At 42.3% G+C, this 144,179-nt stretch overlaps 1 protein-coding gene across 1 annotated transcript; it reads left to right on the top strand.

Annotated features, from left to right (window-relative positions):
* The first annotated feature begins 39,198 nt into the window (after positions 1-39,198).
* Positions 39,199-101,296, top strand: MEOX1 (mesenchyme homeobox 1). The gene is made up of 3 exons (XM_073681145.1): positions 39,199-39,925; positions 98,199-98,371; positions 100,613-101,296. The coding sequence occupies exons 1-3, from the start codon at positions 39,478-39,480 to the stop codon at positions 100,733-100,735; spliced, it is 744 nt and encodes a 247-aa protein (XP_073537246.1). The 5' UTR covers positions 39,199-39,477; the 3' UTR covers positions 100,736-101,296.
* The last annotated feature ends 42,883 nt before the right edge of the window (positions 101,297-144,179 follow it).

Genomic DNA, 144,179 nt, shown 5'->3' with positions numbered 1-144,179 from the left:
CATTTCAAAACTGTGCAGAAGGGTGCATAGGTCACTGATCTGAGACCACTCCTGCAGCGTGATTTGTCCCACCTCTGGATCTCGTTGGCCCAGGCTATACGTCAGAACGTATTGCACCAGGGCTTGTCGGTGCTGCCACAGTCGCTGCACCATGTGCAGAGTTGAATTCCACCGTGTCGGCACATCGCATTTCAGCCGGTGAACTGGCAGGCCCAACGACTTCTGTAGAGATGTAAGTCATTGAGCTGCGGGATGCGAACGGCAGAAGTGAGCACACAGCGACCGTGCCCTCTGCAGAAAGCCATCTAGTCTGGGATAATGGGCTAAAAATTGCTGGACAACCAGGTTCAACACGTGAGCCATACAAGGCACGTGTGTGACATTGCCCCGGCGAAGGGCCGCACCCAGGTTTGCAGCATTGTCGCACACGGCCTTCCCTGGTTGCAGGTCCAGTGGAGACAACCATTCATGAAACTGGGTCTCCAGAGCTGACCTCAACTCCTCAGCTGTGTGACTCACATTTCCCAGACATTTCAAAGTAAACACCGCCTGATGCCGTTGAGCCCTGCTGTCAGCATAGTAAGGAGGTGTGCAGGATTCCTTCTGCGCAGTTAGAAAGCAGGTGGCATTACCAGACAGGTTTTGGGTGCAGGTGGAGGACCGAGAGGAGGTTGAGGAGGCAGAAGCAGTGGAGGAACTTCTAGATAAAGAGGATTTACGCACAACTCATGGGGACGGCAAGATTTGGACTGCAGCCCCTTGTCCTGCTGTCACCATAGTTACCCAGTGCCCAGTCAGCGACATGTAACGCCCCTGTCCATGCCTACTCGTTCAAGTGTCTGTGGTGAAATGCACCCTGTCACACACAGAGTTTCTCAAAAAGCGGTGATGTTGTGTGCGACATGCTGGTGGAGCGCAGGCACACCTTTCTTTGAGAAGTAGTGCTGACTGGGCATCTGGTACTGGGGCACTGCGACGGACATAAGGTCTCGAAAATCCTCTGTGTCCACCAGGAGGAAAGGCAGTATTTCTGTAGCCAACAGCTTGCAGATGGTGAAATTCAACCTCTTAGCTTTGTCATGGCTAGGAGGAAATGGTCGTTTACTTGTCCACATCTGAGGGACCGAGGGCTGGCTGTTGTGCTTAGATGGGGTTGAGTAGGGTGTCCCCGGCAAACTGCCGGTCTGTGAGGAAGATGCAGGCGGAAAAGTTAGGTTGCCTTGATCCAAAGGTGGTGCTCTCGATGTCGGAGAGCTGGTGTTTCCACTTCCAAATGAAATGATGACCTGCCAATCACACTGGCTGTTGCGGGTAAAGAGGTGGCAGGTCTGCATCCAAAAACATGTGTGACTGCTGTCCCCCGAGTCACAGAGGATTAAGAAGCCGCGGATGCACAAGATGGGGCAGACGGTGGTTGGCCCGGCCCGCTAGGCCGCATTGTAGCATAGTGAGCTTCCCACTGCAACATATGCTTCATATCCATGTGATGGTTCATGCATGAAGTACTCAAACTATGGATTTTTTGGCCTCTACTTAGCTTTTGGTGACAAATATTACAGATAACACGAGTTGGGTCATCCTTATCGATCTGAAAAAATGCCCAGGCTATGCAAGGCTTAGAGCCCATGCGACCTGAAGAGCCACCACGACTTGTGGTCAGAGGCAGAGTTGTGGTTGAGGATGCAGTTGTTGACGTGCTTCCAGTACTCCGTCTCTGTCCAGCAAGGCGCAACCTAACCTCGTCGTCAATAGCATCCTCCTCCACCTCCTCCGCTGACCTCATTGACTGGCTGACTGTGGGTTGACAGTAAGTGGGATCTCCAACCTCGTCATCATCACCCTGTGTGTTATCACACCCGTCGTCCTCAAAGCCAACCTCTTCCTGCCCTGACCGAAAAGTCAAGTTGTCGCTCCAATCAGGTATTTGAGTCTCATCATCGTCTTCATCATTGTCTCCACCAACAGGAGTTACAGTTTGGGAACGAGGATCTACATTATGCTCAGAACCTTCTTCATCTGGTCCTGGATCTCACTCATAAAGATTCTGGGCATCAGTGCAGATCATTTCCTCGTCTGGATTAACAGAAGCTCTGGAGCAGACCTCCGTTTCCCAGGCTATAGTATGAGTAAACAGCTGTGCAGACTCAACCATCTGTGTTACCCCATACTCAGACGGGCAGCTGGAGACTTGGGAGCTGTGAGGAAGCAAGTGCGATTGGGGTGACACCTCTGAGGACTGGAGTATTTGTGATGTTGAAGTTGAGGTGGAGGAGAGCCCACTTGAAGGAGCACTTGATATCCGTTGAAGCACCTACTATTTTTGTGCCTCATCTGAAATTTGTAGCGATGGGCATGTCCGTAAGAAAAAGATAGTATCACATTGTCCACGAAAAGAAGTAGACATCTTAGTTTGGCTGGAAGATGGTCTTTCTTCTGCAGATGTTACCCCCCCCCACCGCGGGGGGGCTCGACCTACCAGCGGACAGGCACCAGTATTGGGAGAGGGGGGCTGGCCGTCAGGGTCCACCGCGGCTCTGGCACAAACCCGGCAACACGGAGTTCGCACGGGCAGGAATGGACTGGCTGTGTCAGATTCGCACTCCTGCGTAGTCCCTCTGCCTGCTCGCGCCCGTAACCTCAAAGTGATACGCAAGCGGTTTTCTTCCCAGGGCTGTTCCCCGCCCAGCAGGAACGTGGGGGAGCTCAGGTCGGCCTTCCACTGTACTCCCTTACCTCCCTCGCCCTCTTTCCTTCCTCCGTTCTCCATCTAACCCTTCGGCTCTGTGGTGTCCGCTCTCCCTCCAGCTCTCTCCTTCTCACAGGTGGACTACCGTGTGTATTCACACTGTGGCGAATCTTTTGGGCCCAGGCAGAAGAAGTTGTCGAGGTAATGGATAATATGTGCCCCCTTAGAAATGTCCATTACAACCCATTTGAGGAAGCAACTAAACGCCTCAAATAGTGAGCAGGATCTGGACCACCCCATGGGCAAACAGTGATCTATATAATATGCTCCTTCCCAGAAGCAGCCCAATAGGTGGACACTATTCCATGTGTTAGTTGTGTCTTCTGAGCAGTTTGTCAGCTTTTGGACACATTTGAAGGTGTTTTCTATGTGTTTCTATGTGTTTTTGTTTTCCTGCCATTGGTTTTAACGGTGTTCGAAGGTGTTCGACGAACAGTTCGACGAACAGTTCGGCGAACATAAGGGTGTTCCACGAACCGAACCGAACTCGAACACTACGGGGGTGGCTCAACACTACTCCTGTCCCTCTCCTTGGAACGGGGTGACATTGCCCCCACCTGCATAGGTTCCCCAGTGTCGGCAGGAATATTGTGAGAAACAGAATCCAGCAATACAGGAAACTTCTTCTCATTCTGTCTGGCCCTCAACCTTCTATCCACACGGATAGCTAACTGCATGGTAACTTGCAGAGTATCAGGTGCAGGGAATGCAATGAGCAAATCTTTAACCCTTTCACTCAAGCCTGCCAGAAACTGAAACTTGAGTGCAGGGTCGTTCCACCTGACCTCTGCAGACCATCGTCTGAACAGGGTGCAATAACTGTAAGCATCAAGAGAACCCTGTTTGAGACGTCTGAACTCTGCCTCAGCTTATGTAACCCAATCAGGATCATCATACAGCAAACCCATGGCATCAAAAAATGCCTCCACAGACCTCAAACAATGATCATTAGGAGACAAGGAAAGCGCCCAGATTTGAGGTTCTTTATGCAATAGAGACATAATAATCCCTACACGCTGTAGTTCACTCCCAGAAGATCTAGGTCTGAGCCGAAAATACAACAAACAAGCATTTTAAAATGAAAAAAAAATCCTCTCGTTTCCCCGAGAAACACTCAGGTAATCCTACCTTAGGTTCTTCATAGCATTCTGCAGGGTATTTACTCACGTACTTCTGAAGACCAGCAACCTCCAGAGTCAACTCTTGCAAGCGTTGAGCAAGCTCCTGGATGGTACTCATACTGAAGAAAATCCACGGAGAGGAGAAGAAAATTTTATTTATTTTTTTTTAAACGAGGCTGGACATACTATTATGTTCTGCAACTTAGAACTAAGGAATAGGAGGGAAAAGCTGTCCCTGCACTGAGACTCAGGTTAACCCTATGCTGGGGTGGGTGCCCTATTCCTTGTGAATAGCCCCACCGAAACTCCTGCACTGAACTCAAACGAAGACCTTAAGGAAGGGGAAAGGGGAAAATATATAAAATACATAAGGACTGGGAGCAAAAACAGGAGACCTCCTAACAGAAAAGTTAGTTGCAGAAACGAAGATTAAAGGGAACAAAACTGGTGGAACAAGAAGTCCCAGGATAACAATTGTCCAAAGCACAAAGAACTTAACAAGGCAATTTAGCCAGAGCACAAGCGTAACAACACTGATGTCCAGCGGGGAATGGGAGACAGGTGCTGAGAAATAAAGAGTGAAGAGATCACGTGACCAAGACACCCATCACCAGAGGAAAAGACTAGAAGCCAGCAAACCACAACAAGATGGCCGATAGCAAAAACAACATAGATTCTAACACATGCCTTCTGTTTGCCTCAAACCACACCTGAGTGAGTACCATCCCTACACCATGTACATATGTACTTACTTACTCAATCTTCTATGTGATTAGCTCACTCACCAACTTTCTTTGTCTCCTATGTCTGTGTTGTGTCTGTTTTTGCTTTTACTGTGTTGCTGCTTATATATATTTTTTGACTGACTCAATAAAATTTATGTTTTTATTAGAAACATTGTTGTACATTTTTCTTGAAAATAAATAAATATTGATACCTGACATACAGTATATCTGTAACCGCCATATATGAGAAGGTAAGTGCAAATCTGGATGTTGGTCATGTGATGTATCTGGACTGATTATACTGAACCACACAACATCCTTGTAGGGACGCTCCAGAAGCTGGGAGGTAACTGAATCCTTTTTATTGTATAATACACCACTACCCACACACTCATTTATTGATTTATTTATTTATGTACCTAAATGAGCCTAAACTAATACTTATCTTACTCAGTACCTTCCAGGCCATGCTCTTCATATGAGATGTTCATCGTGTTTATTCCATATACAGCTACCGCCAACTAGGAAAGGTACATGCTACTCATCTAATGCAATTTCTCCCCAGGAGCTAGTGCTATATAATATTAAAAGTAAAAACATTTTGTTTTTTCTGAGCTATAGCCCTGTCAATCATCTATTATCCCAGCATTTATCCTTTACAGCCGTCCACAGTCTGGGATTTACTACTACATACCACGACTATCAAAATTGTCTCACCTTACGGATTCAACCCCGATTCACACCTAAACCAGGTAAATTGTATTCCCTTCCGGCCATGTGGTATGTAAGTTCGCTCACTAACTCCTTTTCCCCTCTACCTTAACTTAGGAAACCACCTGGACTATCCCCACAACATTCAACTCCAATCAGCTCAAAAACCCACAGGTCTACTGCAAAAAGAAATCCCGCATAGAGCTTCACTTTACCCTTCAGGAAATACATTTTAACCTTTTATTTCCTTTTTCTATTCTTTATTTTAATGTGATATTAACCTTAAGAAGGATTGTGTATAAACATACCCACTTTTTTAATATTTGCATTATTCTAACCATCTTACTTTTATACTAAGGCCTAATCTTACTAGCCAAGACACCTTTTATATCTACTTTTAATATTGGATTCATCCGAATCTGTCAATCTGTGGTTGGTTGTCTGTTTTCCTGCAGCAGGTATAGCCAGGTCTACCTACCAGCGCCTTCATTCTTTTTATCTATATTAAACATTGTCGCAATAATGCAATAGATTTGCAATACTCAAAAAGTTGGGCTTTTTTTCATATCTTGATATTTTCATATCCTGACAGTCATTGGTATAATAAATTATATAGGAAGTTATAATTTCTATGTCATATTCCAATATCATTGGTATGGATATAGCAAGGAATATATCATTTTTATTTTGGCCAAGGAAATATGATATACATTTATCAGATAAAGTGTTATTGCTGCCAGAGGCACATTTATAAAACTTTAGAACAAATATCAAATGCACTATGCATTAAATATATAAACTAGTTATTGAGCCCGTTTTATGCCCTGGTGGCGAACATTTTTATTGGTATATGGTCCCCTATTCTGGCATATGCTCCCCCATCCTGGTATATGCTCACCCATCCTGGTCCCCCATCCTGGTATATACTCCCCCATCCTGGTCCCCCATCCTGCTATATGCTCCCCCATCCTGGTATAGGCTCTCCCATCCTAATCCCCCATTCTGGTATTTGTGCCCCCATCCTGGCCCCCCATCCTGGTATATGTTCCCCCATCCATCTTGGTATATGCTCCCTCATCCTGGTATATAGTCCCCCATCCTATTATGTGCTCCCTCATCCTGGTCCCCCATCCTGGTATTTGCTCCCCCATCCTGGTATATGCTCCCCCATCCTGTTATCCTGGTATATGTTCCTCCATCCATCCTGGTATATGCTCCCCCATCCTGTTATCCTGGTATATGTTCCTCCATCCATCCTGGTATATGCTCCCCCATCCTGGTATATAGTCCCCCATCCTATTATGTGCTCCCCCCATCCTGTTATGTGCTCCCCCATCCTGTTATGTGCACCACCATCCTGTTATGTGCTCCCCCATCCATACATCAATTAAATTAAAAAAACACTCATACTCACCTTTCCATTGCTCCCCTGCAGTGTATCGCCTGTGTTATTTTAGTAAAATGGTGCTGGAATCAGCGCCTGTATAGTGCTATATTTCCGACACCATTTTAGTGAAGACACATTTGCAGAGTGTATTCAGCAAAATGGCGCCGGAGTACGCATGTGCACATACCGCGTTGTCCGGCGCCATTTTGTTGAAGACACACTGCAAATGTGTCTTCACTAAAATGCCACCGATTATAGTTCTGTGCGGAGGCGCCAATTCTGATGCCACACTCCTCCCCCGGCCTCCGGCCCAAAGAGAGGCGCTGCACTCCTCACCGGCAGGTATGTGCTTATGGCGCCGAAGATCGCAGTATGCATTCAGTGCCTACACATACCGCAATCTCCGGCGCCACACTCCTCATTAGTGTTGAGCCACCCCCGTAGTGTTCGAGTTCGGTTCATCGAACACCTGTATGTTCGCCGAACTGTTCGTCGAACTGTTCGTCGAACACCTTCGAACACCGTTAAAACCAATGGCAGGCAAACAAAAACACATAGAAACACATAGAAAACGCATAGAAAACACTTCAAAGGTGTCCAAAAGCTAGCAAACTGCTCAGAAGACACAACTAACACATGGAAAAGTGCCAAGTACATATAGTCATGCAAAAAGAAAAGAGGTAGAGGAGTAAAAGGAGGGGGAGACACAGATATAGGCATGTCATGCCCTTCTAAAACCAAAAAAGTGCGAAGCCGACACGGCCAGTCCGTTCCTGCCCGTGCAACCTCCGTGTCGCCGGGTTTGTGCCAGAGCTGCGGTGGACCCTGACGACCAGCCCCCCTCTCCCAATACTGGTGCCTGTCCACTGGTGGGTCGAGCGAGCCCCCCGGCGGTGGAGGCAGGTCTAATCTTTTTAATTTAAATTGTCTCTCTAATTTGAATGAGTATACTTTAAATCCTTTTACAAGGATCTATTGGAGGTCAAGTCTCATGCCAGCAGCCGCGGTAATTCCAGCTCCAGTAGCATCCACTAAAGCTGATGCAGTTAAAAAGCTTTTATAAGGATCGAGCTTGGCAGTCCACCGCAAGGCGTCCTACCGCCAGTCCCAGCCCCTGTGCCTTGGGGTGCCTCCCCGATGCTCTTCACTGAGTGTCCCGGGGGCCCGAACCATTTCCTTTGAAAAAATTAAGTGTCCAAACTACAGGTGGTGTAGCTTGCTTAACAGCTGGGTTATTCCCCTGACTAGCAGACACTGCTACTAGGCCCAAAGTATTGCTTGGGCTAGATGCAGTTAAAAATTTATAATTAGATACTCTCGTTGGATGCTGAGAAAGCTTTCCATAGAGTCTCCTGGCACGCCATATATTATTCTCTTAAAAAGCTTGGGGTAGGGTACCCTTTTATAGCCCAAATCATGGCCCTGTATCGCAATCCGTCAGCTAGGCTGAAGATAAATGGAACATTATCATCGCCTTTCATAATCACCAATGGGATAAGGCAGGGATGTCCTCTGTCTCCTCTCTTATACATCCTAGTGATGGAGCACCTGCTCTCATCAATTCACGATAACCCCAATATTAGGGGGTTTGAGGTGGGAGGCACCGAGTACAAGTGCTCTGCATTTGCTGATGATGTCCTAGTATATATCACTCAACCACATATATCAATCACTGCTGTTATGGCTGAAATAGATCACTTTGGTACATGGTCAAATTTTAAAATCAATGCTGCGAAGTCTGAGGCCCTCGATGTCTCCCTCCCCAAATCCATACAGGATTCCATCCAGTCCAACTTTCCCTTTGCCTGGCCCTCACAGGGTATCACATACTTATGAATTCGTATTCATAGAGACCTCTCCCGTCTATTTTATCTTAATTTTGGGCCCTTTATTGAACAACTCCATAGAGATCTTACTTCTTGGATGGTGAAGGATTTTTCCTGGTTCGGCAGAATAAATATACTAAAAATCAACGTCCTACCTAAACTCTTATACCTCTTCCAAACCATTCCCGTGGTAATTCCCTCAAATTTTTGGAAAAGACTACGCAGTAGCTTTTGCAGATTTATCTGGGCCAGTGGACGTCCACGCATTCGGGGGGACGTTCTGATCAGACACAAACAAATGGGGGGCCTTAGCCTTCCGGATTGTAGAAGGTATTACATGGCAGCAGTACACGCTAGAATCCTGGACTTCTTCCATCATTCGGAGGGGAAATTGTGGGTCAAAATAGCTCAATCCATTTGTCCTAAAGCTCTTACCACTCTCCCATGGTGCACCCATTTAATTGTCCCCTCTCTTGGCCTCATGTCATATAGTACTTATGCCACTGCTTTGGCTTTGAGATCCCCAAAAAAAAGCATATCCTCAATCAACCCCCAGGGCCCCTTGCTCCCGATTTCAGATAATCCAGATTTCCCACCAGGACTATCTGCAAATAGATTTCTCGGTTCAAATAAATCCCATCCGATATTATTTTCTCATGTCATCTCCAATACTTCGCTGCTCCCCCTCAATGACTTGTTACAGGGAAGAGCCACTTCCCCGAAGGCTAATTATGAATATAGCCAGTTACAACACTTCTATTCAACTGTGAAGAAGCGCACACATCTTCATAGAGGTCACACAAACTTTAAAAAATTGAGCCTATCATTGTCACCCCCTACACACTCCATCTCCCTACTGTATAATCTCCTCATTGCCCAGGTAACTGACAATAGGCCAGGATTCTGCGGTGCATGGGAAAGGGAACTGGGGAAGTCCTTCTCTGACTCACAATGGGATAAATGTTTCTTCCTAACACATAAAACTTCAATAGGGTCCAAAGCTCAGGAAACCTCCTTCAAAATTATCTCTAGATGGTACCGGGTACCAGCAGTCCTTCATAGATGGTATCCAGTGGTCTCAGATAGATGTTGGAGATGTGGGGAGGGGGAAGGGACAATGTCACACATATGGTGGGCATGCCCTATAATAAATGCATTTTGGGAAAAGGTGGTTCCCATGATTGAGAAAATAACTGGTTTGACTATCCCTAATACGCCAGAAGCCCTCCTTTTATCAATGTTACCAATAAGTAAATATAGTTATAAAAGGTCATCAATAGGCTACCTAATACAGGCGGCTAAGAATGTCATTCCACGACACTGGAAAAGCAGAGACCCACGCACTGTGGAGGAATGGTTTGTGAAGATCTCCCTCCTTAATAGGATGGAGCATCTGATTGCCATCTCACCAGCTGATGTTGATAGATATTGTGTGATTTGGAGGGATTGGATTGATTTGCAAAACTCTGACGCCTACCATCTAGCCCCCAACTAAAGTTATCCGTGATGTCGGCACAACAATGATAATAATCGCACTCTATTGATTGGTGGTCTGCCGTGGTCCGCTCCCTCTCTCTCTATCTTTCATATGGAAAAAATACATGCTTGATCTGGATATTGATGGAAAACCCTCCCTGGACCCCCCAATGTACTGTCGTTATGCATAGATTTATAGTTATACTACCCCTTTTACTATGTATATTGTATTTTCTTGTACTTTTTCAACACAAAAATAAAAAAAACCTTGAAATTGAAAAAAGAAATTGTAATTAGATCTACAGGCGGTGGCTACTCCGCTGACTAGGCTACCTATTACTAGGTCTACTCGTGTTTGCGAGCCGGGTGATGCCAGTCGGAAGGGTTTTTTCTCTTCATTTATCGCCCGCAACAAAAGGTGCATCTAAACCGAGTCATACAATCAGAATCAGCAGGCAGCTATGGGGGGACTTAGAGGTGTGGAAAACCTTCTTACAATCATTCAACGGTCACACGTTATTTATGTCAGCAGAACAGTCCAACATTCAACTAAGATTATTCACCGGGGCGGCAGAATCAGGCGGATATGCAGCGATACTAAATAACCAATGGTGCACAAGCTTATGGCCTCCGTATTGGGCAGAACAAGTGCTGACAAAAAAACAGACAGTCCTGGAACTGTTTCCAATAGTGGTAGCAATAGAAATATGGGGCGCGCGCCTGGCTAACAAAAATATACTCTTCATAACAATGGGATCTAGTGGAGAATAGTTGATGGCATTAATCAGAGCGTCAGTTGCCCCGTCGATGTGGCAAGCATACGGAAAGGCATGGGAACAGTGGACACGACTAGAAGCAGGCAGACGGGTTGACCAATGTGAACAAGCCAGATTACAAGTCACTATAGAATTTCTCCACCAGCTAATGATGAGGGGCATATCAGGGGTGTCAGTGTAGCACCCTGAGGATTCGGCTGCTACAGGGGTATTACACCTCAAGCCAGAGGTGTGGTATTCCACTCCCGGGTAAGGATGGAGTGTGGAACTGAGCTTAGTAGGCTGCATGCACTACATACATCCCATTTCCGGGGGACAGAACAACGGTACTCCCCCCAGTATATGTGCAGGTACGACAGCGTCTGTCCCTGGCTGGAGTGGGAGGGGGGGTGGAACATCCCAGTAGTGTAGGGGCAGATAGGGGGAGTAGTCTGGGTAAAGCTAGGAGCCCATTGGGTGCTGGTCACCTGGGTTCACACATAGAGGGAGTATATATGGTGGGCACCATCTTAGGACAGGGTCAGAGAGCCTGAGGAGAAGCAGAGCAGAGGAGTAGAGATGAGCGTTGTTCTACTCGAACTGTTCGCCAATCTCAAATTCGAGCTGTTTTGGGCGGTGTTCGAGCCGGTCGGCGAACACGAACAATTTGAGAAAAATTCGGCTGTTCGAGGTTATGTTCGATAACTGTTCGTGCACCAAAATCATAACTGGATTTTTTCTCAGTAATGATGAAAATTAATGTTAATACGCAGTTTGAGTGTACAGCGGGGCGGGGGGAGGGGCAGGGGATGGATCTCTGCAGGAACAATGAAGATCTCCATTTTTTTTTCTCTTTCCCGCATTTGCAGTGGGGAGGTGCAATCTGTCAGCCTATCAGCAGGGCACACACGGAGCGAAGTGCTTTTTTTCACACAAGCAAGGGCATGTGTGATTGGCAGTGTATGTCACATGTCCTTGCCCTATAAGACCAAGCCATTTTCCCCGTCGCCACCATTTTCTCACTGCTGCAGCTGCGTGTTAGACGGCACCGCTGTTGCTGTGTGCGCTATACCTTGTTAATTTCAAGCCAATTTTCGCACAAATATACAGATAGCTTGGGAGTAGGGAATAGTTGTGATTGCAGTCCTTTTAAGGACTAGGTTACAGCATTTCCTACGACTTTTATCAAGCAGGTCTGTGCTCTTAAATAGATAGATTGTGGGAGTAAAGACTAATTGTAATTGGAGTCCTTTTCAGGACTAGGTTACATCAGTTCCTATCAGTTTTTGCCAGGCAGGTCTGTGCCAGTGCTGTGCAAGTTTTTTTCACAGCATTTGGCTGAATCTAGCAAAGCTAATCCTTTTTGGCCTATTGCAGAGTGTGTTAGTCAGTGGAGTAGCCTATCTGTGTTGCAAGATATACCACCTGTGTATAGAATACCAATTTTTTTACTGCACCTAGTGAAGTAAAATCTTTTGGGCATAGCATCATTCTATTAGTCCATCTATACTGACCTCCATCAGGTTGCAAACTGAATATAATTTTTTTGTGCATCTAGCTCTGAAAAAATATTTGGGCTTCTAGCAGTGTGTGGGACTTGGTCTATTAGTCCATCTATACTGACCTCCATCAGGTTGCAAATTAAAAATAATTTTTTTCTTCATTTAGCTCTGAAAAAATATTTGGGCTTCTAGCAGTGTGTGGGACTTGTTCTATTAGTCCTTCTATACTGACCTCCAGCAGGTTGCAAATTGAATATAATTTTTTTCTGCATCTAGCTCTGAAAAAATATTTGGGCTTCTAGCAGTGTGTGGGACTTGGTCTATTAGTCCATCTATACTGACCTCCATCAGGTTGCAAATTAAAAATAATTTTTTTCTGCATCTAGCTCTGAAAAAATATTTGGGCTTCTAGCAGTGTGTGGGACTTGGTCTATTAGTCCATCTATACTGACCTCCATCAGGTTGCAAATTGAATAAAAAAAATTTCTGCATCTAGCTCTGAAAAAATATTTGGGCTTCTAGCGGTGTGTGGGACTTGGTCTATTAGTCCATCTATACTGACCTCCATCAGGTTGCAAATTAAAAATAATTTTTTTCTGCATCTAGCTCTGAAAAAATATTTGGGCTTCTAGCAGTGTGTGGGACTTGGTCTATTAGTCCATCTATACTGACCTCCATCAGGTTGCAAATTAAAAATAATTTTTTTCTTCATTTAGCTCTGAAAAAATATTTGGGCTTCTAGCAGTGTGTGGGACTTGTTCTATTAGTCCTTCTATACTGACCTCCAGCAAGTTGCAAATTGAATATAATTTTTTTCTGCATCTAGCTCTGAAAAAATATTTGGGCTTCTAGCAGTGTGTGGGACTTGGTCTATTAGTCCATCTATACTGACCTCCATCAGGTTGCAAATTGAATAAAAAAAATTTCTGCATCTAGCTCTGAAAAAATATTTGGGCTTCTAGCGGTGTGTGGGACTTGGTCTATTAGTCCATCTATACTGACCTCCATCAGGTTGCAAATTAAAAATAATTTTTTTCTGCATCTAACCCAGCCAATAGTTTTGGCCTAATACCACAGTTTGGCCACTCAGCTCTGCTCGGTTACCATCCATTGTTTTTTTGTGCAAACAACTCCAGAGTTGTGAATTAGTTAACCACCAAAATGAGTGGAAAAAGGCCTGCTGCTGGTGGAAAGGGGAATAGGCGTGTTGGGAAGGGGAAAAAAGGTTGTGTCCGTGGGGTAGGTGCAGAAGAAAGACCATCTTCCAGCCAAACTAAAATGTCTACTTCTTTTAGCGGACAATGTGATAAGATCCCTTTCTTACGGCCACGCCAATCGCTACAAATTCCAGATGAGGCACAAAAACAGCAGGTGCTTCAACGGATATCAAGTGCTCCTTTAAGTGGGCTCTCCTCCACATCAACTTCAACATCACAAATACTCCAGTCCTCAAAGGTGTCACCCAAATCGCACTTGCTTCCTCACAGCTCCCAAATCTCCAGCTGCCCGTCTGAGTATGAGGTAGAACAGATGGTTGAGTCTGCAGAGCTGTTTACTCATACTATAGCCTGGGAATCAGAGGTCGACTCCAGCGCTTCTGTGAATCCAGACGAGGAAATGATCTGCACTGATGCCCAGAATCTTTATGAGTCGGATCCAGGACCAGACGCAGAAGGTTCTGACCATAATGTAGACCCTCATTCCCAAACTGTAACTCCTGTTGGTGGAGACAATGAGGAAGACGATGATAAGACTCAAATACCTGATTGGAGCGACAACTTTAGTTTTTTGTCAGGGCAGGAACAGGTTGGCTCTGAGGACGACGGGTGTGATAACGCACAGGGTGATGATGATGAGGTCGGAGATCCCACTTACTGTCAACCCACAGTCAGCCAAGAGATGAGGTCAGCAGAGGAGGTGGAGGAAGATGCTAGTGACGACGAGGTCAGGTTGCGCCTTCCTGGAGAGAGACGTAGTACTGGAAGCACGTCAACAACTGCATCCTCAAACACAACTCTGCCTCTCACCACAAGTCGTGGTGGCTCTTCAGGTCGCATGGGTGCTAAGCCTTGCATAGCCTGGGCATTTATTCAGATCGATAAAGATGACCCAACTCGTGTTATCTGTAACATTTGTCAGCAAAAGCTAAGTAGAGGCCAAAAAATACATAGTTTGAGTACTTCATGCATGAACCGGCACATGGACATGAAGCATAAGTTGCAGTGGGAAGCTCAGTGTGCTACAATGCGGCCTAGCCGGCCGGGCCAACCACCGTCTGCCATATCTTGTGCATCCGCGGCCTCTTCATCCTCTGTGACTGGGGGGACAGCAGTCACACCTGTTTTGGGGCGCAGACCTGCCACCTCTTTACCCGCAACAGCCAGCGTGATTGGCAGGTCATCATTTTCTTTGGAGGTGGTAACACCAGCTGGTCTTGAGCGCTGTCCGACATCGATAGCACCACCTTTGGATCAAGGCAACCTAACATGTCCGCCTGCATCTTCCTCACAGACCGGCAGTTTGCCGGGGACACCCTTATCAACCCCGTCTAAGCACAATAGCCAGCCCTCGGTCCCTCAGATGTGGACAAGTAAAAGACCATTTCCTCCTAGCCATGAGAAAGCTAAGAGGTTGAATTTCACCATCTGCAAGCTCTTGGCTACAGAAATGCTGCCTTTCCGCCTGGTGGACACAGAGTATTTTCGAGACCTTATGTCCGTCACAGTGCCCCAGTACCAGATGCCCAGTCGGCACTACTTCTCAAAGAAAGGTGTGCCTGCGCTCCACCAGCATGTCGCACACAACATCACCGCTTCTTTGAGAAACTCTGTGTGTGACAGGGTGCATTTCACCACAGACACTTGGACGAGTAGGCATGGACAGGGGCGTTACATGTCGCTGACTGGGCACTGGGTAACTATGGTGACAGCAGGACAAGGGGCTGCTGTCCAAGTCTTGCCGTCCCCACGAGTTGTGCGTCAATCCTCTTTATGTCAAAGTTCCTCCACTGCTTCTGCCTCCTCAACCTCCTCTCGGTCTTCCACCTGCACCCAAAGCCTGTCTGGTCATGCCACAAGCTTTCTAACTGCGCAGAAGGGATCCTGCACACCTCCTTACTATGCTGGCAGTAGGGCTCAACGTCATCAGGCGGTTTTTACATTGAAATGTCTGGGAAATGTGAGTCACACAGCTGAGGAGTTGTGGTCAGCTCTGGAGAACCAATTTCATGAATGGTTGTCTCCACTGGACCTGAAACCAGGGAAGGCCGTGTGCGACAATGCTGCAAACCTGGGTGCGGCCCTTCGCCGGGGCAATGTCACACATGTGCCTTGTATGGCTCACGTGTTGAACCTGGTTGTCCAGCAATTTTTAGCCCACTATCCCAGACTAGATGGCCTTCTGCAGAGGGCACGGTCGCTGTGTGCTCACTTCCGCCGTTCGCATCCCGCAGCTCAGCGACTTACATCTCTACAGAAGTCGTTGGGCCTGCCACTTCACCGGCTAAAATGCGATGTGCCTACCCGGTGGAATTCAACTCTGCACATGTTGCAGCAACTGTGGCAGCACCGACAAGCCCTGGTGCAATACGTTCTGACGTATAGCCTGGGCCAACGAGATTCAGAGGTGGGGCAAATCACGCTGGAGGAGTGGTCTCAGATCAGGGACCTATGCACCCTTCTGCACAGTTTTGAAATGGCGACGAAGATGTTTAGTGCTGACGATGCCATTATCAGCATGACTATTCCGGTGATTTACATGCTGGAGCACATGTTAAACAGAATTCGGAGTCAGGTGGTGGCACAAGAGGAGGTGGAGGAAGTAGAGGAGGAGGAGTTGTATGCGGAAGGGCTAACATCTGCAAGGTCCAGACGGTCGGCAGCACCAAGGCGGCAGGCATGTGAGGGTGGGGGAGATGATTTTACCAGGGCGCATGGTAGCAGCCAAACTAGTGAGGAAGGTGCAGGAGCCCAGGAAGAAGTGGAGGACGAACTGATGGAAGACTCATCAGATGAGGGAGACCTTGATCACATTTCTGTTGTGCGAGGTTGGGGGGAGAGGACAGAGGAAGGAAGCATGATTGTTACCTCGCCACCAACACAACAGGGACTTGGTGCTCCTGGATGCGCAACACACATGAGTGCCTTCTTGCTGCACTACCTGCAACATGACCCTCGAATTGTGAGAATTAGAAATAATCCTGACTACTGGGTTGCCACACTGTTAGATCCCCGGTACAAAAGTAAATTTGCAGAAATTATTCCTGCCATAGAAAGGGATGCACGCATGCAGGAGTATCAGCAGAGACTGTTGCAGAATCTTACATGTGCTTTTCCACAAAATACCAGTGGTGCACGTAGTGAATCTCACAGTTCCAACTTGCCAACCGTGGGACCGTCAAGTGTTCAGCACTCAAACCGTAACAGAACCACAGTATCTGCTGGTAACCTCAATTTTGCGGAATCATTTCACCACTTTTTTAGCCCATCCTTTGCAAGGCCACAGGAGACAAGAAGTCTGACACATAGTCAACGCCTAGAGACGATGGTACAGGAGTATCTCCAAGTAAACATTGAAGCCACGACTGTGTCACTGGACCCTTGCTCTTTTTGGGCTTCCAATCTGGATAAATGGCCGGAGCTAGCCACTTACGCCTTGGAGATCTTGTCATGCCCCGCAGCCAGCGTTCTGTCTGAACGTGTGTTCAGCGCTGCTGGTGGTGTGCTGACAGATAAGCGCACGCGGCTCTCCACTGATAATGTAGACAGACTCACGTTCATAAAGATGAACAAATCATGGATCCGAAACGACTTTTCTACCCCTGTGTCATCCTGGGGAGAGTAAAAGCTTGATGATTGGTTAAAATCACCCTACCAACCGTTTTAAGCTTTCAAATTACTAATCATGTTTATCTGTATCTTGACTGGAAAATAATTTGGGCTTTGTAGCAGTGTGCAGCACTGATCCTATTAGGCCATCTATAATAAGCTTCACCAGATTTAAAATTAAAAATAATTTTTAGCTGCATCTAGCCCGGAAAATAATTTTGGGGCTCCGAGATGCGCAAGACACATAAATGCCTTCTTGCTGCACTACCTGCAGCATGACCCTCATATTGTCAGAATTCGAAGTAATCATGACTACTGGGTTGCCACACTCTTAGATACCCCAACCTTTTCGATCAACCTTTTCATTTTAATAAAGACCAAAAAAATGGTCATTTTTGAAATTATAAGCATTAGCAGGTTGTTAGAAACTGAAATCAAACAGTTTTCAACTCAAAACTTTATTCTAGGAGATGTTACATTTTCACATAGGACCCCTTGTTCGAAAGGAGCTTCTGAACTCTCTCGTCCATTGAATTTGTCAGGTTTTGGATGGTTTCTGCTTCAATTGTTATGCATGAGGACAGAATACCCTCCCAGAGCTGTTGCTTAGATGTGAAGTGCCTCCCGCCATCATAGACACTCCTTTTAATGATGCTCCAAAGGTTCTGAATGGGGTAGAGGTCAGGGGAGCATGGGGGTCACACCATAAGTTTGTCCCCTTTTATGCCCATATCAGCCAGAGATGCAGATGTTTTATGTGCAGCATGAGATGGTGCATTATCATGCAGAAAAATGATCTTGCTGTGAAATACACGGTTCTTCTTCTTGAACCATGGCAGGAAGTGCTGTTTGAGAAAATCCACATACATTATGGAGTTCATCTTTAGCGCCTTCAGGGATCCTAAAGGAGCCGACAATCTCTCTCCCTATGATTCCAGCCCAAAACATTACTCCACCTCCTCCTTGTTGGCGCTGTAGCCGTGTTTGCGTGGGGTGTCCATCAACCAGCCATCCTCCACTCCATTCATCTGGACCATCGAGCGCTGCACGGCACTCATCCGTGAACAAAACAGTTTTGAAATCAGTCTTCATGTAATGTTTGGCCCACTGGAGCCGTTTCTGCTTGTGTGAAGTGGATAGAGGAGGTCGACAGGATGGCGTATGCACAGCTGCAAACCTCTGAAGGACCCTGCATCTTGTTGTTCGGGGGACGTTGGAGGCACAAGCAGCTTCAAAAACTTGTCTGCTGCTATGACAAGGCTTTTTTGCCGCTGCTCTTTCAACCTGACGTAATTGCCTGTAGGAAACAGTCCTCAATTTGCCCTTATCAGCACGCACACGTGTGTACTGTGAATCAGCTACATACTTCTTGATTGCCAAGACACTTCATCCTGATCATCGCACAATGTTGATTGTAGTCATGCCTTGACCTAAACACTCCACAATTTGTTGCTTCTCAGCAGCCGACACATCCTTTTTCTTTCCCATTTTGGCAGAAAATGTAGGCTGCTTAATAATGTGAGAGAGCCTTCTTAAGTAGTCTTGCCTTTCATTGGACACACCTGCCAAACTAATTAGCACAAGTGTCTGCAATTGCTTACAGTGATATAAAGAGCTCTGACACACATCACCATCAATGAGTTTAACTGACAAACAAACAAATTCTTCCCTTATCACTCCTAAACACTTTTTGCATAATAATTTGGAACGCGGTGTACATGTGCTTTTCCACAAAACACCAGTGGTTCACGTAGTGAATCTTACAGTTCTAACTTGCCAACCGTGGTCTGTATGGAATTGTTCAATAAAGGGCCCAAAATTAAGATAACATAGATGGGAGAGGTCTCTATGAATAGGAATTCCTAAGTATTTGATACCCTGTGAGGGCCAGGCAAAGGGAAAGTTGGACTGGATGGAATCCTATATGGATTTAGGGAGGGAGACATCGAGGGCCTCAGACTTCGCTGCATTGATTTTAAAATTTTACCATGTAACAAAGTGATCTATTTCAGCCATAACAGCAGGGATGGATATATGTGATTGAGTGATATATACTAGGACATCATCAGCAAATAGAGAGCACTTGTACTCGGTGCCTCCCACCTCAATCCACCTAATATTGGGGTTATGGCGAATTGATGAGAGCAGGTGCTCCGTCACTAGGATGTATAAGAGAGGGGACAGAGGACATCCCTGCCTTGTCCCATTGGTGAGTGTGAAAGGTGATGAAAATGTTCTGACGCACCCCTTGGGCCTTGGGACACCCGGAGCCGGACCCTTTTTGGTGGATGCTGGTGGTTGTAGTCTTCGTGGCGGCGATCCGGTTCCGTGGCTCAGGGCGGTCAAACCAGTGGCGGAACTATTTATGTGGTTTTGATGTTTAAATGTCCGACTACGCCACCCGTGGATTGCGGTCAGAGTGAACCGCCGCTACAGGGCAGACCGCTAAGGCTGGTGTTGTGGGTGCAGCAGAGCGTAGCATAACTCCCCACGGGAGGAGTATAGCCTCAGGGCAGTGTATGCGGAGGATGGGGGTGATGGTGCAGGGCAGCAGCAGTAACGACACGGAGTCAGTGATGCAGTTCAGGGCCTTTACTCACAGTTCTTATTATCCAGACCACGTCTGCAGGTAACGGCTGCCCACGTCGTACTGTGCTCACCAGGTGAGGGGCTCAGACAACTCCCAGATAACTTTGGAGCGCTTCACAGGACCCCCTTTGTGTGTCCTTTGTCTGGCCTTTCTTACCAACACTTCTGTCCGGCTGCCTCGGGCCTCCTCTTGGTAAACTTGGCGCCAGTTTCCCTGACCCTATGTGGTGCCTTCCTAGCGGGTGGAGCAAGGGGCTGCGCCACATAAAATGTCAGAGCCTCCGGTTTCTAGCTGAGGGTCGTTTCCTGCCTCCACTAGTTCGGGGACCGGTCTCCTCCTTTGGCCTGACCCCTCCACGCAGGTGGATTCGGGCGTGCGGTGGCGACTCGCCCATCCGCACCCCTGGGATCCCTTCATTCCTCGTTCCTGGAGCCTTCTCCGCTCCTCTTCCTTCCTTCTCCCTCTTGCAGGCCTGGGCCTCTGTTACTAGGCCCGCCTCCGGAGCAGAGCTCATGCAGAGCCCCTGCTCCCTGCCACTTCTGCTCAGACTTCTCTGCACTGAACTAAGATGGTGCCCACCTTTTATACTCCCTTCTCAATGCACCCAGGAACTGCTTCCTCCCTGCTCCTGCACTACAGGGTTCCCCTTCCTCAGTGTTCCCTCCCCCCACTCCAGCCAGGGACAGGGACTGTCGTGCCCATCTCAGGGGCATATTGGTCGCCCTGCCCCACGGCAATGTGGTGTAATGCATGCAGGTGTCGGGTCCTGATCCACACTCCATCCTTATCTGAGAGTGAGATATCACACCTCTGGGTGAGGTGCAATACGTCTGTAGCAACCGAGCCCTCGGTGCTACAGTTCCATTTATCTTCAGCCTAGGTGACGTATTGTGATACAGGGCCGTGATTTTGGCTATAAAAGGGTCCCCTAGACCCCTACCCCAAGCTTTTTAAGAGAATCATATATGGCGTGCCAGGAGACTCTATGGAATGCTTTCTCAGCATCCAACGAGAGTATCTACTTACAAATTTTTAACTGCATCTAGCCCAGGAAATACTTTGTGCCTAGTAGCAGTGTCTGCTAGACAGCCGATTATCCCGGCTGTTAAGCAAGCTACACCACCTGTAGTTTGGACACTTAATTTTTTCAAAGGAAATGCTTCGGGACCATGGGATACTCAGTGAAGAGCATCAGGAGGCACCCCAAGGCATAGGGGCTGGGACTGGCACTAGGATGCCTTGCGGTGGACAGCCGAGCTCGATCCTTATAAAAGCTTTTTAACTGCAGCAGCTTTAGTGGACGTTACTGGAGCTGGAATTACGCGGCTGCTGGCATGAGACTTGCCCTCCAATAGATCCTTGTAAATGGATTTAAAGTGTATTCATTCAAATTAGAGGGACAATTTAAATTAAAAAGCTTAGAGCTGCCTCCACCACAGGGGGGCTCTCTCGACCCACCAGCGGACAGGCACCAGTATTGGGAGAGGGGGGCTGGCCGTCAGGGTTCACCGCGGCTCTGGCACAAACCCGGCGACACGGAGGTGGCACGGGCAGGAGCGGACTGGCCGTCTCGGCTTCTCACTTTTTGGATTTTAGAAGGGCATGACATGCCTATATCTGTGTCTCCCCCTCCTTTTACTCCTCCACCTCTTTTCTTTTCGCATGACTATATGTACTTGTCACTTTTCCATGTGTTAGTTGTGTCTTCTGAGCAGTTTGTCAGCTTTTGGACACCTTTGAAGGTGTTTTCTATGTGTTTCTATGTGTTTTTGTTTGCCTGCCATTGGTTTTAACGGTGTTCGAAGGTGTTCGACGAACAGTTCGACGAACAGTTCGGCGAACACACGGGTGTTCGACGAACCGAACCGAACTCGAACACTACGGGGGTGGCTCAACACTAGTATATATGTAGCTTACCACGGGCCTAGGTGGTCTGGAGTTGGGACCCGGTCCTATTTGTCTACCCTTTTATATGCATTACTTCAACTTTGATATACAGTAAGGTTTTTAATATAGGCAGTATAGGTACCGTCCCAATTTAGGGTCACCTTACCACTGGTGGGACGGCTTGTATACTTTTTTTGATCAAAAATAGTTCACTAAGTACCCTATATTTATTATGCAACTTTGCTTTACATTTATATATAATGATGGTAGGGTATGAGATATATTTTTGTCTTTTGTAGGTTTTGCTTCTTTTTGCTAGTGTGAACATGCTCCTATTTCTTGCATGTCTACCATCTTAGACCTCAGTTCACATTGCTTGGTTTTTTGTCTTGTTTGCATTCTGTGCAATTTAAGGGTGTGGCATCCCCTTTGTTGAGCTGATTGGTATATATGTAGCTTACCACAGGCCTAGGTGGTCTGGAGTTGGGACCCGGTCCTATTTGTCTACCCTTTTATATGCATTACTTCAACTTTGATATACAGTAAGGTTTTTAATATAGGCAGTATAGGTACCGTCCCAATTTAGGGTCACCTTGCCGCTGGTGGGACGGCTTGTATACTTTTTTTGATCAAAAATAGTTCACTAAGTACCCTATATTTATTATGCAACTTTGCTTTACATTTATATATAATGATGGTAGGGTATGAGATATATTTTTGTCTTTTGTAGGTTTTGCTTCTTTTTGCTAGTGTGAACATGCTCCTATTTCTTGCATGTCTACCATCTTAGACCTCAGTTCACATTGCTTGGTTTTTTGTCTTGTTTGCATTCTGTGCAATTTAAGGGTGTGGCATCCCCTTTGTTGAGCTGATTGGTATATATGTAGCTTACCACGGGCCTAGGTGGTCTGGAGTTGGGACCCGGTCCTATTTGTCTACCCTTTTATATGCATTACTTCAACTTTGATATACAGTAAGGTTTTTAATATAGGCAGTATAGGTACCGTCCCAATTTAGGGTCACCTTGCCGCTGGTGGGACGGCTTGTATACTTTTTTTGATCAAAAATAGTTCACTAAGTACCCTATATTTATTATGCAACTTTGCTTTACATTTATATATAATGATGGTAGGGTATGAGATATATTTTTGTCTTTTGTAGGTTTTGCTTCTTTTTGCTAGTGTGAACATGCTCCTATTTCTTGCATGTCTACCATCTTAGACCTCAGTTCACATTGCTTGGCTTTATGGCAGAGTGGCCTGACGGAAGCCTCTCCTCAGTGCAAGACATATGAAAGCCCATATAGAGTTTTCTCAAAAACACATGACAGACTCCCAGACTATGAGAAATAAGATTCTCTGGTCTGATGAGACGAAGATAGAACTTTTTGGTGATAATTCTAAGCGGTATGTGTGGAGAAAACCAGGCACTGCTCATCACCTGCCCAATACAATCCCAACAGTGAAACATGGTGGTGGCAGATGTAGCATCGGCGTCTCTGTCTCCTGCTTCCCGGGCACTGTGCTTAGGGCGTGTGTGCGCTCCCTCCCTCTTAAAGGGGCTGCGCGCCGTCCTAAAGAGTCCCCGGCCAATGGCCGGAGGACTTCCTCTTTATAAAGCACCTCCTCCAAAATGGAGGTGCCTGTGCAAGGTTGTTGTTTATGGGCTAACACTTTCCTCAGCCCTAAGGTCCCGCTGCCTGTCAGTCCAGCCCGCCTGTCTGTCTGTCAGTCCAGCCCGCCAGTCTGTCTAACAGCCGTGCCCGCCAGCCTGCCTACCCGGAGCACCTGCCAAGTAACCTGCTGTGTCCGCCAGCCTGCCTACCTGGAGCACCTGCCAGTTACCTGCCGTGCCCGCCAGCCTGCCTGCCTGGAGCGCCTGCCAAGTAACCTGCCATGTCCGCCTGTCTGTCTACTTGGAGCACCTGTCAGTTACCTGTCGTGCCTGCCAGCCTGCCTACCTGGAGCACCTGCCAAGTAATCTGCCATGCCCGCCTGCTTGCCTACCTGGAGCACCTGTCTGGCTATCAGCCGTACCTGCCTGCTTATCTACCCGGACCACCCACCAGCCTTCCTGCCGTGCTCATCTGCTGCTCCAGTCATCTGACCTGTGGGAGTCACCTGCTCTCACACAAGTTTGGTCCCAGAGTGGCACCTGGTTCACCTGCCCAGTCCCTCCCTGGTTCACAGAGTCGACTAAGCCGCCGTGTGATCTGGGTCGGTCCGAGTAGGCACTTAGTCACGCCCCTCTGGTCCCTTCTTGCACTGAAGCACAGAGGTTCCACCACCCGGACCCGTAACAGCAGCATCATGCTATGGGGGTGTTTTTCAGCTGCAGGGACAGGACGACTGGTTGCAATTGAAGGAAACATGAATGCAGCCAAGTACAGAGATATCCTGGATGAAAACCTCTTCCAACAAGACAATTGTGACACCCCAGGGGTCTGGTTGCCACAGTGATAGAGATATTACGTCTGAGAGCAGGTGGGAGGTCTCTTGGTCAGGGATCCTATGCATGCCACACCTCCTGCCCAGTCCTGGGAGGGGAAGAACTTCCCCTATATAAAACTAGGGCTGAGGCAGGGTTAGTGAGTAGAGAAGAAGTAGAGACAGAGAAGAGAAGCAGATATAGGAAAAGAACATCAGGAGCTCTGTGGGAGCAGTGCTATGGGGAGTCAGGGGCTGGCAGCTGCAGAGCTCGCCCTGACTGAGAAGCTATCGCCGGACCCGGAGTCCGAGGCTGTGGGGACTGGTCCTTGCCCAGCAGCAGAGGCCGCCCGGCAGGGGATTTCGGGTCCTCTGGCCAGGAGACCCGAAGGCACGGTCACACGCGTGGGACCAGCACCGCCGTCGTGGAGCGGATGCCACTAGAAGGCCCCGAGTCACCGGCCATACGGGTGAGCACCACACGGTACACTCAGGGACGTGGGCTACTTATACCCGCCTCTAGCAAGGTAGCCAGAAGAGTACAGTCAGTTTGGGAGGCCTACAACTCCGCCTGGCCAGGGGAGATCCCATCTGCTCAAGGACTGACCAGGCCCCGATCGCTAGCCAGTACTCCGGGAGGGTCTATCTTTATCACCAGTAAAGACCCTGAACTACACCGCATCGTCTCTGAGTGATTCCTGCTACCCCCATCATCCACGTCGGCTGCCCTGAGGCCATACCCCTCCCGTTGGGGGTGATACTACCACGCTGCACAATCCTACCACCGGCCCCAGCGGTCTGCCCTGCAGCGGCAGCTCCTTCGCTGCATTCAACGGGTGGCGTAGTCGTCCAACATCTACCGCTAATACAACGCCACTTAGTCTGACTCCCTGGGCACGGACCGGGTCACCGCCACGAGACTACAACCCTCAACAGATCCGACTCCGGGTAAGCTCCTGCATGCGCAACGCTGTGCGACACAGGCCCAGGGGTGCGTCAACTTTTGGCGTAGTCGGCAGGATCTCGTGCCCGCAACCACCGGGTACTGCGTGCCTGAAAAAGACTGTTCAAACTTACCAGTGGTGAAGATTCCCGCCATCCGTGGAGGTTTCCCGCCATCCGGCGCCATCTTCTACCTTCTTCCCGCCATCTGCGAAGTTTTCCCGCCATCCGGCGCCATCTTCTGCCTTCTTCCCGCCATCCGTGGAGTTTTCCCGCTGTTGGACGCCATCTTGAAGACGCCGCGCGGGAAGAAGAGGGGCGTGGACTCCGAAAGCGCGCGAGAACTGAAGCCCCGCCTCACGTCCGGACGTTGCGTAAGGTCCTGGAAGGAGCCCAGCAGACGCCGACGTCACAGGAGCGCGACGGAAGGTCCTCAACCCTGACGATCCACTGCGGAGCCGCGGCCTACGGAAGAGAATCATCGCAAGGTAGGCCACGGTCCACTAGGGGGGAGGAAGATGTCGGTTACGGAGGAGAGCTTCACTGCCTCAACCCCCGCCAGCGCCACCGCTGCTGCAGTCATGCCTTTCACCATGCCCTATATCCCGGGAGCGGCCTGGCTACCCCAGTACTCAGGGGAGTCACATACCCTGCATGACTTTAGAGAAAAGCTGGATAGCCTCTTCCAGGTGTATCCCCTCACAGAAGAGCAAAAAGTGAGCATCCTGGTGGCCCAATTAACTGGGGCAGCCCAAAGGGAGGTAAAGTCCTGGCCACCTGGGGGGAGGACTGTTGCAGGGATACTAACCCGGCTGAGGGACACCTTTGATACCCGCACCTCAGCCGAGATCAAGCTTAGATTCTACGGGTGCAAGCAGCGAGCATACGAGAGTATAAGGGACTATGCCCTGAACCTACAAGAGGCCCTGAGAGCCATTAAGCAGACCGACCCTGACGGCGTGGGAGACGAGGACAGGCTGTTGACTGAACAATTTATAGAGGGTTTATATTGCAATGCCCACCGAACCCAGTTGCGGGCAATGGCCTTACAGGACCCTCATCTGGGATTTGCACAGTTCAAGGACAGAGCCATCCGGGTGCTCCGAGAACCGGCACCAGGTGGCGTTGTGACCCACAGACGCCCCACTACCACTTACCACCAGGAGGCGGCGCCCTTGTCGGCAGGGCCTGTGGGAGCTGATGCACAGGCTTTGAACAATGACTCGGCTCCAGACCTGCACCATCAGGTCCAAGAGCTAGCTAAAAGCGTTGCCGCGCTAACCCGAACTGTGCAGTCTTTACAGGTTTCCACTCCAGGGAAGATCCAGCTGGCATCCGGACCGGAGGACATCCCGTGGCGTCGACCAAGGAGGACTCCACCGGCCAGAGGAAGACCCAGCGACCGATACAACGAGGACGGACAACCCATCTGCTGCCGCTGCAATCAACCCGGACATATGGCAAGGTACTGTCCTTTAAACTGGCACAACCTGGGGTAGAGGGCCAAACCCCAGGAAAAAGATCATCAGGCCCATCGAACTGGCGCGACAAATATGTGGGAGGACGTCCAGTCTTGCCTGTGGTACTGGATGGCATCCCTATGAGTGCCCTACTGGACACCGGGTCACAGGTTACCACTATCCCGTACGTGCTCTTCAAGCAGTACTGGAGTGACTCGGATATCACCCGCTACCCTGACGACGATTTGAGTATCATCGCCAGCAATGGTCAGCCCGTGCCACAGATTGGATTTAAAGAGGTGACCATTAAAATCGGTAGAGTTGAACTGGCGGCACAGGGACTGATCATTGTAGACATTGACAAGCACGAGAGTCACCCAAAGATAACTCTAGGAACTAATGTAATTGAAAATTGTCTTGCAGAGGTGATTTTCCTTTTACAGCAGGTTGCCAAGAACGCCAGCTCCGGCCAGCAGCGAGTGCTCCAGAAAGAGATCCGGGCACTGATGCGACGGCAACAGATAGAACTCTCCGGTGGTGAGATTGGTAGCGTAAGAATGTGTGACCCTTTCCCTATTGCCATGCCCCCAAAAAGTGAAATGATGATTTGGTGCCGGGCAGCTATTGGTCTGAGAGGTAGAGATTACCAGGCAATGGTAGAACCAGTTTACTCAGACAGTAGGCCCACCATTTTGACAGCACGGGGGGTGGTCAATGTACGCCATGGGAGGGTGCCCGTTCGCATAATAAATATCGGGAAGAGGGAAGTGTACCTGCCCCGGTATGCCACGCTAGCCAAATTGTATACCATCAATCAAAACTCCATACAGTCCGTAGAACCCTTGCCTCCATCTTCCCCGGAGGAAAGTAACGGCTCTAAGGAAACAATGGAGGACTGGTGTCAGCAACTACATTTGGGTACTGACTCCACTCCCTCACACCAGAGACAGGGAGTCTATCGGGTGGTTCAAGAGTACGAGAGAGTGTTTAGTAAACACCCGTTAGACTTCGGGTGAGTCAAGGGGGTAGAACACCGCATCCCCACGGGAGACCATCTTCCCATAAAAGAGAGGTATCGACCCGTACCCCCTGCACACTACCAACACGCCAAGGGGATGCTTAAGGACATGAAGGAGGCTGGGGTGATCAGGGATAGCTGTAGCCCCTGGGCAGCTCCACTAGTCTTAGTCAAAAAGAAAGACAACACCATGAGGATGTGTGTAGATTACCGGAAAATCAACCGTATCACACACAAGGATGCGTACCCCTTACCAAGGATAGAGGAGTCTTTGGCTGCTTTAAGATCTGCTAACTTCTTCTCTACCTTGGATCTCACTAGTGGGTACTGGCAGGTTCCTGTAGCAGAGGCGGACCGGGAGAAGACCGCATTCACCACCCCGATGGGACTTAGCGAGTTTACCTGCATGCCGTTCGGACTCTGTAACGCACCAGGAACCTTTCAACGATTAATGGAGTGCTGTCTGGGCCACAAAAACTTCGAGACGGTCCTGTTGTACCTGGACGATGTCATCGTATATTCCAAGACTTATGAGGACCACCTGAAACACTTGGCGGAAGTGTTCGAAGCTCTGGCAAACTACGGCCTAAAGGTAAAACCCTCCAAGTGTCACCTCCTAAAACCAAAGGTGCAGTACCTGGGACACGTGGTGAGCGCTGACGGAGTGGCTCCCGACCCTGATAAGATCACCGCAATTAAGGAATGGCCAAGTCCCTCCAGTGTAAAGGAAGTGCGGCAGTTCCTCGGGTTGGTAGGATATTACCGCAGATTCATCCCCGGTTTCACCAAAAAGGCAGCTCCTATGCAGGACCTCCTGATAGGCCAGTCCCGGAAGGCCAAGAACCAGAAGCCGCCCTTCAAATGGGAGAAGTTAGAAGAAGAGTCCTTCCGCCAGCTGAAGATGGCCCTCACGGGGGATGAAATCCTGGCGTACCCTGATTACAGCCAGCCCTTTATCCTCTACACCGACGCAAGTAACATCGGGCTAGGAGCCGTACTGTCCCAGATCCAGCAGGGGAAAGAACGAGTAATCGCTTACGCCAGTCGAAAACTGCGACCCACCGAAAGAAACCCTGAGAATTACAGCTCATTTAAGCTAGAGTTCCTGGCAGTGGTGTGGGCAGTCACCGAACGCTTTAAGCACTACCTCGCTTCTTCCCGGTTCACCGTGTACACGGATAACAACCCGTTGACACACCTGGACACGGCAAGACTCGGTGCCCTAGAGCAGAGGTGGATGGCCCGTCTGTCCAACTATGAGTTCACAATCAAATACCGGGCAGGACGCTCCAATACCAACGCGGACGCCCTGTCCAGGATGCCAAACCTACCGGACGTAGGAGAAGATCCAGAGGGACTGGAAGAAGTCGAACTCCCCGCGTTCCACCGTCATGGGACTATCCAGTATTCCCATCGGGTAAGGAGTAAGCAAGCCGCTACGTTTAACCCCTTGCCTCACTACAACTGGGAGGAAACGCAAGACAGTGACCCTGCCGTCCGACTGGTGAAGGAGATGCTGACTCGGCCAGAGGCTCGCCTTGACCCAGACGCTCCGGAGGAAGCCAAACAACTGTGGGCTGAGAAGAGTCGACTGTTCCTTTACAAGGGGAAGTTGTGCCGCAGAATGGTTAACTCCCGGACGCATGAACTAATCTGGCAAGTAGTGGTGCCACGAAGAGACGCAGCCATGGTGATGGAGGCATACCACGACGGGGCTGGACACTTCGGATGGAAGAAGCTGGAGTTCCTGCTGCGCGGGAGGTTCCACTGGGTAGGCATGAGGGGGACCATCGAGAGGTGGTGCAGAGACTGTGGCCCGTGCAACCTAAGAAGGAAGGATCGTGCCAGCCAGAAGACCCCCCTTCAGTCCATCGTCACCAAGCAGCCGTTGGAACTGGTAGCCTTGGATCATGTAAAACTGACCCCAAGCAGAAGTGGCTACGTCTACGCGTTAACCATTGTGGATCATTACTCCCGGTTCTTGGTTGTCGTCCCCGTTAAGGACTTAACAGCTCAAACAGCAGCTAGAGCCTTCCAGCAGCACTTCTGCCGTCCACACGGGTACCCGGACCAAGTGCTGACGGACCAGGGACCTGCCTTTGAAGCGGAGGTCTTCCAGGAATTCTGCAATCTGTATGGCTGCCGGAAGATAAGGACGACACCCTATCATCCGCAAACTAATGGACTTTGTGAGAAAATGAACCAGGTGGTAATGGATCTTCTGAAAACGTTGCCCCTGGAAGAACGCAGTCTGTGGCCTGAGAAGCTGCCCGACCTGGTGGACCTATACAACTACATCCCTGTAGGTTCCACCAACTGTACCCCGGCTTACCTAATGAGGGCAAGGCCTGGTAAGCTACCTGTTGACCTGGAGATGGGAGTCCTGACACCCGAGGACACTTCACCGGAAGCAGACTGGGACACAGAGAGGCAGCAGCAGTACCGGAAAGTACAGGAGAGCGTGGAGCGAAGTCTCTGTATCGCTAGGGAAAGACAAGAGAAAACTTACAACCAGTATGCTCCCGCTGTTCCCCTGGTACCCGGAGAGCAGGTCTTGGAGAGGAAGAGACGGCTCCACAAGTTGGACGACCAGTGGGAGAAGGACCCGTACACAGTACTGCCCTCAAGCCACGACAACCCAAAGGTTTGTACCATCAGTAAAGACGGAGGGGAAACCACAGCCATTGTATCCCGGGATCACCTGAAGAAGTGTCCCGAACAGCTACGGAACCCAGAAGGAGAGCAAGAAAACCCTCGACCCGTAGAGGAAAGGGAAGATATGGTTAGTACTGTGCTCGGAGACTTTCCTCGGTCCTGGACTCAAGTCAATGGTGCAGTTGTGGTACCCGTCCTCACGTTCCTCCAACCAGCATCCCAAGTGCCTACGGAGCAACAGGTAGAGCTGGAAGAGCAGCCGGTCCAGGAGGCAGCAGACTCCACACAAGCAGAACAGGAGGATCAACCCTCTGCTCATAGTGAGCCTGCCGTACCCCTAGTGAGCCAAAGAGCCCGTAAACAGCTGCCCAGTTTACCCTTGACAGCTCCTACACCCTGTAGTTCAGGGCCAGACAGTCAGCTCCGTAGGTCCACTAGGGCCACTAGAGGCCAGTTACCCGCACGTTGGAGGATTTGAAGTGTTTAAATTGTTTTATTGAGGTCACCTGTCTGTTACTTGTAAATAATTATGTGTTTCTAGTTATTTTTAGGAGTCCTTGGTGGATTTACTGGGAATCCTTGTACAATTAGTTGGAGCGTAACCCAGGATGGACTAAAAGACTGTTAAGGACTCGGGGCAGGACAGACCCCTACCTGGTTACGTCTCCCTGTTTTTGGTGAAATGGACACCTTGTTTTTCTTCAAAACTGCACCCGGTTGCGGACACGCCGTAACCATCTTTATGTGTTTTTCTTATTGTATTATTATTGTTTATACCTTGTTATGTTTTTCTAAAAATATGTTTAGTCCCGGAGTACTAAATTTCACTAGGGGGGAATGTGACACCCCAGGGGTCTGGTTGCCACAGTGATAGAGATATTACGTCTGATAGCAGGTGGGAGGTCTCTTGGTCAGGGATCCTATGCATGCCACACCTCCTGCCCAGTCCTGGGAGGGGAAGAACTTCCCCTATATAAAACTAGGGCTGAGGCAGGGTTAGTGAGTAGAGAAGAAGTAGAGACAGAGAAGAGAAGCAGATATAGGAAAAGAACATCAGGAGCTCTGTGGGAGCAGTGCTATGGGGAGTCAGGGGCTGGCAGCTGCAGAGCTCGCCCTGACTGAGAAGCTATCGCCGGACCCGGAGTCCGAGGCTGTGGGGACTGGTCCTTGCCCAGCAGCAGAGGCCGCCCGGCAGGGGATTTCGGGTCCTCTGGCCAGGAGACCCGAAGGCACGGTCACACGCGTGGGACCAGCACCGCCGTCGTGGAGCGGACGCCACTAGAAGGCCCCGAGTCACCGGCCATACAGGTGAGCACCACACGGTACACTCAGGGACGTGGGCTACTTATACCCGCCTCTAGCAAGGTAGCCAGAAGAGTACAGTCAGTTTGGGAGGCCTACAACTCCGCCTGGCCAGGGGAGATCCCATCTGCTCAAGGACTGACCAGGCCCCGATCGCTAGCCAGTACTCCGGGAGGGTCTATCTTTATCACCAGTAAAGACCCTGAACTACACCGCATCGTCTCTGAGTGATTCCTGCTACCCCCATCATCCACGTCGGCTGCCCTGAGGCCATACCCCTCCCGTTGGGGGTGATACTACCACTCTGCACAATCCTACCACCGGCCTCAGCGGTCTGCCCTGCAGCGGCAGCTCCTTCGCTGCATTCAACGGGTGGCGTAGTCGTCCAACATCTACCGCTAATACAACGCCACTTAGTCTGACTCCCTGGGCACGGACCGGGTCACCGCCACGAGACTACAACCCTCAACAGATCCGGCTCCGGGTAAGCTCCTGCATGCGCAACGCTGTGCGAAACAGGCCCAGGGGTGCGTCACAATGACCCTAAGCACACAGCTAAAATAACAAAGGAGTGGCTTCAGAACAACTCTGTGACCATTCTTGACTGGCCCAGCCAGAATCCTGACCTAAACCCAATTGAGCATCTCTGGAGAGACCTGAAAATGGCTGTCCACCAACGTTCACCATCGAAGCTGACGGAAATGGAGAGGATCTGCAAGGAAGAATGGCAGAGGATCCCCAAATCCTGGTGTAAAAAACTTGTTGCATCATTTCCAAGAAGACTCATGACTGTACTAGCTCAAAAGGGTGCTTCTACTAAATACTGAGCAAAGGGTCTGAATACTTATGACCATGTGATATTTCGGTTTTTCTTTTTTAATAAATTGGCAAAAAGTTATACATTTTTGTTTTTTTTCAGTCGAGATGGGGTGCAGAGTGTACTTTAATGAAAGAAAAAGTGAACGTTTTAGAATTTACCAAATGGCTGCAATGAAACAAAGAGTGAAAAATTTAAAGGGGTCGGAATACTTTCCGTACCCACTGTATATAATGCAATGATGGCTGATAGAGCATGGGAAAGCTTCTTTTCTGATGGAAGAGCTGATGGACTGATCTTCTGGTCACCGGCTGCTCCATCAGCAATCATTTTATAGCTATAGGAGTAGAGGAAGCTATATAATAAGAGATGGCACCATATATAACTAGAGAAGATGGCACGTAATAAGGGACGGTGTTATACATAATAAAAGCGGAAACTATGTAACTAAGGATGGCGCTATACATAATAAGTGAGTACACTATATACTAAGGGATAGTGCTATACATAATAAGGCTACATTCCTGTATCTGTTTGCAGTGTCGGTGTGCTGCCCTGTTTTACAGACGCATTGAGCATGTCCTATTCTAATCCTCAAAATCGGATCAGAACAGAATATTCTCTGATCCTCACAGATCTCATTCTCAGATCCGTGATTTTCACAAAAGTGTGAATGGACCTATAAAACTCTACGAGTCCATGTGCCATCCAATAAAAAAAATCTGGCAGCTCACAGACATTTCACACAAATGTGAGAATGCGGCCTAAGGCTATGTGCCCACATAGCAGATTTGATGCTGAGTGTTTTTGCCTCTTTCTGGCAGAAAAAAACGCATGCAGATTTACATGCGTTTTTTTCTGCCAGAGAGAAGCATTTTTTCAGCGTTTTTACATGCGTTTTCGCATGCGTTTTTTCAAGCACTTTTCCAAGCGATTTTGAGCACCATTTGGCAAAGTGCTTGACAAGTTGGTCACACAATATAAATCCATGCAACCGGCATGGATTTATATTGTGTGACCAACGTAGATGCTTTAAATAGTGCATCTATAGTAAAAAAAAAGAAAGAATTAAAATGTAAAAAAAAAAAAACCCTGTATACTCATCTCTTTGGTCTCCTCCCGGCGGCTATCCTCTCTCCTCGGCGTCCCGCGGTGTACTGGAAGGACCTGCGGTAATGTCATTTAGTCAGCTGATGATCACGCGACCATCACCTGACTGCTGACGTCAGCGGTCGCATGACCATCAGCTGACTAAATGACGTCACCTCAGGTCCTGCAAGTACACCGCGGGACGCCGAGGAGAGAGGACGTGGCGGGGAGAAGACCGGAGAGATGAGTATACAGGTTGTTTTTATTTCTTTTTTTCACCGCGTGGTAGCCGGGATGAAGAGGAGTTGTAGTCTCCTCTTCATCCCGGGTACCACATGTACCGCAATTACGCTGCAAATTCGCGGCCATTGAATTTAATTGAAACACAGCAGATCCACATATACCTGTGGGTTTGCTGCGTTTCAATGTTCCTCAATGGCCGTGAATTTGAGGCGTAATTGCGGTAGAAATGGTCATGCTGCGTTTTGCAACGCAATGCGAATTAGACGCGCTAATTAGCTTTGCATTGGCAGACGGTTTTACAAGCGTTTTTGCGGCCGTAAAAACGCCGCAAAAACGCTACAAAAACGCTAAGTGGGCACATAGCCTAAGGGATTTTACAGATAACGTTATCACTACAAGTCACACAGTGGAGATACAGAATAATATTTACATCTACAATCATGGCCAAAAGTTTTGAGAATGACACCAAAATTATATTTTCACATGATCTGCTGGCCTCTGGTTTTTATTAGTGTTTGTCTGATGTTTATATCACATACAAAAATATGATTGCAATTATATTTTTGTGAGTACCAATAGGTTATATTGACAGTTAGAATGAGTTAATGCAGCAAGTCAATATTTGCAGTGTTGCCTCTTCTTCTTCAAGACCTCTGTAATTCTCCCTGGCATGCTCTCAATCAACTTTTGGACCAAATCCTGACTGATAGCAGTCCATTCTTGCATAATCAATGCTTGCATTTTGCCAGAATTTGTTGATTTTTGTTTGTCCACCCGTCTCTTGATGATTGACCACAAGTTTTCAATGGTATTAAGATCTGGGGAGTTTCCAGGCCATGGACCCAAAATCTCTATGTTTTGTTCCATGAGCCATTTAGTTATCACCTTTGCTTTATGGCAAGGTGCTCCATCATGCTGGAAAAGCTCTTGGAGGACATTCTGGTACCATTCTTTATTCATGGCTGTGTTTTTAGGCAAGACTGCGAGTGAGCCGATTCCCTTGGCTGAGAAGCAACCCCACACATGAATGGTTTCAGGATGCTTTACAGTTGGCATGAGACAAGACTGGTGGTAGCGCTCACCTCTTCTTCTCCGAATAAGCTGTTTTCCAGATGTCCCAAACAATCGAAAAGGGGATTCATCAGAGAAAATGACTTTGCCCCAGTCCTCAGCAGTCCACTCCCTGTACCTTTTGGAGAATATCAGTCGGTTCCTGATGTTTTTTCTGGAGAGTAGTGGCTTCTTTGCTGCCCTCCTTGAAAGCAGCCCTTGCTCAAAGAGTCTCCGCCTCACAGTGCGTGCAGAAGCACTCACACCAGCCTGCTGCCATTCCTGAGCAAGCTCGGCACTGCTGGTAGTCCGATCCCGCAGCTGAAACAGTTTTAAGATACGGTCCTGGCGCTTGCTGGTCTTTCTTGGGCGCCCTGGAGCCTTTTTGACAACAATGGAAGCTCTCTCCTTGAAGTTCTTGATGATGCGATAGATTGTTGACTGAGGTCAAATCTTTGTAGCTGCGATACTCTTCCCTGTTAGGCCATTTTTGTGCAGTGCAATGATGACTGCACGTGTTTCTTTAGAGATAACCATGGTTAACTGAAGAGAAACAATAATACCAAGAACCAGCCTCCTTTTAAAGTGTCCAGTGATGTCATTCTTACTTAATCATGACTGATTGATCGCCAGCCCTGTCCTCATCAACACCCACACCTGTGTTAATGGATCAATCACTAAAACGATGTTAGCTGCTCCTTTTAAGGCAGGACTGCAATGATGTTGAAATGTGTTTTTGGGGGTTAAAGTTAATTTTCTGGGCAAATATTGACTTTGCAAGTACAGCAATTGATGTTAAGCTGATCACTCTTTGACATTCAGGAGTATATGCAAATTGCCATTACAAAAAATGAAGCAGTAAACTTTGGAAAAATTACTATTTGTCTCATTCTCAATACTTTTGCCCATGACTATAGGCACTTACCACTGACGTCTCATCTGATTAGAGTCAGTTTCTCCTGCTTTTTCTCCATCTGGTAAGACCTTCATGTCCACATCTCCCAGCCACGTCTCGTCTTGTCACGATGATCTCCAGCCTAGAAAATAACAAGGTCACATATATTTTATATATACATGTGTTTCAACCGCACTGCGCCTCTGAATACAGATATGTACCCCACCATTAATATACTATTAGTCATGTACCAATCAAAATATAAAGTGATAAGCAGCACTGTGCCCCCCATTAACTATAATCTCCGCCGCCCAATAATATAAATTATTCGGTCTCTGTGACGCTCCCCAATTAACTGTAACCCTATGTGCACATGGGACAAGCCAAGTGAATGAGATCCCTGAAGTCCCATGCACACGTTGTTTATTTTTTCCTTGCAGATTTGCAGCAGATTAAAATCTGCATAATATCAATTCTTGCATCGTTTTTCGCCCGTACAAATGAGTGGAGGGAAATATGCAACAAAAGCATGTAAAAAAGGTGGCAAAAATATATTTTACGTTCTTCCTGCCAACATATTAGGACATGAAGCAGAATTTTCTCCTGCAAATCTTGAATGTGTGAACATAGCCTTAGTCCCTTTCCTGTGTCCCCCCCCCATTCATTATAAGTACTTGATAGCATCATAATGAATTTGGGGGGTGGGAGAAGACATCATCAGATACTGAGCATCCTCCGTCACCTTCTAATTCATTATAAGTCCCTGACAGCATCTTCTCCCACCTTGCAATTCATTATAAAGTGTCCTATCCACCTTACCCCCATCATTTCTCTCCCTCACCACCCCCATCATTGTTCTCCCACACTACACCTCAGTGTCCTTTCCCCCACCACCTCCATCATTTCTCTCCCCTGCCATCTCCATCATTTCTCTCCTCCACCACCCCGATCATTGCTCTCCCCCACTACCCCATCGTTGCTCATCCTCACCACCCCATCATTGCTGATCCTCACCACCCTCATCATTGCTCTCTCCCACCACCCTCATCATTGCTCATCCTCACCACCCCCATCATTGCTCATCCTCACCACCCCATCATTGCTCATCCTCACCACCCCCATAATTGTTCATTCTAACCACTCCCAACATTGCTCTCCCCAGTGTATTGGATATAAAAAAAACACTCTTATCTCTCTGCAAGTTCCCCTGCAGCATTGTTGTCTCCGGCAACATCCTCCCTGATACAAGCCTGCGCTGCATGATGACGTCATCAAGCTGTGCGTGGCTGTATGAGGGAGGAAACACCAGGCAGGAAGCAGAGGACGAATCCCTCAGCTCTGCTGCTATTGTCTTCCTGTCAGCAGCGGAGCTGAGGGATCACTCCCTGCAAGCCGCATACAGTGGGTACAAAAAGTATTCAGACCTCTTTAAATTTTTCACTCTTTGTTTCATTGCAGCCATTTGGTAAACTCTAAAAAGTAATTTTTTTTTCTCATTAAAGTATATTCTGCACTGAAAAAAAAACAGAAATGTAGAAATTTTTGCAAATTTATTAAAAAAGAAAAACTGAAATATCACATGGTGATATTGAAAACACAAAGGTCATTATCTCAGTAAATTAAACTAATTATCAAAAAACACCTGCAAAGACTTCCTAAGCATTTAAAAAGGTCCCTTAGTCTGTTTCTGTAGGCTCCACAATCATGGGGAAGACTGCTGACTTGACAGATGTCCAGAAGGCAGTCATTGATACATTCCACAAAAACCCAGAGTTCCAATTTTCATTTGGAAATCTTGGTCCCAGAGTCTGGAGGAAGAGTGGAGAGGCACGCAATCCAAGCTGCTTGAGGTCTAGTGTGAAGTTTCCACAATCAGTGATGGTTTGGGGAGCCATGTCATCTGCTGGTGTAGGTCCACTGTGTTTTATCAAGGCCAAAGTCAGCGCAGCTGTCTACCAGGAAATTTTAGAGCACTTCATGCTTCCCTCTGCCGACAAGCTTTTTGGAGATGGAAATTTCATTCTCCAGCAGGACTTGGCACCTGTCCACACTGTCAAAAGTACCAATACCTGATTTAAAAACAACAGTATCACTGTGCTTGATTGGCCAGCAAACTCGCATGACCTTAACACCATAGAGAATCTATGGGGTATTGTCAAGAGGAAGATGAGAGACACCAGATCAACAATGCAGACGAGCTGAAGGCTGCTATCAAAGCAACCTGGGCTTCCATAACACCTCAGCAGTGCCACAGACTGATCGCCTCCATGCCACGCCGCATTGATGCAGTAATTGATGCAAAGGAGCCCCGACCAAGTATTGAGTGCATGTACTGAACATACATTTCAGTAGGCCAACATTTCGGATTTTAAAAACATTTTTCAAGCTGTTGTTATAAAGTATTCTAATTTACTGGGATAATGACTTTTGTGTTTTCATTGGCTGTAAGCCATAATCATCAACATTAACAGAAATAAACACTTGAAATAGATCACTCTTTGTAATGACTGTCAGACGGTATATGGAACACTTGTAAAATCAGCAGTGTATCGAATACCTATTACCCCCACTGTGTGTGTATATATATATATATAGTTATAGTCATGGCTAAAAGTGTTGGCACCCTTGAAATTGTTCCATAAAATGAAGTATTTCTCCCAGAAAATTATTGCAATTACACATGTTTTATTATACACATGTTTATTTCCTTTGTGTGTATTGGAACAATGCAAAAAACAAGAATTGCAAATTTTATATAATTTCACACAAAACCTCCAGAATGGGCCAAACAAAATTGTTGGCACCTTTCCAAAATTGTGGTTTAAACAAACTCAGTTTGTCTATTCCTTGTGGAGTATCTCAATGACTGCCTTCTGGACATCTGTCAAGTCAGCAGTCTTCCCCATGATTGTGGAGCCTACTGAAACAGACTAAGGGACCTTTTTAAACACATAGGAAGCCTTTGCAGGTGTTTTTTGTTAATTATTCTAATTTACTGAGATAATGACTGTTGTGTTTTCATTGGCTGTAAGCCATAATCATCAACATTAACAGAAATAAACACTTGAAATAGATCACTCTGTTTGTAATGACTCTATATAATGTAGGAGTTTCACTTTTTGTAGTGAAGAACTGAAATAAATAAACTTTTTGATGAGATTCTAATTTAGTGAGAAGCACGTGTGTGTGTGTGTATATATTTGTTAGTAGTATGTTGTGTTAGTACCATATTACCACAGGCAAAATAAAATGCCACCTAGGGCACTTGACCAGTCATAGTCAGCACTTCTGCTACACCTATGCACTCTCTCTCTAACTCCATATATTTTTTCTAGCCTGTTGGCTACTATACAGCTACTATACAGTGAATAACATACTGCTGGATATATCGGGGCTATTTGCCAAGTGTCTATTTGTCAGAATTTGATCCCTACCATCTAGGGAATGAAACTGCACAACTTTTTTTTTTTTCTCCTAAATTCAAAGAATTTTGCTAACAGTGCAATAAGCATTACTATGCAGAATTACGGGGGAGATAAAAGAGACCCCTTTATGTGTGTGCAGTTTTGACCATTTCATAGCACAGACAATGTATCTTTAAAAAAAAAAAAGTCTGCATCTGCAAATCCCATTAGATGCGGATATAAGGTTACTGATGATTAATAGTAGCCCTGGTTTGCTTTGGTTGGAGGGATGCAATGTGTGTCGTTAACCCCTCCCTCGCCTCTCTCATATTTCACTTCACAAACTTGTCACTCTCTCTCCCTGCATAGTATTTAAACAGTGGATCTGCCCCCCTTTGGATATACAGTACAACACAGTTTTTAGGCACAATACTATACAGCCTGTCAGTCTGGCCAGCACACGTGTACAGAGAAGATGCTTGTGTCTTGTGAATGAAGGACTGCTCTCTGTAGATTTCAGCTTCGGAAGCCAAGAAATTTAAAGTTCCTGAAAAAGAAACTTCTCGGAGGAGCTGGACATTTATTGGTGGCCTTGTGCAAGTGACCGACCCAACGCTTTTACCAATGGATCCATCAGCAAGTAGCTGTATGAGAAGCAGTCACTCCGGCGCTCCCCTCTGGGGCTGTATGCGAAATCCGCAGGGAGATCTAAATTCAGCATCTCCCTTGCACCCCTACCAACAAGTATCATTCTTTCATCAGAAGCCGGACTATGCGGCATACTCAGATTTCTCAGCGTCATGCCTAGCGACGGCACCACACAGCTTTCCCCGAGAAGAGAGGTTGTATGCAGAACAGCACCACACATTTCATCACTCAGATTGGCACTTTCCAGCTACAGAAGCCCGGAGGCGACTGAACCCTGAACTGGGCTTAAGCTCTGGAGAAATAGAAAGCAGCAGTCCGAATCTGGTCGATGGCTCGGGATGCATCAATGAAGATTATGGGGTGTCAGGTGGAGAGTCTCAAGAGGCAGAGAAAAAGACTCAAAAGAGGAAAAAAGACATTGCAGGTAAGAGCACAGACTTATACTAAGGGGGTCAAGCTGGGGCGGACATACCATTGGTGCAACCTGGTGGCCCAAGAAGTAAGCTGTCCTCTTATCACCTCCAAAGCAGGTGGAATTGTGCATTATGATGAGTTATTGGACTGCAAAGGGCCCATACATTGTTCTTGTACAAGGGGCCTCTTCTGTCTATGTCAGCTCCTGGGGTCAAGTGCCACATAATTTGGGGAGAGAAGGCCCAAAAAGTAGATACTCATATTCCTGATGACATAATTTACATATATCTGGTTCCTACTTGGATATCAGACTTTATCTTGTATATTATTTTATGCATTTTGGACCTTTATACTCTCGTTTTTTAAATAATTTGAAAATATCATATTCCGACAACTAAAGTCCATGTTCTAGTGACATAAGTGACAGCATTACTGATATACTTTACCATAAGTCTGGGTTATACGGCTGCAGATAGAAAGTGACATTTCCTCTCGTGAGACAACTCAACTTTAGGGAACTGCATTTTGAGCAATTCAGTCATTTCAGCTAATAATAGATGTATTTCAGAAAACTGTTCGTAGTGCAATTCCCTCAGTTCTGGAGATCTCACCTACAAAAGTACAATTATATAATAGAATGGGTTAAGAGATGCTGAGCTGGATAAATGGTGACAGGACTCAAGCTGAAAACTTAGGTTGTAGAGTCTGGAGGAACAAGTGAAAGATGGAACAGGATTAAAATATGTCAAAAGTTTTAAAAAGTCTCAGCAGAGAAACGAAGACACAATCTGAAAGCAGTTGGAAGAATTTTCAGGAAATATTATTTTACTGAAAAAGACGTAGATGCTTGGAACAAATTTCCCGCAAATATAGTTGATAGATCAATAATAAGTGAATGTTACTCTGCCTGTGATAATAAATATCTATCTACCCTAAGACAAACGTAAAAGTGCAGAAAAGATGGACAAGCTGGTGCTTTTCTGTACAAATCTTCTAAGTGTAGGGTCACCAAAGGTAACCTGCTTGTAGTGGGTAGATTACACTAGTAAAATATACAAATTCACAGAATAATATAGAGGCTTCATCATACTGAATATCCAGGCAGCATTATCCAAGTACCTGTAGTCTCAACGCCAAGAGGAACAGCAGAGTCCATACCTGTGGAGGCATTATCTTCTTGCAGCTGATCTAATAACTTATGTCAATATTGGTATTTTCCTTTAATTTTTATGTCTTAGGAACCCTATGGAAATATTCTAATCAGATTTTATGGATCTATTATATATAATGTTTTACTCTAAATGGTATATAACTCCCCCATAATGCAATAATTTGCCTACATACACCATACAAGTTAATACTAGTACAATAGTATTATATACCTATATAGAGGTGATAAATACTTTTATAATAGTTATATATATACTCATAGTAGTGAAATATACTAATATAGTAGTATTATATACTTGTACAGTAGTAGTATATGCTCATAGTAGTGATATATATACTTGTACAGTAGTATTGTATACTAATGTAGTGATATATACTAGTACAGTAATATTATACCCATTTAGTAGTGATATACGCTCATATAGTAGTGATATATACTAGTACATTAATATTATACCCATTTAGTAGTGATATGCATTCATATCGTAGTGATATATACTAGTACAGTAATATTATATACCCATTTAGTGGCGATATATACTCATATAGTAGCAATATATAGTAGTACAGTAATATTATATACCCATTTAGTAGCGATATATACTCATATAGTAGCAATATATAGTAGTACGGTAATATTATATACCCATTTAGTAGTGATATATATTCATATAATAGTATTATTCAGTTATACGGACTAGTTATATAATGATGCGATAGAGTATACACTCATACAGTTGGATATAGTTTTGTGGCAATATCATGTGGTATTATGGTGTCATACATAAGGCATCACATCATAAAATGCTGACTTCCCATACAATGAGTAATTAATACAATTCTTATATGATCGAGAATAGATCACATTATTGTGGCCTTAATTTTTTGAATCTCACTCTACATTTAGTGGCCTTGATAACACTACAGTTTTTTCCCACGAGAACTTAGATTGTGATACAGTTATCATAATTAGCTGTTATTGGCGCATATGAGGTTTAACAATCATCAATTATGTGGAATAATGGAGAAATGATATTGGGATTTATAGAACAAGTTTACAAAACATGAAATATAAATATTATGAGTATATGAGATTTCTGTACGAGTATATATCACTACTATATGAGTATATAAGACTTCTATAAAAGTATGTATCCCTTCTATATTATTATATATGACTGTATAAGTATATATTACTATTGTTTTAGTATATAATTGTACTGTACGAGTATATACTGCTACTGTATGAGTATATAAGACTTCTATATAAGTATATACCACTTCTAGATGAATATATACTACTGTATAAGTATATATTACTACTGTATTAGCATATAATGATACTGTATATATCACTAATATATGATAAAATAATACTACAGCATTAGTATATGTCACTTCTATGTGAGTATATAAGACTTCTGTATAAGCATATATTACTACTGTATTAATATATGGTACTGTATGAGTGCAGTATATATCACTACTATTATGATAATGTATAATACTACTGTATTACTATATGTCACTACCATATGACACTACCCTGAGTATATATCACTACTCTGAGTATAAAATGCTATTTGCGTATACATGACTACTAAAAGAGACACTATTGCATGAGTATATATCACTATTATATGGGAGTGTAATGCTTCTGTATAAGTGTATATCATTACTATATGAACATATAATACTTCTGTTTTGAGTATATGTTACTACTGCAGTATTATATAACAAATCTGTAGCGGTATATAATATTATTTCACGGGTACATATCGCCCTGAATCATAATTTATTACTGCTGCATTATTATTTAAGTGCATCAATATATAATACTATTAAATAAGTATGCATCACTTATGTATCAGGATTCAGTACAATCAATTGTGAAAGACATCAAACTATTGAGATACCAGTGAAAATATAGGAATTGTATTACACATCTTTGGATGTATGTAGTCCAAGTATCCGTATAATAAAAACGTATAATCGTATTCTGAACATAGATATATTATTGATAATATACTGTATTCACTGTACATATGATGTGTCTGTGATAACCTCCACAGCAAATCTTGTAGCATCAACCATAGGATATCTTGCAGGTGTCACTTCAATCTCTTGGGCCCCAATGCAAAAGCTGTTGACACCACCCCCCCATATACGACACATCATTGTTAATACTGGTCTCATTAAATGGGGGCAGAGGGGCACTTTGGGACCTACAGCCTCTTGGATCCATTCTACACCCCAATAATTGAACCCCTTGCTTTACAATAACAAGAAGACCTATTCAAAAGCTTTCTATTTCAAAACTACAAAAAATGGTAAAATTATCCCTATCTACTTGAAGTTACCTTTTGCCTATTGTTGCAGTACATACAAATCTATGTCTGTCGACATCTATATTCCATATTGGTTAATATTTTTCCTGATTAAGTATTACACCAATGTCACATCTACAATTACTTCTTCTTAAAAGGACTCTAAAGTGTTAAATACTTCGGAAAAAATCTATGGAAGCGCGTGTGATACTATAAATTAGTAATCTCATATATGATATGTCGTGTAGACCTCAGTGTACATGGACATGGCACATATTGGGTAGCAAGGCCCTCATGTCCATGTGCTAGCAGCTGTTGTCTCCAACATCAATGTATGTGGACATAAAATCCATGAATTAATCTGAATTCTACATCCCGGGAATTATAATGTATGTACCATTGTATACATTAGTGTAAATGGTGTCATCTGTGCAGAGGTTAATAGGAAATAAGCCGGCCCTTAAAAAAACATTTTCTCTTCACAGTCAATTACACTCAAGTTGGCAAAAGCTGTTAGGCAAATCTGTGAAGCCATTAAATCACTAGTCTGGACACATCAAAGCTGACCCTATATCTACTGATACAGATGCTTCAGGAAGGCAACTGTTTCCAAACTGGTGCATTCTAGGAAATGTCTTACTTCCATTGTATGAGATGTCTACTGGTAAGACATACTATGTGGTCACCTCTGGGGAAAAATTACAATATCCTGTCCAAGAATGACTCAAGAGTCCTTTAATTTTGGGAACTGAAATTGAAAAATACCTTAAATTGGCGATCTCCATCTGTTACAGAGCTACAACTACCAAAATGCTGGAGTTGCAGCTCTGAAGATGGCTGGAGACCACTACTATAAAGGGTTGTATTTAATCATGAGGTACCTCTAGTCCCTAATATAATTTTGTCTGAAGATTTAATTTTACAAGTTACAAGAGAAATAGACGTAGTTTAGCAGCCACCCCCTCCATATAGAGCAGATACAAATGTAGATTGCTATAAATGTATCTAATCTATAGTAACATCAAAATCATGTATCATATTCATATCTCACTCCATTATGGGCATTGGATCATCTGAAGATTAGAATGTGGATTTCAATCTTCTTTGACACCTAGTATAACTACTATTGTTCCTCTATTTACTGCAATGCTGCAAAATATTTTACTTGCTCCTGCTCTAACATATTTACATAGCTACATAGTTTATGAGATTGAAAAAAGACATGTCCAAAAAATTCAACTTGGGGATGGTAAGGATAAAAGGAAGGGTTATATGTACAACCACAATGGATGGTCTGTTCCGCCCCAGAAGAACTAATCTTCCCCACTGATCCCAATTGTCGATCCACTATACTAAACATTAAGAAAAAAAATTGACACATTTACATATGCTTTTATGCTATTTTTCTCTATAAAAGCATCTAAACCTTTTTTGAAACCATCAATGGTTCCCATTATGACCATTTCCTGAGGTAAACTATTCCACAGATGAATAGTTCTTATGGTAAAGAAAACTTGTCTCCTCTGGAGATTGAACCTGACTTTCACCAAACAGAGGGAATGCCCCTTGTCTTTTGAGGGGGGGTTTACATGAAACAACTTTTTACCATACTCTATCTTTGGAAATGCAAGAAGGAATAAGATACAATAGCAAGTTAGCAATTTGCTAAAACATTATCATATACACCACATGAGACCGGTAACTACTAATCTAATGAGCTACTAAGGATACAGCGGTCTGTATTTATGTGGCAGACTCCATATTGCTGTTTGTCAGAGACTATAGTCTGTAGATTATAAATTGAACAAAAGATCTAAGCTAATAAAAAGAACTGCTATTACAGTCATGACTGAAAGTGTTGACACCCTTAATATTTTTACAGGAAGTATTTTGTCTAGAAAATTATTGCAATTACACATGTTTTGTTATACATGTGTTTATTTCCTCTGTGTGTTTTGGAACAATACAAAAAACAGAGAGCAAAAGGCAAATTGGACATAGCCCCCAAAATGGGCCATTCAAAACTGTTGGCACCTTTCCAAAATTGTGGCTAAACAACTTTGTTTCAAGCATGTGATGCTCATTCAAATGCAAGTAACAGTTGTGGGAAGTATTGCAATCATACCTGAAACCAAGTAAAAAGGGGAGAAGTTGATTCAATCTTTGCATTGTGTGTCTGTGTGTGCCACACTAAACATGGAGAACAGAAAGAATTGTTTAAAAACATCAGCAATCTCAAGGTAACAAATCCATCTCCAAAGATTTTGATGTTCCTTTGTCCATGGTGTGCAACATAATAAAGAATTTACAACCCATGGCACTGTATCTAATCTGTCTGGATGTGGATGGCAGAAAAAAATTGATGAAAAGTTGCAACGCAGGATAGCCCGGATGGTGGATAAGCAGCCCCAATCAAGTTTCAAAGAAATTCAAGGTGTCCTGCAGGCTCAGGGTGCATTAGTGTCAGCGCAAACTATCCGTTGACATTTTAATAAAATGAAATGCTATAGCAGGAGACACAGGAGGACCCCACTGCTGACACAGAGACATAAAAAAGCTAGATTGTAATTTGCAAAAATGTACATGAGTAAGCTAAAATCCTTCTGGGAAAGTGTCTTGTGGATAGATGAGACCAAGATAGAGCTTTTTGGTAAAGCATATCATTCTACTGTTTATCAAAATTGAAATGAGGCCTACAGAGAAAAGAACACAGTACCTACAGTCAAATATGATGGAGGTTCAAAGATGTTTTGGGGCTGTTCAGCTGCCTTTGGCACTGGGTGCCTTGACTGTGTGCAAGGCATCATGAAATCTGAAGATTACCGAAGGACTTTGGGTCACAATGTTATGCCCAGTGTCAGAAAGCTGGGTTTGCGTCCTAGGTCATGGATCTTCCAGTAGGACAATGACCCCAAACATACTTCAAGAAGCACTCAGAAATGGATAAAAACAAAGTGCTAGAAAGTTGTGAAGTAGCCAGCAATGAGTCTGGATCTAAATACCATTGAATACCTGTGGAGAGATCTTAAAATTGCTGTTGGGAAAAGGCATGCTTCAAATATGAGAGACCTGGAGCAGTTTACAAAAGAGGAGTGGTCCAAAATTCCAGTCGAGAGGTGTAAGAAGCTTGTTGATGGTTATAGGAAGCGATTGATTGCAGTTATTTTTTCCAAAGCGTGTGCAACCAAATATTAAGTTGAGGGTGGCAACAATTTTGACCAGCACATTTTTGTTGTTTTTGTGAAATTATGTCCAATTTGCCTTTCTCTGTTTTTTTTGTGTTGTTCCAATACACGCAAAGGAAATAAACAGGTGTATAACAGAACATGTGGAATTGCAATAATTTTCTGGGAGAAACTTTCGGCCATGACTGTATACAGTATGTTGATAACAAATGTCTAAAATTATTTCTGTAGTTTCTCACAAATGGAGATATGTGATATAAAGAGTAAGACGTGATAATAGAGGCAGATATCTCTCAACACTTTTTTAATCATAATTCTATAATACAACCCTACAGTCAGCTTTGTCAAAGAATAACTGTTATGTTCTGCTACCAAAGCTAAGGAAAGAGAGGAGATCTGTCCCTACTATAAGACTCAGCTGAATCCCTACGATGTAACAGGGAACCTGATCCTGCGATCAGACCTGCTAAAGTCCTAATCTAGTCTGTACGGAGACCTATAGATTTGGGGAGGGAATCCCTACAAGTACTAAGGACTGGGAGGAAAATGGGACACCTCCTAACAGAAATAGTAGCAGACAGACGAACAAACAAAATAGATAGAACCTAGAGGTCCGTAGACCAAGCAAACTAACAGAGTTAGATACAGACCACAGGCTAGCTAGAAAGTAGATATACAATGAAGTCCAGCAAAGCCAGAAGGGCGGAGCAGGATTAAATAGGCCAACAAGGTCATGTGACCAGCAAAGGAAAAAAAACCTAACAGCAAGGTTCTAACAGTACCCCCCCTTCTAAGAGGATCCTCCGGATCCCCTAGGACCAGGCTTATCAGGAAATCTCCTGTGAAACGCTCTGATAAGTCTGGACGCGGAAACATCATCTGACCTCACCCAAGAGTTATCCTCGGGTCCGAAACCTTTCCAGGCCACAAGATACTGCAAAATACCTCTATACCGTCTAGAGTCAAGGATGCGAGAAATTTCATATTCCCCGTCCTCCACCACCGGAGGAACAGAGGCAGAGGCGTCACCATCTGACACAACAGCTTTTTTTAACAGAGAGACATGAAAGACCGGATTAATTCTCCAGGAGGTAGGAACCTCCAACCTAACAGCAGATTGGTTGACAACCTGAAGCACCTTAAAGGGCCCTACAAACTTGGGACCCAATTTCTTAGAAGGAATCCTCAACCGCAGATTCCTAGAGGACAACCAAACCATGTCACCAACAGCGAACAAAACCTCCTGTCGTTTCCTATCAAAGTAGTCTTTAGATTTTCTGTTGGCCTCCTGAAGATTACCACGCACATCCGTCCAAACTCTTTCCAAATCACCGGAAAAATTCTCCTCCTCAGGCACGGCAGATCCCAACTTGGAGAACGACCCAAACGACGGATGTCTCCCAGAACAACAAAAAAAAGGCGAACAACCAGCAGAAGAAGATGTATGATTGTTCAGAGCAAATTCGGCAAGTGGCAGAAACTCAGACCACCCCTCTTGATTGTCTGCCACAAAACAACGCAAGAACTGCTCAACATCCTGGTTTTTCCTTTCTGTCTGGCCATTAGATTCAGGATGATATCCGGACGAAAACGACAAATGAATTCCCAACCTGTCACAAAAGGCACGCCAAAAACGAGCCACGAACTGAGGACCCCTATCAGAAACAATGTCAGTAGGAACGCCATGAAGTCTGACAATTTCCTTGACAAAGGCCTTAGCGAGAGTTTTAGCGCAGGGCAGTTTGACGAAGGGAACCAAGTGACACATCTTGCTAAAACGGTCCACGACCACCCAGATGACAGTAAAACCCTCAGAGGGGGGAAGGTCAGTTATAAAGTCCATAGCCAAATGTGTCCAAGGAGCACTGGGGACCTCCAAAGGACAAAGCAACCCCGCAGCAGGAGTATGTGAGGACTTAGATCTAGCACATATAGTACATTGGCGCACCCACTTAATGACTTCCTTCTGCCATCCAGGCCACCAAAAACTGCGACCCACCAGTCTCTTGGTCTCAGAGATTCCGGGATGACCTGCCAACCGAGATTCGTGACACTCAACAAACAAATCTCTCCTAAAGGTCCCAGGCACAAACAACCTCCCATGAGGAGTGTTAGATGGGGCATTCTCCTGAGCTTTAAGAATCTCATCTTCCAAAACGGAGTCTAAAGCAGCTATCACAACACCTTCTTGTAAAATGTTTTCCTCTTTCTCAGCACCGACTATGGGAGAAAAACTGCGAGACAAGGCATCCGCCTTAACATTCTTAGTACCAGGGATGTAAGTAACGGAGAAATTAAACCGCGAGAAAAACAGTGCCCACCTAGCCTGACGGGCATTCAGGCGCTTGGCAGCGTCAAGATATATCAGATTTTTATGATCCGTAAGAACCTGAACGGGAAATTCCGCACCTTCCAAGAAGTGGCGCCAGTGTTCAAATGCGAGTTTAATAGCCAATAATTCCCGATTACCAATATCGTAATTCAATTCAGTCTCCGAAAATTTTTTTGAAAAAAATGCACAGGGATGTAATCCATCCCCGTTATCCTGAGACAATACTGCGCCAACCCCCACAGAGGAAGCATCAACCTCAACCAAAAACGGCCTAGTAACATCAGGCTGCATAAGGATGGGAGCAGAGGTGAACCTCTCCTTGAGATACACAAAAGCTTCAATGGCCTCAGAAGACCACTGAACCGCATCAGCACCTTTCCTGGTGAGATCAGTCAGAGGTTTGACAATACTAGAAAAATTTTTTATGAATTTTCTATAGTAATTGGCGAAACCCAAAAACCTCTGTATTGATTTCAAACCAATAGGCCTAGGCCATTCCTGCACAGCCTGAACCTTAACCGGATCCATCTCAAAACCTTTGCTGGAGATAATGTAGCCCAAAAAACTAATTCTCTGTACAGCGAACTCACATTTCTCCAGCTTAGCAAAAAGCGAATTGTCCATTAATAACTGTAATACCTCACGCACGCTCCGCCAATGAGACTCCAGATCTGGCGAATAAATCAAAATGTCATCCAAATACACAACCACATTTTTACCGATCAAAGGTCTAAGGATGTCATTAATCAGATTCTGAAAAAATGCAGGAGCATTAGTAAGACCAAAAGGCATAACCAGATTCTCAAAATGACCCACAGGAGTGTTAAAAGCAGTCTTCCATTCATCACCCTCCTTCATGCGCAACAGATTGTATGCCCCCTTAAGGTCAATTTTAGAGAACCACTTGGCCCCCAATAACTGGTTAAACAGATCAGGAATCAATGGCAGTGGGTAAGGATTGCGTACCGTAATTTTGTTAATCTCACGAAAATCCAGACAAGGACGTAAACCGCCGTCCTTTTTTTTTACAAAAAAAAATCCAACCGCCACAGGAGACTTAGAGGGCCTAATGTGACCGGCAGCCAAACTTGTCTGTATGTATTCCTCCAAAGCCTTCCTCTCAGGAATAGTAAGGTTAAATAAACGACTTTTAGGAAGAGTCGCTCCAGGGACAAATTCAATAGAACAATCATAGTCTCTATGGGGAGGCAAAACCTGCGATTCTTTCTCAGAAAAAACTCTCCAAAAATCCTGAATAGGAACAGGCAATTCTCCCCTATCCAAAGCTGCAATACGCCCGTTACAACACTTGTCATAACATTTATGGCTCCAGGATTTAATTTCACTGGTAGACCAATCCAGTACAGGATTGTGAAATTTTAACCAGGGCAAACCCAATATTACTGGAGAAGGCAAGTTATTCAACACTACCAAATCCAATTTCTCATGGTGAACACCATTAATAGTGAGAGGAAATTCACTGACCTTGAGAGTAATATTCTTCAAAGGGGAGCCATCCACAGAAACCACAGCAATGGGGGATGATAAAGGTTCAGGTTTTAAATTGAGTTTTTCCACGAATCCCCCATCAATAACATTCAGTGTAGACCCGCAATCAACAAACACCCGAAATTCCATTAATTTTTCCTGAGCAATCGTGGAAGCAGCTAAAAATATACCCTTGGAATTTAAACAGGCAATACGGGCGTGACTGACCATTTTTTTTTCTTTCTTCATACGAAGCTCACAGCTTTTAATCAAATGACCAGATTTCCCGCAATAGAAACACAAGCCTTCTGAAAAACGACGGTGTTTTTCTTGAGAGCGAGGTGCCACCGATCCAATCTCCATCGGTTCACCACTGTTAGTACACACATTATCATAACCAGAAACTGACATAGCAGAGGATTTGCTCTCATTAACCCTAGCACGCAGTCTTCTGTCCACCCGTATAGCTAATTGCATAGCCTGTTGCAAATCCTCAGGTGTAGGATAAGCAATTAGCAGGTCTTTAACCTTTTCACTGAGCCCAGCAAGAAATAGACTTTTCAGAGCAGAATCGTTCCACCCTGTTTGAGTGGACCAACGACGAAAATGTGTACAATATTTTTCCATATTACCTGATCCTTGTTTTAAACGTCTCAACTCAGTCTCAGCTGATGCCACACGGTCAGGATCATCATATAATAGTCCTAAAGCAGAAAAAAAACTATCCACTGATCTGAAGCATGTATCACTAGGTTGCAAAGAAAAGGCCCACTCCTGAGGCTCTTTGCGCAAAAGTGACATTATGAACCCTACGCGCTGGGATTCATCCCCAGAGGACTTGGGTCTCAAACGAAAATACAATAAGCAAGCATTTTTAAATGAAAAAAATTCTCGATGTTCACCAAAAAATAAATCCGGCAAACATACCTTAGGCTCCAAGAAATATGCTCCAGGACAGTTACTCACGTGCTGACGGAGCTCGGCCACTTCCAGAGAGAGTCCCTGCAGGTGTTTAGCCAAATCCTGAACCGACACCATGATGGAACAAAAAAAAATCTTTCCTTAGAGAATTTACAGGCTGGACTTACTGTTATGTTCTGCTACCAAAGCTAAGGAAAGAGAGGAGATCTGTCCCTACTATAAGACTCAGCTGAATCCCTACGATGTAACAGGGAACCTGATCCTGCGATCAGACCTGCTAAAGTCCTAATCTAGTCTGTACGGAGACCTATAGATTTGGGGAGGGAATCCCTACAAGTACTAAGGACTGGGAGGAAAATGGGACACCTCCTAACAGAAATAGTAGCAGACAGACGAGCAAACAAAATAGATAGAACCTAGAGGTCCGTAGACCAAGCAAACTAACAGAGTTAGATACAGAGCACAGGCTAGCTAGAAAGTAGATATACAATGAAGTCCAGCAAAGCCAGAAGGGCGGAGCAGGATTAAATAGGCCAACAAGGTCATGTGACCAGCAAAGGAAAAAAAACCTAACAGCAAGGTTCTAACAATAACCTGGCTGATAACAGGGAATAATCAGAAACAATTGGATAGGCTAGGCTACCAATGTGTGACTGAAAGTTTCCATGGAACCTAAAAACAAACATAAATAGCAAGTCAGCAAAGGAACATCCTGGGCATCATCTTCTTCATGGCAACCATTTATACTTCCTAAAAAGAACAGACTGATGACCTACTATAAAAAAGGATTTATCTTGAAAAAGAATGTACTTAATTCAGATATAACATAATTATTATTCATAATAATATTAATAGTAATGTTAATACTTGTATAATAGATTCTACAGCAATAATAATATTTTTATATGGTTTTCTCCAACACAACTAGCCAACTTACACCATTTTACTATTTTACTACCACTCCATTATGGTCCATTTTTGGTATTTTTTTTCTATTTACTACTCATGATCTTTTCACAGTATAATATTGCCCGCCTCTACCCACCCACATATCTGATATTATTTGTACTGATATTTTTTCTGCCATTTTAAAAGTACAAAAATCCATAAAGTTTACAATATCCTGTATTTTGTGCGTGTCCCCATATTATCGGCTAGCTATTACTTCAATACTCCCTTCCCAACCCCCTCTGCACTTGGTCCAATAAACTTCTCACAGCAGAGAAAGTGACATGACATTAGTATAACTGAGAACAGACATAACTTTCTCTGGATTTGCTTTATTACACTTGGTAAATCACAGATTACCATTAACAGGCTGTGGGAGCTTTGAGTCACATATGTGTCTTAATGGGACTTAGTGACTAAAGCTCCATTAGTGGGGTAACGTGTATTTCCACTTCCCAGACACTGTCAGTGCACAGTATGTGACATGGAGATATAATGTATGTGGAGCTCTCAAGCTTGAAACTTTACAGCTTATCTACAAAGGAAAAATATGCCCGTCCCCTCCCAATATCTCAGCATTAGGATGCATTTTTTTATTATAATGGAATTGAGCACAAAATATATTCTGGTTTTCTGGTTTCTATAATATATCTATTATTATCTATCTATTATTATGTATGTATTATCTATCTATAAGCTATCTATTTTATCTATTCTATCATTATCCCTATCTATCTATCTATCTATCTATCTGTCTATCTATCTATCTATGCATCTATAAGTTATCTATTATCCATCTATAAATCATCTATCTATCTATCTATCTATCTATCTATCTATCATTATCCATATCTATCCATCCATATATAAGTTATCTATTATCTATCTATCTATCTATCTATCTATCTATGTATCATTATCCATATATATCCATCCATCTATAAGTTATCTATTATCTATCTATCTATCTATCTATCATTATCCATATCTATCTAGCCAACCATCTATAAGTTATCTATTATCTATCTACAGTTAGGTCTTACTGAGATGTCTATTTTTCGCATACACATTCTAAGGGCTCGTGCACACGACTGTAATAATCGGACGAGTGCTATCCGTTGTTTTGACGGATAGCAGTTGTCCCCATGTTATTCTATGGGACTGTGCACGTGTCCGATTTTTTTCTTAAAAATGAGTTTATCCAAGGGAAAAAATTGTAGCATGCCTAATAAGTGGAATGCACTCTGCCATTTTAAGCTACAATGTTCCTCTGGGAAATATGAAAATTGTCTCTTCATAGAGGAAGAGGACTAGAACTCTAGTGCCACCTATTGGAAGTAGCAATACTAAAAGTCAATATTGACTCTCTAACGAGCCTTGTCACATGATTTAGGATTAAAGCCAAAATCAAAAGCTCAGAGATTGAGATTTTGGTTTTGGCTTTAATCCTAAATCATATGACAAGGCTCGTTAGAGAGTCGATATTGCCTTTTAGGATTGCTTCTACCTATAGGTGGCACTAGAGTTCCAGTCCTGTTCCTCTCTGAAGAGACAATTTGCATGTTTTGATCCAAGTCACAAATCAAAATTACCAATTCAAGTCTATGGATTCATGAAAATCACAGACAGCACGCAAATGACATCTGTTTACAGTCAGTGTGCTGTCTGAGATTAAGGTTGTAACAGATAGGAGTAGCTTTGTAGTTTTGTTTTCGTTTGATTTTAACAATGAAAAATTGCTGATGAAACTGATGGGAAAAATTGACACACGAACCAAACACTGATGAACGATGGTCCGAGTTTTTACGTATGAAAAATGTCACAAATGTCTGGATGAGGCCTTAAGGTATGTGCACACGTTAAGTATTTGTTGCAGACATTTCTGCATCAAAAACGTGTCTTTTAGCAGGAAAAACGCTGCATAAAAAATGTGCATTTTTTGACGCACTTTTTATGTTAGTTTTTGAGTCATTTTCAATGTGTTTTTTTCACATTAATTAGAAAGAGTGAAAAAGGCTGAAAGAATTGACCTACTGTAGATCTGAAACAGCTTCAAACCTGCAAGGAAAAAGTAAGCGAAATGTGCACGAGATGTCAGAAATCACTTTGTTTGAACAGTGAATGCTGCGTTTTTCATGCCAAAAATTCAGGAAAAATGTGGCAAAAACGCAAAATGTGAATATACCCTTGCACAGCTGATTATTGTATTAAGCAAATGTAATAATAATATTAATAATAGAGATATGTACTTCTAAAATTATTGTAATGGCAAAATATGTTAATGATGATTATAATGATTGTATTTGTGATTGTTCATCACATTAAAATGCAGCTTGCAGCGTAAATGTTTAGGAGGATTACAATATACACTTTTCCAGGTGCCGTACTCTAGATTTATATAGTATATTAAACATTTACTGAATCTTTCAGTTTCATAGGAGAAAAAAAAAGTTTCTTAAGTGAATATAGAAATTGATATAATTATGTGATTTCATCTCATCCTAACCATAATCATACCATCGTAAGGCAGCAATACATGAGCCTCTTCCCCTGGCAGTCATGGTACCCCAGCACATAAAGTTGCCTCTCTCTAAACATGAAATTCTTGGCTTAAATATAAAATACTAATTCTATATACTGCATCCTCTATTTTTTATATGTTATTATCTTTGTTACAAGTTTTTTAAGAAGTGAAAATCTTTAAAATAATAAGACTTGCGTATTAGTTCAGCCATATTTGGAGTTGTAACGGAATTTTCCTGTAGTATGGGGCGATTAGTATCTGCCACATGGGGTTTTCGGCTTTTTATAGATCCACATGTTAGGATTATAGGTTGAAATCGATGGACTTTTATTTTCTTTCAAGCTTAAAACTATGAAACTGTAAATGGGATAAAATAATGTACAATGATTATTATTTTATTTATTTCTAATTACTATTGCATTACTATACGCCCATGTTTAAAGCACTATACAATGTGAATTGTTTTTTAGATTATGTTTTATATTTTTTAACTATTGCATTAAATTGATATGCTTAACACTTTAATCACTAATATAAATGAAAGATTCATGACATTCCTCCTACCAATACATGAAGCTATGTGATGTTAGGTTTTTGCATAATTAGACTGCAAGTTCTTGGGTTGGGTTGCATTTGGGTTGCAAAGACAGCATTATGACTGGACCCCAATGAGAGTTTGCAATACAGAAGATGTAGAATCACAGCTTGTTTTCCAAAACAGCCAAAAGGGCGAGTGCTTGTTTGGATAGTGAGTGAAAAACTCTAGGGGAACTGAGAATTGATAGGTGGCAAGATGGGAGGAGGTGATAAACTGTTGTTTTCACAGCTTACAAGGTGCTGGAAAAACAGGAGGTTAGATAAAAGAGGGGGACAGAATTCTCTGCTCAGGGAAAGGTGTTTGCTGCCACTTCTGAGATACATGATTTGCAACTAATTTCACGCCATATGGTTGTGTTATCTTTGGGCCTTTGTGAATATAATTGTGAAAAATACAGTAAAATCTGCATATACAACATATGGAAAAATATTTGTCATAGTCTTAAATGTAGCAGAGATGAACTTGTCATTTAACTACTTGTGCACCATGAGAACGACTTGAGTTCAGCAGTTGGCTTTTGTGGAGTATTACTTAAATATCACAGAAAGCACAAAAGTGTCATATATACATAATATAATAATAATAATAATATTTTTTTATTTTTATAGCGCTAACATATTCAGCAGTATATATATTTATCTTATTATTTTTTTATTCCATGTGTCTCTCTAATCATTCTACTATATATTTATATTTTATATAATGGCATTATACAAAGCTAGGAGCTAAGTCCCCTATATCACTGTATAGATCTTTAATATTGACTTTGGGGGTAACAGACTTCATTTCGTGGTCCATTCTAAATGAGTAATCAGTAAAGGTTTTGTGTGATCTTCACCAGTCCCATTATTATCAAAAGGATTAGTGTAAATTGCAAGAAGAGGTACCAGCATTCTTCAAGCCTCAGTGTTTTTGTAAAACTATACTTCATCCAAGGGGTTAACATGTAACCATTGCAATCATAAAGTGGGACCCACTCCACCGTGATCATCTTTAACAGCAAAATATGGATATATAAACCTTATGATTATTGTGGTTTCCATAATGCACTTGGGATAATGCACACAGTGATGCCACAACAATAGGATATTGCCCAGGGTTATCCCAAGAGTGAAAGACAGTAAAGTTACAGCACAGGGATGATATTCTAATGCCCCTTTCCAAAGTTCATAATGATTATTAACTGCACCTTATGTATGAGTCGAGATGGGCTCCCCTCCCTAACTTGTTGGGCCAAATAGTAGGTGCTATTTTGGTAGTTACACCCATGCTCTCATTCTCTAATTGGTGTAGAACATATTTAAAGTGGTGCTTAAAGGGAACATGTTATTAGTTTCAAGCTGCCGAATTACGAGCAGCATAAGGCCACGGCCCCACTATCAGTATTTGGTCAGTATTCGGTCAGTATTTTTTCTCAGGAGTGGGATCCAAAACCAGGTGAGGAACAATCAGAGAAAAGGTATAATGGAGACAAGTCACCAATTCTGTATTTATCACCCACTCCTGGTTTTGGCTCCCGCTCCTGAGAAAAAATACTGACCAAATACTGATAGTGGGGCCGTGGCCTAACTCAGACACTCGCTGTGCAAATGGAGCCAATATACTTTACTCTGAAATGCTGCATATTGTGTGAAGCCAGCCAAGGACTATTTGTCCGAGCTGACTAGCCAGATACGGTCCCCAGCTTCTCCTCACTCGACTCCAGTTGACTGGCAAGTTTCTTCCTCTCTGTGAGTATAAGGAGAAACCTGTTGGTCAAAGGGATTGAGGCGGGAAAAAGCAGCTGGGGATCTGCCGGGGCATAGTTATCTGAAACACATAGTGTCAGGCCGGCTTTGCAAAGTATGTTTTTTCTAAAATGCCGCGGGATTTCAGAGTAAAACATACCTGTCTGCTATTGCAATTGGCTCTTATTCACGGTGCTTGTAGTTTAGGCAGCATGAATCTATCATCATGAATCTGATGACAGGCTCCCTTTAAAATCCCTTGGTAGCGTTGCAAAAGTATATCGGGCCTCATGCAAAATGTGTCCAGAGAGTGATTCATAATTCCTCTGCAAACCTGCTCTGAAAAATAAAGTAGAGATATGATGGTCTCTATGACACATTGACTTTTTATGCATGAGGCCCTCATTGAATTAACAAAGCAAACATCTCAAAGATTCATGAGAGTGCCTTCTCTGAATATTTGGTCTCCAAGTTTCTTCAAGAGGTTCATAAATGAGTTGACAGATAATGGAATAGTCAACATAGAATACTGAATAGCTGGAGAGTCCTATTAAAGCAGTTTCTGCCACTGCTGTTAAGAACAACCGAAAAGTCTAGAGAAAATGGGTGAGGGGTGCTTAATGTAACCTGGAGGACGCCAAGCTTCTGCCTGCATGAAGGTTCACTATGGAGTAATGTCGAGCACTTAAAGCCTCCTGCCATCTCATGGGGCAGCAGTGTTGGGGAATGGATTCCATTCAATATTTATTAGCAATAATCAGAGTAGATTATGGTTTGATAACCTCTTTAAGAGTGAATTCTGACATGTTTACAGTTCGTAAAGAATATATCATTTTAATAGTGGTGTTAATTAGTGATGAGCAAGCACTAAAATGCTCGGGTCGAGCAAATTGGAATACTTGGGTGCTCGACCCGAGCAACGAGCCCAATGTATGTCTATGGGAAATTCGAGCATTTTTCAGGCGGCTCCCCTGGCGGTCTGCGGAGGGCCTAAAAATTGCCCAAATTGATGGGAACAGTGCTCAAATGACATGGGTACAGCATGGGGAAGACCCCTGGAAGCATTTCTGACTCCCAGATCAATTCTGTCAACAACGTTGTCAGAGGTATTATGCCACTTTTACGGACTCACAATAAAACATACCAAAACGAAACCAAAATGGATTTTCCTGGGAAATATGCTAAGGAACATCCTTTCCATGACATGTACAATGTATATAAAGCAAAATAAATAACCAAAAACAAAAACACTCCTCCACACCTTGGGTTATGTAAACACGTAGCGTTTTTGATGCGTTTTTGCACTTTTGCATTGCTTTCAACCAAGACAAATGCATTCACCAGGAAATTTCATTTTAACATTTTACAAATTTATCTGGCCATGTGGTGTGTGACACATAATCAGACACATGCAAACAGTGCTGAAAAGTCATGGGAAAAGGATGGGGAAGACCTCTGGAAGCATCTCTGACTCCCAGGTCAATGCCTAAAAGTGTGCCCATCATAAGTGATCCTTGGCGCATGCGAAGATGCCTCCCGCTATGAACCTGTCATTGCAGACTTGCAACAATCACAGTCCACGCCCTTGTCCCACTGCAGCGTTCAGTTGTCCTTACCCCATTCCTTGGAATGCAAGCTCAAGTATGCAGGCAGCCAGCTACCCACCCACCCACAGGCTGCATTACTATACTGCCAAATTTTTGACAGCTGCTTGCACTTGAAATGTAGCCCTTTAGGCTTGTGGAGGCGGAAGCTTTTCATAACCTCATGCCGGTGGCAGCCGGGTGTCCATACTCGGTCCCCAGCTGCCACTATATTTCCCGGTATCGCCTCCGCCTTCCACAAGCACGGGTCCCACAACATTACCCGTGCCCTCCCCAGTGCACATACTGGGATGGACCGCCTAACCACAAACACGTGAACAGGTGAATGTGGCCAGGGATGGTACGGAGCCAGTCCACAACTTTTTTTGCTGACAGTTAGCTCGGTGAAAGGACTGGCATAGAGGGAAACCATATCTACCCGGCATGTCATTTCTCACAGGAAGTCCTGTAATGCAGCTTGTTGCAGAAGCAATGGCAGCCCATCCCACATCAACTCGCCCTTGTCGGTGGTGCTTTGACACACACACATCCTTCTTTGCGCATTTAATTTCTTGAATACAGAGTTGGACAATGGCCTGATCTGTAATGCGGTTTGAGAAATAACATGCATAAGCATGGCCAATCCACATTAAAAAAGCAGCCATAGAGTTTCCGGGAACCTTCCCACCACACTTTTCTTAGCCAGGGCTGCTTTTCGGCAGGGTTGGATGGGCCCACCAGAGAACAGAAGACTCCTCCGGCGGGCCCTGGCTTCTCCTTCAGGAGAGTTCATAGTGCCGAGGTGAGGCAATGATGATGATAGAGGCCACCATCTGCTTAGTTTTCTGTTACTTGGAATGCAAGTGCAAGTATGCAGCCAGCCACCCACCCACCCACAGGCTGCAACACTAAACTGACAGATTTCTGCGCAGCTCTTTGCACTTGAAATATGGCCTTTTAAGCTCGTGGAGGCGGAAGCTTTTCACAACCTCATGCCGGCGGCGGCCGGGTGTCCATACTCGGTCCCCAGCCGCCACTATATTTCCAGGTATCGCCTCCGCCTTCCACAAGCATGGGTCCCACAACATTACTGTGCCATCCCCAGTGCACTTACTGGGAAGGACCGCCTAACCACAAACACGAGGACAGGTGAATGTGGCCAGGGATGGTACGGAGCCAGTCCACAACTTTTTTTGCTGACAGTTGTATTTAGCTCGGTGAAAGGACTGGAATAGAGGGAAACCCTATCTATCCTGTGTGTCATTTCTCACAGGAAGTCCTGTAAAGCTGCTTTCACTTGAAATGTGACCTTTTAGGCTGGTGGAGGTGGAAGCTTTTCACAACCACATGCCTCATGCCTCGTGTCCATACTCGGTCCCCAGCCGTCACTATTTCTCCCGGTGTTGTCTCTGTCTTCTACAAGCGCGGGTCCCTGAACATTACTGCTGGTACTTTTCTGTGGGAATTTGCGTGCCTCCTACCAGCCTGGAATATTTCCAGCAAACTATTGTAGGACGCCATGGTATTAGCACTGCCCCCAGTAGCGAAGCCATCCCCAATTTTCTTTCTTAGGAATTTTATTTGGTAGACTGAGTGGCTGCCTAAATACATTTACTCACAAAGGAGCTGAAGATAGAGTGGCAGTAGGTGCAAGTTTCTCCAGCTTGTTAGATATTAGAGGGTGAACGGCAGAACATTGGATCAGTGGTTAGCACTGAAGACTTGCAGCGCTGGAATCCTGGGTTCAAAACCCAGCAAGGACAACATCTGCAAGGACTTTGTATGTTCTCTCCGTGTTTGCGTGTGTTTCCTCCTCAGTAAAAAAGCAGCCATAGAGTGTCCGGGAACCTTTCCACACACTTTTCTTAGCCAGGACTGCTTCTTGGCAGGGTTGGATGGTCCCACCAGAGAATCCTCTGGTGTGCCTTGGCTTCTACCTCAGGAGAGTTCATGATAACTTTGCAGCTGCTATGGGGCTCTTGAGTGGGGGAGAAAGGTTAGCCCTCAGAATAAAATCCTCTGATGGGCACAATGTTTTTCAATCTGAAAGAGCTTCTCAGTGGGAGTTGTATTTCACCAAAGCCATATTCTTTAGCTCGGTGAAAGGACTGGCATAGAGGGAAACCGTATCTACCCCGGCTGTCATTTCTCCGTCACCAGGTTCCGCCCATTGTCACACCCGACCATGCCTGGCTGTATGTTCAGCAGTAAGAGCCACAGATCAGGCTGCTGTGTTACAGCTTTCAACAACTCTGCAGCGCTGGGCAGTTTGTCAATTAAGCATTAAGCATGTTATCTTCATTATAGCCTGTTGCCGCTTGGCCAAGGCAATGCTGCAGTGCTGTCAGCTTGTGACTGATGTGGTCATTTCGGAGATGGAGGAGGAGGTGCAGGAGCTGAACAATGTGATCACATTGTTGTTAAATTGGTGACACTGTTTATTATACTAAAGAAAGAGCCTATTGTTTTGTTTTTTTTTCATTTTTTTTTAAAACAAATGCATTCACCGGGAAATGTCATTTTAACATTTTACAACCTTATCTGGCAATGTGGTGTGTGACACATCATCAGACACATCCTGTTTTATTTATGATGAAGGGACTCTGAAAGTCATAAAGCCTATTTTTATAGGGACATCAGACGGCCCTTACTATTCTTAATAGGCCAGCAGTCGGCCCTAACTATTGTTAGAGAGCCATCAGCCAGCTATGCTTTGTTGTTCCCATTATTAAAAAGTGGGTCTCCTATACTGTTATTGCGTATCCAGTGACTACAAGGGCTGCCAAAAATTTGGACGCAGCCCAATACCCCTTTGAAGAGACATAGAGGAGGGTCTCAGTAAAAAAAAGTTCCCATTATAAAGGAGCGGGTCTCCTATAGCGGTAATGCCCATGCTGTGACTGCAAGGGCTGCCGAAATTTGGGAAAAAACCCACTAAGAATTTAAAGACACATAGAGCAGAGCCACAGTAGCAAGGTTTGACATGTTCCCATTAGAAAGGAGAGGGTCTGCTATACAGTTATAGTGTATGCAGAGAGTCCAACGGCTGACAATTTTAGGAAAAACCCCACTAAGAATTTAAAGACACATGGAGCAGGGCCACAGTAACAAGTATGACATGTTCCCATTAGAAAGGAGAGAGTCTGCTATACAGTTATAGGGTATGCAGTGAGTCCAACGACTGACAATTTTAGGAAAAACCCCACTAAGAATTTAAAGACACACAGAGCAGGGCCACAGTAACAAGGTGCGGCATGTTCCAATTAGAAAGGAGAGAGTCTGTTATACAGTTATAGGGTATGCAGTGAGTCCAACGGCTGACCAATTTTAGAAAAAACCCCACTAATAATTTAAAGACACACAAAGCAGGGCCGCAGTAATGACAAATTCCCATTAGAAAGGAGAGAGTCTCCTATAGTGTTGACCTACGCAGGGAATGCAAGGGCTGCCAAAAATTTGGAGGCACTTCAATGCCCCTTGGAAGAGACGTGGAGGAGGGCCTCTTAAAAAATGTTCCTATTAGAAACAAGTGATCCTCCTATACTTGTAATGCCCATGCACTAAGTGTATGGGCTGACAAACAATTACCCCTGGGGGGTATACATCAATATACTGAATAAAATTTTTTTTTACAGGCATCATAAACACCCTTTACAAAAATTAGGTGGGTGTTGCATCACGGACCACTGTCACCCTGGTGATATGGTGGTGGAGGATGAGGAGAAGGAGGAGGACAAGAGCAAATAGCCAAAATCAAGAAGCATATTCCCATGTTTAGGTGTGAAAAGGTGCATGGGAATACACCTCCCAAGAAAAGACACTGGATTGGAGTTTATGTTACGCTGCTATCATTCGGTGGTGTTGAGAAGTCGGGCCCAATCCAGCCCTTGTTCATTTTTATAAGTCAGCCTGTCAGCATTTTCAGTTGACAGGCGGATGCGCTTATCAGTTATAATTCCGCCAGTGGCACTAAAAACCCGCTCTGATGAAACGCTGGCAGCAGGGCAGGCCAGGACCTCCAAGGCATAGAGAGCCAGATAATTCCACGTTTCCAGCTTGGATACCCAATAATTATAAGGCACAGCGGAATCACGGAGGACGTTGGTACGGTCGGCAAGGTACTCCCTCAGCATCTTCCCAAACTTTTGCACTCCTTGTGAGAGTACCCCGCGCCTCAGGGCCTGTCCGATGGGAGGGTCTGAGAAAACTCTCCAAGAACTCTGACAGTGTTCTCCTGCCTCTGCTGGATAGAAGTTGTGTCTCTCTCGCCCGTACTCCTTGGTTGTCCACAACTCTTCAGCATTGTGTGGTTCAGCACAGCCTTTTGCCGCTTGGCCAAGGCAGTGCTTCCAGCTTGTGACTGATGTGGTCATTTTGGAGATGGAGGCTGAAGAGGAGGAGGAGGCTGAGGAGGATGAGGTGCAGGAGCTGTAGACTGTGGAACCAACCCTGATTAACCTAGGGCCCGCAATCCTGGGCGTCGGGAGGACGTGTTCCGTCCCAAGGTCCGACTGGGTCCCGGCTTCCACTATGTTAACCCAGTGTGCCGTCAGCGAGACGTACCGTCCCTGCCCACAAGCACTTGTCCACGTGTCCGTGGTTAGGTGGACTTTACCGGTAACTGTGTTGTTGAGAGCACGGCTAATGTTTTGGGACACGTGCTTGTGTAATGCGGGGACGGCACACCGGGAGAAATAGTGGCGGCTGGGGACCGAGTACCGAGGGACAGCCGCCGCCATTAGGTTGCAGAATGCTTCCGTCTCCACGAGCCTAAAAGGCAACATTTCGAGAGCAAGCAGTAGTATAATGTGAGAATTTAGTAGTATGGCCTGTAGGGCGTTGGCTGCATATTTGCGCTTGCGTTCCAAGGACTGGGGTATGGACAACTGAACGCTGCACTGGGACAAGGACATGGACGTGCTTCCTAATGCTGCTACTTGAGAGTGTGCAACCACAGGTGCAGAGCAAGAGGCATCTTCACATGCACCATGGACAGGGGATTGGCTTGCATGCACAACAGCGGAAGAAGCAATGGTGCCACCCGCAGAAACTGTTCCTGGATCCTGGGGTTCGGCCCACAAAGTCGGGTGCTTTGCTGCCATGTGCCTGATCATGCTGGTGGTGGTCAGGCTGGTCGTTTTGCCACCCCTGCTGATGCTGGCCTGGCAGGTGTTGCCAATGGCCTTTTTGGGGTTATCGGCAGAGTCTAAAAAACAACCAGACTCGGGAAGACCTAAGAGTTGTACTGGCAACTTCCTTCGTGTTGGTGTTACAGGGAACGGTTGCCTGCCTTCTGTCTGCTGCCACCACACTGCTTCTTCCTGCCTGTTGGGGTGCTCTGCCTCCCTCCCCGTGTGTGCTGCTGTCCTCGCTCTGCATGTCCTCCTGCCAGGTTGGGTGAGTTACTATATCATCCACCACCTCATCTTCCACTTCCGCACCCTGGTCCTCCTCCTGACTTTCTGGCAATTGGGTCTCATCATCGTTCACCTCTTGTGACACTTTCCCACCGTCACCTTCATGTGACCGTGGCTGCTCAAATATTTGGGCATCGCTACACGCAATCTCCTCTTGCCCCGCTTCAAGTGGACCGGGCGAGAGGCCCAAATTTATAAATGAAAAAGTGAACAGCTCTTCAGAGTGTCTAAGTGTGGGATCAGTTGTCTCTGGGTACTCGGCATGGTGGGAGGAAGGAGGATCAGGGTGAGGAATATGCGGTCCAGACTCACGGCTACTGAGACTTAACCGTGTGGAAGACAGGGTGGTGGTGGCGGCTAAGTGGCTGGAAGCATTATCCACTATCCAACCAACAACCTTTTGACACTACTCTGGGTTCAATAGTGGTTAGCTGCGGTCCCCTAGAAATTGGGACAGGAAGGTCAGGCGAGAAGATGTGGGTGTTTGTTGTGGCACAATTTCGGCTTGCCCACGGCCTTGTCCTTGGCCTCTGCATGCACCATTACCATCAGGTGCAGTTCCCCGTCCCTTGCCACGTGCCTTGCCCATTTTAAATGGAGGACAGTATCTTCCACGCTCACTACAAATGACTGAGTTTAGAGCGAATTCATATGTGATCCGTGTGACGAAGAAAACAGCGTTTTAAATACCTGGCCTGTAGGTAAGTAGTTTGAACAGCAAACTGCTGTGAATTGCTTCACTGACACACTGAAAGAAATTTTTTATGGAGGCCAGAAATGGCAGTATTTTCTGACAACGTATATGTGAGCCGTGTGACGGAGAAAACACAGTTTTAAATACCTGGCCTGTAGGTAACTGTTTTGAACAGCAAACCAGTGTCAAAAACTTTGCTGACACACTGAAAACAAAATTTAATGGAGGCCAGAAATGGCAGTATTTTCTGACAACGTATATGTGATCCGTTTGACGGAGAAAACACAGTTTTAAATCCCTGGCCTGTAGGTAACTATTTTGAACAGCAATCTGGTGTCAATTGCTTCACTGACGCACTGAAAATTTTTTTTAATGGAGGCCAGAAATGGCAGTATTTTCTGAAAACGTATATGTAATCCGTGTGACGGAGAAAACACAGTTTTAAATACCAGGCATGCAGGTAACTGTTTTGAACAGCAAACCAGTGTCAAAAACTTTGCTGACACACTGAAAATTTTTTTTATTGGAGGCCAGAAATGGCAGTATTTTTGACAACATATATGTAATCCGTGTGACGGAGAAAACACAGTTTTAAATACCTGGCCTGTAGGTAACTGTTTTGGAAAGCAAACCAGTGTCAAAAACTTTGCTGACACACTGAAAAAAAAATTTAATGGAGGCCAGAAATGGCAGTATTTTTCTGAAACCGTATATGTGATCCGTGTGACGGAGAAAACATAGTTTTAAATAGATGGATTTTTAGCTCTGTAATATGGAAAGGACCTGGCTGTATTCTGCTGTGCAGCAAATAATGAGGATTAAGATGCAAAAAAAAATATTCCTTGCCCCTGAGACCTGGGCCTATTTCCAGAAATATCTAACAGCAGCAGCTGACAGAACTGAACTGGAGTGCTATGTGCACTGCAGTCTGCTATATACACTGCCTGCCTATATACACTGCCTGCCTGATATCTCTGCAGATGGATTAGTTAATCCTCAAAAGGACTGTTATTTAAGATGGATATGTGTAATGTATGGTTTTTCTCCCTACACTACCTAATACACAAGCAAATCTCTCCCTAGCTCAGCAGCACCTCTCCCTACTCTGCCTGATCCGGAGTGACTGTGACGAGCATGGCGGCACCAGGTCTTATATAGACCTGATGACGCTGTGCGGCCAGCCAATCAATGTAATGCCACAGCCAACATGGCTACGGCATTACAGTGCATGGAAGGCAATCCTTGCATGTTCATTGGCTCTCTAAAGAGCGCCAAACATGCAGGGAGGGGACCTGAGTTCCCGCCCGAGCAACCCGGAAATACTCGCCGAGCGCCAAGCTTGTTGAGCACCATGATGCTCAGGCGAGTACCGAGTAGTGGCGAGCACGTTCGCTCATCACTAGTGTTAATTAATTTGTGGCTTTTTAAGTGATTTTATTGGCAGTTTTACAAATTGCAGCATAGAATTAAGAGCATTTTCCACCTACGCATCTCAAAAAAGTTAACAAATTGACCAAAAACTACAACTCAACTCCCCTTATAGTTGGTGTTGATATTTTTGGAGCAGTTTTTAGCATTTTTGCTGAGTTTTATAATGTTTATTGTAGACTAGTAAATCTGTGTATAAAGTGAAAGGGAAAATCTTATTTTAATCATTTATTACATGTTCACAGTAAGCAGGCCTCCAATTTTGACATAGCTTCCACTTATTACAATGGAGACCCCCTCATCCAACTTTCCATTGAACTATGTATTGACTGTGGCAGGACCCAAAACTCCAGGTAACTGAGGATACCCAAGGTGGAGCTCAAGCTTAGATATGCCATACATGGTTAAGATGGGACTACCCCTTTAACACTGAAGGTCCCATATAATGCTACAATGTTAACTTCAATCTCTTATCCGATTGATTTTGGGTGAAACTTTCTTACATTCAATTAGATTTTGAATATTTTTCCAAAGGCAATTCAATGTGAGAAGTGGTTTTATTTAAGGAAGAATGACATACCAAAGCTATGTTAAAATACCCTCATTTAAACTCCCTGGTTTAGCCTGGCAGAGGATATAGAGCACATTATATTGTTGGCAGACACTTCTGACGCAGTTCCAACTGTTTGCACTGTGCTCATTTCCCATTCCCCTATCCATCTCAAAAGCCTACGAGCCAACAGTACTAAAACTGTGTGCGACAAAAACTGTCTGAAATTTTTTTTTTGACAGACGGCACATGTTAATTAAAAAAAAAAAATCTAATGGAAGCCAAGTGTCCAAAGCTTTAATATTACAGTCATTTACAAATCTTATTGGCTGGAGTATAGTGTAAAGCCTGGTCTAGTAGGAATGTGTAACACTTTAGTTTTGTTGTACCTTCATTATGCCACAAGTTTGACGGGTTTTATGTGACATTATAATATTTTTTAGTAAGTTGCTTACTATATTTTAGGCTTTTAGTGAAGTGAAATTTTGTCTAGAAAATTGAAGATTGATTTTTTTATACTCATTCTAAGAAGTATATGAAAAGTTCTAATATGAATTTTACATCAAATCTTTCCAAATGAAAATGAGCAAATATCAAATGAAAAATGTAAAAACAGCAAATGCCATTGTAAAATGTAAAAAATGCAGAACTTTACAATAATCAGAGTAAAGTTGACTATATGCAGATGCTACAATTTACAGCAGATCCAAATGATTTTTATTTAAAGTGGTTGTCTTAGATTTTTTTTTAAATGGACAGAATTTTTGGGATTCTTTAAAATAACAATTCTCATATTAAAATAACAATACTCAGTATTCTCTTTAATCTGGAATCTGATAATCTGTTATGCTTTCAGCACTTAATTCAATAAAAATTTGGATTTTACAGGACCATAACCGAGAGAATATGAAAATTTAAAGCTATAGTGGCATATTAATATTCATTAACCTTTTTATGTTCTTTAAGCCAATCGAATCGCAGTGTCACATTGCGACATTGCATCTAATGATTTCCTATGGTGTCACACTGGAACTTCCAGTGACTACGAAACAGTCACAAATATTTCCAAAAGTGCTGGATTTCCTGTCGCTAGTCTCATGTGACACAAGACTCACTAAGCTTCAATATGCAAATTGCCTCTTCAGAGAAAAAGAAGATTGAACTCTATAGCGCTACCTACTGGAAGCAGCAATCCTACAAATCACAATTGACCCTTTAACACGTCTTGCAATATGACTTAGGATAAAAGCCAAGTCAGAATCTCAATTTGCAGACACAGTGTTTCGGGCTCTTGCCCAATGTCAGTGCAAAGTATGAGAACTGATTTGGCAAGGTGAGAGGCTCTGGACTGAGGTCTAAGGGGTAACGTTTCTCCTTGTGGAGACTGACATACCGAATCTGTCATGCCAAGGTAAGGAGGCTTATTCGCCGTGCTTCAATGTAAGTAATATGCGACTGTGACTTGCAACCAACTTATCTGACTTATTTTTTTATTGTTAAATCGCAGCTCTAGAATAGTAAGTAGTACAACAGCAAGTCACAGACAAGTTGCACAGATGGTTTTGGTAGTGCGACTTGTCTGATAATTGCTGCCTTGCGACACAAGTTGCTATGTAGCCCCAGCCTTAACTGGGCAGCTGTTGTAACTATTGAAGAGACATCTGTGAAATCCATTATCTACAGTAAAGCTTCTATGGAAACAGCAAATTTTAACAAAAAATGGTCCTCTAAATTAAAAAATGTATACACTATTTAAGGGTATTAAAAATTTATGACAAAGAATTCTGGCCTAGAAAAGGGGTGCTCTTCTTAAAAAGGTTGTCTTTAGAATGATATCAACATACATACAGCACCATTCTGTAATAAAATGACCCCAGAAGTATCACTTTTGTCATATAAGGTCTACTCTAACAGTAAGAGATAATTCTACCAGCATTACTTGACTCACTATGATATATGGAGGAAAACAAATTCTTTCCTTTAATTCTTCACACTCTTTACTACGTGAACTAGGCAAAAAAAAGGTTTTCAAAACACTCCCGATAAGTCCACCTATTTTGATTGGTCTTTCTCAAAAATAGTTCAGTCATAAGATGACTAGCCCGCCAATGTCCAGTTACATAATGTAAAGTTGTGAGCTCTGGTTATCCCTTCAGCGTTCATCCCCTCTTTATTCCTTTCTAAAAACATTTTTACTTCAATCCAAAAATATTAATGCAGCAATACATCCTCCGTACTTGGAACAAAGCCACTGCCATGGACATCAAACGGTTAAAGATATAAAGGAAATCCAGCTCAAGATGGAGTAAAAAATTCCTGACTTTCTTGAAGTGTTTTACAATAGTGATTACATCAGAAAAAAATGCACTGATCAGCAAGTAGTAACTACGCGTTTCACGTAGGTGCTACTTGCTGATCAGTGCATTTTTTCTGGTGTTATCACTATTTTAACGCACTTCAATATAGTCTGGAATTTTTTAGTCCATCTTGAGCTTGATCATACATATATATACATATTGTGCATGCGAGGTCTAAGTATTGATAACTTGTGACCAAAGCTTATTGGATCCATTAAACTCTCTTTTAAGATATTGTTTCATTAAAATATATGCCTCTTATTCAATTGGGCAAGTACCCATTTCCAAAGTACTGAATTGGAAAGTAAGCGAGAGGATCGTGCCCATTTGTGGCAATTCAACCTCTTGAAAATGGCTCAAAAAGTGACATCAGGCTTTTGGCAGATTTAACTCAGACACGTACTATTATTATTTCCCCTTGTTTTATTGGTCTATTAACCATACAAGATTTTATTTATTTGAACAATTTCCTTGCACTGGAGAGAGATATAATTTCTTAATAGAATAAAATGCATTGCGTCTTAAACCGCTGCACCACACAAATCCAGCCCGACGAGTCCTGGACCACAACCACCGCATATGTTCTGCATTATGACTTTAACCCACAGCTAATAGTGATATCAGATGTACTTGAGCTAGAAACAGAACGGGGTCTTCCGCCCCTCGCGTTTGTAATGCAATAGTCAAAGTGTAAATGATGACAAACTGTGGATAGTAAATATTATCTTGGCTCATAAAATTTTCATCCTCGTAAAGCCTAGTCTACACATTTGTGACTTGTCGGTGATGTTTTCGTAGTAGAATTCTTAGAATTTAGCAAACACTTATGTATCGACAATTAAATGTAAGAGGAACATAGAAAAATCCAAAAAGATGGCAATTATTAAAATATACACGTGCTGCCCATTTTATTATATAATGTTAAATTTTAAATGATAAACTTAGTACTGAGTATATTAAAACTATAATAATGATGATTATCAGTTGTAGTAGTATTAGCACTAGTAGTAGTGGCATTAATGGGAGAGTTGAGCAAACATATTTACATGACCTTGGTCCAGTGGCCACATCAGTAGTTTATAGCCACCAAAAAGAGCCCTGAGAACCTCCTCCTACCAGCAACATCTTCTACGCCTCTTCTGATTAGTAGGTCCAGTGTGACGTCATATACGCGTCACAACAGTGATGTCGCATCAATCATAAGAAGCAATGAGGATTACGGCAGATATGAGGAGCTTCACATGGCTTTGGACGGTGGCCATGGATTATAGAGTGAATTTTTTTTTATCTCAAATTAATGGTTATAGTCAACAAACTAGAATAAAGACCAATTTATAAAACACTGTTAAGAGCATTGCCTTTTTCCAAATTTCCGAAAATATTACAGAATTCTGTTTCCCCCTGTGTAATGATTTATATCCTAAACATATTTACATTTAAGTCTAAGGAAATCCCTTAACAAATCTGTGCAACCTGAAGTTAATAAACCAGGCAAACTACTGACTCTGATGGAGTTTTTATTCTAGACAGATGATGTCACAGTCCCCACTGTGAGGCATGAGAGGCTGGTGAGGTCATAAATGTATGTATGTCATATAGGGATTTATTCATAGAAATAGTAGCAAAGGCAATAGTAGAAATTATATTTTAATGCTCAGCAAGTTTCCATTTAGTGATACATTTACAAAATTTTCAAATGTAAGCAATATTATTTACAGGATGGGCTTTACTATAGAGGCTGTACCTCCACCCATCAAATAATCAGATCTGAAAACTATTTATTTCATTCACGTGACTATTATTTGGAGCAATCAAATGTGCCAGGAGGGCTTAAAGGGGCTGTGTGGGAGTTAAATAAAATATGTCTAAGTGCAAGAAAGTTGATCAACACTCAACTGTTCAAACTCCTGCAGCTCGAGCGACAACGCTCCTGTGGCCCCAGTCAGTATCTGACTACTGGTCATGCTATAATGCCATTATGCACATGACTCCTGCAGCCAATCATGTGGTTGCATGGCATGTCATCACTGCAGAAAGGTAAACAGACAAAATATAAAAAAAACATAATTTTTCATGTTTTCTTTGCACTCATCTTTAGGGGCGTAATTATCGTGGTCGCAGAGGGTTCGACTGCGACTGGGCCTGTGTGAGAGGGGGCCCACAGATTCCAGCGCCTATTTTATCTGAACAAGCATCCTCGAATGCACATTGAGCTGAAGTATATCGCTGCTCAGGAACCCGTAGGGTACCTACACTGCAATACCTGCTACCAGCAGCTGACGTCGATATACCAGTCTCAGTGACGTCGTGCACTGCTCATGCTGGCACACTGAAATCAGTTACATTTTTATTTAATGTATTGGAAGAGAGTGGCAGAAAATTATACCAGGAAGGGGCCCAGGATGGGCAGTATTATAAACGTAAAGGGTCCAGGATTGGGTACATTATATAAGGAAGGAGCCCAGGATGTGGAGCATTATACAAGAAAGGGGCACAGGATGGGGTGCATTATACAAGAAAGGGGCACAGGATGAGGGTCATTATACCAGAATGGGGCCCGGGATGAAGGTCATTATACCAGGAAATGGCCATGGATGGAGGACATTACACCAGGAAGGGGCCCAGGATCGGAGTCATTATACCAGAATAGGGCCCAGGATGAGGGTCATTATACCAGGAAGGGGCCCATGATGGAGGATATTATACCAGGAAGGGGGACATAAATAAGGTAGGGGCCCAGGATGAGAGATATTATTACAGGATGGGGGCAACTATGGGGAAGAGTATTACATGGGAATGAACACACATGTCATTACAGAATTTAGAATGATACAAGGACCAAACTTCAGATCAACATCCAGGTGGGGGCCCAGATCCACGTTTTGCATCCGGGCCCATTGGAATCTAATAAGGCCACTGCTCATCTGCTATTTTTTTTCCATAAAAACAGAATTTAAGGCAATAGGTTATACAGATTGTCCCATTTAATGTATTCTTTTTAATATTAATAATGAAGTATTTATATATTTCTTTCTATTAGATTGTCTGACTTAAATCCTTTTAAACTGTTATGTATTTATTATTTTATAGATTATGAAAAACAAATCGAGCAAATTAATAAATAGATCAGGACTCATATTATCTGGGACATTCTTTGCTCCCCATTTTACTCTTTACAAATATTAATTGTATTCAAAAAAAATTTTAACAAGTGTTCTCATTCTAGTCAAAAGTATTTTATTAACATGGACCTGAGATCATGTATTTAAGGCTAGTGGAAAGATCCCATAGCCACAAAGGGTTTTAAAGTTATTCCCTTGTTCGACATGGACCATTTAATTCCTGCCCCACATCTGATGCTGTGTTTAAAGGAATTTATACAGCAGTTATTAAAATGAAAGATTGAATTTTACGGATCTGATTGTTTTCCAAAACTTGAATTTTTCCACTGAAAGCTCCAGAGGAATTTTAGGAAACGTGTTCAACATATAAAGAAACTTTTAGCTTCCATTTAGATGTACTCTGAGGGATGTCAATTAAGCCTAGGAAATGGAAACTGTATGTGGATAATACCAGGATTTATCATTCTTCATCCTCCATTTTGTATTACATTGTCTGCTGTCTTCTTACGCCTGTCCTCTGCCAAATGTCGTTTAATGTATTACTAAATCCAACATAACTTCACTTGATCTTTATTAATAAAAAGGAAAGCTCAGAGTAGGTATCTATATCAGTGCCGCTGACCTCCCATCCCCCAGGGACTGTGGAGTAGCAGCGGGGAAGCCGAGGTCAGGAATCACCCAGGACACCTGCATTCTAGGTTTTCATTCTTACTGGCTGTCTGCCAGTCTGTGTCAGCATCCAAAATATTCCCTCTCCCCTTTCTCAGCCTATAGGGAGTACACCAGAGTGAAAGTGATATGTATTAAAACAAGCAGAGCCCCTGAGATGTCACTCATTGGAGATTTTTCTAGGACAGTGGATAATATTAAATAAGTCTCATACTTCATTCTTTGAAACTAAAAATCCACCTAATACTATTTCATATCAACCTTCAAAAAAATCTTTAAAAATAATTAAAAATGAATAATGTAAACAGTTTTCACATAGAGGACATAGGAATGTATCCATTTATCTTAATTTTACTGCAACTATTATATTCATAACTACAGGAAAGCCACCTCTTCACCCAGGTGCAGTAGGTTTCAACATTATTCCAGTGAGGTTAGTGGGGGCTTATTTCAGTCCCAATAGGTAGTTTAACTACATGTAGACTTTTTCTTCCTTTCTTTTTCACTCTTTTTTTTCCGCTGTCCCTTCATTCTCACTCTTTTTTCAATTTGTTTCAATCTATTCCTTTCATCAGTTTCTTCCTTTCTCTATTTCATTATTTCCATTTTTACCTCCTTTTTTCATTCCTTGTCTCCTCTTCTTTCTGTGCTCCTTTCTGTTTTTTTACTTCTTTTTTATTCCTTCCAATCCATTCCCTTCATAACTATCTTCTTTCCTTTCTCCATTTCATTATTTCCATTGTTACTAGCTCCTTTTTTTCATTCCTTTCTCCATCTTCTTTCTTTCTTTCTCTGTCTATTCTTACTTTCATTTTCTCTCGTTTTCTTTTTTTCTCTTTCTTTCTTTTCTTTCTTTTTCTTTCCTTCTTTCTCTTTCTTTCTTTCTTTATTTCTCTTCTTTTTCACGTCCCCTTCGTTCTCATTCCTTTATCAATTCCTTCCAATCCATTCCCTTCATAACTTTTTCCCTTTCTTTTTCTATTTCATTATTTAACTTTTTATCACCTTATTTTTTATTCCTCGCTTCCTCTTTTTATCTTCCTTTTTCTTTCGTTCTTTCTTCCCTTCCTTCTTTCCTCTGTTCTTTCTTCAGTTCTCTTTTTTTAACTTCACATTTTTTATTTCTTCCAATCCATTTCCCTTCATAATTTTCTTCCTTCCTTTCTGTTTCACTATTTCCCTTCTTCCTGCCTCCTTTTTTCATTCCTTGCTCCCTCTTCTTTCTTTTTTTTCTTTCTTCCTTTCTTCCTTTCTCTCTCCTTCTGTCTTTTTAATCGCTCTTTCTTTCTTTATTCTTTCTTTTTCTCTTTCCCTCACTAAACAAATAAACAAGAATACTTTCATAGAAACACCCAAGATCAATGATCAGAGACTGAATTATATAAACATAATCTCTATTAAAAATGTAATTCTTCCTCAATATTCTGTCCACCCTTGGAAACATTCTGGATTTATCTTCTGTTCACTATCAGATATGTCATTATAACTTTGTTGTAAACATTTTTATTTAATACATTTATGACATGGAATATTTCAAATTGTTAAAAATTGGAATTTTGCATCAATTGTAAGTTCTACCATCTAGCTAATGTATCCACCATCATAAATTGTGTACAATGAAAGTTATCCATTGTCAGCACCCTGGTTTCTGAAATAATTGCCCATGCTCCTTTTGCTTTAGGTAATAGGCTGGTTCACTTGGAGATCAAGTCTCTCCCACAGGGTTTTATTGCTGTGCAGGCCATGTGTAATCTCTCTGTAACCCATGAAAGCACAAGCGTCTAATTGCAGACTATGTGCAAATCCTGCCACCAAAACATGTGAGAGGGAACTGTATATGGCCTCAAACCTTTGACCCTTGCCACCCCTTTTACAAGGTGTTCGCTTGCCATATGGGCTATAAAGAGATAGTTAAAGAAACTGTTTTCATGACAAGCACAAGTAATTTTAAAACTTTTTTTTTTTAAGTTTATCGAATCTTTATATATAATATTACACATTATATGATTATCATTAAAGCACAATCTAAAACCATAAATGTAAAATATTTTCAAGTCCAGAACATACTATAGCCATGTAATGAATGGAAAACTCTCATTTTCTAAGTTGGCTATCATCAAATAACACAATGTGCGCAACATTACTATGAACAGAAATCACTACTGGCTACAAACCACTGCCGTTTCTCAATGCATCACCTTCAGAATGTCTTAAAGTGAACATGTCCTTTTCGATAACACTATTAACCTACAGATATAGGGTTATTCTGCAGATTAATAGCATTATGAAAATATCTGGTCAAAGTACTGAAGGTGCGCGACTAGGCCTGGGACATCTCTGCACATGCACGCTGACGCTATGACGTGTGCCACGACCTTACATTGAGCACTCTAGGCTGGGCCATCCTGCCGTAACAAGATTCGGGATGACCCTGGCCTATTTGCCCAAATCTAATCTAATCCATTTATTTCTAAATACATGTATATTTGTCTTCGGCACCAAATATGAGGTCAATTAATAACTGGCACTGGGCAAAAATGTAGAATTTGGCTGCCTGGCATTTCAGCATATGCATTACAAAGAATGATCATCTCAGCAAGGCAAAAAACATCTACACATTGGGGAGACAAATGTTTGGGGTGTAAATCAAATATTAAAAGCAGAAAGATTAAAGTGGTTTGATCCGGTCTGATATTGGGGACATGCTCTCAGCCTGTCCTCTCGTCTCTAACCTTGTATGTTTTCTGCTGTATGGATTTTTCCTTTAGTTAAAAAAAATAGAAAATAGAAATTAATCAATTAAAATTAAACTAAAAAAATCGGAATAAAAAAAAAGCACATACAATTTGGCTATTACTATGTCATGTGTTGTTAAGTCACAGCTGGTGGTCGAGTGGGTCATCAGGAATTAAATGCCACCAGTTTACCAATCATAGACATTAGACACAGTGGTAATTTTATACAATGGCAATATAATGGATTTTAAAATAATAGCAAAGTCTGACCACCACCCATAAGTGAAAAAGGATGTGTCTGTATGTTTCTGCTTGAAGACACAGTATAGATGTGCTAAGTAGCTGGTCTAGTTTTAATATTTCAGTGTGTCCACTAAGAAAATGGATGATCAGTATCAAAAAGTCTTTAGACAGAAGTAACAGTACAAGGGTAATACTATGAGGTTGAAAAATCCAGATTCCCCTGTCCGGAATAAATCATAAAAAATAAGAATGTTCACCAGCATCGATAGAAAAAATCCATTACCACCTCTGTAAAGGCTGATATGTGGTGCTAGTATGGAGCTCCAATAAAACCTTTTTGAATTTCTTTCTTCGGACTCTGGTGTATTTTCCTCTTCTTCAGATAAACAAAGTACACTGCTCAAATAAATAAAGGGAACACTCAAATAATACATCCTAGATCTGAATGAATGAAATATTCTCATTGAATACTTTGTTCTGTACAAAGCTGAATGTGCTGACAACAAAATCACACAAAAATCATCAATGGAAATCAAATTTATTAACCAATGGAGGCCTGGATTTGGAGTCACCCCCAAAATTAAAGTGGAAAAGCACACTACAGGCTGATCCAACTTTGATGTAATGTCCTTAAAACAAGTCAAAATGAGGCTCAGTATTGTGTGTGGCCTCCAAGTGCCTGTATGACCTCCCTACAACGCCTGGGCATGCTCCTGATGAGGTTGCGGATGGTCTCCTGTGGGATCTCCTCCCCGACCTGGACAAAAGCATCCGCCAACTCCTGGACAGTCTGTGGTGCAACGTGACGTTGGTCGGCCATTTTGGATCCAACTTTATTTTTTCCAATGGGAAGAGGGTCATGTGACACATCAAACTTATTGAGAATTTCATAAGAAAAACAATGGTGTGCTTGGTTTTAACATGACTTTATTCTTTCATGAGTTTTTTACAAGTTTATGACCACTTATAAAATGTGTTCAAAGTGCTGCCCATTGTGTTGGATTGTCAATGCAACCCTCTTCTCCCACTCTTGACACACTAATAGCAACACCGCAGAAGAAATGCTAGCACAGGCTTCCAGTATCAGTTGTTTCAGATGCTGCACATCTCGTATCTTCACAGCATAGACAATTGCCTTCAGATGACCCCAAAGATAAAAGTCTAAGGGGGTCATATCGGGAGACCTTGGTGGCCATTGAACTGGTCCACGATGACCAATCCACTTTCCAGGAAACTGTTTATGTAGGAATGCTAGGACCTGACACCCATAATGTGGTGGTGCACCATCTTGTTGGAAAAACTCTGGGAACGTGCCATCTTCAGTGCATAAAGAGGGCAACACATCATCATGTAGCAATTTCAGATATCCAGTGGCATTGAGCTTTCCATTGATGAAGAATGGCCCCACTAGCTTTGTACCCCATATACCTCACCATACCATCAAGATACGAGATGTGCAGCATCTGAAACAACTGATACTGGAAGCCTGTGCTAGCATTTCTTCTGTGGTGTTGCTCTCAGTGTGTCAAGAGTGGGAGAAGATGGTTGCATTGACAATCCAACACAATGGGCAGCACTTTGAACACATTTTATAAGTGGTCATAAACTTGTAAAAAACTCATGAAATAATAAAGTTACGTTAAAACCAAGCACACCATTGTTTTTCTTATGAAATTCTCAATAAGTTTCATGTGTTACATGACCCTCTTCCCATTGAAAAAAATAAAGTTGGATCCAAAGTGACCAACTTCAAAATGGCCACCATGGTCACCACCCATCTGGAAAAGTTTTCCCCCTTCCATATACTAATGTGCCACAAACGGGAAGTTAATATCACCAACCATTCCCATTTAATTTAGGTGTATCCATAAAAATGGCCCACCCTTTATATACGCAGTATACAGTTAGGTCCATATATATTTGGACAGAGACAACATTTTCTAATTTTGGTTCTAGACATTACCACAATGAATTTTAAACAAACAATTCAGATGCAGTTGAAGTTCAGACTTTCATTTGAGGGTATCCACATTAAAATTAGATGAAGGGTTTAGGAGTTTCAGCTCCTTAACATGTGCCACCCTGTTTTTAAAGGGACCAAAAGTAATTGGACAGATTAAATAATTGTAAATAAAATGTTCATTTCTAGTAGTTGGTTGAAAACCCTTTGTTGGCAATGACTGCCTGAAGTCTTGAACTCATGGACATCACCAGACGCTGTGTTTCCTCCTTTTTGATGCTCTGACAGGCTTTCACTGCGGTGTTTTTCACTTGCTGTTTGTTTGTGGGCCTTTCTGTCTGAAGTTTAGTCTTTAAAAAGTGAAATGCATGCTCAATTGGGTTGAGATCAGGTGACTGACATGACCATTCAAGAATATTCCACTTCTTTGCTTTAATAAACTCCTGGGTTGCTTTAGCTTTATGCTTTGGGACATTGTCCATCTGTAGCATGAAACGACGACCATTCAGTTTGGCTGCATTTGGCTGGATCTGAGCACACAGTATGGCTCTGAATACATCAGAATTCATTTGGCTGCTTCTGTCCTGTGTCACATCATCAATAAACACTAGTGACCCAGTGCCACTGGCAGCCATGCATGCCCAAGCCATCACACTGCCTCCACCGTGTTTTACAGATGATGTGGTATGCTTTGGATCATGAGCTGTACCACGCCTTCACCTTACTTTTCTCTTTCAATCATTCTGGTAGAGGTTGATCTTGGTTTCATCTGTCCAAAGAATGTTCTTCCAGAAACGTGCTGGCTTTTTTAGATTTTTTTTTAGCAAAGTCCAGTCTAGCCTTTTTATTCTTGATGCTTATGAGTGGCTTGCACCGTGCAGTGAACCCTCTGTATTTACTTTCATGCAGTCTTCTCTTTATGGTAGATTTTGATATTGATACGCCTAACTCCTGGAGAGTGTTGTTCACTTGGTTGGCTGTTGTGAAGGGGTTTCTCTTCACCATGGAGATTATTCTGCGATCATCCACCACTGTTGTCTTCCGTGGGCGCCCAGGTCTTTTTGCATTGATGAGTTCACCAGTGCTTTCTTTCTTTCTTTCTTAGGATGTACCAAACTGTAGATTTTGCCACTCCTAATATTGTAGCAATTTTTCAGATGGGTTTTTTCTATTTTTGCAGCTTAACGATGGCTTGTTTCACCTGCGTGGAGAGCTCCTTTGACCGCATGTTTACTTCACAGCAAAACCTTCCAAATGCAAGCACCACACCTCAAATCAACTCCAGGTCTTTTATCTGCTTAATTGAGAATGACATAACAAAGGGATTGCCCACACCTGTCCATGAAATAGCCTTGGAGTCAATTGTCCAATTACTTTTGGTCCCTTTAAAAACAGGGTGGCACATGTTAAGGAGCTGAAACTCCTAAACCCTTCATCCAATTTTAATGTGGATACCCTCAAATGAAAGCTGAAAGTCAGAACTTTAACTGCATCTCAATTGTTTTGTATAAAATTCATTGTGATAATGTCTAGAACCAAAATTTAATAAAATGTTGTCTCTGTCCAAATATATATGGACCTAACTGTATATCATCCTACTCTGCACCATAATTCCAGGAGTAGGAATGGTGAGATGGTCCCTAATGAAGGCCTCTTCATGGCATTGTCCACATTGCGTTGCTGTCCTGCTGCAGAATTATTTTGGCGCCAGATGCCTCCCTGGTGTTATGGTTTTATGAATAAGTATATCCTGAATATATTATATAGTGGTTATAGCCTGAAGAAGAAGTGTGTATATAGATTAAAAACAACGCATTTATACAAACTTCTGCCTTTGGATTTTCAATCTACTTATCAGCAGCACAGAAATATTCACGTTTTTTCTCCCAAGTCTATTGCATCGGTCAGATGACCTGTCGATCTGCAGCAGCTTGAGTTTTATATCTTTACATTGTTGTGTGATCACATTTCTATAAGGTTAGCATAGCATAACCTATTATTAAAATTTCTGTTTTGTAGGGTAAGACCCTATTGCGCTTTTCTGCTCCTCAGCTGCTGTATATATCCCTGGTGTTATGGCATTATGGATAAGTATCTGCCTGTATTTCTCAGAATTAAGGACACCATTAATCCTGACAAAATTCTGAAATCTGATGAAATGCAGCCCCAAACTTGCACCACCATACATCAGTGTTGCCTGTAGACACTCATTATTGTATCTCTTTACAGCCCATCGGCAATCAAACTGCATTCTATTTTGGCCAAATATTTCACATTTTTACATATCAGTCCTGATCACCTGATGCCATTTTTCGACCCTCCAAATCCTATGTTTCGTGTATAGTTGAGTTACTTTGCCTTGTTTCCATGCAAAAGGTATGTTTATTTGGCCCTAATTCTTCAATGACATCCACTTCTAGCCAGATTTCTTCGAACAGTACATGCGCATAGCTTAGTCCCTCTAGTTGCTGCCAGTTGTGACCTGATGGCACTGCTGGACATTTTTCCACTGTTGAAGGGAAGCATGAAGTGTCTTTCATCTGCTGCACTAAGTTTTCTTGGCTGACCACTGTGTCTATGGTTCTCGACACTACCAATTTCCTGGTGTCTTCAATGTATATACATATATATATATATATATATATATAGAGAGAGAGAGAGATAGAGAGATTGCTACTTTAGCTATTATACCATATGTTAATCCAGTAGAAGGAATATGCGCCTGCAGTCAACCAACACATCTGTCTCATCATTTTAGCTACCAGCGCTCCACACTGCAAGAGTTAGGCAAACAAATTGAATGTAATTTATTGTGGATGAATTGTCCGCATTTTATGGCCCTGATCCTAAATGGTTCATTGCCAATTTCATCTTTTAAAATGTCAACAAAACATAAATAACTGGAACTCACTTACTTAGAAAACATCTTCCATTTACACATGCTTTTATTTTTTTACATAGTAGTTTTGGCAGGAAAGACACATATTGCAAGTAACGCTTCATTTATCTGTTTCCATCAGCCCTGCTCTGGATCTGCAGTCAGCCAAGGCCACAAAATAATTTGGAATAATTTGTTGCTTTTCATAAGGAGCGTTTTATTTTTTTTTGGACTCTGGAATGGCACTAGTTGAGTGCTTTAATATCAAAAGAAAAAACAGTAGTTAAAGCAAAAATATATATCATATATCATCTTGTCTTCGGTTGCTTAAACTAAATAAGAGTAATTTTTTTATAAACAAACAGCGCCACTCTTGCCCAGGATCTGTGTTTGGTATTGCAGCTCAGTCCTGCTGAAATGAACAGAGGTGACACGCCATAGCTAGTTCAGCCCATGATCAAAATGCAATTCAAAATAAGTGTGTTTTTGGCTAATTTTTGCAGCGTTTTTTACTTGCATTTTTTTCACATGCATTGGAATGGCCGTAACACACTGCAAAAATGCTTAAAGAATTGACATGCTGCAGATATGAAACGGCTTCAAATCTGCAAGGAAAAAATAAGTAGCGTTTACATGAGACTTCAGAAATCTCATTCCCTTTGCTGGTACTAGGAAATGCTTCAGTTTTTGTGACAAAACCGCACTGAAAAACCGCGACATAAGAGCATCAAATACTTAATGTGTGCACATACTCAAACTTTATTAGCCAAATTGCACAATATTATTTATGTCGTTGGGGATAATTGTAGAGTGGATCTGTTTGTCTACACTAATAGAGATCAATTCAACCCAAAAATATCCCATATGTTAGATCCATATCAATTAACAGGGACAGCACTCCAAATGCAAATTAGAATCAACCAAATCCTGGGTCAAATCCATGTGAACAAAGGAGTGAGAAAGAGAAGGCGACAGCCCCTGATGAAGCAGGGCGAAACGCATGTTGGGGCATGGGGATCCAGGATCCAGGCAGCAATAGCTAAGTATATTACTTTTTTCAGCTTGAAGCATTTCTCATAGATTTACTGACATCTTTTATTATTATAAAATTGTTTTTGGGGTCCAGGGTATACTCTCTCCCCCTATCTAGCCTTGTTACATTTTGGGAACAACACAGAGAACCCTGAGGGGAAGAGGGGAAACCCTCCCAAATTGCTCCACGCCCTACTTATCCTGGCAAAAAAACAAAATACTTAAATATTGGCTAGACCCCAACATCCCCCCATTGAAGAGCTGACAGCTCAAATGAAACATTTTATGGGAGTGGAGCAACAGGACACCCTTAGCAATAAGGAGACGCAGGCTGGCAAATTTCTTCTAAAATGGAAGCAGTTTATTGTAAATTGCTGCTCGTTAGATGAAAAAAGGAAAATGGTGGAACCCTTCACTTCCACAGCCTGGTACATTCTGGAAGACCTTAAGGATAACCTAGGACCACTACACCTAAATTAAGGGCGAGAGAGAGAGAGAGTGGGATGGAGGGATCATTTGGTAATGGTCTATAATACTGATATAGGTGGTCTAATCTAACAAGATGGCTTAAATAATTCAGAGTATCAACAGGATTACATACTGATTAAACTGATGTAAGTTAAAATGTTATTAAGTTTTTATATTGTTTATATTATTTACATTGCTTTGCTTTACCAATCAAACAAGTGACAATGATCACTTTATACCCTGTCTGCGAACAGTTATTTGATTATTACCTTGATTTGGTATGTTATGTTCCTTTTTGAAAATATTAATAAAAACTATATATTAAAAAAAATGTTGTTTTCTCCTAGCTCAAAATATGTACATGTATTTGGGGTTTAATATTATTTTTCTCAATAATTATATTTCCCATCTTTGTACATGTGCTTCCTTGTTACTTATGCTATACATATGATATCACTTATTTATTTCAAAGTGATTGCCGTCACACCTCTTGAATCTCTACTTGCCCCCTCCTTTTTTTAACTGTCTTGATATTTTTGTACTATGTTTATTTTTAATACATTTATAAAATTCGTTTTTCTATTTCATACAGGGACCATGTCTTTCTTGCTCCTTTTTTCACCTAGGTTTAACCCAGGATTTGTTTGTTAGTAGTAGAGAGCAGCATAATATAACACATCCACCTTAAAAAAACAATTATCTTTTTGTAGTCTGGTATCTGTTTTTATGTTTTAGAAAAACAAAATGCTGAAAAATAGAACTGAGATTTAAGCATTTTTTTATATTTCAGCACATCTCCCTGGGTGTGAATGCAGTAATTGGCTGTTTGGTGTGCACTGCATCCTAAGTAATCAAATGGTGTATACTGACTTTGATTGTATAGCAGTACAATATAGTAATGTGTGACATGCAGAAGTAGTGCTGATTCCTCCCAGCAACTATAAGAGTTAACACAGTCACAAGAGACAGGAAGTGTTGTGCTTCAGAAGCATCCAGCAACTAGAGGGGTTAACAGTCACAGGAGACAGGGAGTGTTTAGCAGAGCCCCAGGGGGATTGTGGGGAACTTGTTTATCAGTCTGGCTGGAGCCTAAAAGAAAGGTGGTGTGTGATCTGTATCTCAAAGAAGGCAAGTGAACAGGATTCAGGTCATGAGTGAAGCTAAACACAGGTCAGATAGACTCACTGAACTAACAGTGCAGAGTATTATCGGGCAGAAAGATAAGGACTGGAATGAATCATGTCACAGGGATCATCTCCCTCATTAAACCCTCCCCCCTCCATCTCCATGCAGGATAAGGAATGCTGTAGACTATTCTGTCCTTGCAAAGGAAAAACCTGTGGTTGTGTATGCATAAAAGTGTGCTGCTAAGAGATCTAATCTATGCTGAATTATGCTACCAAAGAGACTAATGTTTCTGTGCCTGCTTTAACAGACTGTACTGTGGTGAAGCCTGTTGCTTCAAAGAGTTAAATGGTACTGGCCATACTTGATTATACTACACTGTTCAACTGTTTATGAAGACTCTTGTCAGATCTGTCTAGTCAGCAATTGAATCTATCGTGTGCCTGAGAGAAGCTGCAGCCTATGATTGACCTGGGTAACGGATCCCCAGGGATTCCAACAAATTCATGAAACCCGTCTCGCCCTATCTGAGCCTAGAGGCGTGTGTGTAACAAATGCATTAGATTTTTTTGCGGAAATTTCTTACAATATTGACAGCATCAATATCGGGTGTAGCTTATAGGGGGCACAGTGATAGCACTCATACCTTGTCCTGATGCCTGAACTGTTTAAAGGCATCTGTACCATAAAAGAGGCCACCAATGTAATAAGTGGCGTATGGTACATGAAGTTGGAAGCGGGGGGTTATAAATTTTGCATTGGGACTCAGAAGGACAAATTACATCATCCAATACAAAAAAATGAAGAATATTCTTAATTAACTCTTTTTACCATTTTATTTATTCATATTTCATAGTTTCCAAAAGTGTTCAGGATTCTTAACATCTAAAAACGAGATATTACATTACTCCCCAAAAATAGAAATACTCGATTAACATTGAAACTACACCGCATTCCAAATTATTAAGCAAATGCTATTTTTCTCTGATTTTCCTAAATGGTCGATGCAAATGAGTCAGTATAATATTCAAAATATCAACCATTAGAGTATAAATCACATTTTCTTGGACAAACCGCCCAATGATAACAGTATTTTTTCAAAACTAAAAAAAAATTCAAAATGCACTGTTCCAAATTATTATGCACAACAGAGTTTCCAAACATTTTATAGGTTGTAAAGAACTGAAAATGGTCATTGGTTGAATTTGCAGCATTAAGAGGTCATATATACTGAAATGAAAAGCTTTTTCAATCAAAAACATCTTAACAGGCCAAGTTACATGTTAACATAAGACTCCTTCTTTCATAGTACCTTCACAATTCTTGCCTTCATTGAATTTGTGAGTTTTTGGATAGTATCTGCTTGAATTTCTTTGCACGATGTCAGAATGGCCCCCCAGAGCTGCGGTTTTGATGTGAACTGCCTAAAGGGCCTATCAGCTCTCTCCTCATGGTTCTGGCTCAAAACATAACTCTGCCACCTACTTGCTGACAATGCAGCCTTGTTGGAACAAGGTGGCCATCCACTATTCCATCATGACCATCCAAGGTTACACAACACTTATCAGTAAACAAGACCTTTAAAATCTGTTTTCATGCATGTTTGGGCCCACTACAACTATTTCTGCTTGCGAGCACTGTTTAGGTGTGGTCGAATAGTAGGTTTATGCACAACTGTAAGCATCTGAAGGATCCTACACCGTGAGGTTTGCTGGACTCCAGAGGCACCAGCAGCTTCAAATACTTGTTTGTTGCTTTGTAATAGTATTTTAGCAGCTGCTCTCTTAATCCGATGAATTTGTCTGGCAGAAACCTTCCTCATTATGCCTTTACCTGCACAAATACGTCTGTGCCCTTTATTAGCCACAAATCTCTTTACTGTATGATAATCACGCTTAAGTTTTTGTGAAATATCTAATATTTTTATATCTTTTCCAAGGTATTGCACTATTTGACGCTTTTCAGCAGCAGAGAGAGCCTTTTCTTTCCCATATTGCTTGAAACCTGCTTAATAATATGGAATGTCCTTCTTAAGACGTTTTCCTTAAATAAGGCTCACCTGGAAAACTAATTATCACAAGTGTTTGAGATTGATTTCAGTGATCCAAAGAACCCTGAGACACAATGCCATCCATGAATTCATTTGAAAAGCCAAAAATTACATCTTTATGAGACTTAAATCCAATTTCCACAATAATTTAGGATGCAGTGCATACTAATGAAAGCGTCGGCTAAACTGCGCTTCTTGCACGTTTATTGCTTACTTTTTATATCTTGTTGGAGAGGCATACTGTACCTGATTTGGATGTATTTATTAATCTTGATTGGCTCATTAATGACATTAATTCCTTAGATCCCAGCTCTCGTATAACGTTATGGAGCCTACGGAGCAGACACAGTCAGGTTATACGGCCCTCTGCTGGGGCTAGTATAACACAATGATACATGCGTTGCAATTATAAAACAAGACTGAAGATTAAATATGCTTTAGGCTTTTCCAAATGGGCCCAGGAGACGCTCACAATGAAATGACCTCCTATTCCCATATTACTGATGCACCATCTCTGAAGTTACCGACACCATGCTAGTAAATCCTAATCAGAAATAGCTGCTCTTTTTTCTTCATAATAAACATCCCTCATATTAATATATACGGGAAATGATTTAAGCTTTCCTGCATTTGTTACGTAACTAGGAGAAGGAAAAAAGCGAGGAAAGACAATCCAAGCTGCATCTATATGCAGGAAATTCCACTTCATTCTGAAGTGTCTTTCTCACCAGCCCTCGACTACAAAGGCAGCTTGTAATGTAACTGACCAAAATAGATCTGTTGTAAGTAACCTATATGTGTGTTTGAGGAAATAATGGGATTTTAGATATATTGCTTCTGGTAGTTATAAAAATCTTACCATAAGTAAGAAAGGCAGCAGAAAAATCTGCCATTGCCTGATTCTGGAATATATAGCGTTATAGAGGGTTGTACATTTGGCACCATGTAAGGACCATAGATGATTTACAGAGACGTAATATGGCAGTATGCAAGAGCCCCACAAATTCAAAGGTTGACTCTATGACTTATGCTAAATGGAGACGGACAAGTGCTGTACTGATGGCAAGCATCAGCCTATGCCATGTACAGAACATTGCACCCTTTAATTCTCCTTCTAGATATTCTAAAATAGACAATTTTCAACAACATGTCCTGATGTTAATATAAACGGTTCATGAGTCTGAAAGGCTCGGAAGTTCCCACAATGGTCCCTACCATCCACATGTGAAAAATAGGAATTTTTAAGAAGTATCCCTAGTCTGATATGAACATGGCCTACTTTCCTTGGTAAAGTAGGCTTATATTACTAGTATAATATAATATTTATTTCACTTATATAGCGCTATTAATTCCACTGCACTTTACACACATCATCAACATCCCTATTGAGGCTCACAATAAAAATTCCCAATCAGTATGTCTTTGGAGTGTGAGAGGAAACCAGAGAACCCAGCGGAAACCCACGCAAAGACGGGGAGAAAATGCAAACTCCTTGCAGATGTTGTCCTTGGTGGGATTTGAACCCAGGACCCCAGTGCTGCAAGGCTGCAGTGCTAACCATTGAGTTGAAAATAGCAGTTGTCTCAACATTTGTACACTATACTGTGTGGTCCCTTGTTCTATATTACAGAATCTTAAGGGTATGCTAAAAAAGTGTTTTTTGGTGTGGATTTTATTGCAGTAAATGCTTGTTTTCCCCATCAAAATCCATAAGAAAAATGCCTAAAAATCATGCCCCATTGACTTCATAGGAAAACAACATTACTACTCACACAGCCCCACTTGTTGAATATTACTTTTATAACTTACTTGTCACTTAGAGGTTTCCGGATGGATTCCACCCAAAAATTACAGCAGGAAGCATCATTCTGATTAACCATATTGATTTAATAGAATTTGTGTCTTGGATTTCTTTCATGGAATCTGCAGAAAATACGCATTGGAAAACTTTCTTTGTAGCTATAAAGTCTTTCTCCAAGGCCTTATACATGAGTTGTACGGAGTCATAATATAGCACCTGTAGAAGTCCATAGCGTCAAACCTTACTGATTTCACAAGGAGAAATTGTGGTGATGATCTCCTGTCCCCTAATACAGTGGCATAAGAGGAATCAGCAGTAGATATAGTGCCTCCATATTCAGTACTCGCACCATTGATATCCTGCTCCCAATGAAAAGAATAGGCACACTAAGGCCAAATTCACACATTGAGTTTTTGGTGAGTTTTTTACCTCAGTATTTGTAAGCCAAAATCAGAAGGGGGTAAAAAATACAGAAGTGGTGACGTGTTTCTATTATACTTTTCCTCTGATTGTTCCACTTCTGGTTTTGGTTTATAAATACTGAGGTAAAAAACTAACCAAATACTCAACATGTGAACGTGGCCCAAATCAAGACTTGAAATGAAAGATGCTTTCAATTAATAATGAAAATTTAGCTAAGATGTGTTTTTCTAAACTTTACTGCTACATTGTTTACATGTAAAGTATTAGTAGTGTTCAATCTTTCTTCTATAACTTGACTTGAATTATTACTTTTCATGGTCTGCTTCATATGGTCACATTCGTAGGTTTTTCTAAAATCTTTTCCTGTCTGCTACACTGCCTGTGATCTGCTGAGGGTCACTGTGGAGAGAAGCCGGCTACCTACTAGAATTTGACACCTTCAGAGAGAACCACCTGGCTTATCCTTGTGAAGGGTCTAGCATGACATATCAGATTGTTGGCATCTCCTCTGCTGCTAATGATATACTCAACATCTTGAATCGCACGAACATGTGTTCTACATTAAGATGCTGTGCTTAAGAGTCCTAATCATTGCAAGCCAAGGTACTAACTTGATACAGGTGCCAAAAGAGGGGCACAATCTGCTCACATTTTATGCAGTGTGTGCCAGTGCTAAAGTATCAAATATACCACATACTGTTTTATATAAACTGAGCTGAGTGCTAAAAAAGAAAAGATTAAAATCCATTTTGTGTAATAGATTCCAAATACATTTCTCACAAGGTGATGCATTTTACAGTTATATCAGCTTTATGGTTCAGACACACGAGCAGTACAACTCCATACTATCTCCGTGCCATAATACAAGTCTGTGGACCTAGTCTGCCCTCCCGACCTCCTATATCATCATGAGGCATACTGAGAGTTTACCATAAGATTCAAGATGATTAAAAAAATAATCATAGCTTGCGCTGAGGTCCCACAGAGATATTCTCCCTAGAAGCATTGACTTATATACAATGCCTTAAAGTTAATAGATGATGGATATATAGATAGATTATGGATGTATAGGTAGATAGATATGATAGATCAATAGATGATTGATAGATAGATACCATAATTAGATAGAAAAATACTAGAGATGATAGAAACTAGATAGAGAGATAGATAAGTATTAGGTAGGTAGCAGAAACAGACAGACAAATAGATATATATGGATAGATAGATACTAGATATATAACTATAATAGATACTAGATAGATATAAATATATATAAATAAATATGATAGATACTACATAGAGAGATAGATAGATAATGTGATAGATGGATAGATACGAGAGATACTAGATACATACATTTATTTTATTTATTTATTATTTATTATTATAGCGCCATTTATTCCATGGTGCTTTACATGTGAAAAGGGGTATACATAGCAAAAACAAGTACAATAATCTTGAACAAAAAAGAGTCACCGACTGGTACAGGAGGAGAGAGGACCCTGCCCGCGAGGGCTCACAATAAATATGATAGATACTAGAAAGACAAAATGAGATGCAGCACCAGCTAACCAATGTGTGGGTGCAAAGCTTCCCAGGCAAAGCCAAATCCTGTAAATATGTACACTGCTCAAAAAAATAAAGGGAACACTTAAACATCAGAATATAACTCCAAGTAAATCAAACTTCTGTGAAATCAAACTGTCCACTTAGGAAGCAACACTGATTGACAATCAATTTCACATGCTGTTGTGCAAATGGAACAGACAATAGATGGAAATTATTGGCAATTATCAAGACACCCTCAATAAAGGAGTGGTTCTGCAGGTGGGGACCTCAGACCACATCTCAGTACCAATGCTTTCTGGCTGATGTTTTGGTCACTTTTGAATGTTGGTTGTGCTTTCACACTCGTGGTAGCATGAGACGGACTCTACAACCCACAGAAGTTGCTCAGGTAGTGCAGCTCATCCAGGATGGCAAATCAATGCGAGCTGTGGCAAGAAGGTTTGCTGTGTCTGTCAGCGTAGTGTCCAGAGGCTGGAGGCGCTACCAGGAGACAGGCCAGTACACCAGGAGACGTGGAGGGGACTGTAGGAAGGCAACAACCCAGCAGCAGGACCGCTACCTCCGCCTTTGTGCAAGGAGGAACAGGAGGAGCACTGCCAGAGCCCTGAAAATGACCTCCAGCAGGCCACAAATGTGCATGTGTCTGCACAAACGGTTAGAAACCGACTCCATGAGGGGGTTGTGCTCACAGCCCAACACCGTGCAGGACGCTTGGCATTTGCCACAGAACACCAGGATTGGCAAAGTCGCCACTGGCGCCCTGTGCTCTTCACAGATGAAAGCAGGTTCACACTGAGCACATGTGACAGACGTGACAGAGTCTGGAGATGCCGTGGAGAGCAATCTGCTGCCTACAACATCCTTCAGCATAACTGGTTTGGCAATGGGTCAGTAATGGTGTGGGGTGGCATTTCTTTTTTAGGGCCGCACAGCCCTCCATGTGGTCGCCAGAGGTAGCCTTACTGCCATTAGGTACCGAGATGAGATCCTCAGACCCCTTGTGAGACTATATGCTGGTGCGGTTGGCCCTGGGTTCCTCCTAATGCAGGACAATGCCAGACCTCATGTGGCTGGAGCGTGTCAGCAGTTCCTGCAAGATGAAGGCATTGAAGCTAGGACTGACCCGCCCGTTCCCCAAACCTGAATCTGATTGAGCACATCTGGGACATCATTTCTCGCTCCATCCACCAACGTCACGTTGCACCACAGACTGGCCAGGAGTAGGCCGGATGCTTTAGTCCAGGTCGGGGAGGAGATCCCACAGGAGACCATCCGCAACCTCATCAGGAGCATGCCCAGGCATTGTAGGGAGGTCATACAGGCACGTGGAGGCCACACACAATACTAAGCCTCATTTTGACTTGTTTTAAGGACATTACATCAAAGTTGGATCAGCCTGTAGTGTGTTTTTCCACTTTAATTTTGGGGGTGATTCCAAATCCAGGCCTCTATTGGTTAATAAATTTGATTCCCATTGATCATTTTTGTGTGATTTTGTTGTCAGCACATTCTGCTCTGTACAGAACAAAGTATTCAATGAGAATATTTCATTCATTCAGATCTAGGATGTATTATTTGAGTGTTCCCTTTATTTTTTTGAGCAGTGTATAAAAAAGGAATAGCAGCACTCCAATTTCCCAAAAAAATTAGGGTGTTTATTCTCCCAACATGGCAACGTTTCAGTTCATGTGTGAAACGTTCTCGAGCAAAGTAGAAGTGCATATCATCAGATATATATAGCCTGGTACTAGTGACGCGTGAATGTTCTTGGATAAGGGTTTATCCGAGCAAGCTCGGGTCCTAACTGAGTATTTTCGGCGTCCTCGAATGCTATATTCGAGTCACCGCGGCTGCATGTCTCGCAGATGTTAGTCAGCTGCAACACATGCAGGGATTGCCTAACAAACAGGCAATCCCTGCATGTGTTGCGGCTGTCGAACAGCTGCGAGACATGCAGCCATGGCGACTCAAACATATCTGACGAGCACGTCAAAAATAATTGGTTAGGACCTGAGCCTGCTCGGATAACACCTTATCCGAGCACATTCACGCGTCATGAATAGGTACATCAGGTAAGTGAATAATCATAAATAATATCTCAAAATACAAAGATATAAAATGATTTGTGTATTACATATAATTTCATATTTGAATAAATATTAATCCCTTATCACAGTGTCATGGTCCAAACTGCGTACCATATTCAACAGTTATTAAAGTGCGATGCAAACATAATTACGCAAAATAGGACACGTGTAGAATTAATCACAATCCAGACTCACTCCATCAGAAGTTCAAATATCAACACCGCCGGCGTCTAACAAACTTTACTGCGCATGTCTGTGACATAATCCCTCTCAGCAAGAAACACCACACATGTGCATGGTCGCACTGAAGCAGCCGGCGCCATATTGGTAAAGTCAGTGCATACGAGTGCGCATCTCCACGCAGGCGCACTGCTCTCTCAGCATAATTTTATGAAGAAACATCCTAAGCGGTAAAAACAAACCCCACATGTGTTTTGGCTCTGTAGAGCCCTAAAATTACAAAATATAATAAAGCTAATATATAGGAACATAAAGCACAATTTGACCAAATATGTCCAGCGCAATTGTATCCAGTACAGTCAATATCTCCAGCTGTAATTTCAAAGTTGCTTCAAATTATGAGATTAGTCATGCATTTCACAAGACAATCACAGATCTATAAAAAAAGAAAAACTAGAAAATTATGAATAGCAAAAATATATATATTTTTTTTATCTAGATAGATACTAGATAGATACGATACATAATATCTATATACTAGATAGAGAGATAGGTTGATAGATAATGTGACAAGATGGATAGATAGGTTCTAGATAGATCGATACAAGAGACACTAGATATAAAAATTACGATAGATACTAGATAGATAGATAGATAGATAGATAGATAGATAGATAGATGTAAAAATTGGAAAAAAAAATTATTATAAAATGCATTGAAAGGGGTTTTAATGCAATGATTGAGGACGTGAGTTGTAAAGGAAAACATAAAGTTAATAGGACCAAAAGATTAGATCCCAAAGGGTCCCCAATTACCGAACTAGATACGTTCTGTAGCTTTGGTTGTAACCTGGATATGTATGTAAGTTGGAACAGTGCGGGGAAAAAAAACTAATATCTCAACGCTGACAACTCCAGCCAGCACTCTGCTCGTACAACACCATCTGGTCCTCTTCTCTTCTTTATTGGGCACACCATATCTCTAGCCTCTTCACTGTAGGTCAGGACTTAGAGCCATGTCCAGGTCTTGGAGGTTACTGTGCGTCATAGGGTCGCAACGTCGTGGGCCTGGAATGATGGAAGTCTTGGAATTGTGGCATGTGACGGTGGAAATAAGAGGACCAGATGGCAAACAGCAAAATGGCCAGAGAGGTATCAGGGTTTTTTTTAACCAAAACTCAGTTTTCTGACCGGTCCTTCTCTTTCTGTCGTTGGGCATGCTGTCCAGCTCTAGCCTCTTCTCTATAGACCAAGACTGCGTCCAAGCCAAAGCTTTCTGCATGTCATAGAGTTACGATGATGACGTGACCTTATGATGCACAGTGAGCTCCTGTATGGACACCGTTGGGATTCCTGGTCTATGGTGAGAGGCCGGAGATGCTGCACGCAAAGGCGGAAAAAATAGGATGGCGGCTAGAGAGTCAGTGGTGAGGTGAGTACATTAGTTTTCTTTTTTGAACATCCAATATTTGTAACTTGGGATTGTATGTTAGGTCCTGATAATTCAAAGACCACCAAAAAGTTAGATTTTATTTCTTGGTTCAACTTCCTATGTCCTATCCTTGGAATAATGCAGTGTATTAGTGCATTCCTAAGAACCTGAGTGGTAGAACCCTAAAATATTATTTTCTGGACTTGGAAAATGTGAGTAATGTTTAATGAAATAGTGAGCTTGAGGCTGTGTGCCCACGTAGCATTTTTCAAGCGTATATGCTGCGGAATTTCCGCAGCGTAAACGCTTGAAAAACGCATGTATATCCGCACCCCATGGTCCCCAATGGCATTCCGCAATGGCAATGCCCATGCTGCGGATTTTTCCACAGCGTTTATGCTGCGTTCAAAAATCCGCAGCATGTCATTTAATTTTGCGTTTCCGCAAGCAGAATTGCCTTTGTCCAATGCATAAAAAATGCAAGGCAATTCCGCATGTGGAAAACGCGTGATAAACGCGCGAAAAATGCGCGATAAACGCGTGCGGAATTCCGCATGCGTTTTTCCGGGAGAGGACTTGCAGAAATGAAGCAGAAATTTTCTGCTTCATAAATGCAACGTGGGCACATAGCCTTAGTAATATTTTTGAAAAAAAAATACCTTTTAATTTCTGAAATTTTATAAGAAAAACTGAATGTTAGTATACTATGAAAGTGGCTTTCACGTATATTTCTAGTCTTACCGTCCATTAGTTTGAACTGTACTTTGGCCTGACTACAACATTTTGTTGATCTTCATTTTTGCACACTTCAAAGTAATATTTTTCTTTCCACCTCGACAGAAGGTGCAATTTCATCACTGGTGCATGACTATCACAGGGTTTACGAGCAGCAAGAAGCAGCTTGAGGTGTGATCTCTGCTGGGCTTTACTGTGCAGAATCCAGATGCGGCCTCATTTGTGATCCAATGTGTGAGTCTTTTCATGTGGAGCATGAGGAAAACACAGTGGAAAGAGTCTCGCACTTAAAACAATGGCTTAGAAAAAAAAATTTCAGATGAGAGAAAATATTCCATTAGGATGGCTGCAGTATGTCAAGGAGTTCCAAGGATAGTAATGTAGTAATGATATCATACGGCAAACGTCTGGGAGGCTGTCTGAGTACATTTGCAAAAATCTGCTAACTTTCAATGTCATATTTTTCTGTGGGGCTGCTCTACGTTTCATGCATCAGAGTAATGAAGAAGACGTCTCTATAACATTCTTATTCTCTTTATGGCTTCATTGCATGTATTTTTTTAAGTAAACCTACATTAATAAACTTACAGTTATACTCAGCAAGGTGCATAATATAGACAGGGGCACCCACAGAAAAAAATGATCAGGGTGGGAAAAGTGCTTACTTGTCCCCTCCACCTATTGCTTGTGCAGGAGAAGAGTTTTTAGAGTTTTGGTTGGTTCTGATTTGTGATGAACGGATCTTTTGAAATTAGAATTTGCGCAATTCTCAATATTGGAAAATGTATTTGATCCCTTGCTGTTTTTGTAAGTTTGCCCACTGACAAAGTCATGAGCAGTCTATCATTTTAAGGGTAGGTTAATTTTAACATTGAGAGATAGAATATCCAAAAAAAATCAAGAAAATCACATTGAATAAATTAGATACATTTTTTTGCATTTTGCAGTGAGATATAATTATTTGATCCCCTACAAACCATTATGAGTTCGGGCTCCTACAGACCAGTTAGATGCTCCTAATCAACTCGTTACCTGCATTAAAGACAGCTGTCTTACATAGTCACCTGTATAAAAGACTCCTGTCCACAGACTCAATTAATCAGTCAGACTCTAACCTCTATAACATGGGCAAAAGCCAAGAGCTTTCTAAAGATGTCAGGGACAAAATCATAGACCTGCACAAAGGTGGAATGGGCTACAAAACCATAAGTAAGATGCTGGGTGAGAAGAAGACAGCTGTTGGTGCAATAGTAAGTAAATGGAAGAAATACAAAATGACTGTCAATCGACATCGATCTGGGCACTATGCAAAATATCACCTCGTGGGGTATCCTTGATCATGAGGAAGGTGAGAAATCAGCCTAAAACTACACGGGGGGAACTTATTAATGATCTCAAGGCAGCTGGGACCACAGTCACCAAGAAAACCATTGGTAACACATTACGCCTTAAAGGTTTAAAATCCTGCAGTGCTCACAAGGTCCCTTTGCTCAAGAAGGCACATGTGCAGGCCCGTCTGAAGTTTGCCAATCAACACATGGATGATTCTGTGAGTTATTGGGAGAAGGTGCTGTGGTCAGAAGAGACAAAAATTGAGGTCTTTGGCATTAACTCAACTCACCGTGTTTGGAGGAAGAAGAAGGATGAGTACAACCCTAAGAACATCGCCCCAACTGTGAAGCATGGTGGAGGAAACATTATACTTTGGGGGTGCAAAGGGGACATGACGACTGCACCGTACTGAAGAGAAGATGGATGGGGTCATATATCGAGAGATTTTGGCCTACAACCTCCTTACTAGCGTTGAGCGAATTTGTTCGGCATTTCAAATTTGTGTTTGTGTTCGGGGTTCCGGCTTGTTCACGCCAAAAAATCGGCTCCGCTCACGAACATCCCTGATTTGCCACGCTGTCACGCAGATGTTATAGAAAACTTATGGAGGGAGTTGAAGCTCCGAGTTGCCAAGCGACAGCCTCAAAATCTTAATGATTTAGAGATGATCTGCAAAGAGGAGTGGACCAAAATTCCTCCTGACATGTGTGTAACTCTCATCATCAACTACAAAATATGTCTGACTGCTGTGCTTGCCAACAAGGGTTTTGCCACCAAGTATTAAGTGTTGTTTTACAGAGGGATCAAATTCTTATTTCTCACTGCAAAATGAAAAAATTGTATCACACCATATCTCTAGCCTCTTCACTGTAGGTCAGGACTTACAGCCATGTCCAGGTCTTGGAGGTTACTGCGCGTCATAGGGTCGCAACGTCGTGGGCCTGGAATGATGGAAGTCTTGGAATTGTGGCATGTGACGGTGGAAATAAGAGGACCAGATGGCAAACAGCAAAATGGCCAGAGAGGTATCAGGGTTTTTTTTAACCAATACTCAGTTTTCTGACCGGTCCTTCTCTTTCTGTCGTTGGGCATGCTGTCCAGCTCTAGCCTCTTCTCTATAGACCAAGACTGCGTCCAAGCCAAAGCTTTCTGCATGTCTGTAACCCTCATCATCAACTACAAAATATGTCTGACTGCTGTGCTTGCCAACAAGGGTTTTGCCACCAAGTATTAAGTGTTGTTTTACAGAGGGATCAAATTCTTATTTCTCACTGCAAAATGAAAAAATTGTATCTAATTTATACAATGTGATTTTCTTGATTTTTTTTTGGATATTCTATCAATTTTAAAAATAACCTACCCTTAAAATTAAAGACTGTTAATGTCTTTGTCAGTGGGCAAACTTACAAAAACAGCAAGGGATCAAATACTTATTTCCCCCACTGTAGATGAGTGGAGAGATCCAAATTCAATCTCAAAGTGTTGCGAATTTCATGAAATTTGACTTGAATTTGATCTTTTGTAGATCAATCCGCTCATCTCTGATTCTAATACTTAAGGAGACAGGACATCTGCTTTGGTTCATACTGTCCATGGTGATCAGGGGAAGGGCTTAACTTGTTTTTGTGGCCAGATTCACCTAATAGTTGCTTTGAAGCAGTTTGACAATTGGTGAAAATTAGTTATGAGGTGAACATCCCTCATTTAAGAAAGGCAACTTATAGAAATCTATGCTATAACCATTTCATTTGAGCAGTGAATATCTCCAGAAATTAGAACTTCTGTGATACAGATTATTGAGTTTTTAGACAAGAATAGTAACCAATAATATACAGAGACTGTCCAATAAAGTATATCCAAATGTTTGGATTGGTAAATGAACAATGCCTCGCCATAAAAGTATTACATTTTTGTGGATGTGCTATAGTAGCTTTGATTATCATCTTCTGACCGGTTCCTCTTACCTTGATAGGATGACCTTGTATAGGGATATAAGATATATGTAAAGGGATCCATGCTACTGCAAAGTTAAAGTGCCACCGAAAAATTAATCACTAGTATAGAAAAATCTTTGGCACAAATAGAAGATAATTGATATAGGTAGATTTATTGAGCCCAAAATAATGCGAGACAGATTATGTCCAACGTTTCGTCCGTTATGGCCTTTATCAAGGTTATCTGTCACAGGTGCTCATCTGTAATAAATCTGTAAAGAGGTGAGTCCAAGTGTGGTGGGTATGGTGTGCGGTCACTTATTGGTTTTTCATGCGTTGACTACCCTCACTGTTGATTGATAGCACAGGCTTTTCTGAGCTTTCTCTGCACACAGTGCTATTCAGACAAGCCAGTGCTGTCAATCTCTACTGAGGGAGGCGGAGTATACAAAAGCAGTGGGCGGAATGGTGCACTGAGCCTCTTGACCACACCAAGGGTGCACCCACAGATCTAATTAGCATATCTGATTACATTTTATTTCTGCAGAACAGAGGCAGCACTGAGAACACTAAATATGCTATCTTTATAGGGGCTCTGTCTCCTACATGCTTATGTCTCTAGGTTATACAGTCAGTTTGGAATGACAGACCCCCTTTAAAAGATGATCTAACTCTAGATTTAAAAAGAACCTGTCATATTCTGAAATGCTATTAACTTGTAAATAGATTTTTTTAGATTGATAGGTTCATTTACAGGTTTATAGCATTGCAAAGTTGTCTGGCCACCTTACCAAAAGTGTAGCAGGAGAAAATGAACTTTGTCCCTCCTGAAAGCTGCTGGCTGTCAATCATAGAGGTGCACCCAGAACGGTTATAGTCATTCCTCTGTACACAGTGAGTGGCGACTTTAAGCATAACCGATACTTTGAGTGACAGCTTGCTCTGCAGTGCATCTGTAAGAAGAGAGCTGTCAATCAAAGTGCCAGGGCATGCTTACAGCTGACACTCACAACATTGTGAGCTGTGACTTGAGCCACTCCGGGCTTTCAGTAAGGTGATAGGGCAGCATTGGAACACTATTAACCTGCAGATTAACCCTATATCTGAAGGTTAGTCACTTTTGGGGACAAGACAGTTTCTCTTTAAATCTTTGACTCATTGACCTTAGATTGGTGTATTAATTCAATGGTTTATTACTGTAGACTAATCAGTCTACTGTATATCAGTTTCTTACATGTCTTTGTGTTTACTCCTACACAGAAAATGGAGATACTGTCACCAAACCAGAGACAAACAGCAAAGCCAGAAAAGAGAGAACGGCCTTCACTAAAGAACAACTGAGGGAGCTAGAAGCTGAATTTGCCCATCATAATTACTTGACCCGGCTTCGAAGATACGAGATAGCTGTGAATCTTGACCTCACTGAAAGACAGGTAAGTCTTATCTGATGTATTTTTAGATGGTGGAAAACCCTGTTGTCCATAGCAATGGTTTAAACTGTCTCTTAAAACACTAAAATCATCTTTACATACATTCTGATTGATAAAAAATAAACTTACTATAGGTCAATGGGAACTGTATACAGCTATATATAGATCAGACCTCTAGCTGAGGCTTTTTCTTGTGGAATATACTATATACTGAACATAAAACAATAGGTACCCTTTAAAAAGGACTGTCATCAGGTCAAAAGAGGCAAGTTTATGCTCTTATTTTATTGCTGCTCACGAGTATTATATTTGTTTTTTTTATTATTCCGCCATTTGGTTCCAGAGATATGAGCTTTTTTTATTTGGTCCTACTTTTAATGGACTTTATCAAGGGGGTAGTGCTCACAGGGTGATAATGCAGAGCAGCAGAATGTCACACATCTAGAGAATCCTATGAACCACACCCCCTTATAAAACAATAAAAATTAGCACTAAATAAAAGGCCCATATCTCTGTTACCGTGTGTCAGAATTAAAAAAAAAAAAAGCAAAAAAGAAAAATCTAAATAATCAGGGGATTAATGGGAATAAAATAAGAGCAAAACTGTTTTATATTGACCAGGTGACAGGTCCTCTTTAAAGGGAATCTGTCACCACATTTGACTTATCAAAACTATTAATATGGACATACAGGTTATAAACTGCTGATTTGACCAGTGTTAGACATGTAATGGCCGCTCTCTGCTCTCCTGATCTCACTGCAGAGCTGTGTATGACTATACCTAACACATCTGCAGGTTCCTCTCAGCCTCCATCTCACAGGCAGACAGGGCTGCAATACAGCAGAGCTCAGAGAGCTGCAAAAAATGTGTTTGCAAGAAGACCAATTTCATTTCTCCTGTTCTGTGTTAGTTACTTGTCTCACACTGGTAACTCCCCCTTCATGTAAAATAAGGTCTGGAGGCCAAGATATCTTTTTAGACAGCATCCTCCCCGTAGACAGGAAGAGGTAATTTATATAAAGTGATAAAAGATAATTTCTCAACAAGACATCTGATATGAGGCATACAGGGAGGACTTTTTTCAGCAGTCTATAACCTGGATGCCTATATTAATAGCTTAGATAGGTCAAACAAAGTGACAGATTCCCTTTAGACCAAAGGATTCCAGCACTGAGTACATTAAAATCTCATTGCCCTCTGATTGGTTTCTTGCTCATATCCTTATCCATTACTATGGATAGAGTAGCTTTGATCAGGATTTCTGGCTTAAGCATCTTCATGAAGTTTATTTACTAGGATTGGAGATCCTATTTAACCTGTTGCAGCACAATACTGTAATACTATAGTGCTGGTGGGAGAAAGTGCACTCACAGCACCTAACTTATGGCACACTTTCAGTAGTGGGAGGGTGGCTAACAGTCATAGCTGCACTTCCATGCTATAGGTTGGTAGTCTACATGTTTAACCTCTTTTACGATGTGCTCATAGAAAAGGTAGCTCATGGAGGGTGATATCCCTTTATGAGCATCACAGAGATTCCTTGTGAAATGTTTTATTCATATAATGTATGGGCAGAAAGTTAATGGTCCATTGAAAGACCCTTGTGCTATCAATTATCTCAGCCAGTGGTAGGGCATACCTACTTATGCTCCAGTAATTGGCTACTTATTTAACTTACATACAGACTGTATGTATATGATAGCATACTACAAAGCAAAAAATATAAATTTAGGGTTAGGGCTAGGGTTTGGGTCAGGCTTAGGGCTAGGATTTGGGTATGGTTTAGGGTTAGCTTTAGGGCTAGGGTTAGGGCTAGTGTTGTGGCTAGATTTATGTTTATTGCCAAGGCTTAAATTAGTGTAATAAAATACTCACATAACAAGCGTAATAAAAAACAAAAGTATAAACTTTTTTTTAACAATGTACACATATATTTTTTAAATATTTGCAAAAAAGTAGCAACAAAAATAGAAGGCCAAAGGGCAAACTATTATGTCAGTATTTTCTTACTATACATGTGCTTGAGAGATAAGGGGTTCAATACTTACAGGTAGAAGGTATTCTGGTAGTGCTATTGGTCCTGAGTTAGCAGGCGCAAAATATTTGCCTTGTCACCAGTGTTGGCAACCCATGCTATGCCATTGTCTTTGACTACTGATAACCCAAGAACTCCTGCATGTTGGAGCTGGTCTTAAATTACCTAACATTGTGTCTGTGTTGTAATATTTATTTTGCTTTTGCAGGTTAAAGTCTGGTTCCAAAACCGAAGAATGAAGTGGAAACGGGTCAAAGGTGGACAACCAGTGTCTCCAAATGATCAAGATGCAGATGACTTAGACTCTACAGCATCTCCCAGCTCTGAATAGCATGGTTCCAATGTACTCCATGAACTTTACTATCTCATACTTTTACAAGAAAATACTCCAAGTCTTCCAACATTGATCATACTGGTTACTAGCTAGTATTTTTTTTCCTTTGCAGACACATTTATTATATGTTTCTCATTCAAGGACATAATGGGTAGGATATTGGACCTCAGATAATGCATCATCAGACTATTCAGTTCTTTGATTATCACATTTTCATCATTTTCCCAAGTTGTAGTTGTAAGATGTTAAGGTATCTTGAACATCTTTGTATACGGAAAAGCTATATTATAATTTGTATTGTAATAATATTTTTTTTACTAGTTTTCCACAAGGTTCCTTTATCCTGAGGATGAAGGTGCATAAAAACCCATATCGTATTTTTCATGTACAAAGTATTCATCTCAGATTTTATAAGTATTCAACTGAATAAAATACCAAAATAATTCCTTTTTTTTTTGTTTTACAAAAATTGAATGTTCTTGTCTTTTTTTTTTTACGTAGTTTTTTAATTGTATTAAATTACAAGAAATACTGTGCCAAGCTTTCCATTTATTACAAGTTTTTTTTATTAATAAAATGTGCTGTTTGCAAGTAGTAGTAAAAATTTATTCATATAAATATTGTATCAAAAAAATCCATTGCTGACCTTCAGTGGGTTGTTCATTGCTGGACTCTTTCAAAAACAGTTTCTTGTAATCAAAACTGTACACAGTATTTTATCCCCTACTTGTAATTCACACACTTCACGGTAAGTGTTATACGTGATGCCCAACAACAGGTTCCTAAATAATGAGACATACAGTAGCTACAAAGTTCTATAATTTGAAAGAAGACATATGGTCCATCAAGTTCAACTTTTTTCCACCAGTTATACATTCTCTATCACTAGATTATTTGTAACCCACAATGCCATTTGTTGTGAAAAAAGTATCCAGCTCTTTTTTGAAAGTTGTTATAGTGGAGATCCCCAATCTATGGCTCAGGATACACATATGGCTCGTGGGCCAATGATGTGAGAAGTCTAGAAACAGCTATGAAGAGCAGGTCTCCAGATGGTGATTTTGTGAGTAGCCCTGTGCAGAAGAGCAGATTTGGATTCACATATACTGGCAGAGGGGGTAATATTTTCAGCTAGACATAGGATGATTCTGTCAGTTAGGCCACGTTCACACTTTCAATATTTTACATCAGTATTTGTAAGCGAAAACCTGGAGTGGGTGATAAATACAGAAGTGGTGACGTGTTTCTATTATACTTTTCCTCTGACTGTTCCACTACTGATTTTGGCTTATAAATACTGATGTAAAATGCTGAACATGTGAACGTGGCCTTAGAGGGTTGCTTGAAGCTTGATGCGAGAATACATCTTTGGATTCGGCGTCTCTTTGTCTGCATTATGCTATTCTCAGATAACGTAGAAAAAACCTGTCGCCAGATTCCCTTTAACATCTCTGGGTCTGAGGGAACAGTTTTTTCTATCAGCCCCATAGCAATGGATGGATTACTAGTCAAGCATATGCACTATAGCTCCATACGCACAGGGAACTCTGGGACCTCCAATCTTGGGATCCCTGAGGGTCTCAGCTGTCAGACTGACAGTAATCCTATATTTATCACCTATGAAGGAGAAGAGAGATACGTATGTGATACAGTATGCAATAAAGGTGCATTTACATGCATACACAGCTTTATCACTATTTTAGATGTGATGCTAAATGTGGCCTGTCCAGGAGGCTTGTAAAGCGTGGCTTGTACAGGTGAAGCCCATGGTTTCGATGTGCTTCACATGTACATGTCATTTATGTCATTGCAATACAATCGCAATTTGTGATGCAACTGTGTGTATTTTGTTGGTATGACAGTGCAGCTTCTTAGGCCACGGCCCCACTATCAGTATTCGGTCAGTATTTTTTCTCAGGAGTGGGAGCCAAAACCAGGTGAGGAACAATCAGAGAAAAGGAATAATAAAAAAAAGTCAAAAATTCTGCATTTATCACCCACTCCTGGTTTTAGCTCCCACTCCTGAGAAAAAATACTGACCAAATACTGATAGTGGGGCCGTGGCCTTAGTGATACAACACTGATAGCAGACAAAGAGGGGGACTGAAAATGTAGGCAAGAAATGGAGGCAGCATCGGCACTTGGGGGCTGATGCTCAGTGAATTGAGCTCTGCAGTGAATCTGCAGATGCTACCTAGGGTCGGGACCTCGTGCGTGTCACATTCCTTGTGCACAAAGTACTTACAAGGGACAGAGTGGCCCAATGGAAATCTGACTGAAAGGGCTAGTAGTCAGTTTGAGTCTTGTTTAAAATAATATTATTTAGTTAAAAAAAAAGTGATACATATGAAAAATGAAATGTAAATTATAAATCTTTATTAGATCTTGTGCAAACAAGTTGATTATATGGAAGTGTGATATCAGTAATAAAATCAGATAGTACACTGACAGCACACTGACCAGTGTTATTCAATAGGGCTGTTTCGATGTCAGTTTCTAACATGGACTAGGTGTCCATGTGAAAAAAATTGCAGTATGGACTATTTTCCTCCATATGTGGGATGAGTCTTGCTCATTCAATTCTATGGGTGCGCAAAAAAAGCCCAAACCCACGTGTATCATCCAGCATTCAATTTTTACAGATACATTACCATTATTCACATAGGAAACTGTATTTGATCAAACATTTGATGTACGAATACAGATTCTACATGATCGTGAAAAAAGATACATATTTAGCACACGGATGGAATGTAAATGAAAGTCATCCAAATTTTCCGGATGAAAATCCACCAATACTTCATACACTCGTCTGAACCCGGACTTAAATGAATGAGGATAAATTGAAAAACACAAACAAAGCACGGGATTACATTTGATGCTAGGGGTGGGCAAACGTGACCAAATTATCAAACAATCTGCTAAATTTTGATAATAAAAAAAAGTATAATTTAAGGCAAGTTGACTTGTCCATAAGTCAAAGAGTTTAGAATTCACATTCTTAGAGTTTGTGCACTGATACTGATATTATCACAAACAGGAGTTTAACATAAAGAATTAGCATAACTATTGACTAATAAACAGGATATCATTTCAGAAAATAAAACTGATTTGTTGCATTAATGAGCAAAAAATATTGCTTTTCAAAATATTTTTTAACAATTTCTCATGGTTCATTAAGGGTAGTCTGTTTTTCTCCAGGAACATTGCCACCTTTCTCTATAGACTGTTAGGTAAAACCTATCCCATTACTGACATGGAGTTAATCTGACTCTTTTTTTACCAATTATATCTAACCACTTTAAGATCTTTGCTAGCTGTCATTCAGTAGGTAATTTCATTGCTTTCTTCTGGTAGATGAAAATTGGTCCTGATCTTGTGATGATGGTTATAGTGCAACACAGTTGTCAGATCTGTGTCGTGTAACGAGCCATGTAACTCAGCAGATTGCTCTTTGAAATACCATTAAATCCACTTGGTTGCAAAATAAAGTTGAGACATGTCCAAGTTTAGTCCAATCTCCAGACCATATCTGTCCATTGAAGAAAATGGGTCAGCAAAAGAAGAACAGCATGCGAATATCATCCATAGCGGAGTTTGAATGCTCTCCCCTTGTTTGCATGGGTTTCCTCTGGGTTCTCCGGTTTCCTCCCACACTCCAAAGACATACTGATAGGGAATTTAGATTGTGAGCCCCAATGGGGACAGTGCCCATAATGTTTGTAAAGCGCTGTGGAATTAATGGCGCTATATAAGTGAGTAAAATAAATAAATAAAAATAAATAGCGCATCCATGTACTGCCAATTTTCACTGATTGGTTACTAGTAGCTTGGAAGATTTTCTTCTTTATTTTCTTCTTTGGAGAATGACACACAAATGGTAAAAATGGACGCAAGTACAAAGAAAGATGAAAAATGGATCCAGCACAGGGATGAAAATAGGTCAATTTTTTTTCTTAAAATAAACAATGTATGGATATATGATACCATCCTATTACACATCTACTTTCCATCATGTACTTTCCATATTGTACCTGTTTTCTAACTGATTAAGTTAGACTAAGCTGAGAATTCTATCAGACACTTTAAAGGGATTGTCCAGGATTAGAGCTACTTTCTTCCAAAAACAATGGTATACATGTCGTGGGTTGTAACTGGTATTGCTGCTGAGCTCTACTAAAGTGCTAAGCTGCAATACATCAGATGACCTGTGAACATGTATGGCATTATTTTTGGAAGAAAGTAGCCATGTTTTTCTAATCACGGACTGCCCTTTAAATAAACTGACACCCCATTACCTTGCATTCCCCCAACAATAAACAGGTTATGTCTATGAACATTTCAGTTACTCCATATGTCATTGACCTTGGCAGAATAATGGGAAGCTTGGACAGTCTTGGGTTTTGTTCTAATGCGTCTTCTGAAACCTAATCCACCTGCTGCATTATTGTGTTCTGATAAATCCTACTTCAAAGTTCAAAACATTTATATTTATTATCTAGTCAGTGGATTTTCTGCTAAGGACAAAACCAGATGCTGGGAGATAGTGGTCCCCCTGGGTACAATCGTTGTCTGGTATGATCTTACTTCTGCCTTTGATTAATGATTTTTATAGTATAAAGGGGATTTTGTGTTCACTACAATAACACAATCATAGGTGTACACACATGATTATGTAAGGTCTTCCAGCAATTAAGAAACAAAATATGTTTGCAATATAATATCTTGCTTAATCTCTGCGGCTAAATAAATCTGAAAATGAAGTGCTTTCTGCATATAATCTTTTAACCTTGAATGCTAGCGCATGATCCATGTTTAATGACGTTTTATATCAATTTATATTGTGTAGTAAGAGCTGTAAACTGGAGAAAAGAAATGTTTGTTAATCAAAACCAGGCAGGTTCAGAGCCACCAGCACACAATACACAATTTTACTGTTTTTTTTATTATAACAACTCGTAAGATAGGTACCATAATCCTATAGCAAAAAATAACATGGGCTTATATAATAGTGTTGAGTTTTTCCATCGAGGACAGGAGGTCCTGCTGTTTGCTTCTGTCTCCACACCCCTTTTACGACCCTTTGGCCAATTTCTTACCCATTGCTTGCTGACTATGCAGATCCTTTAAAGGTGTACAAACAAAAGAATACAGCAGCCTCTGTAAGTGCTAAGATGCATGCAAACTTTGAACATAAGAAATTTGAACTGCATTACTTCTATAAGTATAGAATATACTTATAAAACTGAAGGTACTTAGCGCATATGTGCCAAATCATGAGAGCCCATAAGCCATTCCAAGTGACCTTTCTTTGATGGGACCCTAACCTAATATTTATCACACATGACTCTTCCGGGCTATAAGCCTACAATTTTTTATTTTTTTTTAATAATAATAATATTCTTTTTATGTATATAGCGCCAACATATTCTGTAGTGCTTTACAATTCAGACAATCTACAGAAATTATCAGCACAGTTCCCATTGGAGCTCACAATTTACATTCCCTATCAGTACGTCTTTGGAGTTTGGCGTGTGGGAGGAAACCCACGCAAACACGGGGAGAACATACAAACTCCTTGCTGATGTTGTCCTTGGTGGGATTTGAACCCAGGATCCCAGTGCTGCAAGGCTGCAGTGCTAACCACTGAGCCACCGTGCTGCCCTTAATTTAAAGGGCAGGTAGAATCCAGCACTAATTAAAAACAGCCAGGCGAGTAACTATAATAGGTTCAGGGGTTGCAATTGCATCCAGGCCCTGGAGCCTAAGGAGGCCCCAAAGATCCATTTGGTCCATGTGAAATGCCTATTATTATTACATACCTTATGATAATTGGGGTCCTTGTTAGAGGTTTTGCATTGGGGCCAACAAGCTTCAAGTTACGCCACTGAAAACAGCCTTAGGTGCCTTTCAGACTTTAGTGTTTTGAGTATGTGTGGTGTCCGTTTCCACACGTACTGGAGACACTGACACATGTAGACCCATTCAAATTAATAGGTCTGTGCACATGTCAGTGTGTTTCCACGGACCGTGAGTCCGTGGGTAAAACACGCTGATATGTCCGTTTTTTTCTTGCAGTACGGGCCGCAAAATGTCCCGCACATGTGCAGAGTGATGACACATGGATAACACCTGTGTGTCATCAGTGTGACATGTACCGGCGCCTGGGAGTCAGAGGTAGAGTTAGCGTTGTTCCCAAGCGCCGGGTGCTATGATCAGAGCTAGCAAGAGACAATGATGAGAGTAGTATTCTGCTCCCGCTGTGTCCTGGTGTAAAAATAAGAATAGTATAAAAAATCCTTACACTTACCTGTCCGAAGATGTCCCCCGCTGTAATCCTCTGACGGCTCACACCGAGGAGTCGGGGAGAATGACTTGCTGCAGTGAGTGAGCCCTGGACCTCCACTGAGCTCACTTAGTGACAGGACACCGCACGCTGCAGCGAGTCATTCTCCCCGGCTCCTCGGCGTGTGCGGTCAGGTGGATTATAGCAGGGGACATCTTCAGACAGGTGAGTATAAGGATTTTTTATTTTATTCTTATTTTTACACCAGGACACAGCGGAAGCAGAATACTACTCTCATCATTGATCTTTGCTAGCGCTGATCACAGCGCAAGCAGGGGACAATGATGAGGGCAGCATTCAGCACCCAGAGCTTGGGAACAGCGCTAACTGTACACTGATTCCCAGGAGATGGTACATGTGATACTGATGCGGCACATGGTTGCCACACTTGTGCCACACTTATGAGAAAAGTAGACACAAGGACACGGATATCTCCAGTTCTGGTTTTTCCAGTATCAGAAATATCCGGCCGTGTGAGAAAGGCCTTAGGCTGATGGGAGGAGTGCTCAGTCAGGAAAGGAGGCAGTTAAAGCAAGGTTACCTTGTCACGGCTGGTGGGCTCTCATGAATTGGCCAATTTATGTGCTAAGAACTATTATTTTTAATTGTATATTCTATATAGCGCTAATGCAGTTCACGTTTCATATATTCAATGTTTGCATGCATCTTAGCACTTACAGAGAGCTGTTATATTCTTTGTTTGTAAATTATGCAGTCATAGCGGCTTGCACCTGTTCACAGTTGCTTTATTCTATTCAGAGATGCTGGTCAGTTGTTTGGTTTTTGTAGTACACCTTTGGAGGTGTAGTCTTGCACCAAGACCCCTTCTATGCATTAGGTCCAATAGCAAATGCATGGTCTGTCTCTATAGTGCACACTTCATTAGTCGGAAACAGTATAAAATAACAAAACAACCATGACTTACCTGATGAATTCTTCACCTCCCCAGCGCCACTTGTGCTTCCCATCGGTCTGTTTGCTTCCCTGCAGAAGTCACATGCGGTCTACCCATGTGCATGCTACAGCCTCCGTTCTGGAGGACACCAAAACGATAACACATAAACAAAGACTATGAGAAGTTTCTTGACTATAGGTATTGGAGTAACAGGGGATTTATCTTTAGCCTAATTTTATCCCAACCCTAAAAAACCCTTTAAAAGGAGATAACAGATAAGCACCAGATACGTATGGTTATCAATTGTGATGTGATGTCAGTTTAAAGACTGGTATGCTGATTAAAAGAAGCAGATAATCCAGATGGCAAGCACAAGACTAGCGAACCAGAGGCCTTGAAAAGGTATTCCACTACATCTCCAGTAGGAAAAGGACAGAAGTTTTGCTCTTTCACATTTTGATAGAAGTTAAAGCAATTTACAGCATTTTTTACAAATAGTTTGAACAATTCTGAAATGATCTCATCCACTTGGGATGTCTAAGGAACCCCACTGAATCTGTGACGTGCACTTATCAGACACTTATCTTATCCGCTTCTGTTTTCCTTCTTCTTTTTCCATCATCCAATTTCAATATCGTGTGTGTTAAATGGTGATATGTCAGTAGTTTTGATTGGTGAGGCAGTGTATGGATCTATAGAAAAGCAATAGGATTTGTATGGATTCACACCTCTCTGAAGATATCTGAGCAGAGCTAGTCAGTAATGAGGAGCCAAAGAGCTCAGCAGAGAACTTGTAACCCTTCATCTTAGCAATTGATGGGAGTGTCGGCACCTTTACCCGGACCGATCAAAACTTCCGACATGTCACTATGACTTGTCAAAAACTTTTCATACTAAGCAACCATTAGGCCACGTTCACAAGTTCAGTATTTAGTCAGTATTTAACCTCAGTATTTGTAAGCCAAAACCTGGAGTGGGTGATAAATACAGAAGTGGTGACGTGTTTCTATTATACTTTTCCTCTGACTCTTCCACTCCTATATTTGGCTTGCAAATACTGAGGCAAAAAACTCACCAAATACTCAACGTGTGCACAGGGCCTTAAAAACCCTAACACCAAGCTATTTATCTGCCCATTAAAGAACCTGATATATACGTAGTTGGATTATAAAAGGAAGAGTTTTTAGTAGAGATGAGAGAATTCATTGGAGTAGAATTAAATTCTTCTCCATTTTTCTGAAAATCTGCAGATTTTTGTAATTAGTTTCTGTACGGATTCAGCAAAATGACGCTTGGTGGCCACCATTTTGCTGTACCGTAAGGGCCCATCAAAATGTTAAAAATAAAAAAAATACCTTACCGCTCAACTCTCCAAATCCTCTGCTCCTCACCATCCCCTGGTCCGGTCGTCATGGGATTTTCACCACAAACTCTGAAATCCCAGTCCTCTTCACGCTAGGCCGGTACTTCGGGCTCTGATTAGGAGATATGGTTCCGTGCATGCGCAGTAGTGGCATGAGGATGTGCCAAGGACCGTACGGGAAACGGTGAGGAGCAAAGAAGCTGGAGAGGTGTGGTAAAGTGAGTATAAGTAGTTTTAGATATTATGTTTAATATGCTTTGGGGTGTCTCCAGACCCCAAGCATAATAAGAGACATTAAATTCATGGAGAATAACTTTGCTACTAATTAAATTTCCCAGGAAAATTAGCACGATATGGCGAATTCAAGAATATTACATTATTATAATTATGGCATGGAAATATTGCCTTCCATTGTGCCATGTGATTTCCCAGGTATGGACTAGAAATGTCTCGTCTACCAAAGGGCAATTATCTTCTCCTGCATATTTTAGCATCTCTTTGCTAGCAAGGAAACATGCAGAGTATTTTGTCTCCTTGTAGACTGGCTGACACTTAGCTAATTTAGTTATCTAATCACAGAGGAGATGCTGCCAGGTGTCTAGTGATATTGACTTTTTATTTATCTAAGTCATAGCACAATGCATAATAATAACTTTGACATACAGTATAAATATATATTTTTTATTTTAAACATTTTGTAGCTTTTCTTTGTACTGCTAGACATACTTTTTTATTGTTTCCTCCTTACATAGCTGAAAAACGCACAAATTCCTCAAAATTCATGCGCAAATGTTTGAAAGGATGGACGTTGATGTTTTCCCTTGATAAAAGAAATATATATGAATTGGACTTATTTATCAAAACAGTCTAAAGGAAAAATTGTCCAATCAGCACTAAGCTTTTATTTATTAAAAGGGATCTTTCTCCCATCTGAGAGCAGCATGTACAGATAGAGACCCTAATTCCAGCAATATCTTACTTACTCTGCTGCTTGCTGCAGTTTTGATACAATCAGCTTCATCTGCTTCAGATCTACCAGTTCCCTTGATTTTTAGCTCTCTATAACCCTGCTCCCACACAATTGATTGGCAGCTTTCTGTATACACTGAGCATAGACATAAAGCTGTCAATCAGTAGTGGGGGCGAGGTTATACAGAGCCCATGTATATGGAGGACTAAATGGCAGCAGGTTTACTAGCCATCTAGTGATAATCTCCTACTGATAAAACTTTTTTAAAACTACAGACTATACATCCAGGAGCCGCCGCAGACAGCGCGGGACACCGGCAGAGGAGGTGAGTACCGGCGCTTACCTCCACTTGCCCCTGCAATGCTGCGATCGATTTAGATTGCAGCATTGCGGGGGTTAATGTACCAGCAGTGGTGCGGGAGTGCTCTTGGCACATAGCACCGGGTGTCAGCTGTGACAATCAGCTGACACCCGGCGGCGATCGCCCCACACCATTTGTGTGCGGGCGCGATCATATCACGCCTAATGCGCAGCTGGTCCATAAGGCCCAGGGCGCAGCTGCGTACTATTACTGATAAGGTCGGAAAGGGGTTAATGCATTAGAACTGTCATCAGACTGCTGACAGTGAAAGTCCTATAGAAGGACTAAGTAAAAAAGTTAAAAAAAATGAAAAAAAATTGTAAAAATTTTTTTTTATACATATTGTACCCATAAATAAACATTTTATGAAAAAGAAATAAGCAAAAAAAAGTACACATATTTGGTATTGTCGCGTCCAGATCGACCCAAACTATAAAACTGTCCCACCACTTAACCACTTCAGAGAACACCGTGAAAAAAAATTAAAAACTAGGCAAAGAATGATGCTTTTTCATCATACTCTGCTGCCTCATTATAGTGAATGGATCCCTCGGGGGTTTCATCTGAATTACGTCACTCCGAGATTTAAATGGAAACCCTGATGTAAGTGCTCAGCGTAGAGCGCAGGATAAATGTGATCCAAAGTGTTATGAAAATGTTTCCAATAAAAGCTTCAACTCAATTCACAAAAAAAGCCCCCACTCAGGTCCGTCATCTGACAATGTAAATATAGGGGCTTCCATGTTACTGGTAGTACAAAGGCTCTGGAAAAGCGAAATGGCCCTTGCCCCCCAAAAGAAATTCAGCAAATTCTGTGCTCCCCATTCCAAATGCCCCGTGGCTTCTGAGCCCCAGTGTGCCTAAACCACATTTAGCATCCACATATTTGGCATTTCTGTAGCGATGAGAGCCAACCCAATTTACGGGTGCGTGTCTGCAGAAGTATAAGGTGGGCACAATGTACGGGCACTACAACATACTGGTCTCTACAACATACTCGTCACTGTAACGTACTGGTGACTACAACGGCAGTTTGCAATTTTCACTCAGCAACAGCCACTGCTGCTTGTCTCTGAAAAATACAGATGGAGTCAAAATCGTCACTACACCTGTAGATAAATTTCCAAAGTAGTATAATTTCCAAAATGGGGTCACTTGAAGGGGGATTCTGCTCTTCCAGCACTTAGTGACTCTATATATGGAGTCCGCAAAGTATTTTAGGAAAATTTGCACTCGAGAAGGCAAATAGTGCTTTGTGCCACCCGAGTCTCGCCGTATGGCTAAGCATTACTGTACAGCCATATATGGGGTATTTTTACATTCAGCAGAAATTATGAGAGAAATATTGGTGCCATTTTTCCCCATTTCCCCATGTGAAAATGTAAAATCTGGGGCTAAAACAAAATTGTGGTGGTAAAAATGTAATTATTTTTTTCTTCATTGCCCAATGGTATAAAATTTTATGACCCACCTGTGGTGTCAATATCATCACTGCACCCCTAGATGAATTCATTGAGAGGTGTAGTTTGTAGAATGGGGTCTCTTATGGGCGGTTCTGCTTTTCTGGCACATCACTGGCTCTGCCAAAGTGGCATCCTCAAACCATTCAAGAAAAATCTGAACTCCATTATGGCACTTCTTCCCATCTGAGCTTTGCACTGTGCCTCAATAGCAGTTTTCGACCACATATGGGGTATCGGTGTTCTCAAGAGAAATTGAACAACAAATGTTGGGGTCCATTTTCTCCTGCTAACTTTATAAAAAATGAAAAGATTTGGGGCTAAAACAAATTTTTTGTGGGAAAAAATGTTTTTATTCATTTTCACAAAGTTGTAAAATTTTGTGAAGCACCTGTGGGTTCAAGGTGCTCATCACACATCTAAATAAATTCCTTAAGGGGTATAGTTTCCAAAATAGGGTCATTTGTGGGTTTTTTCACATCTTAGGTACATCAGGGGCTTTTCAAATGCAACATGACACACGCAGACCATTCCATCAAAGTTTGTGTTCCAAAACATCACTCCTTTTCTGAGCCCTGCCGTGCACCCAAACAGTAGTTTACCCTAACATATCAGGTATCTGTGTACTCAGGAAAAATTGCACAACACATTTTGGGGTCCATTTTCTCCCAATACCCTTGTGAAAAAAAAAATTGGGGCTAAAAGAACATTATTGTAGGAAAATGTGATTTTTAAATTTTCACGGCTCTACTATAAACTTTTGTTAAGCACATGGGGGTTCAAGGTGCTCACAACACATCTAGATACATTCCTTGAGGGGTCTTGTTTCCAACAAGGGGTCACTTGTGGGAGTTTCCACTGTTTAGACACATTTGGGGCTCTCCAAACGTGACATGACACCCGCAGACCATTCCATCAAATTCTCCCACGTATTCTCCATCAAATTTATCCCACATATAGGGTATCTGCATATTCAGGAAAAATTGCACAAGAAATTTTGGGGTCCTGTTTTCTCCTGTTACCTTTGTGAAAATAAAAATTTGGGACTAAAAGAACAATTTTGTGGGAAAATGTGATTTTTTTATTTTAAGGGCTCAATCTTATAAACTTTTGTGAAGCACCTGGGGATTCAAAGTGCTCACCACCCATCTAGATAAGTTCCCTGAGGGGTCTAGTTTCCAAAACAGTGTCACTTGCCGAAGATTTCCACTGGTTAGGTGCATCAGGGGCTCTTCAAATGCGACATGGAGTCTGCTAATTATACCAGCAAATTTTACATTCAAAAAGTCAAATGGCGCTCCTTCCCTTCCAAGCCGTGTGCCCAAACAGTAGTTTTCCCCCACATATGGTGTATCGGCATGCTCAGGAAAAATTGCACAAGAAATTTTGGGGTCCATTTTTTCATTTTTACCTTGCAAAAAAAATTTGGGGTCTGAAGTAAAATTTTTGGGAAAAAAGTTAAATGTTCATTTCTTCCTTCCACATTCCATTTATTCCTGTGAAGCACCTGAAGGCTTAATACATTTTTGAATATGGCTTTGAACACCTTGAGGGGCGCAGTTTTTAGAATGGTGTCATTTTTGGGTTTTTTCTGTCATATACAGTAGACCCATTAAGGCCACTTCAAATATGATCTGGTCCCTAAAAAAATGGTTTTGTAAATTTTGTTGGAAAAATGAGAAATCGCTGGTCAACTTTTAACCTTTATAACTTCCTAACAAAAAAATATTCTGCTTCAAAAATTGTGCTGAAAATGTTGTTTATTAACTATTTTGTGTGATATAGCTGTCTGATTTAAGAGCATAAAATTAAATTTTGAAAATAGCAAAATTTTCACAACTTTTGCCAAATTTCCATTTTTTTCAAAAATAAACGCAAGCCAAATTGAAGAAATTTTACCACTATCATGAAGTACAATGTCTCGAAACAACCATCACAGAATCAGGGGGATCCATTGAAGCATTCCAGTGTTACTACTTCATAAAATGACACTGATCATAATTGTAAAATTTGGCCTCGTCATGAAGGTGAAAACAGGCTTGGGGAGGAAAGAGGAAATGTGAAAATAAGAAATTTTGTAATATATCTTATCAGAGAAATTTGCTTCTTTCTCCTCCAGGACTGATGATTTATATTAAAAATTCTCAATTTACTGGTAAAATCTCAGACAAGGCTCTGGTATAGTAATATATTAAGTGCAGTGATTCATCAGACTCCTGTTATCTGCATGTATGGTCAGTCCTTACACAATTGTATGGAGCTGACACCTTGGTTCCTCATATATGGAAGCTATGGAGACTCTCCTACTTGCTCCTCAGCTTCTCCAGGGTGACTCCCTGTATCATGTCTCCTTCCCTTCACTACTAGGCTCAGAACCAGGTCATGTGGTTTAAGCATGTGACTTTATTTCCATATATAGAAGGCAGAGCTGCTTCACTAACTCTTAAAGGGGTATTCCTATTTCCAAGATCCTATCCCAGTATTTACTGTATTAGGTGTAATAATAATAATATTAGCTAATACCTCCAATTAGAAATATAGTATAGTTCTTCTGATTCACTATATCGCTTTCCCCTTGTGCAGGGCATTGCAGTAGCTTAGGTATCCATGAGTACTACCACTCATATAGATACAGTTAGTTAGTTGCCAGTGGTCGTAACCATGGATACCTAAGCTACTGCAATGCCCTGCACATGGGGAAAGTGACATAAACTGACAAGCAAAAGCTTTACCCTGCTTTGAACTTTTCATTTTCAGCCTCCATATCTCATCATCCACTACTACTGAGACTACCATCATTTTATAGGCAATCATCTTGGCTATCTCATACATAAATTTGACTTGAAATTATTTAGCACATTATTATTATTTATTATTATAGCACCATTCATTCCAGGGCGCTTTACATGTGAAAGGGATATACATAGCACAAACAATTACAATAAATTTTGAACAATACAAGTCTGCGACTGGTTTAGGAGGAGCGAGGACCCTGCCCGCGAGGGCAAACAGTCTACAAGGGATGAGTGAGGATACAGTAGGTGAGTGTAGAGCTGGTCGTGCAGCGAATGGTGGAGTGAGGGTTACGGCAGGTTGTAGGCTTGTCGGAAGAGGTGGGTCTTCAGGTTCCTTATGAAGGTTTCCATGGTAGGTGAGAGTCTGTTGTGTTGGGGTAGAGAGTTCCAGAGTAGGGGGGATGCACGGGAGAAATCTTATATACGATTGTGGGAAGAAGAGATAAGAGGGGAGTAGAGAAGGAGATCTTGTGAGGATCGGAGGTTGCGTGTAGGTAAGTACCGGGAGACTAAGACACAGATGCATGGGGGAGACAGGTTGTGGATGGCTTTGTATGCCATGGTTAGGGTTTTAAACTGCAGTCTCTGGGCAATGGGGAGCCAGTGAAGGGCTTGACAAAGAGGAGAGGCCGGGGAATAGCGGGGGGGCAGTTGAATTAGTTGGGCAGCAGAGTTTAGGATAGATTGGAGGGGTGCAAGAGTGGTAGAAGGGAGGCCAAAGAGCAAGAGGTTGCAGTAGTCAAGGCGGGAGATGATGAGCGCGTGCACTAGTGTTTTTGCAGATTCGTGGTTGAGGAATGTGCAGATCCGGGAGATATTTTTGAGTTGGAGTCAGCAGGAAGTGGAAAGGGCTTGGATATGTGGATAATAGGAGAGGTTCGAGTCCAGGGTTACCCCGGGGCATCGGGCTTGCAGGACTGGGAAGAGTGACTTTGATAGATAGGTCAGTTGGGGGGGTTGAGTGAGACGGTGGAAAGATGATGAATTCAGTTTTGTTCATGTAAAGTTTTAGAAATCTGTCAGAGAAGAAGAATGAGATAGCGGACAGACATTGTGGGATTTTGGTTAGTAGGGAGGAGATATTGGGTCCAGTGAGGTAGATCTGTGTGTCATCAGCATAGAGGTGATACTGAAAGCCATGGGACTCTATGAGCTGTCCAAGGCCGAAGGTGTAGATGGAGAAGAGCAGGGGTCCTAGGACTGAACTTTGGGGGACACCGACAGATAGGGGGCGAGATGAGGAGGTGGTGTGTGAGTGGGAGACAATGAATATCCTGTTTGTTAAGTATGAGGAGATCCAAGATAGGGCCAAGTGTTTGATGCCAAGAGAAGAGAGAGTCTGTAGTAAGAGGGAATGGTCCACTGTGTCAAAGGCAGATGACAGATCCAGGAGGAGAAGGACAAAGCAGTGTCGCTTGGATTTGGCAGTTAGTAGGTCGTTGGTGACTTTAGTCAGGGCAGTTTCAGTGGAGTGATGCAGTCGGAAGCCAGATTGGAGGTGGTCAAAGAGGGAGCAGGAGGAAAGGTGGGAGGACAGTTCAGAATAAACATGTTGTTCCAGTAGTTTTGAGGCGTAAGGGAGAAGTGATATGGGACGATAGCTAGACAGTGAGGATGGATCAAGGGAGGGTTTTTTGAGGATGGGTGTGATCAAGGCATGTTTGAAGCGTGAGGGGAAAATACCAGTTGTTAGTGACAGGTTGAAAAGGTGGGTTAGGGTTGGAATGAAGACTGTGGTGATTTTAATGATGAGGTGGGACGGGATTGGGTCAAGTTCGCAGGTGGTGATGTGTGATTTGGAGAGTAAAGAGGAGAGGCGATCATCCGTAATGGTGGAGAAGCTGGTTTTGGAGGAGGATGGTTGAGTAGTTATGAGGAGGGGTTGTGGGGACTTTAGGCAAAAGCATTGTCTAATGGTGTCAATCTTCTGTTTGAAGAATGAGGTAAAGTCTTCAGCTGAGATGAGAGGAGAGGGAGGCGCTGGGGGACGGAGGAGAGAATTGAAAGTTTTGACTAGCTGTTTATGGTTGTGAGACAGGGAGGATATGAGAGATGAGCAGTAAGTTTGTTTTGCTGTAGTGAGTGTGGACTTGAAGGTAGTGAGGGACTGTTTGAATGCAATGAATTGCTCGTTGGAGTGGGACCTTTTCCATTTCCACTCAGCAACCCTGGAGGCCCTTTGCAGTTCTTTAGTCAGGTTTTTGTGGCAAAGTTGCCAGTTGAGTGGGCGAGCTGTGGTATGTGAGGGAGGCAACCGAATTTAGAGCTGCAGCTGTTGTGGTGTTATATAAAGTGGCAGCAGCATTTGCATCGTGTAATGAACTTATGCCTGTGAGAGGGTGAAGGGATTTAAAGAGTGAGTGTAGGTCAAGGTGTTTGAGATTTCTGCGAAGGTTTGCAAGTTTGTGGAGTGGGGCTTGAGCACCTGTTGAGGAGAGGGAAGAGAATGTGAGTGGTCAGAAAGAGGGGGAGGTGAGCTAGAGAAGTTAGATAGGGAACAGAGGCGGGTGAAGATGAGGTCCAGCGTGTCTCGCCCAAGGGGATATGGGGGACTCGGAACCCGGGCCTTTTACCTTGTTTAGGATGTCACGGCAGTCGGCTCCCGGGCCGTATTCTGGGGTCTCTCTTGAAAAAGGGGTTTTAGTGTACAGTTTGTCTCGTGACGCCACCTGTGGTTTCCGGTAATGGTTACCGGCGCTGCTGCAGACCTCCGGGGGTGATGGGATGGCAGCTGGGATGTTTCTTCTCCCCACAGGTGGAGCAGGCCCCCGGGGCAGTGTTGATGGATGGGATGCAGGGCGTTGTGGTGTAGGAGGGATGATGGCGCAGCGGCAATAACCGACAAAGACAGTCAAGTGCAGTCCTCTGATTTTTACTCACTGTTGACAAGTTCCTCAGGTTACAGTGCACAGGTTACCGCTTCCTGCGCCGCGCTGTGTTCACCAAGCAGGGGTTCAGAAGTCCCTCTGGCAATTCGAGAGTACTTATCGGGACCCCCTTTCTATATGTTCCTTTCCTCAGGCGACTTTCCGCGCTGGGTCTCTCCCTCCTGCCCTGCGCCTCACAAACTGAGCCCCAAGATGGCGTCCTCAGATCCTTCAGGGACACCGGGAGTTCCCTGGTCCTACACGGCTACCTTTCTTGGCTGCTAGAAGGCGAGTATGGCAACTGCACCATAAAAGTCAGAAGCCTCCGGTTTCCTAGCCGAGACTTGAAGTGACACGACTAGCCCAGGCACCAGTTCCCTTCTTGCGGCCTGGTCCCTCTGACGCTTGGCAGATTAGAGCGTATGGATGGCTTCCTGCTCCTTCCGTACCTCTGGGACCCCCTTAGTTCCCGGAGCCTTCCTCCTCTGCTCTCCCCTGCTGGGCCTCATAAACTAGGCCCACTCTGGAGCAGAGCTCCTGTAGAGCACCTGCTCCTCTCCTTACTCACTCAATTGACCGAACTCAACTCTCTGCTCTGCCACCATAAGATGGCTTCCCTATATATACCTCCTATAATGGTGCTCCCCCTATTCTACATCCTCCACCCACACCCACTACTGGTTTCCCCTCTCTTTGGTTTCCCCCACTCCAGCCAGGGACAGGGCAGCAGAAGAAGTGCATAATGCCCTTCCAGCCGGCCTGGAGTAGTGTAGTGTTGAATGCGGGTGTTGGGGTCCCGGGCAGCACTCCCTCCTTACCTGAGAAAAGGAGATGCCACACCTCTGGGTGAGGTGCAGTACCTCTGTGGCAACTGAACCCTCAGGGGCGCCACATTGTGTGTGGCCATCTTTGTGAGTGGGGGCTGAAGACCATTGAGCGAGACCGAAGGAGGAAGTGAGGGATAGAAGCTTGGAGACAGATGAGTGGAAAGAGTCAATGGGGATGTTGAAGTCACCCATGATGATAGGTGGGGATTTCAGCGTAAAGGAAAGGAAGCAGCCAGGTGGTGAAGTGGTCAAAGAACGTGGTGGCTGTTTCTAAGGGGTAGTAAATGGCGGCCAGTTGGAGGTTGGAGGGGGAGTAGATGAGCACACAGTGCACCTCGAAAGAAGGGAGAGTAATGGAGGGTGGCAGTGGGATATGGGTGAATGAGCAGTTGCCTGACAGGAGAAAACCTACTCCTCCACCATGCTTGCCATTGGAGCGAGAGATGTGAGAAAGATGGAGGGGGGTGAGCCAGCTTTCAGTGATGCCGAGGAAGGAGAGTTTGTTAGTAATGAAAAGATCATGGATGTAGGAAAGTTTGTTGCACACTGAGCGAGCGTTTCATAAAGCTCCTGTTAGTGGGGCTGGGGAGGCGGGGGCTGAGCGGATGGGTATATAGAAAGGTTGTGAGAGTTTGTGACAGATCGTGGATGTGAAGTGGAGGTGACTGTGAGGATGTGGTGAAGAGGACCAGGATTTCGAGAGATATCGCCAGCAGTCAGAAGGAGCAAGGAAAGTGTTAGCAGGTAAGAGCAGGAGAGGCCGTGAGGTGACTGTCTGTGTTTGGAGACACAGGAGTGAATGTTGAGGAAGAGTTCTGAGGAGGAGGTGAGAAGAATGGGGAGAATGGAGGGAGAAATTATGAGTTCCATATGATTAGTTATGCAGATTCTTGTCATGTCACTGCATTGTTACTGTTCTGCTCCTAAAAAATCTAAATTTTATTTTTCATTATTTTGTCAGTATTTTGTAAATCCACCTTTAGCTTTCAACACTTCCTCAATCTTTCTGAGCATGCTCTCAATCAGATTAAAACAGTCAAGATTGGCGAAGAAATGGTTCAATAACAATGTAGTAGAGGTGCTGGATTGGCCCCCACAGTCCCCAGAACACAACCCAATCGAACACTTGTGGGTAGAGTTGAAGAAAAAGCTGTATACATACCCAAGTGAGTCGACCAGTATGCACCAACTTTGGGAATGTGTAAAAGAGACCTGGGATCAGACATGTTTTGATCTGATTGAGAGCATGTCCAGAAGTATTCAGGCAGTGTTGAAAGCTAAGATGGATTTACAAAATATTGACAAAATAATAAAAAATAAAATTTAGATTTTTAAGAGAAAAACAGTAACAATGCAGTGACACGACAAGAATCTGCATAACTAATCATATACAAAATAGTTGCAAGTCAAATTTATGAATGAGTTAGCCAAGATGATTGCCTATAAAATGATGGTAGTCTCACATTTGAAACGGTAGTGGATGGTGAGATATGGAGCCTGAAAGTCAAAAGTTCAAAACATTGTTACCCTTTTGCTTGTTAGTGTAAGTTATCTGGATAACTATACTACATTTTAATTGGAGGTATTTGCTATTATTATTATTATTTTTATACCTACTACATATTGGGATAGGATCTTGGAGATGGCAATACCCCTTTAACTACCACCTAATGGCTGAACATAAGTACATCAATTTGTATATTACCTGCAAAGAGATATATTAATGCAGTGCAAACTTAATAAATGTAGCCAACAGCTCTGCAACATGTTAAAGGCATATACAGTACAACTTTGGGGCATTATAGTAGAGTTGCATAGCAGGTTATATAATACATGGACGCGTTGAGTTCATCAGGTGTTTTCCATGCACATCAGTATTATAGAAATTTACATTTACTGTTAATTTTAATTTCTCAAAAACTTTTTGACATAGAGACAAAATGTACCAACTGGAGTTGGTGGATAGATCTAAGCAGGTACAAGTACCTCAAGGTGAAAAGCAATTTTGGAGTAATAGATGTAATATAAGCCATCAGATGTAGACAACACTCCAACCAAGGTAAGCTGCGATTGAGCAGCAAATATTCATTAATGAATAGTGAGCGACCAAGCAAAGGTCAAGATGTGCATTAATCAGTAACCAAGTACAAGTTGGTACATGGTGGAAATCTAGGATACAGCATTTTCAAGTTTCAACTAATAGACTGTCAAATTCAACAAATGAACACACCCAGCCTAGAAGTTAACGCTGTATAAGTAGATTAGACTCAGAAAATAGTGGACTAGGTTGCTCATCATACAGGGCCTAATTAGAAAACAGCATTTTTATCAAGTCTATGCTGAAATAGGGATGGGTGAATTTATTCATGTAGAATTCAATTCTACTCAAATTTTAAAAAATTCCACTTTTTGGATAATACTAGTGATGAGCGAGCATGCTCGCCACTGCTCGGTACTCGCCCGAGCATCTCAGTACTCAAGATGCTCGGAGCTCGCTGAGTACTTGCGCGATGCTCGGGCGGGAGCTCGTGTCCCGGTCCTGCATGTTTGGCGCTATTTAGAGCACCAATCATGCAGGGATTGTCTGCCACTCACTGTAATGTCACAGCCATGGTGATTGTGGCATTACAGTGATTGCCCAAATCGATGGGAACAGTGCTCACAGTGAAACATGAAAAGCCGGCAATTCAGCAGCGGCATACACCGGTAACCGACAATTTAGAACAGAAAGAATAGAGCATCACACATAGATTAGATAGATAGAAACTTGTCAGTCACATATATAATAAGTACAGTGACAGTGTTGGTTACTGTACTTGTTATTTAGTGTTAAAATAAAGGATTTATTAAAAAAATAATAATAGTGTTTTCATGCACCCGTCTCTTTAAAAAAGCCGGCCGGCAATTCATCAGCAGCATACATCGGTACCCGACAATTTAGAACAGAAAGAATAGAGCATCAGACATAGATTAGATAGAGAGAAACATGTCAGTCACATATATAATAAGTACAGTGACAGTGTTGGTTACTGTACTTGTCATTCAGTGTTAAAATAAAGGATTTACTAAAAAAAAATTGGCGTGAGGTTCCCCGTAATTTTAGTCTCTAGCGGAGGTTAAGCAGACTGCTGGGGCAGATGTTTGAAGCCTGGGAAGGGGGTAATACCCACGGAGCTTCCCAAGCTACTAATATCAGCCCCCAGCTGAATACCTAGCCTTTACTAGCTATTAAAATGGGGGACCCCCAAAAAAATGACGTGGGGTCCTCCCTAATTTAATAGCTAGCAAAGGCTAGGCAGACAGCTGGGGGCTGAAATTAATAGCCCAGGAAGGGTGCCATGAATATTGGCCCCCTCCCAGGTTAGAAACACCAGCTGTCAGCCGCCTCAGAAATGGCGCATCCATAGGATGCGCCAATTCTGGCACTTAGCCTCGCTCTTCCCACTGCCCTGTAGCAGTGGCAGTGGGGTAATGGGGTTGGGGTTGATGTCATCTTATAATGCCAGCTGACATCAAATCCGAGGTTAGTAATGGAGAGGCGTCTATAAGACACCCCCATTACTAACCCTATAGTGAAAGTTAAAAAAAATCACAAACACCCAGAATAAAGTCCTTTAATTGAAATAAAGACACAATTCTTTAATGTTCTAAATTAAACTCTACTTACTGTCACGCCCATTCCAGCTGAAGCCAAGGATCTCCTGCAATAAAAGTAAAATAATAAACCAACCTCATCCTTACCTTTCCATGGTTCCCAGGACGGCTTCAGCTCTGCTACATTGACATGACAGGCTGGATCGCAGCAGAATCCTGCCATCCAGCTTGCCATGCTGCAGACACTGAGAAGCTCCTCAGTGAAGCTCCTCAGTGTCTGGCTGTGACGGCATCCAGATGAACCGAGTTCATGTCCAATGAACTCAGCTCACCTCATGCATGTCACTGACAGTGTGGGAGAATTCTCCTGTGCATGCAGTGCCGGAAAATGACGTCACCGCTTGAGCAGGAGAATTCTCTCACCCTGGGACGGCATTGAGATTGCAGGCTGGATGGTAGCAGAATGCTGCCATCCAGCATGCCATTCTTCAGGGACACTGAGGAGCGCAGGCATGCTTGCCAATTTTTTTTTTAATAAATCCTTTATTTTAACACTAAATGACAAGTACAGTAACCAACACTGTCACTTAACTTATTATATGTGACTGACATGTTTCTATCTATCTAATCTATGTGTGGTGCTCTATTCTTTCTGTTCTAAATTGTCGGCTACCAATGTATGCCGCTGATGAATTGCCGGCCGGCTTTTTTAAAGAGACAAAAACACTATTATTTTTTTTTTTAATAAATCCTTTATTTTAACACTAAATAACAAGTACAGTAACCAACACTGTCTGTTATGGGGACGGTTGCAAACAACTTTATTAATAATTGAAAGCAACCGAACCCAGGGTCCGTGATGCAGCCTGGAAGACTGCGGCCGAACACCTTCCGGGTAAGAAGGTAAAACAGCCAACTAATATATCAATCCCTCCCGTGTTACTGCACACCGGGACGGGAATAGGGATTCGCACTTTTTCCGTTAACTGCACGAGAGATGTGCGACAAATAATGTAGCCATAGCCCTGTTAACTGCACAGAGGCTACGCAGAAGGCGCTAGGACGTGTGTGTGATTCACGCCGGCGTATACATGCTCCCAGCCGGCGTGCTACCGGACTGCGGAGTATCTCTCCACGTGGCTAACAGGCGGTGCCAGGAATATGGAGTCCGCAGTCTGCACGGGGTGTATAGCGACCCCTTTATCGGAGACAGACTGTCAGATGAAGCTACCTGCCTCCCTCCAGCTAAGGCTGCCTATCCCCTGCTAAACCTGCCTGTCCGAAGCTATAACAGCAAGAGAGCACGTGGAGCCCAAACAAACAAGCGTCCACACAGTTACACAACCTCAGCTCAATGATCAGAGCGCGCCGCCATGTTTGTGGGCGGGCTATTTAAAGATTAAGCGCTGCCCACCGTCGCATTATTGGTGACGTCACCCGCGGCCAATCAGGCGGTGCCAGGTCACCGGATCAGCTGACACCAAACCACCAATCACGGTCCTCCTTGTCACGGGCATGCTTAGTGCAGTGCATCCTGGACTTAGGCTGTAGTAGCCCTGTTCCCCTCCACAACATATGCTTCACATTGCTAGGAACAAAGATCCAAGAGACAACTTGTACGTCTCGTGCACCAGCTAGGCATTGGGACCAATGTCAATGCTGAGCAGCATCTTCCCTGGCTGGATCAGAATGGGAGACCACTGAATCCACTGATTATTCTGAACCAATTTCAGATCCAGCAAATGCCTGATGCTTAATACTGTCACTGTACTTATTATATATGTGACTGACATGTTTCTATCTATGTGTGATGCTCTATTCTTTCTGTTCTAAATTGTCAGGTTCAGGTGTATGCTGCTGATGAATTGCCAGCCATCTTTTTTAAAGAGACGGGTGCATGAAAATCGGAAGGCACTAGTGTGTTCCAAGTGTCCTGCTATGTTTTTCACCCTCCTATATATCCAGCCTGTCTGCCTTTATATTCTGCCTACCTGACATTTAATTGAGCACTGTTCCCATTGATTTGGGCAATTTTTGACCTTCTGCAGACCGCCGGGGGGGGGGGGGGGGGACCGCCAGAAAAATGCTCGAGTTTCCCATAGACTTACATTGGGCTCGTTGCTCGGGTCGAGCACCCAAGTATTCCAATGTGCTCGACTCGAGCTTCGAGCACCCGAGCATTTTAGTGCTCGCTCATCACTAGATAATACAAATTTTTTGTAAGTCTGTCCTCATGAATCCAACAAAATGGAGGCAATCTATGGCCACCATCTTACTGAACAATAGAGGGCGGGCAAAAGGTTAAAAAGAAAAAGATATAAACAGTATACACACCTCACTGCTCGCATCTCCGACCTGTCTGCTGTCTGGTCCCCTGTCGCCTGTCCAGTGTCTAGTCCTCTGGTCCTCTGCGCCTCTGTTCCATCACATCTCTGGCATGAAAGTTCACTAGGCCAAGACTTTTGGTTGTAAGAAAGCCCAAGAGTTTACTGTGCATGACCCGGTGCTTGCTCATGAGCAGAAGCCTCGGCCTAGAATGAACACTGAGACGGAGATGCGATGCGACGGAGGCACAGAGGACTGGACAACTGACAGAGAGCAGGGGTGACTTACGGAAAGGTGAGCGATGAGGTGAGTATATACATTATTGTTTTAAATTATTTGCAGGCTGCTTACCTCTCCGGTTGACCCGCTGCTCAGTGCCTGCTGTCCAGTACTCTTCTGCACCTCTGTCACGTAACATCTCAAGCCCAGTGATCACTCTAGGCTACAGCTTCCAGCCGCAAGCAGGCCCCATGGTTCAGTGTGTATGGTTCGGGACCTACTAGTAGCTGGAAGTCGCGACCTACAGTGAACACCAAACCAGGGATGGGATGTGACGCATGTTAAATATTATAGAGAATAAAATTCCTATGAACAGACAAATTCTAATTTTGTTTGATCCTCTCATCTCTATCCCGAAGTCTATTAAAAAGCATTCTTAGCTACTATCCTGGAGTCACACAGAAAAAGCGGAGTCTTTCCAGGATAGCAAATCTCTCAGGCGCCACCATCACCTCCCAGTATCAGAACTTCCAGAAGTCTTCTTGTAGGTGATGTCAAGATGTTCTATCAAGACACAGAGCCCATGGTTCAAACGCACATTTGGGAGTGGGAAACGGGATAGAGGGACTGGAAGCAAACAGTGGAAAATCACCCTGGTGTATTCTTATTGCTCAAAGCAGCAGTGATGTCCCTGTTTCAGCATTTCATGGTCCACTTTATGAAGCTCACACCCTTCAATGTTGGAATTTATGAGTTAAAGGCATCCAAGGGGCTTCGTTTCTCCTTGTGGGGAGTGACATGCCAAGCCTGGTATGCCAATTTGAGGAGACTTTTAAGCCTTGCAATGCTCCTCTGGGAAAATAAATATGCAAATTGCCTCTTCAGAAAGGAAGAGAACGATAACTCTAGTGCCACCTATTGGAAGTAGCAATCCTAAAAGTCAATATCGATCTTTTAATGAACCTTGTCACATGACTTAGGATAAAAGCAAAACCAGAATCTCAATTTTCAGACACTGTGTTTCAGGGTGCTGCCCCTCATCAGTGCAAAGGGTGAGATCTGATTTGGCTGGGAGAGAGGCATCTAACCAGGATCCAAGAGGTTAAAGTGAAAAGCCTGTCTGGCTCAGTTCATTAGCTAAGCCAGCCCCCCTGTCTGTCACAACTGATTCTGAGACAGAGGTAGGGAATAGTTTAACTAATTACCTGGGCCTGACCTTCATACTCCTTTAGCCATATCGCTATTAATACGCTGAAAATGAACTCAGCATGAGGAGAGGCAATCTAAAACATGGACTTTGCAGATTTCAGCAGAAAATTATATAATAGAGTTCAACTATATTACATTTCTTACAAAATAATACATATTTTTCTCCCTCTGGACAACTCATTCAAGGAGCATCACCAGGGGCGTGAAAAGAAATCATGGGGCCCATAGCAGAATTTCTAATTTGACCCCTCCTCCCCCCCAAAAAAAACACAATATTCGGCAGGGTCACAGACGAGCATATCTCACAACTTTGCAGCCCTTGCAAAGTAATTTTCCTCTTATTGAAGCCCCTAGATTGCCCTATCATTGTCCCCTTAAAGTATGTTGCCATCAATAGTGTGCCCCGAAACACAGTATGATATCCTACACTGAATTCTTCCACAGTACCCTCCACACACATGGTATGATGACCCTACTGTATCCCCTCAACCCTCCCGCGGCAAAGTATGGTGACCCCAACCCAGTATGATGCTCCAACTGTGATCACCACACAGCCCTCCATATAGTATAATGGGCCTCCATACAGTACTATGGCCCCCACAACCCTCCACTCAGTATAATGGTGCCAAAACAACTATCCACACTGTATAATGGACCCCACTAACCCTCCAGTTTGTATAATAGCCCTCACCTAGCCATCCAAATAGAATACAGCCCTCTACACAGTATAATGGACCCCACAAAAACCTTCACACTGTATAATTGCTTGCATACAGTATAATAGCCCCCCACATAGCCCTCCAAACAGTATAATGGCCCCCAGATAGTCTTCCAAACAGTATAATGGTCCCCGCATAGCCCTCCAAACAGTATAATGCCCCCCCACATAAAGTGGCATTTAAAAGTTTGGGCACCCCTGGTCAAAATTACTGTCATTGTTAACAGTTAAGTAAGTTGTAGATGAAATAATCTCTAAAAGGCCTAAAGTTAAAGATGACATATTTCCTTTGTATTTTAAGCAAAAAAATATATATTTTTTTTCATCTTTTACATTTTAAAAATTACAAAAAGGAAAATGAGTTGATGCAAAAGTTTGGGCACCCTGCATTGTTACTACCTAGTAGCACCCCCTTTTGAAAGTATCACAGCTTGTAAACGCTTTTTGTAGCCAGAGAAGAGTCTCATCCATTCTTCCTTGGAAAATTCTTTCAGTTCTGTGAGATTCCTGGGTCGTCTTGTATGCACTGCTATTTTGAGGTTTAGCCACAGATTTTCAATGATGAGGGGACTGTAAGGGCCATTTTAAAACCTTCAGCTTGCGCCTTTTGAGGTAGTCTATTGTGGATTTTGATGTATGTTTAGGATCATTATCCATTTGTAGAAGCCATCCTCTTTTCAACGTCAGCTTTTTTACAGATGATGTTTGCATCAATAATTTGTTGAAATTTCAGTAAATCCATTCTTCCCTGTACCTGTGAAATGTTCCCCATGCCATTGGCTGCAAAACAACCCCAAAGAATGATTGATCCACCCTCATGCTTAATGGTTGGCGAGATGTTATTTTCCTGAAATTCAGTGCCCTTTTTTCTCCACACATACAGTGGGTACGCAAGGTATTCAGATCCTTTTAAATTTTTCACTCTTTGTTTCATTGCAGCCATTTGGTAAATTCTAAAAAGTTCATTTTTTTTTCTTATTAAAGTACACTCTGCACCCCATCTTGACTGAAAAAAAAACAGTTTTTCTTTTTTAATAAATTTGCAAAAATTTCTACATTTCTGTTTTTTTCAGTCAAGATGGGGTGCAGAGTATACTTTAATGAGAAAAAAAATGAACTTTTTAGAATTTACCAAATGGCTGCAATGAAACAAAGAGTGAAAAATTTAAAGGGGTCTGAATATTTTCCGTACCCACTGTACCTTGTGGCCAAAGAGTTCTATTTTAACCTCATCGGTCCACAGGACTTGTTTCCACAATGCATCAGACTTGTTTAGATGTTCTTTTGCATACTTCTATTTGTGCAGGTGTCTCTGAACACTAGAACAATGTACCACAGCTTTAGAGTCTGATAAATATTTCTGAATGTCTTCTGCAGTCAAGCGGAGGTTCTGATATGCCTCTCCAGCAATCCTATAAGCAGCTCTCACTGAAATTTTGCTTGGTCTTTCAGACCTTAACTTGACCTCCTCCACTGTTCCCGTTAACTGACATTTATTAAGTACATTTCAAACTGAAGAAAGGACAACTTGAAAACGCTTTGCTATAGCCTTCTCCTGCTTTGTGGGCCTCCACCATTTTCATTTTCAGAGTACTAGACAGCTGCTTAGAAGAACCCATGGCTGGTGTTTATGGCACAAGGTTAGAGGAACCTGGGTTTTTATGAAACTGGGAAATTTGCATCACCTCGCTTTTCCTAATGATGATAGTGAACAAACCATAACCCTAACAGGCTAATTAAGGTCTAAAACCTTGGTCAAAGTTATCTGTGAACACAAATCTCCAAGGGTTCCTAAATTTTGCATCTGCCCATTTTCCTTTTTGTAATTTTTAAAATGAAAAAATGACAATATATATCTGTTTCCTAAAATACTAAGGAAATGTGTCATCTTTAACTTTAGGCCATTAGGGATCATTTCATCTTTAACTTGCTTAGCTGTTCACAATAACAGTAATCTTGACCAGGGGTGCCCAAACTTTTACATGCCACTGTAGCTCTGCAAACAGTATAATGCCCTCTCCCCACATAGACTTGAAAACACTATAATTGTCCTCCACATAGACCTGCAAACCGTATAATGGCACCCCACAAAGACCTGCAAACAGTATAATGCCCCCCCCACACAGTCCTGCAAACAGTGTAATTACCCCCATATAGTCCTGCAAACAGTGTAATGGCCCCCAGATAGACCTCTAAACAGTATAATGGTCCCCACATAGCCCTCCAAACAGTATAATAGCCCCCCACATAGACCTGCAAACAGTATAATGCCCTCCCATATAGTCCTGCAAACAGTATAATGGCCCCCACATAGTCTTGCAAACAGTCTAATGGCCCTCCACACAGTCCAGCAAACAGAATAATGCCACCTGCATATACCAGCAAACAGTATAATGCCCCCCTGCATAGACCTGCAAATAGTATAATGGACCCCATATAGACCTGAAAAAATTATAAAGGCCCCCATATAGTCCTACAAACATTATAATGGGCCCTACATAGCCCTCCATATAGTATAATGGTCCCCACATAGTCCTCCAAATAGTATAATGGCCCCACATAGCCTTCCAAATAGTGTAATGGCACCCCCATAGCCCTCCTAATAGTATAATGGTCCCTCATAGCCCTCCAAATAGTGTAATGGGCCCAACAAAGCCCTCCTAATAGTATAATATCCCCAATATACCCCTCCATACAGTATAATAGGCCCCACATATTCCTCAAAACAGTATTATAGGCCCCACAAATTCCTCCATAAAGTATAATAGGCTCCACATATTCCTCCATACAGTATTATGGGCCCAACATATTCCTCATTACAGTATAATGGGCCCCACATATTCCTCATTACAGTATAATGGGTCCCACATAGTCCTTCATACAGTTTAATGAGCCCCATATGGTGCTCTACCAAATATTATGGACCCCACATAGTCCTCCATACAGTTTAATGGACCCCACATGGTGCTACATACAGAATTATGGGCCCCGCATAGTCCTCCATACAGTATAATGGGTCCCATATAGTCCTCAATATAGTATAATGGGCCCAACATTAAACATAAATAAATACATACTTACCACTCCTTGTTCCCCTGCTGCTCTTGTCTCTGCAGCACGTCTACTGACTCTCTGCACTGCTCGGCACAGAGGGCGCGTTGTAGTGACATCATCGCGCCCTCTGTGCTGAGATCAGGAGACGGTTCTCTCCAGCATAATTATTTTCATACAGTTAAAAGTATGATGCCGGTTGGGGGGCGCTGGTACCGGGCGCCCCCGACTCACGGGTCCCATAACATCCACGAGGTCTGCCAGCATTGACGGTTAGCCACTGAGCAACACTTAAATTAAGAGTGTTACACGTTTAAGATATTTTAGGACATACAAGAAATTTTGACTAAAGTTTCTATAAGTTTTCGATTTGTTGTGAGGGACTTTCTTATGAGCAATCTGGTGATAACTTTCATCTACGCAGCTAAGTTAATAACTAAGTCTCTACTGTACAACCTATGTTGATCTTGTTCCACTCGGTTGAAAGTAAGATGTTGGGATTTCCTTACTGGTGCAAAGACAGAGATGCCTTCTGCTGCGCAGGAAGTACAGCTCAAACTCTTGGGAATAAGGATAACAAATTTACAGGGGAAAGTGACTCATAGAAGAGGAAGCCTTAGAAGAATCCTAAATCACATCTTTCAGGCAAGAATGAGCAAGTGCTGGTTCTACATGATTAATAAGTTAGGGATCACATATGGATGGATCTTCTCAGCTTGTCCTCAAAATTCTGTCTTTCAACAGAACACCAGATGCTGAATGTACAATTCTATTCCCCATAATGGCCAACTATGCAGTGACCTTTCAACTTCTGTTAAGGAGACTGTCAGTTTATATTAAAACAGAGAAGGAAAATATTACCCATTGTAAAAGTTACTTATTCTTATCTGTAAATCAAAAATATATCTCCTTTGCCACAGTCTAATAAAGAAATCTATCCTCAGAAATTTAACCATTGTTTAAATAAAGTTTTTTCCTATTTGCTATTCATTTTTATAATTTCTTTCTTTATGTTTTTATTACTATCATTTTTCTTATGACTATATACAAAATTAAATCCGCTGAGCATTTATGTTTAATATTTCCTGTTCCTTTTTTTAGCTTGTGCTGTGTATACAGGGGTAGGATCAACAGTAATTTCTTAAAATCAGGGAGCAGAGTTGAAATAAAAGTTTTCTAATGAAAAAGATCAAAGTCAAAACACTAATAGAGGTACAGAAAAATGCACAAAATGCATATATATATATATATATATATATATATGTGACTTGGTGGAGAGCTGGGATTTATTTGTCCCTTTTGCCTTCCTTTTTCTGTGGTGGGCAATGACCTTATACTAAGTTATATGAATTACACTTTATTATTCTTGGGTCATATCCTGGTCCATACGTATCCCCAATTTCTTAAATCACCTTTTTTCATTTTTGTCTATTTGTTGTGTTGTTGATTCTTTTAAACATTTTTTGCATTATGTTATAAAGGTTGATTCACTATAAAAGTTCTAGAAGGGCCTGGATGTCTTTGTTAAAAAATATAATATTTCAGGCTATTGGTACTAAATTCTGTGATGGGCCGTAGTACCAAGGTACCAAGGAACTAGTCTAGTTGCCGTATGAGGAGTCGGGAAGGAATTTTTCCCATGATAGGGGGCAATTGTCATCTGCCTCATGTCTACCTTCAACCTTAAAAACTATGAAGCTATGAAAACTACCTATTTGTTATTGAACTGACAGATAATCATTTCTGGAAACATAATCCAAAAGTGGCAACCAATAAGACTAGAAAAATGTTCCCATTCCACTGTACATCTGTCTGATTGCTGTATAAGGAGTCGGGAAGGAACTTTTCCGATAATAGGACAATTATCATCTACCTCATGGGATTTTTGCCTTCCTCTGCATTAAAATGTCTACCTAGAATCATTTTCCCTTTTTATTTACTTGTACATCTAAAAAAAAATATTGGTTAGGGTATATTCATTGCAAATATTGCCATGAAAATTGGAAAATAGGAAAAAGGGCATTGAGGAGTGCTAGTTAAGGCCGTAAGCTTATTTACAGTGGAGAGAGTAGGTTGGGAGATAATTAACAGGTTTGAAAAAAAGACAGAATCCTAAGGGTTGATAAGGGTAGCCATAAAAATGTCTACAAAAAATTATTAATCTGATTAACCAGGAAACAGAAAAAGCCTTATTACAACCTTATCTTTGGAATAGCTAGTGATTAGTGATGAGCGAGTATGTTCGGTTAACCCTTTCGATGAGTATGCTCGGGCGAGTAGTGAGTATCTTCAGCGTACTCGGTGATATGTTTGAATCACTCCAGTGTGCATGATTTGCGACTGTTTGACAGCTTTAATACATGTGAGAAAAACCAGCAAGGGTTAACCGAACATACTCGCTCATCACTACTAGTGATGACATTACTGATAAAAGAGCAGAAGAGCTTCTAGTTTTCCTCTTAACCTTACCACTTACTGCACTTTTCAGTTCTATGAATTCAGAAGAGATTTAAAGAGATTATCCACCAAGGACAATTCTTAGACAAAGATCACTCAATGTGCATCGTTTGCTTTGATCTGCCTGTATATACAAGCATTTAAACAACCGCTGTTCGGTAAAGATTTCCTGATCATTTGTTGTATCAGGCAGCCGGTTGGCCCATGTAAATTGACGGCTAGGTCCTCCATAGCAAGATAAATGCTCTTTGTAGTTGCTCATAACTCTGGTTAAACCTGAATACCCATAGCCTGCACTATTGATCTAAGTAAAAAAGGATTTTTTAAAACTTTTTACCATTCTTCTTTGTATAAATGAAAAATAATTTACATTGGGGGTGTCTAGCCCAAAATTGAAAAAGTAATTTGCCGCTGTCATAAATTAACACTTGCTTATATAAAATTTGCTCAGCAACAGAAACACGATAGGAAGCTGAACAAATTCAGCAGAGAATACAGCATCCACTTCCTGCCGACTCCAACTCAGAAATATTTCCTGGATCCGCACATTCCTAAACCATGAATCCGCAAAAACACTAGTGCATGCCCTCATCATTTCTTGCCTCGACTACTGAAACCTGCTGCTCTGTGGCCTCCCTTCTATCACTCTCGCACCCCTGCAATCTATCCTAAACTCTGCAGCCCGACTAATCCACCTGTCCCCCCACTATTTCCCGGTCTCTCCCCTCTGTCAATCCCTGCACTGGCTCCCTATTGCCCAGAGACTCAAGTTCAAGACCCTAACCTTGGTATACAAAGCCATCCATAAACTGTCTCCTTCATACACCTGTGACCTACCTAGTCTCCCGGTACTTACCTGCACGCAGCCTCCGATCCTCACAGGATCACTGCTCTACTCCCCTCTTATCTCCTCTTCCCACAATCATATACAAGATTTCACCCGTGCATCCCCCTACTCTGGAACTCTCTACCACAACATGTCAGACTCTCGCCTACTGTGGAAACCTTCAAAAAGAACCTGAAGACCCACCTCTTCCATCAAGCCTACAACCTCCAGTAACCCTCGCTGCACGACCAGCTGTTCCCTCACCTACTGTATCCTCACTCCCCCTTCTAGAATGTAAGCCCTCGCCGGCAGGGTCTTCTCTCCTCCTGTACCAGTCGGCGACTTGTTGTTAAACTATTGTACTTGTTTGCTATGTATACCCCTTTTTCACATGTAAAGCGCCATGGAATTAATGGCGCTATAATAATAATAATAATCATACCATGTAATGATCCACATTTAGAATTGGTGTTGCACCAGAATATTGGCAGAATCTGCACCTTATTTTAACTCAAATGTATGTGCAACAGACTAGATCTTTTTTCTTAAAGTGTGTAAAAGAGTAAAAAAAATGCTTCTTTTATTATTGGTACATGACAATTTTTAGGTGCAGAGTAATAAAGCAAGCATAACTTAAAGCCAAGAAAGCTAATTGTCTGGTGTCTAACTTCTACCAAGTTGCCTCAAAGCTATAACAAAGCATTCCTCACTATAATAAATTTGGCACTTATTTGGACTGTCTGGATTAAATTTTGTCTGCATATTGGACAGCATTTATAAATGTGGGTCCCTCACTATGTTTAACCTGTTTAAAAGATGCATGGTGGCTGAACCAGCCTTCTGACATTGTCAGGGGACCATTTTGCACTATGTCCCCTTTATTGTTTTTTTAATAGCTCCACCTCAACACTTGATCTTTACAGTCAAAATAGGAAACACTTCTTAAAGAGGTTGTCCACTACTATACATAATTCCCCCATCGATTTAAAGAGTGGAAAGAAGTGTTTTTGTAATAACCTTGTCTTGTCATTCTTGCCTGTGAGCGGGGCTATTGCGTGAACCCCGGCTGCAGCCTCGGCTGACATCCACTGATGTCATATTCTGGCTGCAGTCGGGCGTGACTCAGTGACACGCACCCCCCTGATTGATGGACTGTGGGTGGGGTTTCTCCGCAGGTCACAGCCCAGGATCCACAGCGCGCTTTTCCAACCAATGCAGAGGAGAGAGAAGCGCGCGGTGGATGCTGGGCTGTGATGTGCGGTGAAACCCCGCCCACAGTCCATCAATCAGGGGGGTGCGCATCACTGGGTCATGCCTGACTGCAGCCGGAACTTGACGTGACATCAGCGGATGTCAGAGTCAGCTGCAGCTGGGGTCAGGCGATGCCTAGTGAGCGGTCAGCGATAGCGCCGCTCACAGGCAAGAATGACAGCACAAGGTACAAAAACACTTCCTTCCACTCTTTGAATGTATGGAGGCATTATGTATAGTAGTGGACAACATCTTTAATTATTATATTTTGAAGGCCTCTTGATATCTTATAGCACTCCACTAGAAACAACTCACTCCCTATGTAAGCAGGGCATGTGATTTATGGCCATCTAGAACCAGTGGGTACTACACTTAAAGGGTTTTTCTACTTATAAATGGGTAAAATAGCAAAAAACGGCTTGTAAAACCCAGCAAGTTAGCTCTTGAAATATACTTTCTATTAAACATTCTCTCTGTTCTAGACAACAAAAGAATTTTTAATTCAATAGTTTCCTACTTTTTGCCTACGTTACTCTGCAGTCTATCAGAGGTGGCTGGTTTCCAAGGAAAGGAGTGCACTCTTGTAAACTCTTTACTATACAGCCAGTTTTCAAGTTCTGCTCTAAAGCTGACTTAATACCGGGATTGCTGTTTTTCAGCATTGAATATTGTACAGTTCTTGGTGCCACTGGTCCAAACTTTCAATCATGAGGAGCGTGAGCAGGAAGCCAGGAAGCAGAAGCGGTGTATTCATTAACAGCCACCATGAAAACAACTCTATAATAATCAGTTTTACACTTTAAATGCCGTTCTTTAGAACATGCATCAAGCTGAACCATTCCCCATTATGTGTAATTGTCCTATTTATCTGGAGATAAATTACTTAAAGGGAACTTGTCACATTGTACGTGTAGTCTGATATGTGGGCATTATGGTATAGAAAAGGAGAAGCTGATCAGAATGATATATAGATTTGTCTGGAAATATCCAGGATAACTTGTATTTTATTCATTCAAATCCCTGGTGTTTGTATGCACACCAGTCAAGTGGGAGGTCCTACTCAATAATTGACAGCTAAATCTGCATGCACAGTCATACACGAAAGACTGTCAGTCACTGAATAGGACCACCTACTGGACTCATGGATACAAACATAAAGGATTTCAATGAATAAAATGGAAACTTTTCCCACAAAAATGTATATTAATCTGATCAGCTCCTCCTGTTCTACAACATCCTGCAGATCAGATAACATTTTCAACATGACAGGTTCGCTTTAAATAAATTGTCGTATAAACAGCATTTATCACCTGTGTACAGGATATGATGTATGATTTTTTAGGGTCTGATTGCTGGGATGTTTGTGTTATATCTACAATGAAAAATAATCAATTAACCAGCCATTTTTATTTTCATTTCAAGACCAGGAGATGAGGGTTTTTAGGTTTACTAGCTGTTTATTAAAAATCATTTTGATAGCAAATCTATACATTGTAAAACAGGCTGTCGAAAGTCTGTCAAGTGAATTATTTCTAATTTGCTTCTACAGATGTTGAAAAATTGTGGTGGTTTTATCAGTTTTACATTCTGCACAGATTAGAGAGATCTGCAAATGAGGAAAGTAAGTCAGAATAACAAAAATAAAGTCAGCGCACATGAAATATAGGATTTGGGTGAACGTCAAAACAATTTATACTGTTTGGGCAGTTTAAGTGGAGGAGACATTACGTTACTGAGACATTTCTATACATAGGAAACACCTTGCGTAATGGTTCCTATTAGGAAAATGAACCATTACCAGCTGTAATTGTGGCCACATTTGAGAAGTCGCTGGGAAATGAATTTAATCTTGATTAATTAGTAATAATCAGTTACTGATTGTTAAATGAAGTTTAGGGGCCAGAAATTGGGAAACTCATCCTATTATTATTTGGATTGGAAAACTTAATGAAAACTCATAGTTGCTCAAATACATACTTTGAAGGTGGATACAGCTAGACATGATCGGGTAGAGACTGACTATTCACCACTTGGGAAGTAGGCAATGGCTCATCGCCAGAAAAATGTAGCCAACGCTGGAGCCAGCACCTAGCAAAGCCGGGTAAGTGCTAGAGCCCATGGCACCTGGGGGCCTATTCTGCCCAGGTTTCAATTTACAACATCTTACATGTATAGCAGATATAGCAATGGGGTAAACTCCAGTGTTATACAACCAGCAGACAAGTTTAACTGCTGCAATCAGAGCTAGCTCCAATCTCATGTCGGCCAGGGTCTACTGAAAACCCCCATGTCTGCCATGTTTATACAACTATTAACAACCACAAAAACAGTCCCAAATGGTATCCGTAGGTTACTGTATATCATACCCAACTCAAGAATTATAAATCAAGAATTTGTATAGAAAATTGTTATCCACACAAAAAACAAAAGAGTATTAAGGATAATATAAAAACATTAATCTTTATTCATTAAATTGATTAAAAAACAGAATAAAACAATACCTGTACTTCAGTAAATAGGGGAACAAACCCCCTTAGCGTTCAATCCAAAATAACCAGTAATATATCGATATAAATAATAACATAATATAACCAGGCAAAAGTACTGCACAAAAAGGGTATTACTAATTATGCATGAACATATATGGACAGGTGACACAAGTAAATTGCAGATGTCTCTTTAAGAGGAGTTAGACAAAGCAAGGAGCGCTCCTTGAAGAAGGTAACGAAACGCGCGTCGGAGCGTTTAGGGTCGCCCCAACGCGTTCATCCTTAGCAGTTTTGTCCCAGGTAAATACACTGTATGTTTTAGAATGGGAATCATTGGTATGTGTCTATGGAGTATTGCTTTGTCTAACTCCTCTTAAAGAGACATCTGCAATTTACTTGTGTCACCTGTCCATATATGTTCATGCATAATTAGTAATACCCTTTTTGTGCAGGATTTTTGCCTGTTTATATTATGTTATTATTTATATCGATATATTACTGGTTATTTTGGATTGACCGCTAAGGGGGTTTGTTCCCCTATTTGCTGAAGTACAGGTATTGTTTTATTCTGGTTTTTAATCAATTTAATGAATAAAGATTAATGTTTTTATATTATCCTTAATACTCTTGTTTTTTGTGTGGATAACAATTTTCTATACAAATTCTTGATTTATGTTTATACAAATGTGAAGAACATTTTACAATACAAGCCGTCAAGTGATTGCAGGTTCAAGTGCCCTATAGGAACCAATAAAAATTAAAAGTTTAAAAATAAAGAAAATATGAACGTTCATATTAACCCCATTTTCTCCCAAATGTAAATAAAATCTAAAAAATAAAAAAAAATTAACATATTTGGCATTGTATCATGTGTGTAACTGATCAATTAATAAAATATTATAATATTTATCCCATACGGTGAATGCAAAATACAAGTAAAATTTCAAATTGCAGTATTGCTGTTTTATGGTCACTTACTTGGTCTCCCAAAAAATGTAATAAAAAATAGACTAGAAAGGTGTATGGACCCCTAAATGCTAATTATAAAAAAAACTAATGTTCGAGCCACACTAAAAAAGAGCTAATCCAGCTCAACTGACCTGAAAAAAAACTTATTGCTCTTGGAAAGTGAGGAGGAAAAATCAAAAGTGAAGTGGGTCCCACTTGGACTTTGTTGGTCAAGCGTCCGCATACACACGGATCCGGCCTTAAATATATCACTTATATATACAGTACAGACCACAAGTTTGGACACACTATCTCATTTAAAGATTTTTCTGTATTTTCATGACTTTTAAAATTGTACATTCACACTGAAGGCATCAAAACTATGAATTAACACACGTGGAATTATATACTTAACAAAAAAGTGTGAAACAACTTAAAATATGTCTTATAGTCTAGGTTCTTCAAAGTAGCCACCTTTTGCTTTGATGACTGCTTTGCACACTCTTGGCATTCTCTTGATGAGCTTCAAGAGGTAGTCACCAGAAATGGTTTTCACTTCACAGGTGTGCCCTGTCAGGTTTAATAAGTGGTATTTCTTGCCTTATAAATGGGGTTGGGTCCATCAGTTGTGTTGTGAAGAAGTCTGGTGGATACACAGCTGATAGTCCTACTGAATAGACTGTTAGAATTTGTATTATGGCAAGAAAAAAGCAGCTAAGTAAAGAAAAACGAGTGGTCATCATTACTTTAAGAAATGAAGGTTAGTCAGTCCGAAAAATTGGGAAAACTTTGAAAGTGTCCCCAAGTGCAGTTGCAAGAACCATCAAGCGCTACAAAGAAACTGGCTCACATGAGGACCGCCCCAGGAAAGGAAGACCAAGAGTCACCTCTGCTTCTGAGGATAAGTTTATACGAGTCACCAGCCTCAGAAATCGCAGATTAACAGCAGCTCAGATTAGAAACCAGGTCAATGCCACACAGAGTTCTAGCAGCAGACACATCTCTTCAACAACTGTTAAGAGGAGACTTTGTGCAGCAGGCCTTCATGGTAAAATAGCTGCCAGGAAACCACTGCTAAGGACAGGCAACAAGCAGAAGAGACTTGTTTGGGCTAAAGAACACAAGCAATGGACATTAGACCAGTGGAAATCTGTGCTTTGGTCTGATGAGTCCAAATTTGAGATCTTTGGTTCCAACCACCGTGTCTTTGTGCGACGCAGAAAAGGTGAACTGATGGACTCTACATGCCTGGTTCCCACCGTGAAGCATGGAGGAGGAGGTGTGATGGTGTGGGGGTGCTTTGCTGGTGACACTGTTGGGGATTTATTCAAAATTGAAGGCATACTGAACCAGCATGGCTACCACAGCATATTGCAGTGGCATGCTATTCCATCCGGTTTGCGTTTAGTTGGACCATCATTTAGTTTTCAACAGGACAATGATCCCAAACACACCTCCAGGCTGTGTAAGGGCTATTTGACCAAGAAGGAGAGTGACGGGGTGCTACGCCAGATGACCTGGCCTCCACAGTCACCAGACCTGAACCCAATCGAGATGGTTTGGGGTGAGCTGGACCGCAGAGTGAAGGCAAAAGGGCTAACAAGTGCTAAGCATCTCTGGGAACTCCTTCAAGATTGTTGGAAGACCATTTCCGGTGACTACCTCTTGAAGCTCATCAAGAGAATGCCAAGAAAGTGCAAAGAAGTCATCAAAGCAAAAGATGGCTACTTTGAAGAACCTAGAATATAAGACATATTTTCAGTTGTTTCACACTTTTTTGTTAAGCATATAATTCCACATGTGTTAATTCATAGTTTTGATGCCTTCGGTGTGAATGTACAATTTTAATAGTCATGAAAATACAGAAAAATCTTTAAATGAGAAGGTGTGTCCAAACTTTTGGTCTGTACTGTATATATATATAAAGTATATCAGTGTCATAGTGGTTGGCAAAGGGCCCATGATCTGTTAATGCTAAGTGGGTGCAGCTTGTGTAGTATCATAGATAGAGGAAAGAATTACCAGTTTTATATTCAGAGACCTTCGACTAGGGCTACAGGATACAATCGCTAGTACACTAATCACATTCACTGCATTCTATCAGTGACATAGCAAACCTGTTGAGAAATTATATGTGATAACATCTTGCTACGTGAACTCATAAACCAAGAATACTCAACACTTCTGAGGTACACAGGTGATTTATTCTTCGGAACCCATTGCTACATGCATCCACTTCTTGCAAACAGACTTCTTTGCAACTTCTATTATCATAGTAACATAGTAACGTAGGTTGAATAAAGACCTAGGTCCATCAAGTTCAACCTTTCTCACCCAACTGTACTTCCTACAGTAACACTACACTAATTTACCGGGACTAGACCTCACAAATGTATTATTACCATTTTTATTATTACAACACTATTACAATTACAAATGAACCAGATTATAATTTTTTAATTAGTTTTATATTTTGTATTACACTTATGATTCTAATAATGGTATTACTAAAATCTCTATGCCTAAATCTGTTGATCCAGAAGAAGGCAAAAACCCCAGTACATATTCAGCCAATTTGCATAACGGGGAAAAATTCCTTCTTGACCCTGAGAAAAGGCGATCAGTACAAGAACCTTGGATCATCCTTTTAATCTTGTGTAACAAATAGAGATGTCACTCACCAAATCTTCTAAATAACTTTCGTTTATTCCATTCTCATTAAAATAACAAAAATGATTGCACTTACAGAGGAGGGAGCAGGAGCCCAAATGCAACAGTCGTTTCGTGTTACAAATGCTTTAACTGACCTCTACAACGCATATGTAAGGAAAAACGGCCATCATATTTGGGCTCCTGCTCCCTCCTCTGGAAGCACAATAATTTTGGTTGTTTTTAATGAAGATAGAATGAAGTAACAATTTTTATGAAGACTTGATGAGTGCCTTCTCTATTTCTCACACAAGATTTCTAGATACAGTGGGTACGGAAAGTATTCAGACCCCTTTAAATTTTTCACTCTTTGTTTCATTTCAGCCATTTGGTAAATTCTAAAAAGAGTCAATAATTGAGAAGACATGTTGGCACTGTGGCTTCCTGGGGAGACTCGTATTGTCAGTTGTTCCCCATGTACAGGGCCTTTAGATGAAGTAAAATGGTGCACAAATCTGTTGGAAAAACAGTATACAGTGGGTACAGAAAGTATTCAGACCCCTTTAAATTTTCACTCTTTGTTTCATTGCAGCCATTTGGTAAATTCTAAAAAATTATTACTTTTTCTCATTAAAGTATAATCTGCACCCCATCTTGACTGATAAAATACAGAAATGTAGAAATTTTTGCAAATTTATTAAAAAAGAAAAACTGAAATGGTGCCAACATGTCTTCTCAATTATTGACTCAGTTATCATTGGCTATGCATGAGTTACATCCCATCAGGTTGACCTATACCGAAAGAAAATGCAGTTTCTCATATAAGCACATGTAAGGCTCACCTGGTGAGGTGGTAAATCCAAAGGCGGATCAGCACTCAAAAAATCAGGGTGGTGCTCATGGAGGAACTAATAGTGGATTTCAATAAGGTCCTGGCCCTCAGATTCTGGTGAACTTGTCTTTAATTCAATCAATTATAGCATAGTATAACTTATTGAATTAAAGGAAATCTGTCACCCCCCTGGGCGATATCAGGCCATTACTATGGCCATACAGGTGATAGAAAAGTAAATCTATACTTACCCGTATGGCCAATAAAAGTGGTCTGATTCCAGAGAAATCTTCTTTTATAAAGTTTCTTCTCCAGAGGCTTGGCGTCCGGGGCACGCTAAGCAAACCCCTCCTATCTGCTTATTATGAAGCTAAATCCCTGCCTCTGGGCTAAATTATCATCTTCTCCCCCTCCCCGGCACGTCACAGGGCCTTGTGACTGCCCTGTGACATGCCCTGCAGTCTCCCCTGACGCGCATGCGCACTGCGCCGCTCCCAATACAAGGGCTCCGGCGCAGTGCAGGCCGGGGAGAAACAAAGCGCGCTCCATGGGAGCGGCGCTTTGCGCGTGCGCGGCAGGGGGGGGCAGCAAGGCATGTCACAGGGCCCTGTGACGTGCTGGTGAGGGGGGGAAGATGATAATTTAGCCCAGAGGCGGGGATTTAGCTGCATAATAAGCAGATAGAAAGGGTTTGCTTGGCGTCCCCCGGACGCCAAGCCTCTGGAGAAGAAACTTTATAAAAGAAGATTTCTCTGGAATCTGACCACTGCTATTGGCCATACAGGTAAGTATAGATTTACTTTTCTATCACCTGTATGGCCATAGTAGAGGTCTGATATCTCCCAGGGGAGTGACAGATTCCCTTTAAAGACAAATTCACCAGAATGTGGATGTCGGGACATTATTTGAATACATCTGGTAAGCTGGATCCACAAAGCCACAGGTCAGGGCAGACACATGGTTCACGGGTGTCAGCACAGCAGGCTGTCAGCCACATGGTATGATGAGGACTTGGAAAACTATGCGAACAGCAGACAAACTGGCAATGCAGGACACTCTGGAAGCCACAGTAGCAGAAGGACTAAAGGGGGAAGATGGAAGGTCTGAAGCAGGAACACAGATGTAGGTAATGTGAACAGTCTCCAATAACAGTTCAGTAGGTGCACAGCAGGGAGTGAGTTAAATGGCGGCCTGTGCAGGAATTGCAAACAGACTTTAATAGTAGTTCAAGAAGCTTACAGCAAGGTATGAGTTAACCTGCTGGAATGAAGAAGGGTTCACAGAAGTCTGAGGAGATAACAGGAACCAATGACTTGGGTAAAGTCAAAGTTCAAACACATGTCTGTAGGACATAGTTTTGGTTCAAAGCTCAGATACAGGTATGTGTCCAATAGGGCCTTAAAAGGCCTATAGAAATGTTGTCCTGGAGGCACACTGGGCTACTTGTAAAACCCAATGTGGAGAACAGCAGAGGGCAGCGACCATAGCGGAAGTAGACAGAGCTCTGATGAGCCAAGATAGGTGCCTTACGGCATGGATGAGGCGAATGAGTTCTTTAATTTGATATGCAGCATATCATGGGTGGACATAAAGGAAAATAACTCAAAATATGACCTCATGCTAGACCTCACTATTGTATGTCACATACAGACAAGTTGGTAAGGTACTTGATCCTTGAACAAGTTATTATAAGCTTTTTTTGCTAACATTGAGATTGAAGGGGAGCCCAGTCCCGGATTCTAGTACATATGACGAGTCAGCAGGAAGCTAATCTGAACCGTGGAGCCTTTTCTCCATAAACCACATAGTCACCTTAGGGACTTCTACTATGGTATGTTCTCACATGTCTTGTATACTGCCTCATCAGAATGAGTAACCTACAAACAATAAAAAACATATGTAAACCATTGAAAACATTTTCACTTAAATATATAAAGTATAAAGACGCCTATTATATTCTTACTGTTCCTTTGGCCAGACAAATACAAAAGGCCCAGCAAGCAGCCAGCAGCAAAATTGAATTGAGACGCAAGCAAAATTTCTTCGGGCTCCATGGGACTAAATATTCTGCAACCGCTTAAAGAATATTTACAATTGTCTCCTTACATTACCAACATGAATGTGGGGATTTTATAGGATTTTAACCAAATCCTTGTTTTTAAGGTAGCATTTGGATTCCAGACTTTAGTGTAATTACCGCACTGTCTCTGCTGTCATATCTGGTAGTTAGCATGACTGATTACCTGTGAATCTGAGTTCTAATGATGCATTTCCTCCAGCCCTTTTCTATGCTAGCATTTTCTAGAATAAATAAAAAAACTTGGAACGTTCCAGAGAATAAATGAAACAATTTAGCTGCAAACAACAGTATTTGCTAATTTTGAGCCTAAAGACGCGAACACTGGCATTAGACCTCATAAATTATGGGTATCCGTAGAGGCCGAATTCAATCCGAGGCCATTTACTAGTTTAGGTTTTACACACTCCAGTCTCAGCATTGCTGAACATTCTGTCTCCCTCATTGAAAATTCCCTCTATCTAGATTACTGCCTGGTGAAAGGATTTTAGAACGGATACCTGGTTGCAAGACCGTGCATTTCAATAACCCTCGTAATAAGGGTGTCCAATAAAAATACTATACTTCCTTCTTCGAAACGTATTACTTAAGTGGGGATGACTGTATTTCATCAGGGAGACAGCTTGGTGAAAAATTAAAAGCAACAGCTCAATTTTCCTTCAAACACTTTAAACCTATGACATATCCTCGTTAATGTTTTTGAATTTTTATTCTCTCTTTTAACCACCTGCTCATTTTTTTTCTCACTGACAGTATCCCAAGCAGCCTACAATGGTAAAACTGTTTGGGTTCCCTTCTGGAACTAGGAAAGATGAAAATAAAATACTTCGCTGTCTTGCACACATCCTCTCCAGAGGCCTATTTCTTGGAGAGTAAAAGAAAAAAAAAGAATGAAATCTCAAGGCCTGCGTG

The sequence above is a fragment of the Phyllobates terribilis genome, unplaced genomic scaffold (genome assembly GCF_046119375.1).
Source record: "Phyllobates terribilis strain yellow unplaced genomic scaffold, ASM4611937v1 Scaffold_5__5_contigs__length_657084704, whole genome shotgun sequence".
NCBI classification, from domain to species: domain Eukaryota; kingdom Metazoa; phylum Chordata; class Amphibia; order Anura; family Dendrobatidae; genus Phyllobates; species Phyllobates terribilis.
This window is presented reverse-complemented; position numbering and strand designations above follow the sequence as displayed.

What these genes read in the sequence shown, in the direction of transcription:
- MEOX1 (XM_073681145.1), top strand. Translation starts at nt 39,478, where the DNA reads ATGGATCCATCAGCAAGTAGCTGTATGAGAAGCAGTCACTCCGGCGCT. An exon ending in GAGGAAAAAAGACATTGCAG is followed by an intron (nt 39,926 to 98,198) that starts GTAAGAGCACAG and finishes ACTCCTACACAG; the next exon opens with AAAATGGAGATACTGTCACC. An exon ending in TTGACCTCACTGAAAGACAG is followed by an intron (nt 98,372 to 100,612) that starts GTAAGTCTTATC and finishes TTGCTTTTGCAG; the next exon opens with GTTAAAGTCTGGTTCCAAAA.